This window comes from Medicago sativa, chromosome 3 (genome assembly GCF_051527215.1).
Source record: "Medicago sativa cultivar Bolivia chromosome 3, Bolivia_mono, whole genome shotgun sequence".
Lineage (NCBI taxonomy): Eukaryota > Viridiplantae > Streptophyta > Magnoliopsida > Fabales > Fabaceae > Medicago > Medicago sativa.
The window spans coordinates 56,847,053-56,990,460 of NC_140751.1; the positions used below are offsets into that span (position 1 = coordinate 56,847,053).

General features: G+C 34.1%; 13 protein-coding genes and 2 long non-coding RNA genes across 22 annotated transcripts in view; 7 read left to right on the top strand and 8 right to left on the bottom strand.

The window, feature by feature from the left end:
* LOC146938584 (serine acetyltransferase 1, chloroplastic-like) overlaps positions 1 to 1,725 on the bottom strand; it is a 1,869-nt gene extending 144 nt beyond the window's left edge. The window contains exon 1 of the mRNA XM_085752520.1: positions 1 to 1,725. This exon is cut by the window's left edge and continues 144 nt beyond it. Coding sequence (XP_085608646.1) covers positions 313 to 1,446 — 1,134 coding nt within the window. The 5' untranslated portion in view covers positions 1,447 to 1,725 and the 3' untranslated portion in view covers positions 1 to 312.
* An 8,530-nt stretch (positions 1,726 to 10,255) lies between these two features.
* On the bottom strand, positions 10,256 to 14,961 carry LOC146938585 (uncharacterized). Its single transcript, XR_015031351.1, has 4 exons — positions 14,624 to 14,961; positions 14,259 to 14,345; positions 14,030 to 14,127; positions 10,256 to 10,600 (listed from the first exon to the last, which is right to left on the bottom strand). It is a non-coding gene; the product is annotated as an uncharacterized LOC146938585 (long non-coding RNA).
* Positions 14,962 to 17,484: 2,523 nt separating this feature from the next.
* LOC146938586 (disease resistance protein RPV1-like) lies at positions 17,485 to 24,762 on the bottom strand. Of its 2 annotated transcripts, none has more exons than XM_085752522.1 (5): positions 24,197 to 24,762; positions 21,891 to 22,984; positions 21,336 to 21,611; positions 20,466 to 21,242; positions 17,485 to 18,282 (listed from the first exon to the last, which is right to left on the bottom strand). In XM_085752522.1, the coding sequence occupies exons 1-5, from the start codon at positions 24,267 to 24,269 to the stop codon at positions 17,683 to 17,685; spliced, it is 2,820 nt and encodes a 939-aa protein (XP_085608648.1). In that variant the 5' UTR covers positions 24,270 to 24,762; the 3' UTR covers positions 17,485 to 17,682. The 2 variants fall into 2 exon arrangements, with proteins under 2 accessions (XP_085608648.1, XP_085608647.1); XM_085752521.1 differs by having other exon boundaries at positions 21,891 to 22,992.
* Positions 24,763 to 25,656: 894 nt separating this feature from the next.
* On the top strand, positions 25,657 to 36,489 carry LOC146938587 (uncharacterized). Of its 3 annotated transcripts, XR_015031354.1 has the most exons (7): positions 25,657 to 25,927; positions 26,173 to 26,975; positions 27,591 to 27,673; positions 28,067 to 28,167; positions 28,754 to 28,868; positions 35,641 to 35,672; positions 35,768 to 35,902. It is a non-coding gene; the product is annotated as an uncharacterized LOC146938587 (long non-coding RNA). The 3 variants fall into 3 exon arrangements; XR_015031352.1 differs by lacking the exons at positions 35,641 to 35,672; positions 35,768 to 35,902 and adding an exon at positions 36,156 to 36,489; XR_015031353.1 differs by lacking the exons at positions 26,173 to 26,975; positions 35,641 to 35,672; positions 35,768 to 35,902 and adding an exon at positions 36,156 to 36,489 and having other exon boundaries at positions 25,666 to 25,927.
* LOC146938588 (uncharacterized) lies at positions 29,288 to 36,017 on the bottom strand. 3 transcript variants are annotated; one of them, XM_085752525.1, is made up of 10 exons: positions 35,762 to 36,017; positions 35,580 to 35,666; positions 35,055 to 35,496; positions 34,824 to 34,933; positions 34,020 to 34,736; positions 32,709 to 33,929; positions 32,401 to 32,619; positions 31,455 to 32,300; positions 30,778 to 31,358; positions 30,082 to 30,414 (listed from the first exon to the last, which is right to left on the bottom strand). In XM_085752525.1, exons 1-9 carry the CDS (start codon positions 35,967 to 35,969, stop codon positions 30,781 to 30,783), a joined length of 4,428 nt encoding a protein of 1,475 aa, XP_085608651.1. In that variant the 5' UTR covers positions 35,970 to 36,017; the 3' UTR covers positions 30,082 to 30,414; positions 30,778 to 30,780. The 3 variants fall into 3 exon arrangements, with proteins under 3 accessions (XP_085608650.1, XP_085608651.1, XP_085608649.1); XM_085752524.1 differs by lacking the exon at positions 30,082 to 30,414 and adding an exon at positions 29,288 to 29,682 and having other exon boundaries at positions 34,020 to 34,933; XM_085752523.1 differs by having other exon boundaries at positions 34,020 to 34,933.
* Positions 36,490 to 38,684: 2,195 nt separating the features above from the next.
* LOC146938589 (Ribosomal protein S10p/S20e family protein) lies at positions 38,685 to 42,029 on the bottom strand. The gene is made up of 3 exons (XM_085752526.1): positions 41,776 to 42,029; positions 40,631 to 40,690; positions 38,685 to 39,304 (listed from the first exon to the last, which is right to left on the bottom strand). The coding sequence occupies exons 1-3, from the start codon at positions 41,968 to 41,970 to the stop codon at positions 38,993 to 38,995; spliced, it is 567 nt and encodes a 188-aa protein (XP_085608652.1). The 5' UTR covers positions 41,971 to 42,029; the 3' UTR covers positions 38,685 to 38,992.
* A 1,903-nt stretch (positions 42,030 to 43,932) lies between these two features.
* On the bottom strand, positions 43,933 to 50,478 carry LOC146938590 (F-box protein SKIP23-like). Of its 2 annotated transcripts, XR_015031355.1 has the most exons (3): positions 49,182 to 50,478; positions 45,990 to 46,097; positions 43,933 to 44,212 (listed from the first exon to the last, which is right to left on the bottom strand). XR_015031355.1 is itself a non-coding variant. In XM_085752527.1 (2 exons), exon 1 carries the CDS (start codon positions 50,428 to 50,430, stop codon positions 49,213 to 49,215), a length of 1,218 nt encoding a protein of 405 aa, XP_085608653.1. In that variant the 5' UTR covers positions 50,431 to 50,478; the 3' UTR covers positions 45,816 to 46,097; positions 49,182 to 49,212. The 2 variants fall into 2 exon arrangements, 1 of the variants encoding a protein (XP_085608653.1); XM_085752527.1 differs by lacking the exon at positions 43,933 to 44,212 and having other exon boundaries at positions 45,816 to 46,097.
* A 5,568-nt stretch (positions 50,479 to 56,046) lies between these two features.
* Positions 56,047 to 57,258, top strand: LOC146938591 (F-box protein SKIP23-like). The gene has a single exon (XM_085757853.1). The coding sequence runs from the start codon at positions 56,051 to 56,053 to the stop codon at positions 57,230 to 57,232; it is 1,182 nt and encodes a 393-aa protein (XP_085613979.1). The 5' UTR covers positions 56,047 to 56,050; the 3' UTR covers positions 57,233 to 57,258.
* Positions 57,259 to 57,369: 111 nt separating this feature from the next.
* Positions 57,370 to 59,937, top strand: LOC146938592 (F-box protein SKIP23-like). Its single transcript, XM_085749656.1, has 2 exons — positions 57,370 to 57,379; positions 58,029 to 59,937. The coding sequence occupies exons 1-2, from the start codon at positions 57,370 to 57,372 to the stop codon at positions 59,036 to 59,038; spliced, it is 1,020 nt and encodes a 339-aa protein (XP_085605782.1). The 3' UTR covers positions 59,039 to 59,937.
* Positions 59,176 to 60,849, top strand: LOC146938593 (F-box protein SKIP23-like). The gene is made up of 2 exons (XM_085749658.1): positions 59,176 to 59,185; positions 59,835 to 60,849. The coding sequence occupies exons 1-2, from the start codon at positions 59,176 to 59,178 to the stop codon at positions 60,842 to 60,844; spliced, it is 1,020 nt and encodes a 339-aa protein (XP_085605784.1). The 3' UTR covers positions 60,845 to 60,849.
* Positions 60,850 to 78,812: 17,963 nt separating this feature from the next.
* On the bottom strand, positions 78,813 to 81,787 carry LOC146938594 (small ribosomal subunit protein uS10c-like). The gene is made up of 3 exons (XM_085752528.1): positions 81,535 to 81,787; positions 80,390 to 80,449; positions 78,813 to 79,063 (listed from the first exon to the last, which is right to left on the bottom strand). The coding sequence occupies exons 1-3, from the start codon at positions 81,727 to 81,729 to the stop codon at positions 78,890 to 78,892; spliced, it is 429 nt and encodes a 142-aa protein (XP_085608654.1). The 5' UTR covers positions 81,730 to 81,787; the 3' UTR covers positions 78,813 to 78,889.
* Positions 81,788 to 83,699: 1,912 nt separating this feature from the next.
* Positions 83,700 to 90,284, bottom strand: LOC146938595 (F-box protein SKIP23-like). 2 transcript variants are annotated; one of them, XR_015031356.1, is made up of 3 exons: positions 88,940 to 90,240; positions 85,749 to 85,856; positions 83,700 to 83,971 (listed from the first exon to the last, which is right to left on the bottom strand). XR_015031356.1 is itself a non-coding variant. In XM_085752529.1 (2 exons), the coding sequence occupies exon 1, from the start codon at positions 90,186 to 90,188 to the stop codon at positions 88,971 to 88,973; it is 1,218 nt and encodes a 405-aa protein (XP_085608655.1). In that variant the 5' UTR covers positions 90,189 to 90,284; the 3' UTR covers positions 85,618 to 85,856; positions 88,940 to 88,970. The 2 variants fall into 2 exon arrangements, 1 of the variants encoding a protein (XP_085608655.1); XM_085752529.1 differs by lacking the exon at positions 83,700 to 83,971 and having other exon boundaries at positions 85,618 to 85,856; positions 88,940 to 90,284.
* A 5,172-nt stretch (positions 90,285 to 95,456) lies between these two features.
* On the top strand, positions 95,457 to 96,668 carry LOC146938596 (F-box protein SKIP23-like). Its single transcript, XM_085757854.1, has one exon. The coding sequence runs from the start codon at positions 95,461 to 95,463 to the stop codon at positions 96,640 to 96,642; it is 1,182 nt and encodes a 393-aa protein (XP_085613980.1). The 5' UTR covers positions 95,457 to 95,460; the 3' UTR covers positions 96,643 to 96,668.
* A 111-nt stretch (positions 96,669 to 96,779) lies between these two features.
* LOC146938597 (F-box protein SKIP23-like) lies at positions 96,780 to 98,448 on the top strand. Its single transcript, XM_085749659.1, has 2 exons — positions 96,780 to 96,789; positions 97,439 to 98,448. The coding sequence occupies exons 1-2, from the start codon at positions 96,780 to 96,782 to the stop codon at positions 98,446 to 98,448; spliced, it is 1,020 nt and encodes a 339-aa protein (XP_085605785.1).
* An 898-nt stretch (positions 98,449 to 99,346) lies between these two features.
* Positions 99,347 to 101,313, top strand: LOC146938598 (F-box protein SKIP23-like). Its single transcript, XM_085757855.1, has one exon. It carries the CDS (start codon positions 99,577 to 99,579, stop codon positions 100,252 to 100,254), a length of 678 nt encoding a protein of 225 aa, XP_085613981.1. The 5' UTR covers positions 99,347 to 99,576; the 3' UTR covers positions 100,255 to 101,313.
* Positions 101,314 to 143,408: the final 42,095 nt, after the last annotated feature.

Here is a 143,408-nt window from a genome sequence, read left to right on the forward strand (position 1 = left end):
GTATTTTGATTTTGCAGTTAACAGGAGAACTTAAATTCTCTCTTGATTAACAAACAAAAAATATACCAACCAAAATTACCTAATTCAAACATTAAAAAAAAACAAGATTAATCTCTAGGTGCGATCATAACAACACTAATACATCAGATTCCATCAGAACCCCGCAGTTAAGCGTGTTTGGACTACATCAGATTCCATCAGAACCCCGCAGTTAAGCGTATTTGGGTGAAAATAATACTAAAAGGATTGACTTCGTACAAAGTCCTTGTGTTGCACGTCATCCATCGTTTCTGATCAAAAAAAGATTAGACTCTAAATAACATAATCAGACCACTCAGAAATATATGAAGTATGGTCCATAGTAAAGCTAGGAATCTTATCCAACATGATAGGATTATCTTTTCCACCAATCAACTTAGCTGGATTTCCAACAGCAGTAGTTCTTGGTGGAACATCCTTCAACACAACAGAACCAGCACCAATCTTAGCACCATCACCAATCTTAATATTCCCTAAAATACATGTTCCAGCACCAATCAAAACACCATCACCAATCTTAGGATGTCTATCACCACAAACCTTACCAGTTCCACCTAATGTAACATTATGCAAAATTGCAACATTATTTCCAACCACAGCAGTTTCACCAACAACAACTCCTGTTGCATGATCCAACAAAATCCCTCTACCAATCTTAGCACCAGGATGAATATCAACAGCAAAAACCTCAGAAACCCTATTTTGAATCAAGAGAGCTAAAACTTTTCTCCCTTGTAACCATAATTTATGTGCTACCCTATGAGCTTGACAAGCTAAAAAGCCTTTGAAATTCAACAAACAATGAACATAGCTTATACAAGCAGGGTCTCTTTCTTTCACTGCTTTCATATCATCTTTCATAGCATCTATAATATCTTGATCATCAACTAAAATATTCATGAAAAGATCAAAAAGGGTTGTGCTAGAAAGACTCAAATTACTCAAATGAATTGAGAGTTGATTTGATAAAGCACTTTCTAATGATTTGTGTGATAATATTGAGCTGAAATAATAGCTAGATAAAATTGGTTCTTGTTCTAAATCTAACCTTGCTTCTTCTTGAATTTTCAACCAGAAATCAACCTTATCATGATCATGTTCAAAATCTTCAACAACCCTTTGTGTATGCATGTTTTTTTCATGATTATGTGAAAAGGGTCGGTAAAATTTGACAAAATTGAATGAAGGGTCATCATGTTGATGAGGAATGTTTGGTTTGCGAGAAGGAGGAGGGGTAGAAGAGTCGATACAAGTAGCCATGATAGAAGAAGGAAAAGGGTAAAATGGGAATAAAGATTGAAACTTTGGGGGAAGAAGAAAAATGGGTTTGAATGGATTTTGTGTGAAAGAGGAAGTCTTCTTATATAATGAGGAAGTGAAGGAGCGACCTAGAACAAGAACAATCATGGAAAATTGTAAGAAAAATAAAATAGGGAAAATTAATATTAATTATTAGGAGAGTTTGAGAAATAAAAAAATAAAATGAATAAATTAAAAGGGTGAAAAAAAATGAAGGAAGAGAGGAAGATGAATTTTGTTTGTGATGTGTTGGGGTATGATTGATGAATGAATGAATGGGATTCGTGGACCGAAAGGAAGGGATAGTGTCCTGGTCTTAAGGAGACCACACATGACACAACAAACAAATAACAACAGGAGAAGGACGTCTTAGTACTTTACATTTCATATGGTGTGTAAAAAAAAACTAGATTGTGTTTGTTTCTTTGTTTTTGTTTTTAGCTAAACTTCAATTATTATTATGAGAATATACTTTGAAATAATGGTTCATAAAACAACTAGGGTAAGGGATACTTTGGGAATATTTTTTTTCTTTTTTTCTAAGTAACTAGTGGCTAAAATTTTATGGTTAATGCAAATAAGTGGATAATTAGAGGTTCGAGCATCAACTCCTGCATACATAATGTTTTTACCAGTCAATTAAAGAGACCAGACACAGCAAACAAACAACAATTGAAGAACCTCTTAGTAGTTTACATCGCAACTGGTGTAAAAACTAGATTGTGTTTGTCTTTTGGTTTTATTTGTACTAAAAAATTCAATTAATTTAGAAAATAAAATTCGAAACAATGGTTCATAAAACAAATCGGATGTGATGATACTTTTGGAACCATTTTAACAATTAACAATCAAATTGTAAGCATTGCCATCAAACTCACACATCTTAATAAGTGAGAAATTACATATTTAAACTTATGCAACAATATATCAATATTTAAATGATAAAAAACTACATTTTTTTTTCTTAAGAAAAATATATCTTAAGAAAAATATAACTTTTTAAGAACATTTGTTTGATTGTAAAAAAATTATTGGTTTGAAATAGAATTCAATAAAATACGTAAAAAAAATCAATAAAATCAATTCCTTCTAAGAAGAAAAAAATCAATTTGGTATTACTTAATAATTTTTAATATTTATCTTATGGGTCTTGCTAAATTAAGAAGATAAAATCAATATAATATTTCTTCTAAGAAGGAAAAAAATTCTAAATTAAGAAATCATTTCTTAAAAAAAAAAAAATCAAGTACATCAATTTTCAATGCATTAAATACACAAATTTTCATTAAGAAATTTCCATTTTAGATCCTTGTAAAGGGTCCGAAGACACTAATTAGCATTTTCATTATCATATGTTTTATTTTAAAACAAATGGTCCGTTCAAGGTGGTTATGAGCTTTTTGTCTTAAAAGCCAATTTCAAAACAATACATGTTTGATTAAAATGGGGTTGAATTGATTTTTCTTTTGCTTGATTTCAAAATTGTTTTTCACTAAACCACAAAACCAAAAAATAGGTTTTATATTTTAACGCTAAAGTCTGTTGTTGGAATAGTAGAGGCTTCAATGCTTGTGCCCATAAATTGGCTAGTCGTGGTCATGTTATTATAATTTTCTCTTTTTTAATAAAATTTCATAGCAGGTGGTAGAGTATAGGAGCAACTACGGGGTGTCAACCTAGTTGATATACCTAGCTTCTTCTTGATGTCTTCTTTACTCTCTTCATTCATAAAAAAAAAAAAAAAAAAAAAAACTCTAGCACATCATCACTATTGGTAGCTGACAACTACTCGAACCACCATTATTCTGACCACCACTTTGACGACCACCGATCACCACTTCGACAACCACCAATCTAACCACCGTGACCACCAATATATCCACCTCCTTCAACCAATCTGACCACCGACTATCACTCTCACCACCACCAACCACCACCTTTGATCACTAATCTGACCACCATTGACTACCAATCTAACCATCACGGTCACCACTTCGACCACTGTCAACCACCAATTCAACCCTACCGACCACATTGACCACCTCGATCACCACTCCATCAACCTTTGATAGTCAATCTGACCACCACCGACTACTCGCCGACCACTATAAACTACCTCTTTCAACCACTATTATTAAAATTATTATTAAATAATGACATTATATATTTATAATATTTTAATTATTTTACAAATCTAAATAGTATGAATTGTTTAGTTAAGATATGTTTACGATGAATATTTTTTATTATTCAAATTGATTTTGCTTTTTGAAATTTTTAAAAATCATAACAGAGACTGAGTTTGGTTTTTAAATTTTTTAAAACATACACAATAAATCACCTAAACAAGGCCTAAAATAATGGTAATATTTTTTTAACACATTTTTTTATTGTTAAGTTACGTTTCATCATAAGTCATCCTTTTATTGTAATTATGAATAATACTAACAATACACGTTTTTTAATACATTTTTTATTGATTAAAATTTGTATAATCTATCAAATTCAAATGAGGTCTACTTAATTTAAAGATATCTATATGAATTTTTATATTCGAGAGAAATTGCTTCGTCTTGCAATTATTTCTTGATAAGTCTGTAAGACGGTGAACATATATGATTCATCTATTTTTTATTTCTTATTAGTTTAGCTTTTTTATAACTGTTTTGGAACACTCACACAAAGATTTGCAACAAAATAGTTAGTGTCAATGTTACACGCAAGTTGACCGACATGAGGAAAAAGGGAGTAGAATAGAATTCTTAGGTGAAAAGGGAAAATAAGGATACCAGAGGAAATAGGCTGAAAAGGGGTTGGATATCATTTTGATACTAAAAAAATAAACGTCCATTTTTGTTGATTTAGCATTTTTGTTTTTAAACAAAAATTTGGCATATGATCAACAAATGTGAGTTGTTAGATTCCACCGTCTATTTATAAAGTCTCATTTAAAATTAATTATAGTTTTGTATGAATTTAGTCCATTGAAATTGACATTTAGATGATTAAACCTAAGACATTGAAAAGAGTATATTTTAATATTTCAAGTCAATGTTATCGAACCAACTCAAATAAATTTTAACTTAACATGTCTTAAAAATGGCTCACTTGTTAATAGAATCTACAATATATATTTTGTGTGTATTAATTATTTTTTATAAATGGAGAGGATTCTAACTCTAAAAATAGAGTGAGTGGCCGTTGGTTCGATGATAATATTGGGCGGGAGGTAGGTGATGTGTCCAAACTTTGTTCTGGTGGGATCCTTGGATTGATGGCATGGTTCGCCTTTTTGATCTTGCTATTAATAAAATGGCAACGGTGGTTGAAATGTATTCGCTTGGATGGGGGAGGATGGTGAGGCTTGGAAGTGGAGGCGCCGTTTATTAGCTTGGAAGGAGGAGAAAGTGCGGGAGTGTTGTGATGTTTTAACTAATATTATTTTGCAGCCCCATATTTCTGACAGGTGGAACAAACAAATATACTCTAACAAGTGCTTATAACCATTTACTGTCAACAGTCAACAATAATTTGACCTTGCTCATGTAACCAAAATTTGGAACAAAGAGGTGCCCCTCAAAGTCAGCCTCTTTGTTTGACGTTTGCTTCGGAACCGATTACCAACAACAGATAATTTAATTAAAAGACAAGTCCTTCAACCAAATGGTCAGCTTTGCACAAGTGGTTGCAGCATAACGGAGGTACGGTATCTCTAATTGGCTTCGTTTCCACATAGTGTATCCAGAACATGTGTCAGACCATTTAAATCCATTTGGCACCTTAGGTAGGTTTTCTAAAAGTATTCGCTCAGCTTTTAACCTTATATGGCTATCTTGTGTGTGGGTGATTTGGATTGAAAGAAACGCTCGGGTCTTTCACCAAAAGGAGGCATCACTTGATCAATTACTAGACAAAGTTAAGGTTCAATCATTATAGTGGCTGAAAGCGAATCGCCCTAGCTTTGTTTACTCTTGTCATTTTTGGTAGTTGAATTCCTTACCTTGTTTGGGAATTTATCTGTATTAGGGGGTCTTGACACTTCGCTCCATTTTTTGTTATGTTACCTTGTTATTCCGATGTAAATTGATACTCTTTCAGCTGGTTTTTGGGCACTTCTTGTACTTATTTTTCCATACTTTCAGTAATATATTCCATTTTAACTTCTTTAAAAGAATAAAATAAATGTTGACTATACAATTTCTAAAATAATTTTAGTATATTTGATTCCTTAACAATTACCTCAAATGATTCATTAGTTAGCATTTTGCAAAAGAAAATAACAAGGGTAAAATGAAAGAAGAGAATCCGTTGTTGGCAACTTGAGTTGAGTGTGACTTGGAATCTGTATGTGACGTAATGCATTACACTCAAAGTCAAAAGAATCAAATAATTATTTTTGGCAAAGCAGAATAATTGAATACGAACGGCGGCTATTTTTTATTCTTTCTTTCATTTTACATTTATTCTATTACTCTTTTTTTTTCTTTTGACAAAAAAGGTGGTACTCTTTATTATTGTTATTACTAAGCGTCATACAATATGTCATCCCTTATCCATTTTCACAGTACCGTTTTTTCTTCATATTTTTATTTGCCATTTTTATATACATACATATTTGGTGCTATTTTATATGCTTAAATGCACTTTTTGAATGATGTGACACTATAACAAATTATCAGAACAGATGGAGAACAAAACAATCTCAAAAAATGTATAATAGGAGGACAAAAATGATGGTTTTAGAAAAATAGAGATTAAAATTTCAATTAAATTAAATATGAGGATCAAAATTTCATCTAAGCATTTTTATATTTGGAAGAGACAATTAATTTATTTAATTTTGTGCATGAAAGGGTGGTCAAAAGAACAAAAGGGTGGTGAAAAGAACAACCCACCTCGTCTCACTTTTAACCTCGCTCCAAATCAAGTGAGGCTACCTAGTTAGCCAAACATATGAATTTAGAACATCTTTAATGAGGAGCTTTTTTACTTAACAAAGACCTCAACCTATTAAGGATCTCATTAGAGGATGAAAAAAATGGATACATATTAGCAGTGTGGCGGAGCCAGAAATTTTGTATAGTGGGGCCACCAATATATATATATATATATATATATATATATATATATATATATATATATATATATATATATATATATATATGGGTTTTGCTAGAAGCCACCCATGAAGGTGTCTTTTAGCAAGCAACACCTCAAGGTGTGATTTCCACTTTTAGTTATAACTTTGCTAAAAGACACTTTCATAAAAGGTGTCTTCTAGCAAAACCCTATATATATATATATATATATATATATATATAATTTTTTTATTGAAAACATAAATATACATCACACTAAAGTAAAGAACTAGCAAGAAAATGTAATTGCAGTTTATGACACTTCACATATAAAGGGTGTGCAACACACTGAATAGAAGCGAAACAACAGCAATGTGAAACAACACACAGAATAGAGTCTGGTTTTCAGGCATGTCAGACGAACTGAGTAACTTAAGTTTCACCATTAACACAAATTTAAGGTCAACAAACTAATAATATATGTTCCGTCTCATTACATTAATAAATAAATTACAAATCTATAAGATTGAAAATATCAAATTACAATTTACAATAGGGGATTTAACCTTTAAAAGATCAACAATGTAGGAAACTAAAAGTGAGAGAGGTTTGTATTATACGTAGTGTTTGCGTTTTCTTTAATGAATTTTATTATGGATGTGAGACAAAAACAAATGTATTATTGAAATTTTGAAGTGTGTGTCATGTGTTCTATGTGAGTGGAATAGAGAAGTTTCTAACATTTTAATTGGATGATAGATTAGTGTGGGCTGCTTGGTAAAATTTCAACACATAGATATGTAGTGCTAATTAATTTCACAAAACATAGTGCAGGCATGTGCTCCCACTATGTTGTATGTGCCTCCGCCCCTGCATATTAGTTACCGACAACTATGTACAGGGTCGGCCCTTAGGGGGTGCAAATAGCTATACAAAGCTGGGCTTCCAAAATTTGAGGGCCCAATATTTTTTTAATATATACTGCATATAAATAACTAGACTATTACTTTTTCCACCCTATGTCATACTCACGCGCCCTACAAAAATTACAAACATGTCCTCCGGATTATGTAATCCGGAAAAAACCGAAATAATGTCTGGATTACGTAATCCGGACAACTTCGAAGTATAAAAGAAAATTATTTGACCAATATTGACAAACAATAACAATGTTTTTATTTAATGAATCGAAGATAAAAATGTTACGTATTTTTATGTATTAGTTACAAAACTTGCACTGTATTTTCTTAATATTTGTTCTGAATTGTCCAAAAGATTATGTTCGACGGTCCTACAACGAGCAGAAGCTCAATCCTGAAAGAATTTTTCTCTTCCCCCTGCACAAAACACTCGCGCCCTGCAGCCATGCCTAAAATGCCCTTGTGTTAGTTAACTAACGCAAGTGTAAAACTATGCGTTAGTTAACTAGCGCTGCGAAACTTAAGATGCGCATGACTAAAACGTTGCGTGAGTTAACTCACAATCCAAAAAAACAAAAAAAATATCATTGAGATATTTTACCAAACACATAGAGTGCAATTTTCAAACTGCTAAGTAATCTAACAATTTCTAACCCCTAAACTACCATATTTTACTCTAAACAACATCTAAACAATAATTCATAAGTTAATTCATCACTAACAATCATAAAAACTAACATGCAAGCAAAATTTATATAAACCTAAAAATGCTAAATTTCTTCAAAAATTCGAAAATTTCAACCAAAAAAATACAATCAAGTAGGATAATCATCACTTACTTGATATTGTGGGAGAAATTGGCTTTGAATGGTGCAAGAATGGTGAAAATCGCACTTGGAGGGGAAAAATTTGTATTTTGAGAAGTTGGAAAAATTAAGGTTTGAGTTGTTGTGTTGCTGTTAAATGACTTAAGTAACGCTGCATAAGTTAACTCACGCCGCGCTACTTAAGTCACGCATAAATTAAAAGGTGCGTTAGTTAAGTCACGCAGCGTGACTTAACTAACGCAGGGGCATCATAGTATTTCCAGCTCGGTGGGAGCGAAATATGTTGGGGGAAGAGCATAAATCATTCTGAAAAGGGCCAAACATTTCTTTGGCTCAATAAACTCTCTACCAAACATAAGCCCAATTTTAGGAAGGCCAAAAAATAACACACACGGATCTTCATCAAAGGACTCTTTTGTTTTGCTCCTCGATGGTCAAAAGTTTAGGATTCCCCATAATTTGTAATGATTTCGACCATCAATGTCTGAAAATGTTTGACGGTTACAAATTCGATGATCGTAACAACTTCTCAATAGATGCCTCAAGCAGTTAAGATAGACGATTGTGTAAAAAAAAGGACCATAAATCATCCTTCACAAAGGACATTATTTATCTAGAAAACCACTCATTCTATACTCTCTTACTACTTACTACTTGAGCGTTTGAGTTTTTGCAAGTACCCCCTCATGTTAGGTTTCTTATAATCAAACTTGACATGTATTGATTCTTCAACTATTAATGTTTCTTTGTTGTATATGAAGGTGAAAAAAACACAAAAAGGGTGGTGGAATTGTGTTGTCTTTTCAAAAACTTTTCAAAGTGTTTATCAAAAATAGAGTTATGCAGCGAAATCAAATTAAACATATATATATATATATATATATATATATATATATATATAGAGAGAGAGAGAGAGAGAGAGAGAGAGGGGGGGGGGGGGCGAGAGAGAGAGTCGAGACAAGCAATTATCCGGGTTTCCCTTGCAAACCGAGGTTAGTCCAATCTCATTGCACATCCAAGGGTTTTTTTCACTATAATCTCACTAGATTACAATTTGCTCAAACACACAAGTAAGAGACTTCTACAATCAGAGTTTAACAGATAAATAAGATTGTGCTTACACTTGATATACAATCAGAGGTGTAAGAAAGTTAAAGTGCAAGTGACTTCAGAATACTTAAGAAATTCTAAGATTGAAAGTTTGTAAAAATTTCTCTTAGTGTTTGTGGGCTTTATAATTTGACAGAGTAAGGGCTTTTGTAAAATCATAGAAGTCTTTATATTTCTTCAACTGCTCATGTCCTTATATAAGAGAGAATGAAAGAGCCATTGTTGAAGAAGTGTGAGCGAATTGATAGGGCCAAACCGCAAGTGCACGGCCTATCGAAGTAATAGTAGTAAGTAGAGTTATCGTTCCGCTAGGGAGTTGGTCAATCTAATTAACTTTTAGAAAATGATTAGAGGAGAAAGAAATAAGAAGTTAGAGAGTGCAGTTTTTGAAAGTAAATAACAATAATATTAAAAAGCCTCGGGATCATTGGTTCATCATAATAACGAATCTTTTCACAAACAAGCCTTAAACTTATAATTATACGTTAATCTTAATTACTAAGGACAAGTTTCTCTTTAGCATATCACAGCTCCTCTCGAAGTCAGTGAGTGTATCCCTCCAACAACCACATCTATTCTCATGGGTGATTGCCTTTGTGACCCTTGAAGATCGAAACTTTATGTGTCCCAAGGTTTGCTAGACTATTCTCATGTTTCGCAAACCTTGTCTAAATTCACTTGTTCGGATATCAAAGCTCCGTGTTCGCTTTATGAATTGATATCTGTGATGATGAATTATCCATTATCAAACCCTCCGCGTTCGCTTCCACAGTTTGATAAATAATTAATTCATGTTAAAACGGTGAATTTAGATTAGGAATTAAGGTAACAAATAATTAGGGTTTAAGGCTTGGCTTGATCCGGATTACGTCATTAGACTTATCCAACGATCCCAAGACAAAGAAGTCTACTCACTCATGTTCATCGTAGACATGGGGGAAGAAGAGAGAATGCGATAAAAGTAAATTGCAAGAAAAGAAAGTAAAAGGAAATAAAGACTTTATTGAAATAATACTTAGAATATTCAAAGTAAAGGTGAATGTTTATGGTGGAGAGCTACTCTATTTATAGCTTTACAATCGACTTAGAAACTAAGCAACTAAAAGGGTAAAACAGTAAAGCTGCAACATGGTAACTTGGGCCCGAAGAAAAAGCAGCAAAAGAGGCTTCTGGAGGTGGCACGGCCGTGCCACATGTTGGCACTGGCCGTGCCAAGCTTCTGACTTGGTGGGAACATATTTTTGTTCCGTATCTTCGTATTTTCGCACTGTATTTGCTCCAGTCCTCTTTCTTTTGCTCCAAGACACCTTCCACCATATATTCGTTCCTAAAATAAAATAAAAAGCAATTTAAAGTAAAATATTCTAAAAGGAAATAAAATGCAATAAAATCAAATCAAATCTTATTTAAAACTAAACTAAATAAAGCATTAAAATATACTAATCTATGACTTATCACGAATCAAAGTAATCATTGGAAGCTTGATCATAGAGGTTGAGATGTTGCATCAAATTGATAATTTTGTTGAGTAGTCATTCAAAATTCCTTGATTTATAATAGAACGATCCATTAAGTTCTCTTTGTCCTTGGATTTCTTAGTTTGTTTTTTCACGTGGTCAGAAAACGATAAATTGTACTACTCTGAGTTTGATAGTGACATTCCTTCTTAAGATGATAAACTAAATCCGAGTCTTCAGCTTCTGACGTCACCTTTAGATGCTTCTTCCTTCAGAGTCTTCATTCCCTTAGATGCTTCTGAGAGAAAAGCCTCTTCTGATTAGGATGTGGACTTTTCTGGTTGACCTTTCTTTAGATCTTGTTCCAAGTTTTATAAGCTTCTCTTTTGCTTCAGATGCTTTCTTATGCTTCTAGAGTCTTGATATTTCAGAACTAAAACTTGACTTTGCGAGTCACAATTTAATTTTATGGTTCTGCATACTTGAACACATATTAACATATTCAATTGTTATTTTATACTCCCTCCGGTCACATTTATAAGCAAAACACTACTTTTTAGGTTCATTGAATACCTAATGTATTTAGTTAATATTATTTGAACAATATTTAGTGTATATTATTGAACAAATACATTAGGTATTCAATGAAATTACAAAGTAGTTTTTTGCTTATAAATGTGACCGGAGGGAGTACATGCTATATTTAAAATATAACATATACTAACCTATTATATGAATTGTGGAAAGGAAAAAGAAAAAAAATCCATCAATATATTTTCTTTTTATCAACTTGAAAAAGTATGATCATAAGCATAATAAATGTATACTTTTAGGGTATTTTGCGCGTTCTAAAGATTGCATAGTATACTGTTGAACTAAAATGGATTTTGAGCAATGACTCTGAAATTTTGATGATAACAATGTAGTATTCCCTTCTTGCTTTCTGTCAAAAAAAATAAAAAATTCCCTTCTTCTGCCCAAAAGTGCAAAACAAAGTTTGTTTCATGGTTCTGACAATCTCTTGAAGAGACCTTATTTTTCTTTTCGACAACACTATTTTGTTCGGGCATTCAAGCCTTCAAGGAGAAAACAAATCTTGAAAAATGTCAAAATCTTACAATTTGTTTGAAAATATTCATTTTGGAATTCTCTGCCGTAATCATTTCTAACCGTTGTAATAGAAAAATATTTTGCACTTTACAGTTGACTGAAAATACATGTACGATTTATCCTTGTCTGGTTTAAAATTCATCTTAATAATTGTTTATTGTACGACGTATTTTTTATGTTGATATCATGGAACCTCATCCCTTAATAAAAAAAAAAAATCATCGAACCTCATGCTTTAGAATAATTCTCTATAAATATCAAGCAAGGAAAATATTCTATATTTGATTTTGTTTGATGGTTGCTATCTCTTACTCTTGAATCTTGAATTATATATTTTTTAGAAAAGAATCTTGAATTTTATTTTAAAGAATGTTTTTCATGAATGTTGCACTAGTAACAATAAGATAAAGTGTCTACACAAACTAATTTTGGATTAAGCTATCCTCCTAGAGAGCATCATTGTCTTGTCTTTGTCAAATTGTCATGTCTTGTTTCTAAAGCGAACTGTGTTTGGAAATATACAAATGAATAATGCATAAGCTAATGATAGCTTCATCTTGTTTGGTTGGTTGTAGTTCAATCTTGCCCCTTGTATTTGTTCTTATAAGCCTGTAGTTTTTCAACATAATAACCAAGAAATGAATTTTGTCAAAAAGATTAATTTGATTTTGTTTTAAGTGGGTCGGTCCAATGGCATATTCTTTGGGATATTTCAACAAAAAGTAAGAGATTTAGACCAATGGAGGAGAATACTTTTTTTGAAAAAGCTCTTTAAAACTGCTCCATATATAGTGGCAGTGGATTTCATAAAAAAATTGATATAATGTTGATCGCATATTATGTTCTCTTTTGACAATTTATTGGTTATTCATGTTTTTTTATCAAGAAAAAATGACAAAACTAAAACTACAATATTAGGCGAGCAACTCCAAGAGCATCATTCAAAAGTAAGTGATCCTGTTGAGGAGTGCGAAAAATCCAAGACTTTAGAGCATCTGAAGAAGAAGCATCATGTTTAGGAAGTCAATCTGTACACTTGTTGCCTTGACAGAGGGTATGATGAAAATTTACAATCCAATCTCGATGATGCAGTTGGACAATTTGACTAATCAATGTAGCATAAGGATGATGAGGTTGGACATCCGACATGATTAGATTAAAGACCACCCTAAAATCTAATTCAAGAATAATGTTCATGTAATCTGCATCAAACACAATAGTTGCAGCTGATAATTTGCATGTTGATTACGTTTCTTATTGTTGTACATATGATTCTAGAAACTTGAGTTCATGTTCTTTTCGGATTCAAGTTTTGGGTGTGTTCATGTTTCTGCCTTGCAATGAATTGTGGTCATTTTCGTAAAGAGAACTAATGATTTTTCTGTTAGAGTAGTACCACATAGACTTTTTTTTTTATGTAGACAAACTGGTTGCATGTATTGAAGATGAAGTGACACGCAAGAAAGCTCAATGAGAATAGTGCAGATTTAGTATCCGGTGTCAGATTGACTCGAACTATACCTTTTTGGAAAGGGAATTCGCTCACGAGCATAACTTATCGTTTTGCCATTCAAATTCATCCGAAGGCCCAAAATTGCATTTTCATTATTTCAGCAACTTTATTATTTTTCTGTTTTGTTTAAGTTTGTTATTTTCGGCTCATTAGGGTTTGTTACTTCCCTAGTATTTAAACTGAACTTTCGTAGCCTAAGAGACAATATTTTTCATTAAATAAAAATATTGAGAACTTTTCTCAACTCTGGTGGATTTCGAAAACCCCTTTTGACAGGTTTGTCGTTTAGAACTTGTCTATTTATCTTTTAGGTTTGGCGCTTGCTAATCCTTGCTTCCGTTCTGCATCATCAGTACCACATAGACTAAAGCATTGTAAGATCTTGTAACACAATTATTATAAAATAGAATTGTATTTTGCACCAAAGCAATGCAATAACATCATTCGTTTCAATCCTTCATAAATTCAGTTCATCAAATTTTACTGCTTTTGACAATACTAATAGCAATTCCAAAGTGCACGCTATGTAACTATTGATGGTTCTTACTTCTTATCTTATAACTCAACACAAACAATGAAATGTATAGCGCAAACTGGTAAAAAAAAAGTCACTGATTAACATGTTCTTATTAGCCAAAGGATGAGATTACATGCTGGTAAATGATATTGTATGTACCTTATTGTTGCAGTGTTTGTAAGTTTATCACAATGGCTGGTATAGATGATACTAGAAATTTACATGTGCAGCATCATCCTTTTTAACATAAATCTGTTCTGAGAAACCAAACATAAAACATCATGAACAACTAAATACATATAGATTGCGAGCAAAATAACACTAAAAATCTTATCCATACATAAACAAAAGTTGGCAACCCTAACATCATGATATTGAGAATGCTCACCCAACATATTATTTCTTCGAAGTGCTTTTCTTATTGCAGATAAAGGAAATTCCGATGACGGTTCGATTTTCGGCTGAATGGTTAAGTCTACAACACAAACTCATAAAAAACGAAATATATAAGAATCTATGAAAACAGGTACAGACACGGAACAGTAGCGACAACGTAAATAATTTAAAAAAAAATCACATAATTCAGTGTAATCATATGTATCGGTGTTGTGTCGCTGTCCTTGTATCCTATGACGAAACACGCCTAATCCGATGAACGTTTGTTCTTCATAGATAAGAATTGTACTCAATTCTCAGAGGCTGGAAAAGTTAAGGTAACCAACATATAAATCCATAAACAAAATAGAATCATACATTCAGTTCGGACTGCAATTTTTTGACGCTTGCGAATAATTTTTTGCTTCCTCTCCCATCTCCTCTTAGCAGCTTCCATATTGGAGGGAATTAGGAAAAGCAAAATAAATAATAAGAAAATTAGACAATACAACTACAAATAAAGTATAGAGAATGAAGCAAATTATTTAGTAGGTTGGCTAAACATATATAACTAGTGACATCACATCAAAAGATCTATGGAACAAAAGGGCATGCTGGTAAGAATATAGACAATGCAAAGTGCTTGCACACTTGCTGCAAGTAAGGACATGCTCTTATAGTATATATGTTGATAAACCTATTTGAGTTGGTTTAGTGCTAAGAGAAATGTAATTTAAAAAGTGCACAACTTCTTATTTAGACAATTAAAATTATTCATCTTAATTATTTAAAATTAATAACTTGAAAATTACTTTTATAATTTTTATTAAAAAATATTTGTTAACTTGCTACTACATTATCTTTTAAAAAAATTACTTAGTATTGATATCTACATTTTTTGGTATACATTTAATTGTATATATATTTACCTTAGGTTATGGTATTTTTTTTGGTATTATTGCATTTCGAAATTATTTTGGTTTTCGTATCAATATCTACATTTTCTTTTATATATTTAATTGTTCCATAAATTATTCCAAAAATAATTGTTCGACCTTTATAAAAAAATTGCACGACCTTTAAGCTACTAGTATAATAATAAGACAGGAAAGTGGCTAGTACTGTTTTACGACTTACAAATATATGTGATTCCTGAACACTTCAAGTTCACGCTTCTGAGAGCATCTCCAATGAGAGGTCCTTACTTAACAAGGACCACTCCCCGTTAAGGACCCTCCATTGGAGGAAGAAAAAATGAGTCTCAGTTAAGGAACGGGTAACTATATAAGGACCCTCTCTCTCCTGGGTAACTAACGGGTCCCACGTTTAAAAAGTAATAAAATGTGTACTACTTGGTCCCACTTGCATAAAGGAGTAATAAAATGGGTACTACTTGGTCCCACTTGTAAAAAGGAGTAATGGATAAATTATTTTTGTTTAATGATATAAAGATAATGGGACATATTTAAGTATTTTTCATTGGAATCCTTATTAGTGTATTACCATTGGAGTCATTGAGTCCTTAATACGTACTTTTATTAAAAAATTATAAATAAGTGATGTGTCACGTGAGGTTCATTTAAGGAATCCTTGTCAGGGAACTACCATTGTGGATGCTCTTATGCACACACTGTTGCTCCGTGATATATTACAGCCAGAGACTTTCATACAGAGATTCTCAGGCATGATATGATATTATGATCAATTGCTTTCACGCAGAGATCCTCTTGGAATATATTCTGCTCAATATAGAGATTCTCAAACAATTCTCATCGGACCATTCCCAATTATAGTACCATTGTGGAGAAATTTTCTTAACAACTATGGATTAAAGGTCTCAACTAAGACCTCATTTTGTATTTTGTACGTGGATTCTACTTTGTGTGGAATGTGGAGTTGGAGGATACGAGTGTTTATTAGATATTATTATTAAAAAATTATATATATGTTATGTATACACTTGAGATCAATTTAAATATTAAAAAATGAGTTTTTCCATTGTTGATGTTCTTTCTAATTAATTTTAATGAAAAATATATATAATGATGCTACATACTGGCATAAGAAAATGTGAAATGCTAAAGAAGATAGTGTATCCAGGTAAAGGCTACGATGGGCGACCTCTTTAGGTCTCCTTCTTTTAGTGTTTAACATTTATTTGGCAGAATCGAACTAGATTTTATGGACTTTGAAGAAATTAAACTCACGGGTCAGTACTGTTCAAGATACTACGATAATAACAAGTCCAAAAAAGAAAAAAGACACTTTAAACCATCTATATTTTATTGTCATTTACTAAAGTCTAAAGTCTTTTTTTTTTTTTGAGGTCGACTTAAGTCATTTTTTTTTTTTTGACGTCGACTAAAGTCACTTCAAAGTTCAAACCATCTTTATTGTATTTAATATATATAAAAAAAAAAAAAAGAAGACATCTTCATTGTAGACCATTTTGTATATATGAATGAAATCTAGTGATACATTGGTTCAGATATGAGGCTCATGTGTATCATTCAGATTGCATCGACAATGTATACCAATCATATTAGTTCTAGTTTTTTTTGTGGGAATATTAGTTCTATTATTTTACTCTCAAAGTCATGGATTCACATCAATAAAATAAAAAATATATAAAATGATAATATTGTTTTTGTTAAATAGACGGAGTGACAGTGCCAGTGACTACTTGAAAACTCACATGTTGGACTTGAAATTGGATCACGTTATCCGGCCAAAAAAATCGGCACGTGCCGGTTAACAATAAGTTTAACATCATAAAAAGTGGGTAATTGTTTTTTTTTTTTTTTGTCAAAATCTCTTTCTAATGTTTTAGAGATCACAAACTCTTGATTTTCATAAGATTATGATTCCAGAATGAATTTATTCAAAGATAGGATATGAAGTTATTCCCATGAAATCAAAAATTGAGAAGCATAAAAAGATTTTTCAATTAAGGGAGTTGTAAAATAGAGGATTAAAATCAATGTAAAAAATATGAGGAATCAATAGTAAAAACATTACTCAAACTAAATGATTAAAAACATAGATGAGCCTAAAAAGTTGATATTCAATATATCCTAAATACTAGCAACACAAATTTTAACACGTACTTTTCAACAGGGCATAATACCTCAACAATGATTTGGTAAACTCGAAAACTTGTGGTTTTGTTGGCTCCTGTGGTGGCAACTTCCATAGTACCATATGAAAATCAATGAGTAAACGTGCATGATAAGTAGTGGTTAAATCAAATGTTGCGATTTTCAATTAATGATTGAAAAGAAAAAAAAATGTGAGAGGTTCACAATAATGAGAAATGAATCACGAATTGTTACAAAGATTTTAGAACCTGATTGACTGATACACAGATAATAACCATATGAATTCTACATAATAAATGGAAGAATCCCATATTATTATGATGACAAATGCATACTCAATCAATGATTGTTGAGACCTCTATTCTGGTTTAGGCATAAACATTTTCCCATTCTCTTTGCAAGTCTTGAAAATATTTTTTCATTTGGATTCCGCGATGACTTCGTTTTCACATCAAGTGATGGCTCAATTTTCACAGTGGATGATGACTGCGAGTTCACTTCAGGCGAAAGCTTCATCTCTGTGTTAATTGCTGACTCAATTTCCATAGCAACTGAATGGCCATATATTAGATATACAGCAGTCTCCTTAACAGTCAATCCATGCCTAAATGCTACAAAAATCTCCACATTGTCACCAGGTCCTAGATTTGATGTTAAACCCTTCCAATCTTCATCATTAAAAGACATTACTGTGTCTCCCTTGTATATTTGGAATGTGCATTTTGTGTAATTAATGATCAAGACATTAGCAAGACAGTCAACAGCCACATTTTCCGACGTTGATGAATAAACAACGCATAAAATTATTCCCTTCATGTGACAATCAATATCCTCAGGAATTTGAAACAGTACTGAAGTTCCTTCACCTGTATAGGCTAACCAAGAAGGATAATTGCTACCCGGAAGGCAAAAACCACTAGAATCATTGATTGCCAATCCCTGTATCATGACGAGCATATGCTTAGTTAATTATATTACTATTAGTGCAATAATAATGCATTTAATTAAGCATAAAATGTTCTATTGATAATGTGATAACAGTTTATGAGAGTAAAATCAACAAATTTGTAAAACAAAAGAAATTGCAAATTTCAAATATGTACAATCAACAATAATATGGTTTATTTTCATATTAGAATAACCAATAAATAGATATTTAGATAAAAATAAAAAAAAATAAAAAGAGGAAATGCCGCTCAAAACTAAATAATCTTTGTAACCAGTATTTTTAGACACGTTTTGTAGAAATTAAAACAGTTTAAGTGGAAAATTTGCCTAATATTGATATGCTCGTTGCGCTATGATGCCTACATATAAAGGTTTTGTCATGTAAGACTCTAATTCTGTCATTTAAGACTCTAAAATGCGGCATCCTCCATTATAGTTGTAGAGCATTCCTACATATATAGGTTTATGCAACCAATATCATGCAAATTCATATAGGGGTTTTGTCATGTAAGACTCTAAAATGGGGCATCCTCCATTATAGTTGTAGAGCATTCCTGCTCATCCTTTTCCTACTGGTTCTACCACAAATTCATATGCTTCATTTCTTGAATGCGCATCTCTAGACATTTGGCCTGTTTGCATTGATCATCTCAGTCGTCTAATCATCCATATATTGCATTCTCAAGCTGATTTGGGTTCCAGTATCTCTGACTGTTGTTGAGAGTCACACATTTGGTGAGATATGTCTTGAAAATATTTAATAGGTGGGCAGAATTCATCACCTTATAAGCTGATTTTGTAAGGTTGAGTCGGGTCAAACTCAAATTTTAAGACGACATTAAAGTCTATCAAAGATCTGCTGGACCATCAGCTATCTAGTCACCCTTCAGATGTCTAGTCCTCAAGGTGAGGGTGGATGTTGAAAGACACATTGGATGAGATATGGCTTGATATGTGTTTGCATTGGATGAGATAGCCAACAGTTCTTAAAATTTGGGTTTGGTTTTACAAAACCAGTTTTAATGTATACGATGTCTCCCACTTATAAACACATATCAAGCCATATCTCATCCAATGTGTCTTTCAACATCCACCCTTGAGGGTGGATGTTGAAAGACACATTGGATGAGATATGGGTGGATGTTGAAAGACACATTGGATGAGATATGGCTTGATATGTGTTTATAAGTGGGAGACATCGTATACATTAAAACTGGTTTTGTAAAACCAAACCCAAATTTTAAGAACTGTTGGCTATCTTCGAATTTTTAGTGTACCGCCGTTTTCACCGCACACAACGGAACATGCCGCCTGAACATCCTTGGCCAGGATGACTTTCAATACAAGGAGCATATCAAACCTGTGTCGAACCACGGCTCTGATACCACTGTTGGGTCACAAGAGGAACCCGGGGGATCGGTATTGGGTTTATGTGTCCTCTCACTTATAAAATGTACAACCTCCACTTTTCCAAGCAATGTGGGGCTTCTAAGTCACTTGTTACACAACACAATTGATTCTTTTGCTTACTAGCAGTTGTAAGTCATCCATCGATGCAATACAACCATCATTTCATGCATAAGTTCAAAAAGGGATTATTTTGTGATTGCTGGTACTTGAATCCAAGCTTCGTTAGAACTTAGAATGATAATTTACTTTCGGCAGGTAAAAGAAGTCACTTTACTGTCACTGTATTATTAGTTGGTAGGACTGCTGCACTTGGCAAGAGTTTGCACAGAATGCTCATTGTAGTTCTGGGTTCCTACTAATATAGAAAAAAGGAACAACATATATTGACAGCTTCATTATTCAAATAGTTAAGAATTATCTGGTACCTAGTTCTACTGTGAATGTAGTTAATATACTAAAATACTAAAACAATTGAACATGTGTATATATAAGAAAAAAGTATTAAGAAAAAAACAAATAAAATAGATACAAACAGTAAAAAAAAAAGAAATAAAGTGAAGTACATATGGATGAAGAGCAAAGATGAAATGTTGAAAAAGAAAATGATGTAATTATATCTTAAAAACATAATTTCACTTCTATGTTCTTGCCAAGAATGAATCCATATCTTTAGGAACTTTTGCTTTCAAGAAAGAAAAAATTGCAAATGGAAAATTGTTCTATGTTTTCTTAAAGATCGGTAAAAGAGAGAATTGTTCAGGAACCTGTGATATGCTCTTGCCAAGAGTGTCGATGACCAGGTGACAACTTCCCATCCCAATCAAAAGCGATCTCAAGGAGCAGTCAACGATTTGTGATGCATGTGATGTTGTTTCTAACTTGGTAAAATTGACATCATATAGATCATCAAAAAAATTTCTTAATTCTTGAGTCAGTTGAATCTGTGATCGGCATTGAACCAAAACACTTCTAAGTTTTGAAAGGTTGCTAAGCATTGGTGATTGATAGCCCATATTATTACTTGTTACATCCAAGGAAACAAGAGACAATGAACTTCCCTGAAATGGGAATATACATGGTAGAGAATTCACGGATGGTGTCATCCAAGACCTAACGAGAGAAGGAAAAACATCACGTGATAATCCTTCATATCCACATAGGGATATAAATCCAATACTTTTTAATCTTAGTATTGAATAGGGGACTTCTTTTACAGATGTATCTTTTGCAATCAGTGTTGTCAAGGATTCCATCTGCCCCATGTCTTCTTCCAACTTGTCAATCTTTGTACAACCAGAAAGTATAAGAGTTTTCAAAGATTTCAATTTATAGATCTTCATAGGGAGGTTACAAAGACTTGTACAGTCCTTCAAATTCAATAGAAGTAGATTCTTGAGATCTCCAATGGAATGGTGTACCTCTGACAAACTTGGACAATTCTTCATAATAAGTTTTTCTAGATTTGGTAATTTTGAAAAATCAGGGGTGTTTTTCAAGTATCTAGAATGACTAACATTGAGAATTGTTAGCTTATCCAACAACTGCAAGAAGATATATGTTTAAAAGAAAAATTAGAGAGGTGGGAACAAATACTACTGTCGTGAATGTTTGAGTTTGAAAAGAAATTATTATACCTTGGTTTCCTTCCACACATGTTTGATATTGCTGTATTTTACGTCAATGACAACTAGATTTCCCTGATAAAATTCATCGGGTATGTAGTTGAAGGTAAATCCTTGCCAGTGAATCCATCTCAGTTCTTTGGAAAGATACCGATAATCTCCGGTTAGGACGGCATGATCAAGTTGTAAAAGTCTCAGTTTTTTCATCTCCTTGAAAGAATCAGTACTTAAGAGAAATCTACTGGTTCTTTGCACCTTCAAAACCAATCCCTCTACAGTTTCTGTTCCCTACACATGTGAAGGAAAACAAAAAAGAACAGAGAAGGGTAAGGATAAACCTTTTTTGTTTGTTCTAGAAAATGATACCTAAACTTTCCGAGGTGCACCTCAAGTTCACATGCAATAGCACGGGTCATGATAATGGTAACACACTCAAACACGGACCCAAGAATATTCAGTCATTATTATTTATAAGAGCAGATCAGCTCAGAACCAAAGATTCTATGATCTTAACAAGATTTTGGAGGATGAACAAAAGTTTCTAATTTATAAAGAAAATGTTCTTACAGTATGTTTTGTCAAAATATCATGCACATCCTCACGAAACCATAATCTACTACGCTTCCCGGGTTCTTTTGCCGAACTTTCACGAACAATTTCTCTTCCCATGTCTCTTATTAAATCATGCATTCCAAGCTTGTTATTCTTTTCAATTTTTACAAGACTCCGCTCTACAAGGACAGTTATTCCAATATTTGCATAAAGTCCACAGCCATTTAGTATCTCTGTAACATAGGCTCTCTCCTTGCCGATAAAGAAACAACATATGTCAAGAAATAAATCCTTTGCCATATCATCCTTCAAACCATCATAGCTTATTCTCAATTTCTCTTGGACTTGATCATGGGGAATTCTTTTTAGTTTCGAGAGTACACTTATCCATTCTTCTTTTGTCCTCTCACATAAGTAAGAACCTAGGACTTCAAGAGCAACAGGTAATCCTCCACAATAAGCAACTACATTCCTTGAGAGTTCATGGAAGTCTTTGATTGGGCAAGGTTGTCTAAAAGCATGCCAGCAGAAAAGCTCAAGGGACTCCTTTTCGTCCATTTCCTTCATTGAATACACATAATCAACCTTAAATAAATTAAGCAGACGTACATCTCTAGTTGTAACAATTAACACACTTCCCGGACAAAACAGTTTAGGATTTCCACATAACGATTTTAACTGTTCAAATGTGGTCACATCATCAAGCACAATGAGTGCCTTTTTCCCACAAAATCTTTTCTCAATCTTTGTTGTTCCTAACACAATGCTATGTATCCTCTCCTTTGTGTTCAGTATATCTGAAAGAAGTTGTTGTTGTAAATGAATAATCCCTCTATTTTCCTTTTCACATACTTCTCTAACATTTTCAACAAAACTTCTATCGACAAATTTCCGATGAATTCGATTGTAGATAGCTTTAGCTGTGGTTGTTTTACCGGAGCCTCCCATTCCCCATATCCCTATCATGCAAACTTTCTTTGGTTGATTTTCAATAAAGTCAGTCACTTGTCCCACACGGGATTCCAATCCAACTGGAAATTCGGTAATAGACAATAATGTGTTGTCTAGTTTTGCCAAAACATCTTCAACAATTTGCTGCATTAGTTCACCTTCACTCCTTGGATGGTAATAATTAAAAACACAAAGAGTGAGGACACGTTAGGATAAATTACACCTTGTTTGGATAAAAAACTTAATTAAGCGCGTATAGCATAGACTCTTATCATATAAGTCTTTATGGGTGCGTTTGAATCGCAAAACAGTAAGTACAGAACAAGACAAAATTATAGGAGAAAGATATATAGATAATAATTTTTATGTTCGAAAAGAAAGAGGGTATTTTGGTATTTTGCATAGTCTGTACTCTGGACAAAAAGTTGTCCCATGGTTTAGTGAGCGACAAAATTAAAGCTTTTGCTCAGTCCCATGACCAATTTCTAAACCAACCACGGAACAAAAAAAGTTGTCCAGTCCCATATTTTTTAGCAGATCAAACACTCACTATGTATAAGTTAATTTTATAATAAATGATAAGATAAAGCCAAACTGTTATCATATAAGCTATAAGTTGTTTTTCATGCACTATCATCCTAGAGAACATATGAAAATCAGTTGAAACAACTTATGGACATATCTATACCATTACTATATATAAAGGGAATAAGGGATTTTGTCTGGTTTTTTCATTATTCCAATTATACCCATTAACCATTTTTCCTATAATAATGTTATATTGTGATGTTAGTAAGAAAGATAAGAATTTATATTAACTTGCTATATTGTTGGTGAAATTGGTAAAAAAAAAAAAAAAAAAAAAAAAAACATGATTTTTGGCTTTGTTATAATATGAAAGTCACAAACATTTATACTTTTAATCAATTTGGCTAAATTACACAAGGGTCCTTTAAGTTTGAGGTTTGTAACAGATTGATCATTTGAGTTACTAACAGATTGATCCTTTGAGTTATTTTGATCACACATAAGTCCTTTAGTTTGTAAAAGTTTTCAATTTAGTCCTTCTGTTAGCCAAACATTACAAAAACAATGATGTGACAGAAAGACTAAATCGAAAATGTTTACAAACTTAAAGGACTGTGTGACCAAAATAACTTAAAAAACCAATTTGTTACAAACCTCAAACTTAAGAGAAGTGTAATTTAGCCAATCAATTTCATAAAAAGCATCATTCATAGTATCTGTATTCCCACTAGTAATAATAAGACTGGGTAAACTTAAATAAGTCAATCCAAACAAACTCAACCCAGGCAAAAAAAAATATTGTGGAAAATAAAAAAGAAGCAAGAAAGTGTTGATTTAGCTACCTGCAATTGAGGACATCCCAACCAGACAAATTTGCAGCTTGAGTGAGTGAACTCCTCCAATTTGACAACACATATTCCACCCTCTCCTCTCCTCCTTGACGAAAGTACATTCTTTTGGCAGTAGCTCTCAGTTTTTTCCCAAAATCACCTTTCTGGTGGCGAACAACCGACGGGTCAACGTCGTAAAACACAGGGACAACAAGCTGACCCTGAGTTCTGTAACATTCCATGACTTTATCTAGCTCTTGAAGACACCAACCAGATTCTGTATATCTTTTGGAGAGAACAAGGATAGATATATGAGATTTTTCTATTGCTGATAATAGTTCTGGTCCTACTTCGGTTCCTTTGTGAATCTGAGTATCGATGTAAGTGTTGATTCCTGCATTTGTGAGTGCAGCGTCTAGATGAGAAACAAAGTTGGTACGAGTATCTTTTCCTCTAAAATTGATGAATACGTCGTGTATCCGGGGAGGATTGAAAGAGGAACCCATTGATCTGTGTAGAGGAGATGAAATGATTTGAAGTCAAGGTTAAGAAGAAAAGGTGAAAAAAGGAAAAGCGATAGTCAACCAACAAGCTTGTTTATGTATTTAGAGAAATGTTATTTGTACAACCATTTTAGTACAACTTTTATACAACTTTCTCTCTTGTACTCAGGTTATGTTTTTATTCTTTCTCTTCCTTTTTCTCTCTCTATTATTTTTGATTAATGAGAAGAGAGAACAACAAAGTTGTCTCGAAGGTTGTACCAAAATGGTTGTCAAAATATCACTACTCATATATTTAATATCTCCCACATCACATACCAGCTGTAACAAATTCGATGAAGTTGTCGATAGACATATTTTTATCAAACTAACTTTATGGATTATGAGAAATGTTAACGAGTGCCCGAACACTATATAAGCACTTTTATTAGTAAGTTTTTAATGAAAAGTTGTGTATTGAATGCATCGAAAATTGTAATAGTTGACTTTTTAAAAGAATAATTATTAAATATGGGATGCTTAAAGAGTGCCCCGGGGCACTAGTTGGTGTATTCTCCACTGTGTGAAATATACTCCCTCCGCTCTTTATGACAAGAAACAATTAACTTTTTTGATTCATTGAAGAATTAATGTATCTCGTTATAAATATAGATTAGATACATCATTTACACAATAAATTTAAAAAGTCAAATGTTTTTTATAAGGATAATAGAGAGTAATACTTTGTGAAAAATTAGAGAGTAAGATTGGAAAAATAAAAATAAGAGAAATGATATTTAGACGATGAGAGAGAAAAAAAGCACAATAAATTTATAAAAAAGAAAATTATCATAATAGTTGTTTAAAAATGATTATTTATCCTTAAAAAATAACGGGGTTAAATATATTTTTGATTCCTATAAATATACTAACTTTTTGTTTTATTCCCTCTAAAATTATCCTTCTACTTTTAGTCCGTATAAAATTTTCAATTTCAACCGATACTTTTAGCCCTACTTTTATCCTTCCACTGTCATTGCTCTTTACCGAAATCTCATTCCCTCCAAAAAAAACAATGGTCACCATTTCACAAAGCTCATCGTCGCGGGTTCTATACCTCTCCGCTGGCGACTAAGCCTCCACCGCCAATCTTCAAATTCGCATTGCAGCTCTGTTTCCCGCACCCCCCCCCCCCCCCCCCCCCCCCCCCTCTCCCCCCTTCGGTTTGGATGCACCACCCAATCCTATCTTCCTCTCTCTGGTTCGTCATCTATCATCTTTTCTCACTTTGTGTATCAATTTCATTTGCTTTTTCTTGTATATTTTGTTTTATTCTATTTCCTTTGCATTGATTTGGACACTTGAGATCTTCAATTTGAGCTTTTAGATTTTCAGTTATCGTGATATTTCACCGACATTAATGCTAAAGTAATTGGTATGCTACACCGTGTGTGAATAAATAATTCAGTAAATGAAAGAATTCCATGTTTGTTGCGTTTTTTCTAGGTAAAGTTCGAAAATCATAGACAAGAGGAGTAACAAGTGATGCATGATAGAGTGCTTATTACTACTTTACCGGTGTCTAGTTTATTTGCTCATATGAAGCACGGATACAAACACAGACACGGACACGACACGGATAATAGTTTGAGAAAATGACATAATTCAGTGTAATCATAGGTGTCCTGTCGGTGTCGGTGTCGGACACCGACGCGTGTCCGACACCGGGACACGCTTAATCCGAGGAGTGTCCGTACTTCATAAAGAGGCAATTTATGAAGCACAACCACAAACACCGGATATAACTCTGACACTGATACGTCGACACCAGTCATAATTTAAGAAAATGGCGTAATTGTATGCAATCACATGTGTCGGTGTCGTACACCGGCTGCACCTTTGGTTAGAAGTGTCAGTGCTACAGAGGAGGCAATCGGTTTTGTTATGGAAATTATGGACAAATTCCTGTATAGGACCATCATGTCCTCATCCAAATTGGCAACTTGGAATGCGAGGCACCAGCGTTGTTGAATGGCGGTCATAGCACTGTCATGGTGGAATGGCATGGCTGATTTTTTGACAACCGTAATAGTCAATTTTTGAAAGGATGCATGCCATGGTGGCGCTATAGGCAGCAGTGGCGTGTTTATATGGTGGATTTTTTGGTCTTTCGTCATATTCAGCCACTGACAACACTTCAAGCCAGGCCGCAACATCGTTCTATCATGTCGCATGTGTGGAAAGAGGGTAGGATCTGATTTGTAAGGGGTGTCAATTATAATGAGAAGGCGGCTATAGCCAGTGCAGAGGTGATTGTTTAGCTTGTTTATGTTCTCTTACGTTAGAAAAGAATTGAGCAGTTAGAACTTGTTACACTGTATTGCAATCCATGAGAGATGAAATAATTTCTTAACTGAAAAGTGAATTGATATCTATGGTTCATGACTCCTTGTATGTATGTGTATACACACACACACACACACACACGTGTGTGTTTTTACATCCACATTAGTGTTGTCTGGTACTGCTACATATATTTGTTGTCATAGAAGTGGTCTTTGTATGTGATTCGGAGGTGTTTGCACTTAAACTCTGGTGGTTTTCTATCACTTTGCAAGTAATTCACTTGCTTTTTACTGGTTTAAAGTGTGTGATGAAAGTCACCATTCTTGTATTTTAGTTGGGTGGTCCATTTACTGAATTTTGCATTCTATAATGTGATAAGCGTCCCCATTCGCGTTATTGATTTGTACCCTTGAGTCTTTGCCTATCTGTGAACTACTTGATCATTTCTTATCAGTTTTTAAATTACCGGTAAGATCAAATATCAAAATGTTTGCCTGTCTTTTTGTACATGATTTATGTCTGTTGTCTCTTTTTGATAGTCTAATGTTGTTTATGGCCTCTTTGTTTGGCATGTTTAGAGAGGTGTGGCTTGTCCCCAACTCATGTACATCCAATTAGAGTTTGCATTACTTTGCTAGCGGCGTGCCTTCACAAAAATCAGGTGATTATTCTTTTAGTTTTGCGCTCTTTTTCACTACCAGCTATTATTTTTTAGGGGAAATCTTGTAATAATTGTGCAGTTTTTAGAAATAAGCCATATTCTTCCTATGACAAGAGTTCCAGCAATGGCTCATATTATATACATCTTGCTTCTAAACCAAAAAGCTATTTGTGTTTTTCATGTGATACTTAACAGAATGATTCTGTATGTTTTTCTTCATGAATCCCTTTTTATTGTCTTATTACTAATATTCTTATCAAATTGTACTAAGAAGTGCACTATGCTTCTGAAACTGCATTTCCATGACACTATAGGTTAGAATGTTGTTATTAAAAAGGTAGTTGAGTTTGTGCGATGATAAATTCATGTTGGATTATGCAATATTTTGTTCAGAGTTAGATTGATAAGTTGAGGGACAACGGGTTACTTTGGAGGAAGCTTCTGATAAGATTGGTATCATAATCAAGAAGGTCAACAATCACTTCACTTTCCTGGTAATAGTCCCTTGTCTCCTCTAGGTTTCATTTTAATAGATTCCACATTCTAGCTTCCATGTAGTTTCCTTGTCTTTGTAAATAAAGCGATCTGACCTTTTATTGTGACTTCTGAGTGTCTCGTGTATTTTTCTTGTTTTGACAAAAGATGTCTCATGTATGGCTCATTGCTTAAGTGAAAAATCCTTAAGTTGAAAAAAGAAATATGCATAAGACAGTGTTTCATCCCCAACATATATGAGGAAAAATAAATAAGGAAATACCAACTAGTTGGAGTTGTATCTTAGAAAAATTACTTGATAGACAATCAACAATCTAAAAGCACACAAGAAATTGGCATGATATACCAAAAAGATACATATCTGTCACACAAGAACATAATTGTTCTACATTTTGATGTTAATATTGTTATTATTTTTCCATTTAGTTAGACTTATTGTTATAAATTTCGGAACATGTTGTTCTACCTCTTTTCATTCATTCTCCTTCTACCTTTTCGTTTATTCCTAGCAAGCAGTTTTAGACTTTTAGTTCAGCAATAGGAGTAGCAGCTACCTCACTCATGGTGCTTCTTTTGTTGCGACAGGATACAACTCACTATCCTTTACAACAAGGATCAACATTCTCCAAATGAAGGCCGTGTGTTTGGAAAAAGACAGCTTCAACTCTTCATTAGTGGGTTCTCAAGTGTATGGAAATAGGTATTCATTGCTTAATTTTATTCTTTGAAACAGATTTTTATTTGTTTGCAATGTGTGAAAAGATTGAAAGAGTCTTCATTGGATGAGAATGAAAAATCACTAGGACATCACTGATTGTGTTTTCTTAGCTTAGTTTCTGACTGACTTACTTTGACGTCTACTTTTCTTTTGTTATGTGTTCACTTGGTATAGACAGTTATTACTTACTTTAAAATTCTTTTTAATAGTATGACACTCTCCATTTATTACTTTGATATATATTTTTCATCATTCGGTTGATGTTTTGAAATTTGATTGTGAAGATCTTTCATTTGAAACTCAGGATGAAAAAGAAAATCAGAAAGTATATTCTTTTTAAAAAACACACTATAAAATATATATATTCAGATTTCAGATTCAGAATTTAAAGAAACATAGGCTACATCAACACTTCAAGTTGATACTAAAATATATATATATTCAGATTCATAATTTAAAGAAACATAGGTTACATCAACACTACATAGCATAGGCTTGGCTGACACTAAATTGCCCTGGTTTTGATTTGGCACACGAAAAATGTTGCAACAGCTTCATAGATGATTCTAATTTGCTTCTAGCTTCGAAGCACACAAAATTCTTGTAGTGTTTCTAGGAGCAATGGATTAAGGTGTCTCATGTTTTGCTCATTGCATTGCTTATTGTACTTCTGTTGACTGTTGTTCTCCCATGATATAACTACCCTCTTGCAACGGCCATATGCCCTTGCTTCCGTGCTTGATATCCTTCCGTTTTGTCTCTTCGTCTCTTCTTCGCCTCCTTCCACTCCTTGAAGCTAGAACAGAAATTAAACTCACTTTCATTGACGGAAAATTCAAATCACTTCTATGCTGTTATTTAGTCTTACATTATGAGCATAATTGATTTTAGAACATGAGTCATGAAATAACAAAATAATAATGCTATCAACCGTATATTATGTTAGTGTGGGATTTCCCATATTGGTGAATCAGGTTAAAAAAAAAAAAAAAAAACTAACCTTGTACCGACTATGTTAATTGTATGTGTACTGTTTAGTAAGTAATTACAGTATAACCCACCAAACATGCAATCAAATAAATTGTGTATAAGAGAAACATTAGTTTGTTTTAATGTAATCTACTATCAATATAATAGAGTAAACCAATAGTTAAGTCATAACATGAAAGAAAGAGTTAAACTGAAGATGGAAAAATTAGAAAATGTAACTGCAAAGTGGACCATAACTAACATTTATGGCTTTCATGCCATAGATAATGGTTTAACAGATAGATTGTTTTAATCTGAAAATTGCAGGATACAAAACAAACAGAGAGCTGGTTTTTTAATAAAACCTTGAACCATATGTCATACAGTTAAGAAAATGCACTTTGATACAATCAACCTGATAGCATGTCTATTCTAACTTAGTTATTAATTGTTACAATTCAACAAAAGGGAAACTTTATAAATAAACAAAGATCATCATTGACATGGATAGTTGCAAACATCTCTTTTTCGTCCTTTTGTGCACCCTGCAAACTCTTCCCTATTTGAGTAGAAGGAAAATGTTAGCAGGAAAATAGTTGTGTTACAGCTTGAAATGAGAATGAGATGTATTTATGGTATAAATGTAGTAACCTAAATTTGTTTTATATAGTAATAATTGTATATGATGATACTATATGTAAGTTGAATTCCTTCTAATCAAATAAATTTTAATAATTTAAAATACGGTATATTTGTATATATTATAACGAAAAGAAATAGTCAAAAAGTATGTTCTGTCCATAAATTTGCACCAAAGTTGTATGGTACGCGTAAAAAATTACACAGAAAATTTATTGTACGTAGTTATGATTGCATATGATGGTACAATATATAAATTGAATATGAATGTTGAAAAACTTACTAATTAAAGATTTTGAAAGACTTCTTTGAAGACAACATTGGTGGTAGTGTTTAGTGGTTGTCTTTCATCATCATGTATTAAGAACTTGAGACCCTGCTTGCTCTTTACTCTGGAAATTGCCACATATAGCTGGCCATGGCTAAAGACCGGTCTAGGCAAGTATAGCCCAACATAGTCGAGAGATTGACCTTGTGATTTATTAATTGTCATAGCATATGAGACAATTATAGGAAATTGTCTCCTAATAAGCTTGAATGGCCATGGTGATTGAGACAGAGAGATAGAAATTTGTGGAATGTAGATAATGCTTCCAATATTCTTCCCATAGATGATTCTTGCTTCTAGCACATGATTTGCTAGCCTTGTGACAATTAATCTAGTTCCATTACACAATCCTTCTAATTGGTCTAAATTTCTCAAGAGCATTATTGGAGTACCAACCTTGAGTTTGATTTTGTGATTAGGAAGACCCGGTGCCGTTAGTGAGCTCAAAAACTCTGGGGTAAATTCTTCAAATGCTTCATTGGTATTGGATTCTAACTGATCTATAGAATCTGAACTCAAATACACCATTTCCTCACCTATATCATAGCATGGTATATTTCAAAGAACATAATAAATATTGAACAAAAGAAAGAAGGATGGAAAATAAGTAAACTTTGTGAATCAAGTAGTACCTGGAATCAATCCTAGGACATATTCATTTATTTGATCGATAACTTCATTTGTTGATGCTAAAATTGCCCTAGATTGCCAAAAATCTTCATTCTTATAATTTTCCATTAAATTTGGATATGTACTTCTCACAATTGCATGAATAGGATCGTCAAAGTTGGTAATCAATAATTCACTTGGAATCTCTATCTCAGCATTACCATCATTTGGCTCAGAAATCTTGCCATCGCCAATGTTTAAAATCCATTGTGAGAACTCGTTGAGTTCCGCTGCATCAGAACTTTGTGCGCAAGTTTGCAAACGCATATTTTTTGTTAGAGTCAGCACTTGACAATGATCCCAAATATATGATGCATTAATTGTTGCATGGACGATGTCAGAACGACTTCCTCTTGGAATGACAGGTAGAATTTGTCTAAAGTCTCCCCCAAAAACTACTATTTTTCCTCCAAATATAGTGCTTGAACTCATTATGTCTTTAAGAGTTTTGTCTAGTGCCTCAAAGCAAAATTTATGGGTCATTGGAGCTTCATCCCATATTATGAGTTTTGTTACTTTCAGTAGCTCTGCAATTTCACTTCCTTTTTCTATATTGCATGTTGAGCTATCAAATGTAGGAATAGGAATTTTAAACTCTGAATGTGCTGTTCTTCCTCCTGGTAATAAAAGTGATGCTATTCCACTTGACGCCACAGTCAACACAATATGACATTGAGAACGTATGGCTGATGCTAAAGTTCTCCACATGAAAGTTTTTCCAGTTCCACCATAACCATGTAGGAAAAATACTCCTCCCTTTTGGTTGTTGACTGCTTGCATAATTGTTTCAAATATTCCTCTTTGCTCATCTATAAAGAAATTAGATTCAATTTTTTAAACTTGGCACATCAAGATTAGACAATTCGTATAGTGAATGGTTGTTTGTACAGTAAACATAAATTAGATTACCTGTAAGAGAACTGAATAATTGTTGGAATTGCTGTTGTTGAATAGCTTGATCATAATCACACTTTTCATATATTAGTCTATTCCCTAATTGACTTGCAACATAACCTTTTGGATATGGCATTGATGGATATTCCTTCAAACTTCTTCTGTTTGTTTGCAAATGTTTCTCAATCTCAAGCAAAGATAAATTTTGTATCTCTTCAGAAGTAAGTTGCAAGTCTAAATATAAGATAAACCCATATTTAATAAGTATTGGTTATGAAGTACATAAATTGTTTGATCTATGAAATAAGGTTACTGAACCATACCTTGATTAGCTGTCAATTTTCTCTGATCATAAAGTATCCCATCAGACAACAATTTCCAAGTTTGATTCCACACATGGTCTGGTCTATTAATGGTACACGATAGGAGCATAGTGATAAATAACTTCCTTAAGTACTTTCCAGAACCCCACACATTTGCCTCTTTTATGGTCTCTATATGTTTTCTATCATCTTCAAGGAAACCCATTGCAAAACATGCTTCTCTGAAAGTTTTATATTGGACATGGGCAACAGTTTTAATATCTTCATAGCTGACAGGTCCTTTTACAGCAGTAAGCATCATTCTTAAGTAAAAAAGTTCTCCAGTACTTGGAGGAACCCAAATTAGCCTCCCAATAGTATAACCTTTCGTACGCGGTTTCCATGATCTTTTCCTCCTATCATATGCAAATTTTGAAACAAACTGACCATACGTCAAATTCTTGGCTTGAGGATAAATCTTGTTTGCTTGCATCCAAGATGTAAACATTGATTCAGTGACACTTGGCTTCAACAGGACATCATCAATATGCTCATAATCATTAAAGTAGACCGGTTGTTCGCCTGGAATATGAAAGAACAACCTTTCTACTGCTGGATTCCGACCATGTATTGGAAATGAAAAAATTCTCCAACATGCTTCACCTGGTGATACATACCTACAATCAAAGTATTGTTTGATCTCATCAATGTTACCACTTTGAGTTGAATCTCTGTCCTGTGTTGGATCAACAACGGTTGTTATCCTATCATAACCTTTATTTATGTGCTTGAATAAGTACTTAATCGATGCACTTTTGCTACACCATTCCACATTGATATGTGCTTGGTACTTCATTAGCAACGTAGGGTTATATGGTACAATATGTTTGTTATTGAGTGAAACACCATTCTTGACAATTGTGTTACCATTGTCTCTTCGTCTATACACTGGATAACCTTCTTTGTCAACAGTTGTTGAGTTCTGATACTTCTTAGGGTAATATTTTGTGCATTTCCCATCTTTCATGCAAGGTGATGATTTATGAGATAAACCACATGGACCATGGATCATATGATTTTTAACCAAATTATATAACTCTTTCTCATGTTCCTGATTGGGTATCTCTGCTGAAATGATCTTGTCAATATCACTAGGAGTGGGGATCTTATTAGATGGATTTAGAAATATAAGTATGTGTGCATGTGGCAATCCCCTCTTTTGAAACTCAATGGTGTATATATCTGAAAGTAAAGTTTGTTAATTTATATAAATTTGCAATGCTTGTAGATAAAGTAATATATGTATGTTGTGTGCATTAATAGTAAACTTACATGCAAGAACTTTCCCAAGCATGTTTTTCTTGGTCAAATCTGAAAGGAGCTCATCCAACTTCATTTTAAATACCCTTGATATTATATCAGGACGATCCTGTGCTTTCAAATTCATCGATCCTAGCACTCTTTGTATTTCTGGCCAGTTGGGATTGCAGGTAAATGTAATGAAAAGGTCAGGAAAACCAACATGGCTACAAATTGCCATTCCGTCAAAATATAATTGATCCATGTATCTACGACTTCCCACATGTGTTGTAGGTAATATTACTCTTTTTCCTTTGTTTGACCCTTGAGTTTGAATTTGGTGATCAGTTTCATTCAGACTATGATACTTAGAGACTCGTAGTTTTGGTTGATTTTTCCTCAGCCATTCGAGTCTTTCAGACTCCAACATGGTGAATCCATCAACTAAAAACTGTTGGTATAGTTTTCTTGAACATAATAAAGTTTGGCCTTCCTCTGTTCTGGATTGAATTCTAAAAGCAAACCATTCTCTTATAGTCACCCAATTTCTTTTATTGCTCTTAGAACTTTCTCTATCTCTATGAGCCACACCACGTCGATAGCCATCCTCGCCATAAGGAAAAATTAAGGGATATTGGTAAGCCAGGTAGCTTGCATGAAATTCATCTATTCTTTGAAGTTTGCCACGTTGAGTCTCTATTATTATGTCTCTTTTTGAAGCAGTGTCAACATCACCAACAATAAGAGCAGCTACCTCAGACACAGTGGGTTGATTGTTAATTCTACCATCAGTAAACCTCTCAGAAATCAACCTTAGCTTCAAGTTGTTCACATTACCTTGATTCAATCTTTCTCTGACCATCCGAAAAGACTTCGTATGTGTATTATGCTGATAAAGCATTTCGGACAATTTGCAAACAATATCTGGATCAATGTTGTTATTGTTACTGTAGATCAAATCAGGAAAAGAGATTAACTGTAAAGAATGATTAAAATATAAAGCTTATGAATAAACTTATCTGTCTAGTTATATGAAATAAAAACTTTCATAAACATGAATGTACATACCTAAACCCTTGAAGTCTGTTTTGTATTTCATTTTCTGTATCATAAATGTATAGTTGTGCAAATTTTGGTGATTGTCCTGGCATAGGCAATAAACTTCCTATTCTATGACATGGTTGACCTTGTATTTTGATTATTGGTGGCCCTCTTCCATTATTGAGTTTGTTATCCAACTTTGCTCCTGGTGAAGTGAATGCGAACATCATATTATAAACTCTGATGTGTTGCTGAAATTTCTTGCTAACTGATGAATCGCGATCAAATAACAGACGCTGAAGCAATGGAGGTGGTGATTTCAAGAGTGGAAGTTGAACCTTTCCATTTCCACAACATAGTTGATACTTAGGATTTGCAGAATGCCTATGTTTTTTCATTCTCTCTTGGTACCACATTTTTGCTCCACAATACCGACATTCAATGAGTGGATCACCATGATCATAATAACCTATAAAGAATTACACCAAAATAATATCAACTATACAATTGAATTGTTGTGTACTTTATATTAATGGTTTTAATTTAAACTACCTTCAGTAAGAATGTCATAACCCGTAACTTTGTTATTTGTATGTGTTTCTTCTTCGTCAAGACTTGAGTAGCTATCATCACTTGAACCTGAAGGTATTATTATATTTTTACATTGGATCAGTACAAAAGTAGAGACATGCACCTATTTTATTAATAATGTTACATGTTGTTGTTATTATTACCTTCAGAGGGATCATAGTTGACATGTGTATCTGTACTTGAAGTATTCAAACTTGCAGCAGTTGGCAGATTAAGGTTTGATGAAGATGATGCAACATTTGTATTCATATCTCCAAACTTGCTCATTAGATTGACACTCACAGAATTAATACCAGCCACTGTTTTTATCCTCTGATATGGTTGTTGGCTAGTATATGGTTGAGTATACATTTGAGAGTTAGAGTTGGTGTTCCAGTAAGAATTCTGATCGAGATGAATCTTCTGATTCAGCATTTGATAATATTTTTCAAACCGTGAAGTCCTTTGAGTTTGAAATAACTTTGGCTGAGTCTTTTTTTGATTTTGACTGCTTCTTTGATGCACTGTCTTTTGTTTCTTTGGACTTCTTTGTTGCAGGAATGTCTTTCTTCTCAAACGTGCTTTTGCTGCAGTAATTTCTTTGGACTCCTTTCTTGCAGGAATGTCTTTCTTCCCAAACATGTGGTACGGATCCATTGTTTGGAGAATTTGTTTGTAAAACTAGTAATTGGTTGAATGGTGAAGTGAAGAAAAGATTCAATAGTTAGGATTTATGAAAGATAGTTGTTAGAGTTGTGATTTTTTGTAAAATCTGAACATATTACATACCTGTGTTTTAGGTACAAATTCTGAATAGGTTGTTTAAGAAGCTCACATTTATTGCAATTACCAATTACTGATATGATCTGATTCTATATGTTGAATAAACAAACTTATCTTTTTAAAAGTTAAATAAAGTTAGGGTCATGTTAACAAGCGTCCTAAAAACATTGTTTAAGGATCTCATAATAAGAAATTTTGTCTTTGAAATGTAAGTCAAGCATATGAAAAAGTAATAATTACAGGGTTTTCTTTTTGAAATTTACTCATTTTAATTGTTTAAACAATGTCCTAAAACATTTCTGAACATTTTCCATAAAGTTATCATGAAGTTCAACTATTATATTTGAACATCCATTTTATGACAACTTTTGTGACAACTTTTTCTTTCATACTCACATTATTTTTACTTTATCTCTATTCCTTTGGTTTTCGTTTAAATACCTACTTTTTCTTTATAAATTATGTTTGTATAATAAGTTGTCAACCAAATGGTTGTTCAAATAACACTCCTCTTATGTTTTAGAGAAATGATATTTGTACATTCATTTAATGACAACTTTGATTTTCTCTTTTTTTATTGATCAAAAACATTGGAGGTCTCGGATTTGAATCCCACTGAGAGGTACACCCTCTGGTCACATTTATAAGCAAAACACTACTTTTTAGGTTCATTGAATACCTAATGTATTTGGTCTATATTATAGAGCAAATACTATAGGGTATTCAATGAACCTAAAACGTAGCTTTTTGTTTATAAATGTGATCGGAGGGAATAATTGTAAATACATTTGTTAGTGTTTTTTGAACCCTAAAGTCTCCTCTACTTTAGAAGGAGACACCACAACTAAATTTCTCACGCATAATTAAAGGCATGACTTTGTTATGCCCACTGTTGCTCCGTGATACATACTCCTAGAGACTTTCACATAGATTCTCACGCATGCTATGGAGTTGATTTCAAGCAAAGAATCTTTTGTGATGCTGCTCAAATGCAGAGATTCTCTACACTTCTCATTATTACTTTTTTTTTTTTTTTTGGTACAAACTTCTCATTATTACTTACTCCATGGATTAGTGCTATATTTGTTTAAAAAATGAAAAAATATATGAAATATTCGACCAGGAAAATCTAAAGCTCCGAAGTACATGCCATAAAATAAGCACTATAAACATGTAATACGCCTTATGAAAAATGGACACTATTCGAATTGGATATGTCTCGGTGTCGGACACACTTGTTGTCTGACACCTACACAACACCAACACATAATTACATTAAATTACATGATTTTTTTTAAATTATTATCAATGTTGACGTGTAGTGTCTTTATCATGTTCGGTGTTCGTGTTTATATCCGTGGTTCATAGGATACGCGCCATGTGCCGTATTCATGCAACTTTCAAATTGGATTGCTATACTGCAATACTTGACAATACAACTTTAAGAAACTCACTGACTCACGGGTTGGTTCTGTTCAAGATGCTCTCAATCGTTTTCTTGAAGAAATTAAAAAACTTGTATTTAATCTGAGGTTAATGTCTATGGTAATATTCTCCGTCTAACAAAAATCGTCAAATTATGTCCTTTTAGATAAACTAAAGAGAAGTTATAAATGAAAGAAAGATAATAACATTGTTACCACATCACTATCGGGAGGAATACTATGATCACAAGCATAAATAAATAAATAGTTTGAGACCACATCACTATCTGGCCTCTTGAGATGACAGACTCATTTGATAGACATGAAGTAAATTGAGAGACACTTTTGCTCTTTCAAAAAATTCAAGGACGAAGTTAACTCATGATCACAGTTCATATACAAAAACTGAAACTGAGACTTTAACCAAATCTGATTTTCATAGGGACTATAGCTGCATGCATGAGAATTTAATAAGAACTAATAAAATAATTAAAATTAAGTAAAGATTACACTTAGTGACAAGAAACAGATTTAACACTTAATTTGGTTAGATTGAACAAAAAGGTGAATCAACACTGTTGGAAGTTTTTTTTTCTTTTAAAAAATATAACAATTCCAGTTTGAAACAAAAGGAACATAAAAAATGCCAGAAACTGGAAATCATATCACCACTTAGGTTGGACTGGATTTGAATAAATTGTCTTTCAAGAATTCCAGTATACATACTCCCACCATCTCATATACCATATCTGTCATTGAACTAATATGCCCTTATTATCATAGTATCATAGTAGCTGAATAGAAGGACTGATTAATGAATCATAAGGGAAAAAAGGTAAAGACTGAATTTAAGACAGAAAATATGTTGTGGATGAGTAGCTTTTCAAATCAGTAAAAATAAATCCATGTGCATAATTTGGAAGAATAGCATAATTGTGTTCATAATATCAGACTTACATTACATTGAATAGGATATGCAAATATCTATGTGACAACAGGAATAAACATTCTACGAGCCTAGATGACAACATAATGAGAAAACTAACAAAATGATCATTTGGATTGTTCAAAGAAATACATTCAGAGAGTGGAATATATGACATATGCCGAGTATCGACTCATTTCCTATTACTAGGAAGTTGAAGTTCACTCATACTCAAGATTCTTATAAACCTGAAGCAAATATATTTAGAGCTTGACTTCGACATCAACGCCAGCAGGAAGATCAAGCTGCATAAGAGAATCTATTGTTTGTGCTGTAGGAAACAGAATATCAATGACACGCTGATGAGTTCTGATCTCGAAATGGAACCGAGCATCCTTGTGTACGTGTGGAGATTTAAGGACACAGTGAATTCGCTTCTTGGTTGGTAAAGGAACAGGACCCATTGTTTTTGCATTGGTAGTTCTTGCTGCATCCAGTATCTGCTTGCAGGAATCCTCTATCAAGGGGACCAAGTAAGATCTAAGCTTGATTCTGATTTTCTGCTTTGGTGCCATCTAAAAATTCGAAGAAACAAAATTATCAGATGATTTGATTCTATGAGAGTTCACAGATAAGTTATAGGTCACAACAGTAAATTCTACTCCATAAAAATCATCAGTTAACTCATAAGTCTTCTACTCCTCACTTTTCCATGGAAATTGGATGATGACTATATTTGATTTGTGTAATCTATTGTCAAGAACAATGAAATGTTTCATGTAACATCCTTTTCCCTCTTTTTTATTACCCTCAGGAACCACATAGTGTGATTGCACAAGGCCTGTGTTTCAGGGATTTGGATTTGACGCTGTCCGCGGGTGCACATTCACGCAGTCATGGTCTCATGGACGTAGGTAACCACTGGATAGAAATCAGACGGTCTACATTTTAAGCTCAGTATTTCAATTTTTTTAAATAAAAAAAATGCATTAAAATCTGGACCGTCTAGTCTCGATCCAACACTCACCGACATCCCAGACTGCGTGAATGTGTGGAATGCTGAATACACCAAATCCAATGTTTCAGAAGAATGGATGGGAGTGCTGATAAAGCCAAACCAAATAAGGTGCATATAGAGTAAGGACTGTGTGAACCCTCAGAAGAATGAAAACAGCTAAATAGGGTGTAAATGAAAAAGCCGAAAGGGTAAGTGAAAGACTTTGGGAAGCTCTTGTTTCAGAATACTGATAACCAAACAGTGAAATAATAAAATAAGGTGCATTAAGTATAGCTCCTTCAGTTCCTTTTCATTAACAATGTAAGCTTTTACCTTCGATTTTTTGGATGAGAAAAGTGATGGAAAACAAAAGTGAGCAGAAAAAATAAACAACAAACACTAAATCATGTCATATGCATAAAAGTGAACAAAAAATATATCACATTAATTCGGGCATGTGTTGCATGATTCAAAACTACAGCAAAATTATCACATACATGCATCATAAATCATAAGTCATTAATAATACTGAGACCAATGTAACCTTGTTCTGAAACTATGCCATACTTTTGACAAGGGAGCATATGTTTCACTGCTGAGTAACTGGCTAACATCAATAACCTATTACTTGACTTATCAAACACAATTTACAAATTGAGTGTATGTTTGGATTGGCGGTGAGTTAGGCAAAATCACACTGGCACCATGATTTGGCAAAATTGCAGTGGCTACTGTGATTTTGCTAAATTCACCGCTAATCCAAAGATGCACTAAAATGTCCCATGATTTCATTGCTATTACATATTAAATGACTGAAAATGGAATTTGAGCACCACATATAAGAAGCCTCCAAAAGCAAACAAATATAAACCAACTATTGAAAATAGCAAATCAATCAACATACCATGTCTGCATTATCCCCAATGCTAATTTTTGACGTGCTTGGAGTCTCCAAGTCATCAACCTAAAAACACCAAGACATTTTTATCACAAAGAGACCAACTGAATTGAGTTCAAACATTTAGAAAAACGTAGGCCAATCTAAAACGTAACATTGCTGAAGCCAGTGAAATTCATATTCACGAACCAACATATTAAACTACATATAATTGACACAACATTGCCCCTTTACACCGTCTCAAAAACCTGTGTTTGGATGGGGGAATGTTTTGAGGGAATGTAATGTTATGAGGGAATTCAAATACTTTGAGGTGAATTCCATTGTTTGGATGGGGGAATGTAATGTAATGTTGAGGAAATGTAATGTTATGAGGGAATTCAAATACTTTGAGGTAAATTGCCTAGAATTTTAAATTCTTTAAAATTTCCAAATTACCTCATCCAAACACACTCTAAATTCTGGAAATTCAACCCCTATTGTTTTTCATATGTTCAACTAATACATTTTATAAAAATGATTAACCAAGCATTGAGAAAATTCCTAGGTACTCATTACCTATGTAAGAATAGATTGAAAATGTCAATCACTTAAATTTTCTCACTGTTCTTAGTTCTTAGTGAATGTTTGGTTCCACTTTTACATGAGCTAAAACTGATTTCAAAGGTGTAAAATTGATTTTTACAAGTTTGAAAGTTTTCAAGTATAAGTGTTGTTACAAAAAAACTTAAATTGATTTACCTCCAAAATTATACTAACTTTAAGCTAGAATTTGAAGGTTTTACCTCTACGATTGATTCTTAGCCTCAAATTCATCGCTTTTATGCGAACCCATCCAAATATAAATCAGATTGCATTCAAATCACTTTTAATTTATAATTCATTCCACTTTTACATAAGCCAAAATTGATTCTAGAGGTAAACTGATTTGATCATGTTTGGTAAAATTGATTTCGCAAGCTAAAAATTTAAGCTTTTAATTCTAAAATTGAATTTTACACTCAAATTTGTTGTTCAAAATGCACTCAAACTGACATATGAATCAAATTATTCATAATCGATTTTTTTTACTACTGAACCAACCAATTAAACAAAATCAATATTCATCACTGCAAAACCAAACACAATACAAACATGAAGAAAAGGGTTACCTCAGAATTCAAAGCTTCAGGAGCAGCATGAACAACAGTAGACAATTGAAGAGGTTTTGCATTTGTAATTCTCAACGTGTTACCAGAAACAAAGCACAAAGATTGAAGCTTTGGCTTTGAAGATAACAATGGTGAAGAATTGGAAGAGACAGAAAGAGAAGGAATGAATGTTGCTGAGAGAGATGAAACTGCCATTGAAACAAACTCTCTGAAGCGAAAGAAAGAAAGAAAGAAAGAAAGATTGTGTTGTGAATAAGAAGATTAAGAATTATCTGTTGTTTTATTTTCATTTTTCTATTTTATTTTATTTTTGTTTATGGGCTTTGAATTTCTAGGCCTTTGGGAAATGCTACATCCACCCCGTTGGTTTAGTACACACACTCCAATGATGGATCCATGAAATTTGTCTGGAATGGGCAAAACTATATATACTAATTATTTGTTTTGACTGAACTATACGTTAATATAGAAAGTAGTGATTAAACGGTTAAATATGTATTTGGTCTCTATAAATATATCAATTTTTTTTTTTAGTCCTTTTAAAAAATTTCTTCCACTTTTAGTCTCTATAAAATTTTCAATCACTACTTTTGGTCCCTATTTTTAAGTAAATTTTTGTATTTTTTTTTAATGAAATTGTACATAGATGTATAGAATGTTCAAAAAAAAGATGTATAGAATGTTGTAAAAATCACTCGAAAAAAAATAGATTTTTTAAACAAAACATAAGTTAAATATGAATTTTTTACCGCCAAAAATATAAAAAATCATATTTAATTTATGTTTTGGTAAAAAATTCTATATTTTTTGGAGAGATCATTATAAAATTATACATTTTTCTGTAAAATTTTATTTAAAAATATGAATTCTACATGAATTTACTTTAAAGGAGAGATGAAAATTTTTGAAGGACCAAAAGTTGAAGAAATTTTTTAAAGGGACTAAAACGAAAAGTTAATATATTTATAGAGAGAAAACCATATTTAACGTTAAAGTTGTATTTACAATTTAATATATAGATATATAAGTTATTTATTAAAAAATAGTTAAATGGTATTATAAATAATTAAACACAAAGAAGTTCACTTTGTGTGGAAAATGACTCACATAGCTCAATGCAGGACAATAATCATCAAGTGTGGAAAAAATTATGGAAAATAAAAAGTATTCCAAGACATATCCACTTATCTTGGAGGATTCTACATGAAAAAATGCCAATAAAAAATGATCTTTTTAAAAAAGGAATAAGTAGCGATCCATTGTGTGTTCTTTGTGGAGAACATATTGAGACAATTTCACACCTTTTTATGGAATGTCATTGGTCAAAGCAAATATGGTTTGCCTCCTCTTTAGGCATGATATTTAATTCGCATGATTAGGTACGTTCCTTTCCATAAGTGGTTGGAGGAAAATATTATTGATGTCGATGAGAATATTATAGTCCATGTTTTAGCCTTATTTTATGAGATATGGTATGCTAGAAATAAGAATTGTTTTGAGGGGACTGATGTTGATGTGGTTGCCACTGTTCAAAAGGCACAAAGATTTATTGTGAATTTTAAGAGTGCTAGTACGATGTTGGTGGAAACACAAAGTGGAGGTCCAATTTTGCCAATATCTGATGTTCATTGGACACCTCCTGTTAGTGGTTTCTTTAAGTTTAACGTTGATGCAGCAGGTCCGATAGAGGGTGATAAGTGGGGTATTGGTGTTGTGGTGAGAGATAATGAAGGTGTTGTCGTTGGTGCTAGTTCCTGGCAAGTCTTTTCATTACCAGATTCAGAGGTTGCAGAAGCTTTAGCTATGCGAAAGGGTTTGGAATTTGCAAAAGACATGTCTTTTCTGAATCTTATAGCAGAATCAGATGCTTCTAATGTGGTTTTAGCGTTGAATGCTTACCAACAATCTCCCAACTATGTTGGCTCTATTATCCAAGATTGTGTTAGTTTTAAGGGTAGTTTTCGTAGTTTAAATTTTTTGCATGTTAGGCGTGAAGCCAACCAAGCTGCTCACTATTTAGCTAAATATACTCTTAAGAATTTAGATTGCATATGGATCGAAGAAACTCCACCTTGTATTTCTGCAGTCTCGGCATTTGATTTATTGCCAGACTTTCATTAATGAATTTGTCTTTAACGTCAAAAAAAACACACAAAGAAGTTCACAATATTCTAGAATCAATCAATGCTTGAAAATAAGAAGCCTGAGATGATTTAACTTAATCACAGCAACCTTAACTTTGTTACATCTATACAATTATCCCAGCCATAGCCAAGGTAAAAAAAAAAGAGAAATATCAATCTATCAAGGACTCTAACATTTTCAATAGAGCAAAAATGTGCCTGAAGTTTTAGCTTTTCAAATCAGAGGGACCTCGAATAGGCTTCACAGTAGAATTATAATTGCAATGAAGATTAACCTCATGCAACTAATAAACCTGCAAAAAGCAATAAAGCACAAAGTTTACATAACAAAAGATTCTATTTTATGAGCAACAAATGTTAATTGAAATCACAATGCAAAGCATTAACATGAATTAGTCGTACATTGTTAGAGTAAAAGAGGCGTCTGAGACACTAGTTTACAAAGCCTTGCAAGAGTGTGACTAGACCTTTTTTTGTGTGACTAGACCTTTTTCTTTCATGGGAGGTTGCATTTGTTGTAATTTCTTCTATGAAACATTGACACAGACACAAACACGAGATACATTCCTAACAAAGTAATTGGGCTCATGTGGTCAATGAGCTCCCCCTAGCACGAATCGTTTGGGTGAACCCAAGTTTCATTCATTGTGGGGACAATTCTTGACCAAACTTCTAAGCTCTCGATGGAACTCCAAACTACCAGGGCCCCCTTCCCCTAATAATCGGAGAGCTAACACACAAAATAGAAATACATCCCTCCACCACCACCACCACCACCACCACTATCCTTTCAATGGAATCGTTTGTTTGACTAAAATACACTTCCATATTGTTAAACAAAGTGATGTCCTGTTGTGGAACCCTTCCATTAGAAAATTCAAAATATTGCTTTCTTTTAAACTTCAATGAGAAAGCGGTTTTATTAAATATGGCTTTGGCTATGATCATGTAACTGATGTTTACAAGGTGGTTGCTGTTTTTACATATGATTATGGTAATGAGGTTTTCAAAGGAAAGGTTCATACTATGGATACTTGAGAATGATTCATTGAGAGTTACCTCTTCCATGTGGTTGTGGATCACTCATATTCGCGAGTAGTGCTCTTAATTTGATTTGGTGACTGAGTCATAAAGACTTTAATTATGGAGGGGAATATGTGCAAGCGGTGAATTGGGTGTCTCGAGGGATTGTTTGTGTATCATGGCATGTAGTTCCGGGTTTTCTAGTGTTTGGCTAATGAAGGAATATGAAAATGAAGAGGACTAAAATGTTTCATGTTCTTGACATGAGAGGTCCTTTCGATTGTTTATATGCCAAGACACTATGGATTTAGAAGACAAGAAAACTTGAGCCAAAACAGTTTGCTGACAAAGCCAATATGGGGCTGTAAATAGCCAATGAAAAGAAGAAATATATAGTGCAGTATATCAAGAGTCAAGACCAAGAACAACATAATGCGATGGAGTAACTTTATTTAAATTTTTGAACCAATGCTTTTTGAATAATTTCATCTAGTTTGAACAAAGGGATTAATCAAGTCAAGTGTTTTATAGCATAATAAACTGTTACACAAACATGTTGCAGACACACAATTTATGCAAAAAAAATTGTCTGTCCCCCTCTTCCATCTTCTATGCTCTACACTTTCCCATTCACTTATTTGTCATTTTAGGAAGTAAGGCTCAAATGGGTTTCATTTTATTAAGGCTATGGGTTGCAAGCTTACAAATACCAAATGGAACAAAAGAAATCAGGTGGCGGGTCCGATTATGCAAACTCTCAGTTTTCAACTGATTTTTCAAAAACAGCTTCATAAACTGCTATTTTCCTAAACAGATTAAAAATAAAAAACTAAAGCTAAACTACAAAAACGAATTCTAAGCTACAAAAACCCGTTTTAATAACCGCCGTTTTGAAAACCAGTTTATAAACTCCAACTTTGAAAACTTGAAATGCTATGATTAGGACATACTGGCAAAAGTAAGAATTGTAAGATAACTTCCTTTATAGGAATTAGGTTACAGTAATGGCACCAGATAAACTAAGAACGATAGACACAATATCCTTACTTAGTTAATAATGTTCCAAGAAAACAATAAAAGAAGCATTCATCAATGTCTATGGGCACAATCATCTGCAATATTGCCAAAAGATGCACCAAAGGGCTTGTTCACAACCTACAATTAAAATAAATTCAAATGCAATATTAAGAAATTGTTGTGATAAGCATAAAAGATAAACCCCAATACTAACAGATCTTTTATGAACTAGAAGAAATTATTGTAATGAAAGGAAGAAACATGGACTCCCAATATACATAACCTATGATGAGAACAAGTAATGCAAAAACCGGTACAACGGCTATATATCAGCGAGAAAGGAAAGCCTGTTGGCATAACAAAAGCAATACATGTGAGATAGAAGAATGTGGGAATACTTGGGGTTGCAAATAGAGTGATAACAGCTGCACTAGATCATCTTAACAACAATATTCACATATTCAACATATAATTTGAATTGATCACTCTCCCAAAATGCAACTATATGGTGCTCCTTATGTCTATTTAGGTTATGTTTATATAGAAATTAAATCAAACTACTAACTTAAAATGAATATATGTTTGCTTGATTAGAATGCCGGCTATATGGAGTACGGACTACAACATGTGGAGATTATAAAACTTCAACTTCGAATAGCAGAATCTTCCACACTTCACGGATATAATATTAACTATTATAGCCCTACTAAATCCTAATGAATGAACTATGTTCAAAAACCTATATTCCTTACATTAAAGCTTATGATGCATTTGTCAATCCCTTACTTATATGAAAAAGTTAACGAAGGAGATTTTGAACAATTTTGAAGTGCAGATACAAGACTATTACATAGAAAAACTGACCGTCAACCTGTCAGTGCAAGAACATTTTAATTTTCCTTTTTCTATATAAGTACTATTTGCAAAGTATATCTAATCTAGCAACACAAACTAAGCATAATAGTCCACCATCACTATCACACTAGCAGAACTTTTATCTGCCAAAGACAAAATCACCCTATCTTGTGAAAAGCATTTAGCATAATAAAAGCTAAACCCCAATATCTTGTTTTATTTTTTTTTTGGATCAAAGCTAGGAAAATTAAATTGCAAACCAGGAGATGCCTGAACCTTTTTACAACAAAAACTAGCCAACTATGACCAAACTCAGCTAAAACAAATCTCAACTAAAACAACATATATGTAAAGAAGCAAACAACTAGTTACTAACACATATTAAGAAGCATATTTGGGATTGTGTTTTATAACACCCTTTTTGGAACGAGTTTGGATGTGCTCACTACTTGTGATGCCATCCAAGCCTTTGCCTCTTGTAGAGCTGCTACTCTTTCCTAACTTTCTGCTGAACTTTGGTACTATTTCAGTGTCTGTGTCAAGGTCCATAGTGCCATCTGTTGTGTGGTCAGAGTCCACCACATCCCCCCAAAGTTTGCTAAGAATTTGGACACTTTTCTTGGCTGCAGCAGAAACATTTTTAGAGCCACCAATAGCATGAACCCTGCCTTTGTCGGGGCCTAACTCTTCATAAGTTGTGACCGGAGTGGCCATTTTTATAGGAGAGAGCACAACCTTGTGGTGAGACTCCCCAACAGGAATAGCAGCCTTGGGAGGAACCGGGCCAACATTCTTCTGAGGGAGAATGACAACAGGTTCTAAAATAGTATGCTCAGAAGGTTGATGTTGAACCTGATCCATAAGGGGATTCTCCTCAAAATGAATATCACCATCTTCCTGCAACTTGTCAAAAGGATTGTGAAGGGCTAAAGCAGAGGGTGATTGCAATTCCACCCCAAATAGAGGGTTTGATATCCCATCTTTCATGATAGCAGTGATGATTACATCCTCCTTATCTCCTTCCTTGTACAAATTCTCGGTGTCATGTAAGTCATTCAAGCTACCCGGACGTAGATGATGGTCAGGTGAATTGGTTATGTTGTGTAACTCAGTATCAGCCTGTTCACAATGTGTATTATCATCACTAGCAGTGTTAAGATTAAAAATCATAGCAGAAGAAGTAGCTCCCTTAGCAGTTCCTTTATGTAGCAAGGCAGAACCAGCTTCATTCCTGTTAGGCAGAGAGAGGGAATCCTTTTGAGCACCAGAGACCCGCTTCTTGCCCAACATGTTAGTATCAACGTGTTTCTTGCCATTCAACTCACTTCTGGTGTTCAATTTGATAGTGCCTTCATTATTGCTAGATCCATTCAATTTCCTGCAATTTTGAAGATTGTGGCCTAGAATTTTGCAATTGGCACAAAAGGTAGGCTGCTTCTCATATTGGATATCAATGGACAAAGCGTACCCATCGGTTTCAACAACCACTGACTCAAATAATTGCTCTGCTAAATCAACATCTACAAGCACCCTAGCAAAAACCCCAAATCTCCTACTAAGAGTAGCATCATCAATAGCCAGAGGGGTACCTAAACTAGAGGCAATCTCAAATAGAGTAGTCTTCCTCCAATATTCTTGAGGCAAATGCATAAGTCTGATCCAGATTTGAGCATGGGTTTGAGCTTGAGCATGGGGTTTGAAGCCTCTTGTCCAATATCTTGTTTTAAGCATAAAAGTAAAACACAAATATCCCATCAGTATAATTTTTATGAACACAAGAAATTATCAATATTGAACTATAAGAAAGGAAGAAATAGGGACTCCATCTTAAATATTCAGGTTTAAGTGCATCAACCCTCAAATTAAACATCCTATACACATCCGATATGTTACCATTTTATATTTAACCTGAATGTTATGGTATTAGTATCTATACAATCATAGAAAACTATGGCATTGCATGTGAATGTCAAGCGGGTTAAGCATTTAGTTCCTAATGCAAATCGGTCACTGTCTTTTGACCACTACTAATCAACTTAACCTGTTTGCCTTACACTTAAGTACTTGCGAGATCATCGGGATTAGGTTACTGTGGATATAATTTGTATAGGGTCAACTCTTCTAACTGTTCAAGAATACTCATAAAATACCTTATCCTCTAAACAATAACTTTTCAAGTGGGTTAAAGATGGTTACAAACAAGTTAGGCATAAGAAAATTTCAATTCATAGAAAAAGTAATCAATTAAAAGACCAAGAGACATTGTAAGAACATTTCAAAAAGTTCAAATTGAAAAACTTATCCAATCTAGGAACAGAAACAAAGTTGAGTATTTCCAGCACAATTCAGCAGTTACAAATCACAAACCTTTAAATCCAACACAAATACTCGGTCGTTGTCAATGCAATCCGATCCATTCCGGAGGTGGCCAGAACAACTTGGAATAACCCAGAAAATCAGACAAACGCGAAATCGTATCTGTATCCAAGCAAAAAACAGCATTCTCAAGCTTGTTTGCATTAGCATAGCCACAAAGATCATCCCTAAATATCACACAATTCCCATTTCCCACACCCAACTCCGAAGCGGAAGCAGAAAAAGCACAATCTTCCCCTAAAAACAAAACCCTATCTCCCAAATTTTTCACCTTCACCCACTTCTTCTCTTTCTCATCAAGCCTAAACACTTCAAATTTCACAGTCCTCTCAATTCCAATCTTGTAATATTCTTCACCAATCACCATTTCATCAACATACAAAATACAATTTCCAAGACAATTTACATACTTATCAACTAACAACAACTCTCCATCACTCTCCACTAATAATTTCTTATCTCCCCCAAACACAGACTCTGCAACCAAATCCAAACTTAAATCCAGTCCCACAGCAACCGTCCGACCTGTACTATCAACTGCCATAGCCCGTCCTTTGAAAAGACAAACGTCGTTATAAGGCGACGACGGCTTCTCATGCATTATCTTCGACTGCTCATGCCCGGATTGGAAAATGGCAAGTTTCCCGGAAACATCAACAGTGAGAAGAGCATAACAACAATGTATTCCGTTGCTACGAGAAGTGCCATAAACAGCTAATTTCTTCATGAAGATTGAGTTGACAGAAAGGGTATTCTTTTTAGAATAGTTGGAAGGGAAGTTACCAATGACGAACTCATGGCCGAGATGGATGATGTGATATTGGTCGAGGTTGATGAGTTGAGGGAGATGAAGAGGGAGTTGGAAGTCACGTGAGAGAGGGTTCCAGAGACGAGTTTTGTCATGTGAGTCTGGTCCGATTTTGACTAACCAAGAGGGGTGTAGGGTTTGATTGAGTGGTGTGATTAATAAGATGGATCGTTTGGAGAGAGGGAAGGTGGAGTTGAAGATGTTGTTAGTGTTGGAAGTGTTGTTGGAGGGAAATGAGAATTTGGAAGGTAAATTAAGGAGAAGTTTTTTGGGAACGGAAGAGTGCCATGATGAACAAACGGAACGAAAACGGAGTTGGTACAATTCACTGTCGAGCTTTTCGGAAATGAGTTGTAAGAGATCCTTTGGGAGTTTAGACCAGTCAGGTGCCATCAATGGAGTAGCTGAAGGGTGCTTCTGGTTCATCTTCATCCTCTGGTTTTGGTGTGACTACATTAATAAAGCATGCAAAAGAGAGAGAGAGAGAGAGAGAGAGAGAGAGAGAGAGAGAGAGAGGTTCCGTCTTTAAATCAAATAATGACATTGGAAGAGATCAAGTGATTTGAGATAACTTTTCAATGCGAGGTAACAGGCCTGCATGCTAGACTCTCAATGTCGTGTCCAATCAATCACTCCTGAAAATTGTTTTTCTCACATTCAACTTTGATTTTGCATATCTTCTCTGTGTATTTTTAAAGAGATGTTTGTAAAGTTTCGTAAAATTCCGATTAAGTCTCGGATTTGTTTTGATTTTTTGATCGAAATGTGAAAAATTGCAATTTTTGTTTAAGTGCATTTTCGAAAAAGTAACATAAAGGTTGAATTTTTTCACAATTGTTTGCACGAATGTCTAGTACAAAAAAAAGCATCCTATAAAAAATTTGAATTTTCCAACTAAGGATGGATTGAATATTAACTTTTAACGCGTCTAAATCTCAAGACACCAAAGCATCAAAACATCGACTTAGAAATCAAATTTTGAGCTGTTTTGTTTTTGCACACATCTCTATAAAAATAGATGATCTGCAAAGTTTCGTAGTATTCCGACTAAGCCTCGATTTATTTTGATTTTTCAACCGAAATGCGTAAAATAACAATTTTTTCCCAAATGCGCGTCCGGAAAAGTAACCTAGAGGTTGAATTTTTTTTCATTATTTTTGCACACGTGTTTAGGGGTGGATTCTAAGGTGAGGGCTCAATTAAGCCCCTCACCGGTGGACCATGGAGAAAATACCGTTTGATTGAATCAATTGTCGAGATTTATTGAAAATAATATTGAGAACATCTAGACATTATCGCATACAATATTGTCCTTGTTATATTTCTTCATCCTCTTCAACACATCTGTAATTAGTGAATCCAGAAGATGCTTGCTGAAAACATCTACATCCATTTGAAAATGAAAAATCAGAGATAGGAAAGTGACATAATCACATTGTCTTTCACCAAACATTTTCACACCGTTACAAAATGCAAAATCATACTTATTTATAAACTTAATTAACATTGCATTGACCGCTCCAAACCCTAAACCCAAAGTTTTAGGCGCCAAACTATGATAACCGTTGGATCTTTGACCTTTGGCGCGGATGTATTATCTGCCCTTGATCTAATCTTTAATCTGGGTTGCACACATAACATCAAGGAATTCAAATATTCATTTCCCCATGTGTTTATGACATGTTTAGGACATAAAATAAACATCTTCCATAAAAAATTAGAATTTTCCCACAACAGACGGATTAAATTTGAATTTTTAATGCGCCAAAAACTCAAGAAACCAAAATATCGACCTATAAATCGAATTTTAAGGTGGTTTTTTTTGCAGATACCTCTATAAAAATACATATCGAGGATCTATAAAGTTCCGTAAAATTCTGAATAACCCTCGACTTTTTTAAATTTTTCGACCGAAATGCGTAAAATCGCAATTGATGCTCTGCAGGAACTGCACTTAAGTGCAGCTGTTGCAACTGACTCAACAGGAGTTAACTACAGCCAGAAAGATGTAACGGTAGTTAACTACTGTTGGGTGCAAAAATGTATTTTTCATGTGTTTTTAAGTAAAATTGAATGTGAGAAAAGCAATTTTCATCACTCTCTCCTTTCAGACTTTCAACTTAGGTGTAAACTTAAAAATCAGGCTTTCTTCACTTAAAAGTAGTAAAAAGCAATTTTGACCTGCAATCAGCAAGCTTGGGGTGCATCTCTAGGCGCATGATTGAATTTTTCCATGCCTTGGGCGGATGGCTAATGCCCAGGGCACATGGTGTATGCGGCGCATGGGTCATGCTCGAGGCGTATTATTACTTATAATCATATAAGTTGTCTTGGGACTTGGGAACAAAATTTCTCCCTTTATAATTTCTTTTGAGACCTCTTGAATTCTCATTCATGATCTTCCCAAAATCTTCACAAGTCTTCAAGATGTTTTGTTTTGCCGATCTGCATGATTTGTTCTTGAATTATATCAAAACGCCTTATAATTGCTATTTTTGCTTAATTGAGTGAGAATCATAAAGTTGTTGATGAATGTTGTTCAATCTATTTTCTACCCCTTTGCTATGTCATTGGGTATGTTTATGTGGTGGAATTATGCTGTTGTTTGCTATGTTTGGGTGTGAGTGATTATGTGAAAAATTGGTTTTTGAAAGTGATAATTATATTATATGAAAACTATGTTAATTGATGATTAAAATGAGTGGAATTAAGTTGATTAAGGTGAGTTTGATGTGTAATTAATTAGACATGATTAATTGGATGATTTGGGTCGAGTTTAGCATGTTTGAGATCGAAAAATGGAGTCGAAAAGTGATTTTCGTGTTGAGAAAGCAACACAAAACTACACAGAATACACCAACATTATACAAAAATGGAGAAAAACATCTATACAAAAAATGTAGAAATGCTAAGTCGAATCTAATCTAATATCAAAGAAGGAATTAATCTGGGGGTTATTCTGGATTTCATGTTTAGTTAATTAAAGGTTTTTTTATTTTTGATATAACAGGAAGTAGAGAAAACACATGAATACAATCCCCTTCTCTTTCAATTCAATTTAGTGATTTTCTGGATTTAATATATTTAAGGTATTTGATATATTTAAGGTTTTTTAGATTTGAGGATTTTTAGTGTTGAGTTTAGAAGATGATGGAAGTGAGGATATTTCAGCAATTTGAATGTGAATTGGGATGAACATTTTTTTTTTTGTATGCATGGCATAGGATGATGAAAATGGTGCGAGTATGAATTTGACGATGGTGAGAATGATGAACCCATGAGTTTGTAGACGATGATAAACATATGAAGATGAAAATATTCTCTAAAAATAAAATTATTATTAATAATCACATGTGGCAAGCCAGTGTTTTTTAATAAATAAAAAATTAACATGTATACATTTTAAAAGATAAAGAATGTGAACGGAAGGAAAAAAAGATAAAAGAATTAAATGTTACAAATAAATAAGATAAATGATATATACAATAATTCTGGCTAATAAAATTATATATAATTTTTCGATTCAAGCCACTTGTTAGCAATACCCTACTAGGAAAATACTAACAAATTTCTTTAAGACATTGTTTAAGCATCAAAAGTAATATTCTTAAAAAAAAAAGGGTCATGTTAACTTGTGCCTTAGGGCACAAGTTAAGGAACTTAAAATGGAAATATAACTTTTATATTGAAAATACAACTTTTGAAACTTTTAATGCATTGAATGCACAATTTTTAATTTTTTTTGACAACATTTAGCCTTTTAACTTATGCCCCAAGGGCACAAGTTAGCTTTTCCAAAAAAAAAAAAAAATAACTTTTATCTTGGAACTTGTGTAGCAATAACTTTTATATTTTTTTTGACTTTAGCCTTTTAACTTATGCCCCAAGGGCACAAGTTAGCTTTTCCAAAAAAAAAAAAAACTTTTATCTTGGAACTTGTGTAGCAATAACTTTTATATTTTTTTTGACTAGTATTTTAAGACACAATTTTTTTTTTGGGTTCCTTAAACAAAAACTGGTATCAAATGTTTTTAGGCTATCATTTAAACATAAAAAAATATTAACTTTTACATTAAAAATTGTGTATCAATGATTTTTATATTTGTTTAACATGTATTTTCAGGACAAAATTTATTTTATGGATTCCTTAAACAAACCTCCCAGAGCATTTGTTAGCAACACTCTTACTAATAATAATGGATAAAATGGTTTGTACTTTGTATATTCCGTCGGTCTCTTTTTTATAGGAATAGTTTAAAAAAAACACGGGTATTAAGAAAAGTTAGTAGGAATTTATGGTAATAAAATTGTCACAAATATAAGTGTATATTACCAAATTATCATTTATGTATAGATATATTTAATGTTAATTTTTCATATTCCAAGATTAATGATAGTATTAATAAGAGGTATTGTTGGAGAAAGAGTAATAAATAAATATAGAAATTTGTAGATGATCTTTATATTAAGGGACACACACATTTTTGTAAATAATCTTATAATTAAGGACAAATGGAGTATATCTTAGATAAATTAAATTGAATGGCAAGAGTCTAGTAAGTCTAAAAGGAGAGAGACTCGTTGAGTTGCCATATTGGCATTGGTTTGAGAGTGCTTCTTAAGATTTTAGATTTGGTTCTTCGTGTTAATTTTTTGATGGAGGTCGGGGTTTTAACTTCAGACATTGTCTATATTATGTATTGTCTCAACCAACTTGTCATTTTAGTCTTTGAATGTGTAATGAATAGTCACAATAATTCATTAATGTGTCGAAATTTCAAAGTAGTTATTGATTGTGCACTTCATTAATCAAAATAGTTGAGAGTAAAATATTTCGTTAATATTGTCATAATAGTCTTTCAATATATACTTATTTACTGTCATAACAATTCTTTTAAGTATTTACTTATTCATTTCAGTCTTTAAATGAAAATAGTTATTATGAATATTGAAATATTATTTTTGTATCAATGACTATTTTGATTAACAAAGTGGAGAATCAAAAACTATTTTGAAATTCCGATACATTGAAGCGCTATTGTGATTATTTGTTATATATTTAAGGACTAAAATGACTATCATGCACTTTGTTGGTTAGCTTTTTCAGTAAAAAAAAAAAAAGGAAGTAAGAAGAGAGGGACTGTTGGAAGTGAGTCATTTATTACGGGATGGAGTGAGTAACTTCTTACGTTAAAAATTGTGTAGCAATGACTTTTATATTTATCTGATTTATATTTTTAAAACAAAATTTCTGTCTACCAATTTTTTAAGCGATATTTTTAAAACACTTATTAGAAAAGAAAAAAAAAGGTACTAATAACTCAAATTCTATGGTACACTCAAAAATTTTAGTGTATCAGTACACCAAATCATTAAATTAATATTGAAACGAGTTATTTTTTTTGAAGAAAAAGAATTGTTTTCTATCATTAACAATTACAATAATTAGATCTTATTTACCAAAAGTGTTGACGAAATAAAATTTAATTTTTTTTTTGAATTTTTGCTACATATAACAAAGAATATTGATTATTTTTTATTAGAACATGTTAAAAATTTAAAATGATTCTTATAAACAATGAAATGATGTTTTTTTTTTTTTTTATAAAATGATGTTTTATAAAATATAAATATTAATAAATAACTCTATTTCATAAAAGGATCATTAAATTGTAAATTTTTATGAGGTGTACTTCCCTCGTAATAATAACCATGGATTGGTTTGTACTTTGTGTAAATTAAATTGAACCGAGAGTCTAGCAAGTCAAAAAGATAGAGACCTGTTGGGTTGGGTTGACGTAGTTGGCGTAAATGTTTCATGTTTTGATTCTGCTCAGTGTTTAATTTGAGTGGGAGGAGAGAGTATTTGATTGGTCGAGACATTGAGAGTCTAGCTAGCATGCATGCATACCTGTTACGTGGCATATAGACAGTGTAAACTGTAAAGTGTATTTACACTTACATCCAATGGAATTCCACCATTTTTTTCCTCTTCCATGTCATTGTTTGATTTAAAGACAGAACCCCTCTCTCTTCTTTGCATGCTTTATTAATGGAGTCACACCACCAAAACCAGAGGATGAAAATGAATCAGAAGCACCCTTCAGCAACTCCATTGATGGCACCTGACTGGTCTAAACTCCCAAAGGATATCTTGCAACTCATTTCCGAAAAGCTCGACAGTGATTTGTACCAACTCCGTTTTCGTTCCGTTTGTTCATCATGGCACTCTTCCATTCCCAAAAAACCTCTCCTAAATCTACCTTCCAAATTCCCATTTCCTTCCAACAACACTTCCAACGATAACACCTTCCCTCTCACTAAACGATCTATCTTACTAATCACACCTCCCAAAAACCAACACAACCAAGCCCAACACCCCCCTTGGTTAATCAAAATAGGACCAGACTCACGTGACAAAACTCGTCTCTGGTACCCTCTCTCACTTGATTACCAACTCTATCTTCATCTCCCTCAACTCATTGATTTCAAAGAATATCACATCATTCATCTCGGCGATGAGTTCGTCATTGGTAATTTCCCTTCCAACTACCTTTCTGTCAACTTCATGAAGAAGGTGCTTGTTTACCGCACTTTACAAACTCATGCAATTCTCACTATTAATGTTTTTGGAAAACTCGCCATTTTCCGATCCGGTGATGAGCACTGGACGACGATAATGCCTGAGGAGCTGTCGTCGCCTTACAGCGACGTCTGTCTTTTCAAAGGAAGGCCTATTGCGGTTGATAGTACCGGTCGGACAGTTTCTGTTGGACCGGATTTAAGTTTGGGTTTGGTGGCAGAGTCTGTGGGTGAGTTTGGGGGAGATAAGAAATTATCAGTGGAGAGTAATGGAGAGTTGTTGCTAGTTCATAAGTATGTGAGTTGTGTTGGAAATTTTATTTTTAATGTTTTTCCCTTTTATGAGATTGGAGATGTGAAATTTCAAGTGTTTAAGCTTGATGAGAAAGAGAAGAAGTGGGTTGAGGTGAAAAATTTGGAGGATAGGGTTTTGTTTTGGGGGGAAGATGGTGCTTTTTCTGCTTCCGCTTCGGAGTTGGGTGTGGGAAATGGGAATTGTGTGATATTTAGGGATGATCCTTGTCCTTATTCTAATAACAAGCTTGCGAATTCTGTTTATTGCTTGCAGACAGATAAGATTTCGCATTTGTCTGATTTTCCGGGTTATTCCAAGTTGTTCTGGCCACCTCCGGAATGGGTCGGGTTGCATTGATAACAACCAAGTAAAGTATGAGTATACGAAAGGTTTGTAATTTGAAACTTCTGAACTGCGCTGGAGATACTTAGATTTGTTTCTGTTGCTTGATTGGATTAGTTTTTCAACATGAAACTTTTTGAAATGTTCTTACAATGTCTCTTGGTCTCTTAATTGATTATTTTTTGTTTATATTGAAATTGTTTTATCTAATATGTTTGTAACCAATTTTAACTTATGAATGAGAATTTCTTCATTAGGAACTAAATGCTTAACCTACTTAGAGTATAAGGTATTTTATTAGAGTTAGGTGCTATTGTTAGAATGATTTTGCAACTAAAGTTGGATCAGTTAGAAGAGTTGACCCTAAACAATGATTACATCTATAGTAACCTAATCCCGATAATCTTGCATGTGCTTAAGTGTGAGGCAAATAGGTTAAGATGCTTGGTAGTGGTCAAAAGACAATGACCGTTATGCCTCAGCTATATACATTTTGTTGGGATTGATCACGCTGCTACCGCATATTTACTGCTAAGTTTAAGCTCATGGTAAGGGTGGGTTCTTTGTCTCTTGAAGGGGATGTGTTGTCCTTCATATCAATGGTGGGAGACATGTGTTTTGAATCCTGGTCAAGTTACCATAAAGAACACCCTTCTGAAGTGTTTTCAGCCCACTATAATGTAGAATCTGTATAAATTTGTTCTAAATTTGAGTCAATAAGAGTGCTTAAATACAAAAAGTAGTTCGAGGTATTGGATGGAACATTGAATATCATGGATCAAGAGCACCTTACTGGAATCGTTCTGAATAGGTTTACTGGAAAAATTGAAATGTTCTTACCTAAATCTACCTTCCAAATTCCCATTTCCTTCCAACAACACTTCCAACCATAACACCTTCCCTCTCACCAAACGATCTATCTTACTAATCACACCTCCCAACCAAACCATACACCCCCCTTGGTTAATCAAAATCGGACCACACTCACGTGACAAAACTCGTCTCTGGTACCCTCTCTCACTTGATTACCAACTCTATCTTCATCTCCCTCAACTCATTGATTTCAAAGAATATCACATCATTCATCTCGGCGATGAGTTCCTCATTGGTAACTTCCCTTCCAACTACCTTTCTGTCAACTTCATGAAAAAGGTTCTTGTTTACCACACTTTACATAGTCATGCTCTTCTCACCATCAATGTTTCCGAAAAACTCGCCATTTTCGAATCCGGAAATGAGCAGTGGAAGATAATAATGCCTGAGATGCTGTCGTCGCCTTACAACGACGTCTGTCTTTTCAAAGGAAGGCCTATTGCGGTTGATTACAGCGGTCGGACTGTTGCGGTAGGACTGGATTTAGGTTTGGATTTGGTTGCAGTTGCAGAGTCTGTGGGTGAGTTTGGGGGAGATAAGAAATTATTAGTGGAGAGTAATGGAGAGTTGTTGCTAGTTCATAAGTATGTGAATTGTGTTGGAAATTTTATTTTGAATGTTTTTCCCTTTTACGAGATTGGAGATGTGAGATTTCAAGTGTTTAAGCTTGATGAGAAAGAGAAGAAGTGGGTTGAGGTGAGAAATTTGGAGGATAGGGTTTTGTTTTGGGGGGAAGATGGTGCTTTTTCTGCTTCTGCTTCTGCTTCGGAGTTGGGTGTGGGAAATGGGAATTGTGTGATATTTAGGGATGATCCTTGTCCTTATTCTAATAACAAGCTTGCGAATTCTGTTTATTGCTTGCAGACAGATAAGATTTCGCCTTTGTCTGATTTTCCTAGTTATTCCAAGTTATTCTGGCCACCTCCAGAATGGGTCGGGTTGCATTGATAACAACAAAGTAAAGTATGAGTATTCGAAAGGTTTGTAATTTGAAACTTCTGAACTGCGCTGGAAATACTCGAATTTGTTTCTGTTGCTAGATTGGATTAGTTTTTCAACATGAAACTTTTTGAAATGTTCTTACAATGTCTCTTGGTCTCTTAATTGATTATTTTTTGTTTATATTGAAATTGTTTTATCTAATATGTTTGTAACCAATTTTAACTTATGAATGAGAATTTCTTCATTAGGAACTAAATGCTTAACCTACTTAGAGTATAAGGTATTTTATTAGAGTTAGGTGCTATTGTTAGAATGATTTTGCAACTAAAGTTGGATCAGTTAGAAGAGTTGACCCTAAACAATGATTACATCTATAGTAACCTAATCCCGATAATCTTGCATGTGCTTAAGTGTGAGGCAAATAGGTTAAGATGCTTGGTAGTGGTTAAAAGACAATGACCGTTTTGCCTCAGCTATATACATTTTGTTGGGATTGATCACGCTGCTACCACATATTTACTGCTAAGTTTAAGCTCATGGTAAGGGTGGGTTCTTTGTCTCTTGAAGGGGATGTGTTGTCCTTCATATCAATGGTGGGAGACATGTGTTTTGAATCCTGGTCAAGTTACCATAAAGAACACCCTTCTGAAGTGTTTTCAGCCCACTATAATGTAGAATCTGTATAAATTTGTTCTAAATTTGAGTCAATAAGAGTGCTTAAATACAAAAAGTAGTTCGAGGTATTGGATGGAACATTGAATATCATGGATCAAGAGCACCTTACTGGAATCGTTCTGAATAGGTTTACTGGAAAAATTGAAATGTTCTTACCTAAATCTACCTTCCAAATTCCCATTTCCTTCCAACAACACTTCCAACCATAACACCTTTCCTCTCACCAAACGATCTATCTTACTAATCACACCTCCCAACCAAACCATACACCCCCCTTGGTTAATCAAAATCGGACCACACTCACGTGACAAAACTCGTCTCTGGTACCCTCTCTCACTTGATTACCAACTTTATCTTCATCTCCCTCAACTCATTGATTTCAAAGAATATCACATCATTCATCTCGGCGATGAGTTCGTCATTGGTAACTTCCCTTCCAACTACCTTTCTGTCAACTTCATGAAGAAGGTTCTTGTTTACCACACTTTACATAGTCATGCTCTTCTCACCATCAATGTTTCCGAAAAACTCGCCATTTTCGAATCCGAAAATGAGCAGTGGAAGATAATAATGCCTGAGATGCTGTCGTCGCCTTACAACGACGTCTGTCTTTTCAAAGGAAGGCCTATTGCGGTTGATTACAGCGGTCGGACTGTTGCGGTAGGACTGGATTTAGGTTTGGATTTGGTTGCAGTTGCAGAGTCTGTGGGTGAGTTTGGGGGAGATAAGAAATTATTAGTGGAGAGTAATGGAGAGTTGTTGCTAGTTCATAAGTATGTGAATTGTGTTGGAAATTTTATTTTGAATGTTTTTCCCTTTTACGAGATTGGAGATGTGAGATTTCAAGTGTTTAAGCTTGATGAGAAAGAGAAGAAGTGGGTTGAGGTGAGAAATTTGGAGGATAGGGTTTTGTTTTGGGGGGAAGATGGTGCTTTTTCTGCTTCTGCTTCTGCTTCGGAGTTGGGTGTGGGAAATGGGAATTGTGTGATATTTAGGGATGATCCTTGTCCTTATTCTAATAACAGGCTTGCGAATTCTGTTTATTGCTTGCAGACAGATAAGATTTCGCCTTTGTCTGATTTTCCTAGTTATTCCAAGTTGTTCTGGCCACCTCCAGAATGGGTCGGGTTGCATTGATAACAACAAAGTAAAGTATGAGTATTCGAAAGGTTTGTAATTTGAAACTTCTGAACTGCGCTGGAAATACTCGAATTTGTTTCTGTTGCTAGATTGGATTAGTTTTTCAACATGAAACTTTTTGAAATGTTCTTACAATGTCTCTTGGTCTTTTTAATTGATTACTTTTTGCATATATTGAAATTGTCTTGTATTTGTTCGTAACTATCTTTAACTTATGAGGGTTTTTTTTATTAGGAACTAAATGCTTAACCTACTTAGAGTATAAGGCACTTTATTAGAGTTAGGTGCCATTGTTAAACTGGTTTTGCAACTAAAGTTGGATCAGTTAGAAGAGTTGACCCTATACAATGATGATATCCACAGTAACCTAATCCCGATAATCTCGCAAGTACTTAAGTGTAAGGTAAATAGGTTAAGATGCTTGGTATTGGTCAAAAGACAATGACCGATTTGCCTCAGCTATATACATTTTGTTGGGATTGATCACGCTGCTACCGCATATTTACTGCTAAGTTTAAGCTCATGGTAAGGGTGGGTTCTTTGTCTCTTGAAGGGGATGTGTTGTCCTTAATATCAATGGTGGGAGACATGTTTTGAATCCTGGTCAAGTTACCATAAAGAACACCCTTCTGAAGTGTTTTCAGCCCACTATAATGTAGAATCTGTATAAATTTGTTCTAAATTTGAGTCAATAAGAGTGCTTAAATACAAAAAGTAGTTCGAGGTATTGGATGGAACATTGAATATCATGGATCAAGAGCACCTTACTGAAATCGTCCTGAATAGGTTTAAGGTTGAAGGATGAGGTAAATTGAAGGATGAGGTAAAGGTTGAACTTAAGAACTGGGCCACTTTCCATTCCTCTCGATGCTTGGTGAAACAAGCAGAGCCCGAGATTGTTATGCTCTAAACCTGATTTAGGTATCAGCTGACACTGATAATAGTGCATTTTTTGTGCCTATAGTGTAGCCTATGTAGGCAAATGTCCAGGGTTTTGTTTTGTCATAGTTGAACATGCTGAAATTTGGTTGTCAGTGGCCTAATTTTCTTGACATTCACAGCCAAGTGCCACAGTTTTCTATGATTGTATAGGTAATAATATGATAACGTTCAGGTTACATATAAAATAGTAACGTATTGATATGTATAAGATGTTTAATTTGAGGGCTGATGCACTTAAATCTGAATTGTTTAAGAGGAAATCCATGTTTCTTCCTTTCTTATAGTTCAATATTTGATAATTTCTAGAGTTCACAAAAATTCTGCTGATGGGATATTGGCGTTTAAATTTTATGCTTATCACAAGATATTGGAGTTTAGCTTTTATGCTTATCATCACAAGGTAGTATAATTGTGTCTCAGGCAGGTAAAAGTTTTGCTAATGTGATAGTGATAGTGTACTAGTGGGCATGGTTTGTGTTGTTAGATTAGATAGACTCTGTAAATTAACATACTAACATTTGTCATTAAAAAAAACAAATAAGATAAACTTTGTAAATAGTACTTATATAGAAAAAGAAAAATTGAAATGTTCTTACATTGATAGATTGACTCTGAGTTTAACTAAGTAACAGTTTTGTATTTGCACTTCAACATTGTTCAAAATCTCCTTCATTTAACTTTTTCATATTAGTAAGGGATTGACAAGTGCAACTTAAGCTTTAACATACTAGCTAATATTATATTCCTGAAGTGCGGAGGATTCTGCTATCCGAAGTTGAAGTTTTATAATCTCCACATGTTGTAGTCTGTTCTCCAAGTATTCATTTTCAGTTACCTCAAGTATATTTCTATCTAGTGCAACCCCAAGTATTCCCACATTCATCTACCTCACATGTCTTGTTTTGTTATGCCACCAGGTTTCTTCTTTCTCTCTGATTTGTACGTGTTTCTGCATTACCCGTCATCATAGGTTATATATATTGAGAGTCCATGTTTATTCCTTTCATTAAAATAATTTCTTCTAGTTCATAACAGATCTGTTTAGGTTAGGTATTGGGGGTTTATCTTTTATGCTTATCACAATAATTTTTTAATATTGCATTTGAATTTATTTTAATTGTAGGTTGTGTGAATGAGCCCTTTGGTGCAACTTTTGGCAATATTGAAGATGATTGTGCCCATAGACATTGAGAAATGCTTCTTTTATTGTTTTCTTGGAACATTATTAACTAAGGATATTGTGTGTGTCTATCGTTCTTGTTAGTTTATCTGGTGCCATCACTGGAACCTAAATCCTACAAAGGAAGTTATCTTGCAATTCGTACCTGAAGCAGCTGTAATGTTTCAACTTTGTCAGTATGTCCTAATCATAACATTTTAAGTTTTCAAAGTTGGAGTATATAAACTAGTTTTCAAAGCGGGTTTTTGTAGCTCGGAATTGGTTTTTGTAGTTTAGGTCCAGTTTTTTTATTTTTAAACTATTTAGGAAAATAGCAGTTTATGAAGCTGGTTTTGAAAAATCAGTTCAAAACTTGGAGTTTGCATAATCAGAGCTTTTCAGCGCTACCTCATTTCTTTTGTTCAATTTGGTGTTTCTAAGTTTGCAACCCATAGCCTTAACAAAATGAAAACCATTTGAGCCTCACTTCCTAAAATGACAAGAGAGCGAATGGGGAAGTGTAACACAGAAGATGGAAGATGTGATGCGAATGAAGAAGGAAACAGACAAGTTTTTTAGAATAAATTGTTTGTTTCCAACGTGTTTGAGTAACAATTTATTATGCTATAAAACACTTGACTTGATTAATCCCTAACTTTGTTCAAACTAGATTAAATTACTCAAAAGCATAGGTTCAAAAAGTTAAATAAAGCTACTCCATCGCATTATGTCGTTCTTGGTCTTGATATACTGCATATCTTGTTTGTAATGGCTATTTACAACCCCGTTTCTTTTTCTTGTCTAAATCATGCCTAGTGAATTCCCTTGTTAATAGAAAAAGGATCAAAATCTTTTTAGTGAAAGAAAAAGGATCAAAATCGAGTAAAATCCGTAAATTAACAAGAAAATTAACTTTACCACCATTTTGGCCGTTTTTGAAATTTCTAAAATCAACCATGGAAGTCGTAGATATGCTCGTTATATTTCATAGGAACTATTACATGCTTCGATTCAATAAGGCTAGGCCACTTTATGCCTTTTTTAGTGAAAGAAAAAAGGTCAAAAACGAGTAAAATCTGTAAATTAACAAGGAAATTAACTTAACCCCCATTTTGGCCATTTTTGAAAATTCTAATATAAACCATGGAAGTCGTAGATATGCTTGTTAGATTTCCTAGGAACTATTACATGGTTCGATTCGATAAGGCTATGCCACTTTATGCCCTTTTTAGTGAAAGAAAAAGGATCGAAATCGAGTAAAATCCGTAAATTAACAAAGAAATTCACTTTACCACCATTTTGGCCGTTTTTGAAATTTCTAAAATCAACCATGAAAGTCGTAGATATGCTCGTTAGATTTCCTAGGAACTATTACATGCTTCGATTCGATAAGGCTAGGCCACTTTATGCACTTTTTTGTGAAAGAAAAAGGGTCAAAAACGAGTAAAATTCTTAAAATAACAAGGAAATTAACCTAACCCCCATTTTGGCCGTTTTTGAAAATTTTAAAATCAACCATGGAAGTCATATATATGCTCGTTAGATTTCTTAGGAACTATTACATGCTTCGATTCGATAAGACTTTATGCCTTTTTTAGTGAAAGAAAAAGGGTAAAAAACGAGTAAAATCCGTAAATTAACAAGGAAATTAACTTAACCCCCGTTTTGGCCGTTTTTGAAAATTCTAATATAAACCATTGAAGTCGTAGATATGCTTGTTAGATTTCCTATGAACTATTACTTGATTCGATTAGATAAGGCTAGGCCACTTTATGCCCTTTTTAGTGAAAGAAAAAGGATCAAAATCGAGTAAAATCCGTAAATTAACAAGGAAATTCACTTTACCACCATTTTGGCCGTTTTTTAAATTTCTAAAATCAACCATGAAAGTCGTAGATATGCCCGTTAGATTTCCTAGGAACTATTATATGATTCGATTTGATAAGGCTAGGCCACTTTATGTCTTTTTTAGTGAAAGAAAAAGGGTCAAAAACGAGTAAAATCCGTAAATTAACAAGGAAATTAACTTAACCCCCATTTTTGCCGTTTTTGAAAATTCTAATATAAACCATGGAAGTCGTAGATATGCTTGTTAGATTTCCTAGGAACTATTACATGGTTCGATTCGATAAGGCTATGCCACTTTATGCCCTTTTTAGTGAAAGAAAAAGGATCAAAATCGAGTAAAATCCGTAAATTAACAAAGAAATTCACTTTACCACCATTTTGGCCGTTTTTGAAATTTCTATAATCAACCATGAAAGTCGTAGATATGCTCGTTAGATTTCCTAGGAACTATTACATGCTTCGATTCGATAAGGCTAGGCCACTTTATGCCCTATTTTGTGAAAGAAAAAGGGTCAAAAACGAGTAAAATTCTTAAAATAACAAGGAAATTAACCTAACCCCCATTTTGGCCGTTTTTGAAAATTTTAAAGTCAACCATGGAAGTCAAATATATGCTCGTTAGATTTCTTAGGAACTATTACATGCTTCGATTCGATAAGACTTTATGCCTTTTATAGTGAAAGAAAAAGGGTCAAAAACGAGTAAAATCCGTAAATTAACAAGGAAATTAACTTAACATCGATTTTGGCCGTTTTTGAAAATTCTAATATAAACCATTGAAGTCGTAGATATGCTTGTTAGATTTCCTATGAACTATTACATGGTTCGATTAGATAAGGCTAGGCCACTTTATGCCCTTTTTAGTGAAAGAAAAAGGATCAAAATCGAGTAAAATCCGTAAATTAACAAAGAAATTCACTTTACCACCATTTTGGCCGTTTTTGAAATTTCTATAATCAACCATGAAAGTCGTAGATATGCTCGTTAGATTTCCTAGGAACTATTACATGCTTCGATTCGATAAGGCTAGGCCACTTTATGCCCTATTTTGTGAAAGAAAAAGGGTCAAAAACGAGTAAAATTCTTAAAATAACAAGGAAATTAACCTAACCCCCATTTTGGCCGTTTTTGAAAATTTTAAAGTCAACCATGGAAGTCAAATATATGCTCGTTAGATTTCTTAGGAACTATTACATGCTTCGATTCGATAAGACTTTATGCCTTTTATAGTGAAAGAAAAAGGGTCAAAAACGAGTAAAATCCGTAAATTAACAAGGAAATTAACTTAACATCCATTTTGGCCGTTTTTGAAAATTCTAATATAAACCATTGAAGTCGTAGATATGCTTGTTAGATTTCCTATGAACTATTACATGGTTCGATTAGATAAGGCTAGGCCACTTTATGCCCTTTTTAGTGAAAGAAAAAGGATCAAAATCGAGTAAAATCCGTAAATTAACAAGGAAATTCACTTTACCCCCATTTTGGCCGTTTTTTTAATTTCTAAAATCAACCATGGAAGTCTTTGATATGCTCGTTAGATTTCCTAGGAACTATTACATGCTTCGATTCGATCTGAAGCTTGATTGAAGAGATGACACGCCTTGCTTCAATATATAAAGGAGGCTGCAAGACCTGAAGAATTATTCAAGACATTGGTTTTACAAAATAGAGTTTTGTTTAGATTTTGAGTCATATATCTTGTGAGCCTTTCGTGTATCATCTTGATGCATGTTTAGGACTGTACTTTGAGTTGTAATATTGTGCACTACTCCGTAGCTTTTAAGCAAGGAGTTAGGTAGATTGTGAACTGCATCTAAGCTTTTAAGCAAGGTTGCATGTTGTTATTTTTGAGGGTAACCTCATTTGATTTGAGTCTGTAATTTGGGAATCACAGGGGTTTGTGATCAGTTGTAAGGGAGTGAGATGGGATCTCAGATCGAGGAGTTCCTAGGTTGAAGTCTTGTTGGGGTAGGTCCTAGGTCATAAGTGCAAACGTGGTTTGCGGAGAGCTTTTGAATACGGACTGCACTAGTGGATTTCCTTCCTGGCTTGGTAGCCCCCAGATGTAGGTGACGTTGCACCGAACTGGGTTAACAATTTCTCTGTGCCTCTTTTCTTTCTTGTCTGTTATCTTTATCTTATTATGTTTGTTAGCTTAATGTTCTAAACACCGTACACAACATCTGTTATCTGTGTTGCGTGTTGAAACATCTCTTAGAACATCGTAAGACTAACGTGCCAGAATTACAATTGGCATCAGAGCAGGTACCCTGCCTGTTATTGGGTGAGATCCAGAGGAGATCTATTCTAGCAATATGGAGAAAGAATGAGGTTTTGTTAACAGACCACCGTTACTAGATGGAACAAATTATGACTACTGGAAGTCACGTATGAGTGCCTATCTCAAGTCTATTGACAACAAGACTTGGAAGGCTGTGATGAAAGGTTGGGAACATCCAGTTGTTCTTGACAAAGATGGCAACAAAGACTTAGGTCCAGTTTTTTTATTTTTAAACTATTTAGGAAAATAGCAGTTTATGAAGCTGGTTTTGAAAAATCAGTTCAAAACTTGGAGTTTGCATAATCAGAGCTTCAGCGCTACCTCATTTCTTTTGTTCAATTTGGTGTTTCTAAGTTTGCAACCCATAGCCTTAACAAAATGAAAACCATTTGAGCGAATGGGGAAGTGTAACACAGAAGATGGAAGATGTGATGCGAATGAAGAAGGAAACAGACAAGTTTTTTAGCATAAATTGTTTGTTTCCAACGTGTTTGAGTAACAATTTATTATGCTATAAAACACTTAACTTGATTAATCCCTAACTTTGTTCAAACTAGATTAAATTACTCAAAAGCATAGGTTCAAAAAGTTAAATAAAGCTACTCCATCGCATTATGTCGTTCTTGGTCTTGATATACTGCATATCTTGTTTGTAATGGCTATTTACAACCCCGTTTCTTTTTCTTGTCTAAATCATGCCTAGTGAATTCCCTTGTTAATAGAAAAAGGATCAAAATCTTTTTAGTGAAAGAAAAAGGATCAAAATCGAGTAAAATCCGTAAATTAACAAGGAAATTAACTTTACCACCATTTTGGCCGTTCTTGAAATTTCTAAAATCAACCATGGAAGTCGTAGATATGCTCGTTAGATTTCATAGGAACTATTACACGCTTCGATTCGATAAGGCTAGGCCACTTTATGCCTTTTTTAGTGATAGAAAAAAGGTCAAAAACGAGTAAAATCTGTAAATTAACAAGGAAATTAACTTAACCCCCATTTTGGCCATTTTTGAAAATTCTAATATAAACCATGGAAGTCGTAGATATGTTTGTTAAATTTCCTAGGAACTATTACAGGGTTCGATTCGATAAGGCTATGTCACTTTATGCCCTTTTAAGTGAAAGAAAAAGGATCAAAATCGAGTAAAATCCGTAAATTAACAAAGAAATTCACTTTACCACCATTTTGGCCGTTTTTGAAATTTCTAAAATCAACCATGAAATTCGTAGATATGCTCGTTAGATTTCCTAGGAACTATTACATGCTTCGATTCGATAAGGCTAGGCCACTTTATGCCCTTTTTTGTGAAAGAAAAAGGGTCAAAAACGAGTAAAATTCTTAAAATAACAAGGAAATTAACCTAACCCCCATTTTGGCCGTTTTTGAAAATTTTAAAATCAACCATGGAAGTCATATATACGCTCGTTAGATTTCATAGGAACTGTTACATGCTTCGATTCGATAAGACTTTATGCCTTTTTTAGTGAAAGAAAAAGGGTCAAAAACGAGTAAAATCCGTAAATTAACAAGAAAATTAACTTAACCCCCGTTTTGGCCGTTTTTGAAAATTATAATATAAACCATTGAAGTCGTAGATATGCTTGTTAGATTTCCTATGAACTATTACATGGTTCGATTAGATAAGGCTAGGCCACTTTATGCCCTTTTTAGTGAAAGAAAAATGATCAAAATCGAGTAAAATCCGTAAATTAACAAGGAAATTCACTTTACCACCATTTTGGCCGTTTTTTAAATTCCTAAAATCAACCATGGAAGTCGTAGATATGCTCGTTAGATTTCTTAGGAACTATTACATGCTTCGATTCCATAAGGCTAGGCCACTTTATGCCTTTCTTAGTGAAAGAAAAAGGATCAAAATCGAGTAAAATCCGTAAATTAACAAAGAAATTCACTTTACCACCATTTTGGCCGTTTTTGAAATTTCTAAAATCAACCATGAAAGTCGTAGATATGCTCGTTAGATTTCCTAGGAACTATTACATGCTTCGATTCGATAAGGCTAGGCCACTTTATGCCCTTTTTTGTGAAAGAAAAAGGGTCAAAAACGAGTAAAATTCTTAAAATAACAAGGAAATTAACCTAACCCCCATTTTGGCCGTTTTTGAAAATTTTAAAATCAACCATGGAAGTCATATATACGCTCGTTAGATTTCATAGGAACTGTTACATGCTTCGATTCGATAAGACTTTATGCCTTTATTAGTGAAAGAAAAAGGGTCAAAAACGAGTAAAATCTGTAAATTAACAAGGAAATTAACTTAACCCCCATTTTGGACGTTTTTGAAAATTCTAATATAAACCATGGAAGTCGTAGATATGCTTGTTAGATTTCCTAGGAACTATTACATGCTTCGATTCGATAAGGCTAGGCCACTTTATGCCTTTTTTAGTGAAAGAAAAAGGGTCAAAAACGAGTAAAATCCGTAAATTAGCAAGGAAATTAACTTAACCCTCATTTTGGCCATTTTTGAAAATTCTAATATAAACCATGGAAGTTATAGATATGCTTGTTAGATTTCCTAGGAACTATTACATGGTTCGATTCGATAAGGCTATGCCACTTTATGCCCTTCTTAGTGAAAGAAAAAGGATCAAAATCGAGTAAAATCCGTAAATTAAAAAAGAAATTCACTTTACCACCATTTTGGCTGTTTTTGAAATTTCTAAAATCAACCATGAAAGTCGTAGATATGCTCTTTAGATTTCCTAGGAACTATTAGATGCTTCGATTCGATAAGGCTAGACCACTTTATGCCATTTTTATTGAATGAAAAAAGGTCAAAAACGAGTAAAATCCGTAAAATAACAAGGAAATTAACCTAACCCCCATTTTGGCCGTTTTTGAAAATTCTAAAATCAACCATGAAAGTCATAGATATGCTCGTTAGATTTCTTAGGAACTATTACATGCTTCGATTCGATAAGGCTAGGCCACTTTATGCCTTTCTTAGTGAAAGAAAAAGGATCAAAATCGAGTAAAATCCGTAAATTAACCAAGAAATTCACTTTACCATCATTTTGGCCGTTTTTGAAATTTCTAAAATCAACCATGAAAGTCGTAGATATGCTCGTTAGATTTCCTAGGAACTATTACATGCTTCGATTCGATAAGGCTAGGCCACTTTATGCCCTTTTTTGTGAAAGAAAAAGGGTCAAAAACGAGTAAAATTCTTAAAATAACAAGGAAATTAACCTAACCCCCATTTTGGCCGTTTTTGAAAATTTTAAAATCAACCATGGAAGTCATATATATGCTCGTTAGATTTCTTAGGAACTATTACATGCTTCGATTCGATAAGACTTTATGCCTTTTTTAGTGAAAGAAAAAGGGTCAAAAACGAGTAAAATCCGTAAATTAACAAGGAAATTAACTTAACCGCCGTTTTGGCCGTTTTTGAAAATTCTAATATAAACCATTGAAGTCGTAGAAATGCTTGTTAGATTTCCTATGAACTATTACATGGTTCGATTAGATAAGGCTAGGCCACTTTATGCCCTTTTTAGTGAAAGAAAAAGGTTCAAAATCGAGTAAAATCCGCAAATTAACAAGGAAGTTCACTTTACCACCATTTTGGCCATTTTTTAAATTTCTAAAATCAACCATGGAAGTCGTAGATATGCTCGTTAGATTTCCTAGGAACTATTACATGCTTCGATTCGATAAGGCTAGGCCACTCTATGCCTTTTTTCGTGAAAGAAAAAGGGTCAAAAACGAGTAAAATCCGTAAATTAACAAGAAAATTAACTTAACCCCCGTTTTGGCCGTTTTTGAAAATTATAATATAAACCATTGAAGTCGTAGATATGCTTGTTAGATTTCCTATGAACTATTACATGGTTCGATTAGATAAGGCTAGGCCACTTTATGCCCTTTTTAGTGAAAGAAAAAGGATCAAAATCGAGTAAAATCCGTAAATTAACAAGGAAATTCACTTTACCACCATTTTGGCCGTTTTTTAAATTCCTAAAATCAACCATGGAAGTCTTAGATATGCTCGTTAGATTTCCTAGGAACTATTACATGCTTCGATTCGATCTGAAGCTTGATTGAAGAGATGACACGCCTTGCTTCAATATATAAAGGAGGCTGCAAGACCTGAAGAATTATTCAAGACATTGGTTTTACAAAGTAGAGTTTTGTTTAGATTTTGAGTCATATATCTTGTGAGCCTTTCGTGTATCATCTTGATGCATGTTTAGGACTGTACTTTGAGTTGTAATATTGTGCACTACTCCGTAGCTTTTAAGCAAGGAGTTAGGTAGATTGTGAACTGCATCTAAGCTTTTATGCAAGGTTGCATGTTGTTATTTTTGAGGGTAACCTCATTTGATTTGAGTCTGTAATTTGGGAATCACAGGGGTTTGTGATCAGTTGTAAGGGAGTGAGATGGGATCTCAGATCGAGGAGTTCCTAGGTTGAAGTCTTGTTGGGGTAGGTCCTAGGTCATAAGTGCAAACGTGGTTTGCTGAGAGCTTTTGAATACGGACTGCACTAGTGGATTTCCTTCCTGGCTTGGTAGCCCCCAGATGTAGGTGACGTTGCACCGAACTGGGTTAACAATTTCTCTGTGCCTCTTTTCTTTCTTGTCTGTTATCTTTATCTTATTATGTTTGTTAGCTTAATGTTCTAAACACCGTACACAACATCTGTTATCTGTGTTGCGTGTTGAAACATCTCTTAGAACATCGTAAGACTAACGTGCCAGAATTACAATTGGCATCAGAGCAGGTACCCTGCCTGTTATTGGGTGAGATCCAGAGGAGATCTATTCTAGCAATATGGAGAAAGAATGAGGTTTTGTTAACAGACCACCGTTACTAGATGGAACAAATTATGACTACTGGAAGTCACGTATGAGTGCCTATCTCAAGTCTATTGACAACAAGACTTGGAAGGCTGTGATGAAAGGTTGGGAACATCCAGTTGTTCTTGACAAAGATGGCAACAAAGACTTAGGTCCAGTTTTTTTATTTTTAAACTATTTAGGAAAATAGCAGTTTATGAAGCTGGTTTTGAAAAATCAGTTCAAAACTTGGAGTTTGCATAATCAGAGCTTCAGCGCTACCTCATTTCTTTTGTTCAATTTGGTGTTTCTAAGTTTGCAACCCATAGCCTTAACAAAATGAAAACCATTTGAGCGAATGGGGAAGTGTAACACAGAAGATGGAAGATGTGATGCGAATGAAGAAGGAAACAGACAAGTTTTTTAGCATAAATTGTTTGTTTCCAACGTGTTTGAGTAACAATTTATTATGCTATAAAACACTTAACTTGATTAATCCCTAACTTTGTTCAAACTAGATTAAATTACTCAAAAGCATAGGTTCAAAAAGTTAAATAAAGCTACTCCATCGCATTATGTCGTTCTTGGTCTTGATATACTGCATATCTTGTTTGTAATGGCTATTTACAACCCCGTTTCTTTTTCTTGTCTAAATCATGCCTAGTGAATTCCCTTGTTAATAGAAAAAGGATCAAAATCTTTTTAGTGAAAGAAAAAGGATCAAAATCGAGTAAAATCCGTAAATTAACAAGGAAATTAACTTTACCACCATTTTGGCCGTTCTTGAAATTTCTAAAATCAACCATGGAAGTCGTAGATATGCTCGTTAGATTTCATAGGAACTATTACACGCTTCGATTCGATAAGGCTAGGCCACTTTATGCCTTTTTTAGTGATAGAAAAAAGGTCAAAAACGAGTAAAATCTGTAAATTAACAAGGAAATTAACTTAACCCCCATTTTGGCCATTTTTGAAAATTCTAATATAAACCATGGAAGTCGTAGATATGTTTGTTAAATTTCCTAGGAACTATTACAGGGTTCGATTCGATAAGGCTATGTCACTTTATGCCCTTTTAAGTGAAAGAAAAAGGATCAAAATCGAGTAAAATCCGTAAATTAACAAAGAAATTCACTTTACCACCATTTTGGCCGTTTTTGAAATTTCTAAAATCAACCATGAAATTCGTAGATATGCTCGTTAGATTTCCTAGGAACTATTACATGCTTCGATTCGATAAGGCTAGGCCACTTTATGCCCTTTTTTGTGAAAGAAAAAGGGTCAAAAACGAGTAAAATTCTTAAAATAACAAGGAAATTAACCTAACCCCCATTTTGGCCGTTTTTGAAAATTTTAAAATCAACCATGGAAGTCATATATACGCTCGTTAGATTTCATAGGAACTGTTACATGCTTCGATTCGATAAGACTTTATGCCTTTTTTAGTGAAAGAAAAAGGGTCAAAAACGAGTAAAATCCGTAAATTAACAAGAAAATTAACTTAACCCCCGTTTTGGCCGTTTTTGAAAATTATAATATAAACCATTGAAGTCGTAGATATGCTTGTTAGATTTCCTATGAACTATTACATGGTTCGATTAGATAAGGCTAGGCCACTTTATGCCCTTTTTAGTGAAAGAAAAATGATCAAAATCGAGTAAAATCCGTAAATTAACAAGGAAATTCACTTTACCACCATTTTGGCCGTTTTTTAAATTCCTAAAATCAACCATGGAAGTCGTAGATATGCTCGTTAGATTTCTTAGGAACTATTACATGCTTCGATTCCATAAGGCTAGGCCACTTTATGCCTTTCTTAGTGAAAGAAAAAGGATCAAAATCGAGTAAAATCCGTAAATTAACAAAGAAATTCACTTTACCACCATTTTGGCCGTTTTTGAAATTTCTAAAATCAACCATGAAAGTCGTAGATATGCTCGTTAGATTTCCTAGGAACTATTACATGCTTCGATTCGATAAGGCTAGGCCACTTTATGCCCTTTTTTGTGAAAGAAAAAGGGTCAAAAACGAGTAAAATTCTTAAAATAACAAGGAAATTAACCTAACCCCCATTTTGGCCGTTTTTGAAAATTTTAAAATCAACCATGGAAGTCATATATACGCTCGTTAGATTTCATAGGAACTGTTACATGCTTCGATTCGATAAGACTTTATGCCTTTATTAGTGAAAGAAAAAGGGTCAAAAACGAGTAAAATCTGTAAATTAACAAGGAAATTAACTTAACCCCCATTTTGGACGTTTTTGAAAATTCTAATATAAACCATGGAAGTCGTAGATATGCTTGTTAGATTTCCTAGGAACTATTACATGCTTCGATTCGATAAGGCTAGGCCACTTTATGCCTTTTTTAGTGAAAGAAAAAGGGTCAAAAACGAGTAAAATCCGTAAATTAGCAAGGAAATTAACTTAACCCTCATTTTGGCCATTTTTGAAAATTCTAATATAAACCATGGAAGTTATAGATATGCTTGTTAGATTTCCTAGGAACTATTACATGGTTCGATTCGATAAGGCTATGCCACTTTATGCCCTTCTTAGTGAAAGAAAAAGGATCAAAATCGAGTAAAATCCGTAAATTAAAAAAGAAATTCACTTTACCACCATTTTGGCTGTTTTTGAAATTTCTAAAATCAACCATGAAAGTCGTAGATATGCTCTTTAGATTTCCTAGGAACTATTAGATGCTTCGATTCGATAAGGCTAGACCACTTTATGCCATTTTTATTGAATGAAAAAAGGTCAAAAACGAGTAAAATCCGTAAAATAACAAGGAAATTAACCTAACCCCCATTTTGGCCGTTTTTGAAAATTCTAAAATCAACCATGAAAGTCATAGATATGCTCGTTAGATTTCTTAGGAACTATTACATGCTTCGATTCGATAAGGCTAGGCCACTTTATGCCTTTCTTAGTGAAAGAAAAAGGATCAAAATCGAGTAAAATCCGTAAATTAACCAAGAAATTCACTTTACCATCATTTTGGCCGTTTTTGAAATTTCTAAAATCAACCATGAAAGTCGTAGATATGCTCGTTAGATTTCCTAGGAACTATTACATGCTTCGATTCGATAAGGCTAGGCCACTTTATGCCCTTTTTTGTGAAAGAAAAAGGGTCAAAAACGAGTAAAATTCTTAAAATAACAAGGAAATTAACCTAACCCCCATTTTGTCCGTTTTTGAAAATTTTAAAATCAACCATGGAAGTCATATATATGCTCGTTAGATTTCTTAGGAACTATTACATGCTTCGATTCGATAAGACTTTATGCCTTTTTTAGTGAAAGAAAAAGGGTCAAAAACGAGTAAAATCCGTAAATTAACAAGGAAATTAACTTAACCGCCGTTTTGGCCGTTTTTGAAAATTCTAATATAAACCATTGAAGTCGTAGAAATGCTTGTTAGATTTCCTATGAACTATTACATGGTTCGATTAGATAAGGCTAGGCCACTTTATGCCCTTTTTAGTGAAAGAAAAAGGTTCAAAATCGAGTAAAATCCGCAAATTAACAAGGAAGTTCACTTTACCACCATTTTGGCCATTTTTTAAATTTCTAAAATCAACCATGGAAGTCGTAGATATGCTCGTTAGATTTCCTAGGAACTATTACATGCTTCGATTCGATAAGGCTAGGCCACTCTATGCCTTTTTTCGTGAAAGAAAAAGGGTCAAAAACGAGTAAAATCCGTAAATTAACAAGAAAATTAACTTAACCCCCGTTTTGGCCGTTTTTGAAAATTATAATATAAACCATTGAAGTCGTAGATATGCTTGTTAGATTTCCTATGAACTATTACATGGTTCGATTAGATAAGGCTAGGCCACTTTATGCCCTTTTTAGTGAAAGAAAAAGGATCAAAATCGAGTAAAATCCGTAAATTAACAAGGAAATTCACTTTACCACCATTTTGGCCGTTTTTTAAATTCCTAAAATCAACCATGGAAGTCTTAGATATGCTCGTTAGATTTCCTAGGAACTATTACATGCTTCGATTCGATCTGAAGCTTGATTGAAGAGATGACACGCCTTGCTTCAATATATAAAGGAGGCTGCAAGACCTGAAGAATTATTCAAGACATTGGTTTTACAAAGTAGAGTTTTGTTTAGATTTTGAGTCATATATCTTGTGAGCCTTTCGTGTATCATCTTGATGCATGTTTAGGACTGTACTTTGAGTTGTAATATTGTGCACTACTCCGTAGCTTTTAAGCAAGGAGTTAGGTAGATTGTGAACTGCATCTAAGCTTTTATGCAAGGTTGCATGTTGTTATTTTTGAGGGTAACCTCATTTGATTTGAGTCTGTAATTTGGGAATCACAGGGGTTTGTGATCAGTTGTAAGGGAGTGAGATGGGATCTCAGATCGAGGAGTTCCTAGGTTGAAGTCTTGTTGGGGTAGGTCCTAGGTCATAAGTGCAAACGTGGTTTGCTGAGAGCTTTTGAATACGGACTGCACTAGTGGATTTCCTTCCTGGCTTGGTAGCCCCCAGATGTAGGTGACGTTGCACCGAACTGGGTTAACAATTTCTCTGTGCCTCTTTTCTTTCTTGTCTGTTATCTTTATCTTATTATGTTTGTTAGCTTAATGTTCTAAACACCGTACACAACATCTGTTATCTGTGTTGCGTGTTGAAACATCTCTTAGAACATCGTAAGACTAACGTGCCAGAATTACAATTGGCATCAGAGCAGGTACCCTGCCTGTTATTGGGTGAGATCCAGAGGAGATCTATTCTAGCAATATGGAGAAAGAATGAGGTTTTGTTAACAGACCACCGTTACTAGATGGAACAAATTATGACTACTGGAAGTCACGTATGAGTGCCTATCTCAAGTCTATTGACAACAAGACTTGGAAGGCTGTGATGAAAGGTTGGGAACATCCAGTTGTTCTTGACAAAGATGGCAACAAAGACTTAGGTCCAGTTTTTTTATTTTTAAACTATTTAGGAAAATAGCAGTTTATGAAGCTGGTTTTGAAAAATCAGTTCAAAACTTGGAGTTTGCATAATCAGAGCTTCAGCGCTACCTCATTTCTTTTGTTCAATTTGGTGTTTCTAAGTTTGCAACCCATAGCCTTAACAAAATGAAAACCATTTGAGCGAATGGGGAAGTGTAACACAGAAGATGGAAGATGTGATGCGAATGAAGAAGGAAACAGACAAGTTTTTTAGCATAAATTGTTTGTTTCCAACGTGTTTGAGTAACAATTTATTATGCTATAAAACACTTAACTTGATTAATCCCTAACTTTGTTCAAACTAGATTAAATTACTCAAAAGCATAGGTTCAAAAAGTTAAATAAAGCTACTCCATCGCATTATGTCGTTCTTGGTCTTGATATACTGCATATCTTGTTTGTAATGGCTATTTACAACCCCGTTTCTTTTTCTTGTCTAAATCATGCCTAGTGAATTCCCTTGTTAATAGAAAAAGGATCAAAATCTTTTTAGTGAAAGAAAAAGGATCAAAATCGAGTAAAATCCGTAAATTAACAAGGAAATTAACTTTACCACCATTTTGGCCGTTCTTGAAATTTCTAAAATCAACCATGGAAGTCGTAGATATGCTCGTTAGATTTCATAGGAACTATTACACGCTTCGATTCGATAAGGCTAGGCCACTTTATGCCTTTTTTAGTGATAGAAAAAAGGTCAAAAACGAGTAAAATCTGTAAATTAACAAGGAAATTAACTTAACCCCCATTTTGGCCATTTTTGAAAATTCTAATATAAACCATGGAAGTCGTAGATATGTTTGTTAAATTTCCTAGGAACTATTACAGGGTTCGATTCGATAAGGCTATGTCACTTTATGCCCTTTTAAGTGAAAGAAAAAGGATCAAAATCGAGTAAAATCCGTAAATTAACAAAGAAATTCACTTTACCACCATTTTGGCCGTTTTTGAAATTTCTAAAATCAACCATGAAATTCGTAGATATGCTCGTTAGATTTCCTAGGAACTATTACATGCTTCGATTCGATAAGGCTAGGCCACTTTATGCCCTTTTTTGTGAAAGAAAAAGGGTCAAAAACGAGTAAAATTCTTAAAATAACAAGGAAATTAACCTAACCCCCATTTTGGCCGTTTTTGAAAATTTTAAAATCAACCATGGAAGTCATATATACGCTCGTTAGATTTCATAGGAACTGTTACATGCTTCGATTCGATAAGACTTTATGCCTTTTTTAGTGAAAGAAAAAGGGTCAAAAACGAGTAAAATCCGTAAATTAACAAGAAAATTAACTTAACCCCCGTTTTGGCCGTTTTTGAAAATTATAATATAAACCATTGAAGTCGTAGATATGCTTGTTAGATTTCCTATGAACTATTACATGGTTCGATTAGATAAGGCTAGGCCACTTTATGCCCTTTTTAGTGAAAGAAAAATGATCAAAATCGAGTAAAATCCGTAAATTAACAAGGAAATTCACTTTACCACCATTTTGGCCGTTTTTTAAATTCCTAAAATCAACCATGGAAGTCGTAGATATGCTCGTTAGATTTCTTAGGAACTATTACATGCTTCGATTCCATAAGGCTAGGCCACTTTATGCCTTTCTTAGTGAAAGAAAAAGGATCAAAATCGAGTAAAATCCGTAAATTAACAAAGAAATTCACTTTACCACCATTTTGGCCGTTTTTGAAATTTCTAAAATCAACCATGAAAGTCGTAGATATGCTCGTTAGATTTCCTAGGAACTATTACATGCTTCGATTCGATAAGGCTAGGCCACTTTATGCCCTTTTTTGTGAAAGAAAAAGGGTCAAAAACGAGTAAAATTCTTAAAATAACAAGGAAATTAACCTAACCCCCATTTTGGCCGTTTTTGAAAATTTTAAAATCAACCATGGAAGTCATATATACGCTCGTTAGATTTCATAGGAACTGTTACATGCTTCGATTCGATAAGACTTTATGCCTTTATTAGTGAAAGAAAAAGGGTCAAAAACGAGTAAAATCTGTAAATTAACAAGGAAATTAACTTAACCCCCATTTTGGACGTTTTTGAAAATTCTTGGTTGGTAAAGGAACAGGACCCATTGTTTTTGCATTGGTAGTTCTTGCTGCATCCAGTATCTGCTTGCAGGAATCCTCTATCAAGGGGACCAAGTAAGATCTAAGCTTGATTCTGATTTTCTGCTTTGGTGCCATCTAAAAATTCGAAGAAACAAAATTATCAGATGATTTGATTCTATGAGAGTTCACAGATAAGTTATAGGTCACAACAGTAAATTCTACTCCATAAAAATCATCAGTTAACTCATAAGTCTTCTACTCCTCACTTTTCCATGGAAATTGGATGATGACTATATTTGATTTGTGTAATCTATTGTCAAGAACAATGAAATGTTTCATGTAACATCCTTTTCCCTCTTTTTTATTACCCTCAGGAACCACATAGTGTGATTGCACAAGGCCTGTGTTTCAGGGATTTGGATTTGACGCTGTCCGCGGGTGCACATTCACGCAGTCATGGTCTCATGGACGTAGGTAACCACTGGATAGAAATCAGACGGTCTACATTTTAAGCTCAGTATTTCAATTTTTTTAAATAAAAAAAATGCATTAAAATCTGGACCGTCTAGTCTCGATCCAACACTCACCGACATCCCAGACTGCGTGAATGTGTGGAATGCTGAATACACCAAATCCAATGTTTCAGAAGAATGGATGGGAGTGCTGATAAAGCCAAACCAAATAAGGTGCATATAGAGTAAGGACTGTGTGAACCCTCAGAAGAATGAAAACAGCTAAATAGGGTGTAAATGAAAAAGCCGAAAGGGTAAGTGAAAGACTTTGGGAAGCTCTTGTTTCAGAATACTGATAACCAAACAGTGAAATAATAAAATAAGGTGCATTAAGTATAGCTCCTTCAGTTCCTTTTCATTAACAATGTAAGCTTTTACCTTCGATTTTTTGGATGAGAAAAGTGATGGAAAACAAAAGTGAGCAGAAAAAATAAACAACAAACACTAAATCATGTCATATGCATAAAAGTGAACAAAAAATATATCACATTAATTCGGGCATGTGTTGCATGATTCAAAACTACAGCAAAATTATCACATACATGCATCATAAATCATAAGTCATTAATAATACTGAGACCAATGTAACCTTGTTCTGAAACTATGCCATACTTTTGACAAGGGAGCATATGTTTCACTGCTGAGTAACTGGCTAACATCAATAACCTATTACTTGACTTATCAAACACAATTTACAAATTGAGTGTATGTTTGGATTGGCGGTGAGTTAGGCAAAATCACACTGGCACCATGATTTGGCAAAATTGCAGTGGCTACTGTGATTTTGCTAAATTCACCGCTAATCCAAAGATGCACTAAAATGTCCCATGATTTCATTGCTATTACATATTAAATGACTGAAAATGGAATTTGAGCACCACATATAAGAAGCCTCCAAAAGCAAACAAATATAAACCAACTATTGAAAATAGCAAATCAATCAACATACCATGTCTGCATTATCCCCAATGCTAATTTTTGACGTGCTTGGAGTCTCCAAGTCATCAACCTAAAAACACCAAGACATTTTTATCACAAAGAGACCAACTGAATTGAGTTCAAACATTTAGAAAAACGTAGGCCAATCTAAAACGTAACATTGCTGAAGCCAGTGAAATTCATATTCACGAACCAACATATTAAACTACATATAATTGACACAACATTGCCCCTTTACACCGTCTCAAAAACCTGTGTTTGGATGGGGGAATGTTTTGAGGGAATGTAATGTTATGAGGGAATTCAAATACTTTGAGGTGAATTCCATTGTTTGGATGGGGGAATGTAATGTAATGTTGAGGAAATGTAATGTTATGAGGGAATTCAAATACTTTGAGGTAAATTGCCTAGAATTTTAAATTCTTTAAAATTTCCAAATTACCTCATCCAAACACACTCTAAATTCTGGAAATTCAACCCCTATTGTTTTTCATATGTTCAACTAATACATTTTATAAAAATGATTAACCAAGCATTGAGAAAATTCCTAGGTACTCATTACCTATGTAAGAATAGATTGAAAATGTCAATCACTTAAATTTTCTCACTGTTCTTAGTTCTTAGTGAATGTTTGGTTCCACTTTTACATGAGCTAAAACTGATTTCAAAGGTGTAAAATTGATTTTTACAAGTTTGAAAGTTTTCAAGTATAAGTGTTGTTACAAAAAAACTTAAATTGATTTACCTCCAAAATTATACTAACTTTAAGCTAGAATTTGAAGGTTTTACCTCTACGATTGATTCTTAGCCTCAAATTCATCGCTTTTATGCGAACCCATCCAAATATAAATCAGATTGCATTCAAATCACTTTTAATTTATAATTCATTCCACTTTTACATAAGCCAAAATTGATTCTAGAGGTAAACTGATTTGATCATGTTTGGTAAAATTGATTTCGCAAGCTAAAAATTTAAGCTTTTAATTCTAAAATTGAATTTTACACTCAAATTTGTTGTTCAAAATGCACTCAAACTGACATATGAATCAAATTATTCATAATCGATTTTTTTTACTACTGAACCAACCAATTAAACAAAATCAATATTCATCACTGCAAAACCAAACACAATACAAACATGAAGAAAAGGGTTACCTCAGAATTCAAAGCTTCAGGAGCAGCATGAACAACAGTAGACAATTGAAGAGGTTTTGCATTTGTAATTCTCAACGTGTTACCAGAAACAAAGCACAAAGATTGAAGCTTTGGCTTTGAAGATAACAATGGTGAAGAATTGGAAGAGACAGAAAGAGAAGGAATGAATGTTGCTGAGAGAGATGAAACTGCCATTGAAACAAACTCTCTGAAGCGAAAGAAAGAAAGAAAGAAAGAAAGATTGTGTTGTGAATAAGAAGATTAAGAATTATCTGTTGTTTTATTTTCATTTTTCTATTTTATTTTATTTTTGTTTATGGGCTTTGAATTTCTAGGCCTTTGGGAAATGCTACATCCACCCCGTTGGTTTAGTACACACACTCCAATGATGGATCCATGAAATTTGTCTGGAATGGGCAAAACTATATATACTAATTATTTGTTTTGACTGAACTATACGTTAATATAGAAAGTAGTGATTAAACGGTTAAATATGTATTTGGTCTCTATAAATATATCAATTTTTTTTTTTAGTCCTTTTAAAAAATTTCTTCCACTTTTAGTCTCTATAAAATTTTCAATCACTACTTTTGGTCCCTATTTTTAAGTAAATTTTTGTATTTTTTTTTAATGAAATTGTACATAGATGTATAGAATGTTCAAAAAAAAGATGTATAGAATGTTGTAAAAATCACTCGAAAAAAAATAGATTTTTTAAACAAAACATAAGTTAAATATGAATTTTTTACCGCCAAAAATATAAAAAATCATATTTAATTTATGTTTTGGTAAAAAATTCTATATTTTTTGGAGAGATCATTATAAAATTATACATTTTTCTGTAAAATTTTATTTAAAAATATGAATTCTACATGAATTTACTTTAAAGGAGAGATGAAAATTTTTGAAGGACCAAAAGTTGAAGAAATTTTTTAAAGGGACTAAAACGAAAAGTTAATATATTTATAGAGAGAAAACCATATTTAACGTTAAAGTTGTATTTACAATTTAATATATAGATATATAAGTTATTTATTAAAAAATAGTTAAATGGTATTATAAATAATTAAACACAAAGAAGTTCACTTTGTGTGGAAAATGACTCACATAGCTCAATGCAGGACAATAATCATCAAGTGTGGAAAAAATTATGGAAAATAAAAAGTATTCCAAGACATATCCACTTATCTTGGAGGATTCTACATGAAAAAATGCCAATAAAAAATGATCTTTTTAAAAAAGGAATAAGTAGCGATCCATTGTGTGTTCTTTGTGGAGAACATATTGAGACAATTTCACACCTTTTTATGGAATGTCATTGGTCAAAGCAAATATGGTTTGCCTCCTCTTTAGGCATGATATTTAATTCGCATGATTAGGTACGTTCCTTTCCATAAGTGGTTGGAGGAAAATATTATTGATGTCGATGAGAATATTATAGTCCATGTTTTAGCCTTATTTTATGAGATATGGTATGCTAGAAATAAGAATTGTTTTGAGGGGACTGATGTTGATGTGGTTGCCACTGTTCAAAAGGCACAAAGATTTATTGTGAATTTTAAGAGTGCTAGTACGATGTTGGTGGAAACACAAAGTGGAGGTCCAATTTTGCCAATATCTGATGTTCATTGGACACCTCCTGTTAGTGGTTTCTTTAAGTTTAACGTTGATGCAGCAGGTCCGATAGAGGGTGATAAGTGGGGTATTGGTGTTGTGGTGAGAGATAATGAAGGTGTTGTCGTTGGTGCTAGTTCCTGGCAAGTCTTTTCATTACCAGATTCAGAGGTTGCAGAAGCTTTAGCTATGCGAAAGGGTTTGGAATTTGCAAAAGACATGTCTTTTCTGAATCTTATAGCAGAATCAGATGCTTCTAATGTGGTTTTAGCGTTGAATGCTTACCAACAATCTCCCAACTATGTTGGCTCTATTATCCAAGATTGTGTTAGTTTTAAGGGTAGTTTTCGTAGTTTAAATTTTTTGCATGTTAGGCGTGAAGCCAACCAAGCTGCTCACTATTTAGCTAAATATACTCTTAAGAATTTAGATTGCATATGGATCGAAGAAACTCCACCTTGTATTTCTGCAGTCTCGGCATTTGATTTATTGCCAGACTTTCATTAATGAATTTGTCTTTAACGTCAAAAAAAACACACAAAGAAGTTCACAATATTCTAGAATCAATCAATGCTTGAAAATAAGAAGCCTGAGATGATTTAACTTAATCACAGCAACCTTAACTTTGTTACATCTATACAATTATCCCAGCCATGGCCAAGGTAAAAAAAAAAGAGAAATATCAATCTATCAAGGACTCTAACATTTTCAATAGAGCAAAAATGTGCCTGAAGTTTTAGCTTTTCAAATCAGAGGGACCTCGAATAGGCTTCACAGTAGAATTATAATTGCAATGAAGATTAACCTCATGCAACTAATAAACCTGCAAAAAGCAATAAAGCACAAAGTTTACATAACAAAAGATTCTATTTTATGAGCAACAAATGTTAATTGAAATCACAATGCAAAGCATTAACATGAATTAGTCGTACATTGTTAGAGTAAAAGAGGCGTCTGAGACACTAGTTTACAAAGCCTTGCAAGAGTGTGACTAGACCTTTTTTTGTGTGACTAGACCTTTTTCTTTCATGGGAGGTTGCATTTGTTGTAATTTCTTCTATGAAACATTGACACAGACACAAACACGAGATACATTCCTAACAAAGTAATTGGGCTCATGTGGTCAATGAGCTCCCCCTAGCACGAATCGTTTGGGTGAACCCAAGTTTCATTCATTGTGGGGACAATTCTTGACCAAACTTCTAAGCTCTCGATGGAACTCCAAACTACCAGGGCCCCCTTCCCCTAATAATCGGAGAGCTAACACACAAAATAGAAATACATCCCTCCACCACCACCACCACCACCACCACTATCCTTTCAATGGAATCGTTTGTTTGACTAAAATACACTTCCATATTGTTAAACAAAGTGATGTCCTGTTGTGGAACCCTTCCATTAGAAAATTCAAAATATTGCTTTCTTTTAAACTTCAATGAGAAAGCGGTTTTATTAAATATGGCTTTGGCTATGATCATGTAACTGATGTTTACAAGGTGGTTGCTGTTTTTACATATGATTATGGTAATGAGGTTTTCAAAGGAAAGGTTCATACTATGGATACTTGAGAATGATTCATTGAGAGTTACCTCTTCCATGTGGTTGTGGATCACTCATATTCGCGAGTAGTGCTCTTAATTTGATTTGGTGACTGAGTCATAAAGACTTTAATTATGGAGGGGAATATGTGCAAGCGGTGAATTGGGTGTCTCGAGGGATTGTTTGTGTATCATGGCATGTAGTTCCGGGTTTTCTAGTGTTTGGCTAATGAAGGAATATGAAAATGAAGAGGACTAAAATGTTTCATGTTCTTGACATGAGAGGTCCTTTCGATTGTTTATATGCCAAGACACTATGGATTTAGAAGACAAGAAAACTTGAGCCAAAACAGTTTGCTGACAAAGCCAATATGGGGCTGTAAATAGCCAATGAAAAGAAGAAATATATAGTGCAGTATATCAAGAGTCAAGACCAAGAACAACATAATGCGATGGAGTAACTTTATTTAAATTTTTGAACCAATGCTTTTTGAATAATTTCATCTAGTTTGAACAAAGGGATTAATCAAGTCAAGTGTTTTATAGCATAATAAACTGTTACACAAACATGTTGCAGACACACAATTTATGCAAAAAAAATTGTCTGTCCCCCTCTTCCATCTTCTATGCTCTACACTTTCCCATTCACTTATTTGTCATTTTAGGAAGTAAGGCTCAAATGGGTTTCATTTTATTAAGGCTATGGGTTGCAAGCTTACAAATACCAAATGGAACAAAAGAAATCAGGTGGCGGGTCCGATTATGCAAACTCTCAGTTTTCAACTGATTTTTCAAAAACAGCTTCATAAACTGCTATTTTCCTAAACAGATTAAAAATAAAAAACTAAAGCTAAACTACAAAAACGAATTCTAAGCTACAAAAACCCGTTTTAATAACCGCCGTTTTGAAAACCAGTTTATAAACTCCAACTTTGAAAACTTGAAATGCTATGATTAGGACATACTGGCAAAAGTAAGAATTGTAAGATAACTTCCTTTATAGGAATTAGGTTACAGTAATGGCACCAGATAAACTAAGAACGATAGACACAATATCCTTACTTAGTTAATAATGTTCCAAGAAAACAATAAAAGAAGCATTCATCAATGTCTATGGGCACAATCATCTGCAATATTGCCAAAAGATGCACCAAAGGGCTTGTTCACAACCTACAATTAAAATAAATTCAAATGCAATATTAAGAAATTGTTGTGATAAGCATAAAAGATAAACCCCAATACTAACAGATCTTTTATGAACTAGAAGAAATTATTGTAATGAAAGGAAGAAACATGGACTCCCAATATACATAACCTATGATGAGAACAAGTAATGCAAAAACCGGTACAACGGCTATATATCAGCGAGAAAGGAAAGCCTGTTGGCATAACAAAAGCAATACATGTGAGATAGAAGAATGTGGGAATACTTGGGGTTGCAAATAGAGTGATAACAGCTGCACTAGATCATCTTAACAACAATATTCACATATTCAACATATAATTTGAATTGATCACTCTCCCAAAATGCAACTATATGGTGCTCCTTATGTCTATTTAGGTTATGTTTATATAGAAATTAAATCAAACTACTAACTTAAAATGAATATATGTTTGCTTGATTAGAATGCCGGCTATATGGAGTACGGACTACAACATGTGGAGATTATAAAACTTCAACTTCGAATAGCAGAATCTTCCACACTTCACGGATATAATATTAACTATTATAGCCCTACTAAATCCTAATGAATGAACTATGTTCAAAAACCTATATTCCTTACATTAAAGCTTATGATGCATTTGTCAATCCCTTACTTATATGAAAAAGTTAACGAAGGAGATTTTGAACAATTTTGAAGTGCAGATACAAGACTATTACATAGAAAAACTGACCGTCAACCTGTCAGTGCAAGAACATTTTAATTTTCCTTTTTCTATATAAGTACTATTTGCAAAGTATATCTAATCTAGCAACACAAACTAAGCATAATAGTCCACCATCACTATCACACTAGCAGAACTTTTATCTGCCAAAGACAAAATCACCCTATCTTGTGAAAAGCATTTAGCATAATAAAAGCTAAACCCCAATATCTTGTTTTATTTTTTTTTGGATCAAAGCTAGGAAAATTAAATTGCAAACCAGGAGATGCCTGAACCTTTTTACAACAAAAACTAGCCAACTATGACCAAACTCAGCTAAAACAAATCTCAACTAAAACAACATATATGTAAAGAAGCAAACAACTAGTTACTAACACATATTAAGAAGCATATTTGGGATTGTGTTTTATAACACCCTTTTTGGAACGAGTTTGGATGTGCTCACTACTTGTGATGCCATCCAAGCCTTTGCCTCTTGTAGAGCTGCTACTCTTTCCTAACTTTCTGCTGAACTTTGGTACTATTTCAGTGTCTGTGTCAAGGTCCATAGTGCCATCTGTTGTGTGGTCAGAGTCCACCACATCCCCCCAAAGTTTGCTAAGAATTTGGACACTTTTCTTGGCTGCAGCAGAAACATTTTTAGAGCCACCAATAGCATGAACCCTGCCTTTGTCGGGGCCTAACTCTTCATAAGTTGTGACCGGAGTGGCCATTTTTATAGGAGAGAGCACAACCTTGTGGTGAGACTCCCCAACAGGAATAGCAGCCTTGGGAGGAACCGGGCCAACATTCTTCTGAGGGAGAATGACAACAGGTTCTAAAATAGTATGCTCAGAAGGTTGATGTTGAACCTGATCCATAAGGGGATTCTCCTCAAAATGAATATCACCATCTTCCTGCAACTTGTCAAAAGGATTGTGAAGGGCTAAAGCAGAGGGTGATTGCAATTCCACCCCAAATAGAGGGTTTGATATCCCATCTTTCATGATAGCAGTGATGATTACATCCTCCTTATCTCCTTCCTTGTACAAATTCTCGGTGTCATGTAAGTCATTCAAGCTACCCGGACGTAGATGATGGTCAGGTGAATTGGTTATGTTGTGTAACTCAGTATCAGCCTGTTCACAATGTGTATTATCATCACTAGCAGTGTTAAGATTAAAAATCATAGCAGAAGAAGTAGCTCCCTTAGCAGTTCCTTTATGTAGCAAGGCAGAACCAGCTTCATTCCTGTTAGGCAGAGAGAGGGAATCCTTTTGAGCACCAGAGACCCGCTTCTTGCCCAACATGTTAGTATCAACGTGTTTCTTGCCATTCAACTCACTTCTGGTGTTCAATTTGATAGTGCCTTCATTATTGCTAGATCCATTCAATTTCCTGCAATTTTGAAGATTGTGGCCTAGAATTTTGCAATTGGCACAAAAGGTAGGCTGCTTCTCATATTGGATATCAATGGACAAAGCGTACCCATCGGTTTCAACAACCACTGACTCAAATAATTGCTCTGCTAAATCAACATCTACAAGCACCCTAGCAAAAACCCCAAATCTCCTACTAAGAGTAGCATCATCAATAGCCAGAGGGGTACCTAAACTAGAGGCAATCTCAAATAGAGTAGTCTTCCTCCAATATTCTTGAGGCAAATGCATAAGTCTGATCCAGATTTGAGCATGGGTTTGAGCTTGAGCATGGGGTTTGAAGCCTCTTGTCCAATATCTTGTTTTAAGCATAAAAGTAAAACACAAATATCCCATCAGTATAATTTTTATGAACACAAGAAATTATCAATATTGAACTATAAGAAAGGAAGAAATAGGGACTCCATCTTAAATATTCAGGTTTAAGTGCATCAACCCTCAAATTAAACATCCTATACACATCCGATATGTTACCATTTTATATTTAACCTGAATGTTATGGTATTAGTATCTATACAATCATAGAAAACTATGGCATTGCATGTGAATGTCAAGCGGGTTAAGCATTTAGTTCCTAATGCAAATCGGTCATTGTCTTTTGACCACTACTAATCAACTTAACCTGTTTGCCTTACACTTAAGTACTTGCGAGATCATCGGGATTAGGTTACTGTGGATATAATTTGTATAGGGTCAACTCTTCTAACTGTTCAAGAATACTCATAAAATACCTTATCCTCTAAACAATAACTTTTCAAGTGGGTTAAAGATGGTTACAAACAAGTTAGGCATAAGAAAATTTCAATTCATAGAAAAAGTAATCAATTAAAAGACCAAGAGACATTGTAAGAACATTTCAAAAAGTTCAAATTGAAAAACTTATCCAATCTAGGAACAGAAACAAAGTTGAGTATTTCCAGCACAATTCAGCAGTTACAAATCACAAACCTTTAAATCCAACACAAATACTCGGTCGTTGTCAATGCAATCCGATCCATTCCGGAGGTGGCCAGAACAACTTGGAATAACCCGGAAAATCAGACAAACGCGAAATCGTATCTGTATCCAAGCAAAAAACAGCATTCTCAAGCTTGTTTGCATTAGCATAGCCACAAAGATCATCCCTAAATATCACACAATTCCCATTTCCCACACCCAACTCCGAAGCGGAAGCAGAAAAAGCACAATCTTCCCCTAAAAACAAAACCCTATCTCCCAAATTTTTCACCTTCACCCACTTCTTCTCTTTCTCATCAAGCCTAAACACTTCAAATTTCACAGTCCTCTCAATTCCAATCTTGTAATATTCTTCACCAATCACCATTTCATCAACATACAAAATACAATTTCCAAGACAATTTACATACTTATCAACTAACAACAACTCTCCATCACTCTCCACTAATAATTTCTTATCTCCCCCAAACACAGACTCTGCAACCAAATCCAAACTTAAATCCAGTCCCACAGCAACCGTCCGACCTGTACTATCAACTGCCATAGCCCGTCCTTTGAAAAGACAAACGTCGTTATAAGGCGACGACGGCTTCTCATGCATTATCTTCCACTGCTCATCCCCGGATTGGAAAATGGCAAGTTTCCCGGAAACATCAACAGTGAGAAGAGCATAACAACAATGTATTCCGTTGCTACGAGAAGTGCCATAAACAGCTAATTTCTTCATGAAGATTGAGTTGACAGAAAGGGTATTCTTTTTAGAATAGTTGGAAGGGAAGTTACCAATGACGAACTCATGGCCGAGATGGATGATGTGATATTGGTCGAGGTTGATGAGTTGAGGGAGATGAAGAGGGAGTTGGAAGTCACGTGAGAGAGGGTTCCAGAGACGAGTTTTGTCATGTGAGTCTGGTCCGATTTTGACTAACCAAGAGGGGTGTAGGGTTTGATTGAGTGGTGTGATTAATAAGATGGATCGTTTGGAGAGAGGGAAGGTGGAGTTGAAGATGTTGTTAGTGTTGGAAGTGTTGTTGGAGGGAAATGAGAATTTGGAAGGTAAATTAAGGAGAAGTTTTTTGGGAACGGAAGAGTGCCATGATGAACAAACGGAACGAAAACGGAGTTGGTACAATTCACTGTCGAGCTTTTCGGAAATGAGTTGTAAGAGATCCTTTGGGAGTTTAGACCAGTCAGGTGCCATCAATGGAGTAGCTGAAGGGTGCTTCTGGTTCATCTTCATCCTCTGGTTTTGGTGTGACTACATTAATAAAGCATGCAAAAGAGAGAGAGAGAGAGAGAGAGAGGTTCCGTCTTTAAATCAAATAATGACATTGGAAGAGATCAAGTGATTTGAGATAACTTTTCAATGCGAGGTAACAGGCCTGCATGCTAGACTCTCAATGTCGTGTCCAATCAATCACTCCTGAAAATTGTTTTTCTCACATTCAACTTTGATTTTGCATATCTTCTCTGTGTATTTTTAAAGAGATGTTTGTAAAGTTTCGTAAAATTCCGATTAAGTCTCGGATTTTTCAACCGAAATGCGTAAAATAACAATTTTTTCCCAAATGCGCGTCCGGAAAAGTAACCTAGAGGTTGAATTTTTTTTCATTATTTTTGCACACGTGTTTAGGGGTGGATTCTAAGGTGAGGGCTCAATTAAGCCCCTCACCGGTGGACCATGGAGAAAATACCGTTTGATTGAATCAATTGTCGAGATTTATTGAAAATAATATTGAGAACATCTAGACATTATCGCATACAATATTGTCCTTGTTATATTTCTTCATCCTCTTCAACACATCTGTAATTAGTGAATCCAGAAGATGCTTGCTGAAAACATCTACATCCATTTGAAAATGAAAAATCAGAGATAGGAAAGTGACATAATCACATTGTCTTTCACCAAACATTTTCACACCGTTACAAAATGCAAAATCATACTTATTTATAAACTTAATTAACATTGCATTGACCGCTCCAAACCCTAAACCCAAAGTTTTAGGCGCCAAACTATGATAACCGTTGGATCTTTGACCTTTGGCGCGGATGTATTATCTGCCCTTGATCTAATCTTTAATCTGGGTTGCACACATAACATCAAGGAATTCAAATATTCATTTCCCCATGTGTTTATGACATGTTTAGGACATAAAATAAACATCTTCCATAAAAAATTAGAATTTTCCCACAACAGACGGATTAAATTTGAATTTTTAATGCGCCAAAAACTCAAGAAACCAAAATATCGACCTATAAATCGAATTTTAAGGTGGTTTTTTTTGCAGATACCTCTATAAAAATACATATCGAGGATCTATAAAGTTCCGTAAAATTCTGAATAACCCTCGACTTTTTTAAATTTTTCGACCGAAATGCGTAAAATCGCAATTGATGCTCTGCAGGAACTGCACTTAAGTGCAGCTGTTGCAACTGACTCAACAGGAGTTAACTACAGCCAGAAAGATGTAACGGTAGTTAACTACTGTTGGGTGCAAAAATGTATTTTTCATGTGTTTTTAAGTAAAATTGAATGTGAGAAAAGCAATTTTCATCACTCTCTCCTTTCAGACTTTCAACTTAGGTGTAAACTTAAAAATCAGGCTTTCTTCACTTAAAAGTAGTAAAAAGCAATTTTGACCTGCAATCAGCAAGCTTGGGGTGCATCTCTAGGCGCATGATTGAATTTTTCCATGCCTTGGGCGGATGGCTAATGCCCAGGGCACATGGTGTATGCGGCGCATGGGTCATGCTCGAGGCGTATTATTACTTATAATCATATAAGTTGTCTTGGGACTTGGGAACAAAATTTCTCCCTTTATAATTTCTTTTGAGACCTCTTGAATTCTCATTCATGATCTTCCCAAAATCTTCACAAGTCTTCAAGATGTTTTGTTTTGCCGATCTGCATGATTTGTTCTTGAATTATATCAAAACGCCTTATAATTGCTATTTTTGCTTAATTGAGTGAGAATCATAAAGTTGTTGATGAATGTTGTTCAATCTATTTTCTACCCCTTTGCTATGTCATTGGGTATGTTTATGTGGTGGAATTATGCTGTTGTTTGCTATGTTTGGGTGTGAGTGATTATGTGAAAAATTGGTTTTTGAAAGTGATAATTATATTATATGAAAACTATGTTAATTGATGATTAAAATGAGTGGAATTAAGTTGATTAAGGTGAGTTTGATGTGTAATTAATTAGACATGATTAATTGGATGATTTGGGTCGAGTTTAGCATGTTTGAGATCGAAAAATGGAGTCGAAAAGTGATTTTCGTGTTGAGAAAGCAACACAAAACTACACAGAATACACCAACATTATACAAAAATGGAGAAAAACATTTATACAAAAAATGTAGAAATGCTAAGTCGAATCTAATCTAATATCAAAGAAGGAATTAATCTGGGGGTTATTCTGGATTTCATGTTTAGTTAATTAAAGGTTTTTTTATTTTTGATATAACAGGAAGTAGAGAAAACACATGAATACAATCCCCTTCTCTTTCAATTGAATTTAGTGATTTTCTGGATTTAATATATTTAAGGTATTTGATATATTTAAGGTTTTTTAGATTTGAGGATTTTTAGTGTTGAGTTTAGAAGATGATGGAAGTGAGGATATTTCAGCAATTTGAATGTGAATTGGGATGAACATTTTTTTTTTTGTATGCATGGCATAGGATGATGAAAATGGTGCGAGTATGAATTTGACGATGGTGAGAATGATGAACCCATGAGTTTGTAGACGATGATAAACATATGAAGATGAAAATATTCTCTAAAAATAAAATTATTATTAATAATCACATGTGGCAAGCCAGTGTTTTTTAATAAATAAAAAATTAACATGTATACATTTTAAAAGATAAAGAATGTGAACGGAAGGAAAAAAAGATAAAAGAATTAAATGTTACAAATAAATAAGATAAATGATATATACAATAATTCTGGCTAATAAAATTATATATAATTTTTCGATTCAAGCCACTTGTTAGCAATACCCTACTAGGAAAATACTAACAAATTTCTTTAAGACATTGTTTAAGCATCAAAAGTAATATTCTTAAAAAAAAAAGGGTCATGTTAACTTGTGCCTTAGGGCACAAGTTAAGGAACTTAAAATGGAAATATAACTTTTATATTGAAAATACAACTTTTGAAACTTTTAATGCATTGAATGCACAATTTTTAATTTTTTTTGACAACATTTAGCCTTTTAACTTATGCCCCAAGGGCACAAGTTAGCTTTTCCAAAAAAAAAAAAAATAACTTTTATCTTGGAACTTGTGTAGCAATAACTTTTATATTTTTTTTGACTTTAGCCTTTTAACTTATGCCCCAAGGGCACAAGTTAGCTTTTCCAAAAAAAAAAAAACTTTTATCTTGGAACTTGTGTAGCAATAACTTTTATATTTTTTTTGACTAGTATTTTAAGACACAATTTTTTTTTTGGGTTCCTTAAACAAAAACTGGTATCAAATGTTTTTAGGCTATCATTTAAACATAAAAAAATATTAACTTTTACATTAAAAATTGTGTATCAATGATTTTTATATTTGTTTAACATGTATTTTCAGGACAAAATTTATTTTATGGATTCCTTAAACAAACCTCCCAGAGCATTTGTTAGCAACACTCTTACTAATAATAATGGATAAAATGGTTTGTACTTTGTATATTCCGTCGGTCTCTTTTTTATAGGAATAGTTTAAAAAAAACACGGGTATTAAGAAAAGTTAGTAGGAATTTATGGTAATAAAATTGTCACAAATATAAGTGTATATTACCAAATTATCATTTATGTATAGATATATTTAATGTTAATTTTTCATATTCCAAGATTAATGATAGTATTAATAAGAGGTATTGTTGGAGAAAGAGTAATAAATAAATATAGAAATTTGTAGATGATCTTTATATTAAGGGACACACACATTTTTGTAAATAATCTTATAATTAAGGACAAATGGAGTATATCTTAGATAAATTAAATTGAATGGCAAGAGTCTAGTAAGTCTAAAAGGAGAGAGACTCGTTGAGTTGCCATATTGGCATTGGTTTGAGAGTGCTTCTTAAGATTTTAGATTTGGTTCTTCGTGTTAATTTTTTGATGGAGGTCGGGGTTTTAACTTCAGACATTGTCTATATTATGTATTGTCTCAACCAACTTGTCATTTTAGTCTTTGAATGTGTAATGAATAGTCACAATAATTCATTAATGTGTCGAAATTTCAAAGTAGTTATTGATTGTGCACTTCATTAATCAAAATAGTTGAGAGTAAAATATTTCGTTAATATTGTCATAATAGTCTTTCAATATATACTTATTTACTGTCATAACAATTCTTTTAAGTATTTACTTATTCATTTCAGTCTTTAAATGAAAATAGTTATTATGAATATTGAAATATTATTTTTGTATCAATGACTATTTTGATTAACAAAGTGGAGAATCAAAAACTATTTTGAAATTCCGATACATTGAAGCGCTATTGTGATTATTTGTTATATATTTAAGGACTAAAATGACTATCATGCACTTTGTTGGTTAGCTTTTTCAGTAAAAAAAAAAAAAGGAAGTAAGAAGAGAGGGACTGTTGGAAGTGAGTCATTTATTACGGGATGGAGTGAGTAACTTCTTACGTTAAAAATTGTGTAGCAATGACTTTTATATTTATCTGATTTATATTTTTAAAACAAAATTTCTGTCTACCAATTTTTTAAGCGATATTTTTAAAACACTTATTAGAAAAGAAAAAAAAAGGTACTAATAACTCAAATTCTATGGTACACTCAAAAATTTTAGTGTATCAGTACACCAAATCATTAAATTAATATTGAAACGAGTTATTTTTTTTTGAAGAAAAAGAATTGTTTTCTATCATTAACAATTACAATAATTAGATCTTATTTACCAAAAGTGTTGACGAAATAAAATTTAATTTTTTTTTTGAATTTTTGCTACATATAACAAAGAATATTGATTATTTTTTATTAGAACATGTTAAAAATTTAAAATGATTCTTATAAACAATGAAATGATGTTTTTTTTTTTTTTTTATAAAATGATGTTTTATAAAATATAAATATTAATAAATAACTCTATTTCATAAAAGGATCATTAAATTGTAAATTTTTATGAGGTGTACTTCCCTCGTAATAATAACCATGGATTGGTTTGTACTTTGTGTAAATTAAATTGAACCGAGAGTCTAGCAAGTCAAAAAGATAGAGACCTGTTGGGTTGGGTTGACGTAGTTGGCGTAAATGTTTCATGTTTTGATTCTGCTCAGTGTTTAATTTGAGTGGGAGGAGAGAGTATTTGATTGGTCGAGACATTGAGAGTCTAGCTAGCATGCATGCATACCTGTTACGTGGCATATAGACAGTGTAAACTGTAAAGTGTATTTACACTTACATCCAATGGAATTCCACCATTTTTTTCCTCTTCCATGTCATTGTTTGATTTAAAGACAGAACCCCTCTCTCTTCTTTGCATGCTTTATTAATGGAGTCACACCACCAAAACCAGAGGATGAAAATGAATCAGAAGCACCCTTCAGCAACTCCATTGATGGCACCTGACTGGTCTAAACTCCCAAAGGATATCTTGCAACTCATTTCCGAAAAGCTCGACAGTGATTTGTACCAACTCCGTTTTCGTTCCGTTTGTTCATCATGGCACTCTTCCATTCCCAAAAAACCTCTCCTAAATCTACCTTCCAAATTCCCATTTCCTTCCAACAACACTTCCAACGATAACACCTTCCCTCTCACTAAACGATCTATCTTACTAATCACACCTCCCAAAAACCAACACAACCAAGCCCAACACCCCCCTTGGTTAATCAAAATAGGACCAGACTCACGTGACAAAACTCGTCTCTGGTACCCTCTCTCACTTGATTACCAACTCTATCTTCATCTCCCTCAACTCATTGATTTCAAAGAATATCACATCATTCATCTCGGCGATGAGTTCGTCATTGGTAATTTCCCTTCCAACTACCTTTCTGTCAACTTCATGAAGAAGGTGCTTGTTTACCGCACTTTACAAACTCATGCAATTCTCACTATTAATGTTTTTGGAAAACTCGCCATTTTTCGATCCGGTGATGAGCACTGGACGACGATAATGCCTGAGGAGCTGTCGTCGCCTTACAGCGACGTCTGTCTTTTCAAAGGAATGCCTATTGCGGTTGATAGTACCGGTCGGACAGTTTCTGTTGGACCGGATTTAAGTTTGGGTTTGGTGGCAGAGTCTGTGGGTGAGTTTGGGGGAGATAAGAAATTATCAGTGGAGAGTAATGGAGAGTTGTTGCTAGTTCATAAGTATGTGAGTTGTGTTGGAAATTTTATTTTTAATGTTTTTCCCTTTTATGAGATTGGAGATGTGAAATTTCAAGTGTTTAAGCTTGATGAGAAAGAGAAGAAGTGGGTTGAGGTGAAAAATTTGGAGGATAGGGTTTTGTTTTGGGGGGAAGATGGTGCTTTTTCTGCTTCCGCTTCGGAGTTGGGTGTGGGAAATGGGAATTGTGTGATATTTAGGGATGATCCTTGTCCTTATTCTAATAACAAGCTTGCGAATTCTGTTTATTGCTTGCAGACAGATAAGATTTCGCATTTGTCTGATTTTCCGGGTTATTCCAAGTTGTTCTGGCCACCTCCGGAATGGGTCGGGTTGCATTGATAACAACCAAGTAAAGTATGAGTATACGAAAGGTTTGTAATTTGAAACTTCTGAACTGCGCTGGAGATACTTAGATTTGTTTCTGTTGCTTGATTGGATTAGTTTTTCAACATGAAACTTTTTGAAATGTTCTTACAATGTCTCTTGGTCTCTTAATTGATTATTTTTTGTTTATATTGAAATTGTTTTATCTAATATGTTTGTAACCAATTTTAACTTATGAATGAGAATTTCTTCATTAGGAACTAAATGCTTAACCTACTTAGAGTATAAGGTATTTTATTAGAGTTAGGTGCTATTGTTAGAATGATTTTGCAACTAAAGTTGGATCAGTTAGAAGAGTTGACCCTAAACAATGATTACATCTATAGTAACCTAATCCCGATAATCTTGCATGTGCTTAAGTGTGAGGCAAATAGGTTAAGATGCTTGGTAGTGGTCAAAAGACAATGACCGTTATGCCTCAGCTATATACATTTTGTTGGGATTGATCACGCTGCTACCGCATATTTACTGCTAAGTTTAAGCTCATGGTAAGGGTGGGTTCTTTGTCTCTTGAAGGGGATGTGTTGTCCTTCATATCAATGGTGGGAGACATGTGTTTTGAATCCTGGTCAAGTTACCATAAAGAACACCCTTCTGAAGTGTTTTCAGCCCACTATAATGTAGAATCTGTATAAATTTGTTCTAAATTTGAGTCAATAAGAGTGCTTAAATACAAAAAGTAGTTCGAGGTATTGGATGGAACATTGAATATCATGGATCAAGAGCACCTTACTGGAATCGTTCTGAATAGGTTTACTGGAAAAATTGAAATGTTCTTACCTAAATCTACCTTCCAAATTCCCATTTCCTTCCAACAACACTTCCAACCATAACACCTTCCCTCTCACCAAACGATCTATCTTACTAATCACACCTCCCAACCAAACCATACACCCCCCTTGGTTAATCAAAATCGGACCACACTCACGTGACAAAACTCGTCTCTGGTACCCTCTCTCACTTGATTACCAACTCTATCTTCATCTCCCTCAACTCATTGATTTCAAAGAATATCACATCATTCATCTCGGCGATGAGTTCGTCATTGGTAACTTCCCTTCCAACTACCTTTCTGTCAACTTCATGAAGAAGGTTCTTGTTTACCACACTTTACATAGTCATGCTCTTCTCACCATCAATGTTTCCGAAAAACTCGCCATTTTCGAATCCGGAAATGAGCAGTGGAAGATAATAATGCCTGAGATGCTGTCGTCGCCTTACAACGACGTCTGTCTTTTCAAAGGAAGGCCTATTGCGGTTGATTACAGCGGTCGGACTGTTGCGGTAGGACTGGATTTAGGTTTGGATTTGGTTGCACTTGCAGAGTCTGTGGGTGAGTTTGGGGGAGATAAGAAATTATTAGTGGAGAGTAATGGAGAGTTGTTGCTAGTTCATAAGTATGTGAATTGTGTTGGAAATTTTATTTTGAATGTTTTTCCCTTTTACGAGATTGGAGATGTGAGATTTCAAGTGTTTAAGCTTGATGAGAAAGAGAAGAAGTGGGTTGAGGTGAGAAATTTGGAGGATAGGGTTTTGTTTTGGGGGGAAGATGGTGCTTTTTCTGCTTCTGCTTCTGCTTCGGAGTTGGGTGTGGGAAATGGGAATTGTGTGATATTTAGGGATGATCCTTGTCCTTATTCTAATAACAAGCTTGCGAATTCTGTTTATTGCTTGCAGACAGATAAGATTTCGCCTTTGTCTGATTTTCCTAGTTATTCCAAGTTATTCTGGCCACCTCTAGAATGGGTCGGGTTGCATTGATAACAACAAAGTAAAGTATGAGTATTCGAAAGGTTTGTAATTTGAAACTTCTGAACTGCGCTGGAAATACTCGAATTTGTTTCTGTTGCTAGATTGGATTAGTTTTTCAACATGAAACTTTTTGAAATGTTCTTACAATGTCTCTTGGTCTCTTAATTGATTATTTTTTGTTTATATTGAAATTGTTTTATCTAATATGTTTGTAACCAATTTTAACTTATGAATGAGAATTTCTTCATTAGGAACTAAATGCTTAACCTACTTAGAGTATAAGGTATTTTATTAGAGTTAAGTGCTATTGTTAGAATGATTTTGCAACTAAAGTTGGATCAGTTAGAAGAGTTGACCCTAAACAATGATTACATCTATAGTAACCTAATCCCGATAATCTTGCATGTGCTTAAGTGTGAGGCAAATAGGTTAAGATGCTTGGTAGTGGTTAAAAGACAATGACCGTTTTGCCTCAGCTATATACATTTTGTTGGGATTGATCACGCTGCTACCACATATTTACTGCTAAGTTTAAGCTCATGGTAAGGGTGGGTTCTTTGTCTCTTGAAGGGGATGTGTTGTCCTTCATATCAATGGTGGGAGACATGTGTTTTGAATCCTGGTCAAGTTACCATAAAGAACACCCTTCTGAAGTGTTTTCAGCCCACTATAATGTAGAATCTGTATAAATTTGTTCTAAATTTGAGTCAATAAGAGTGCTTAAATACAAAAAGTAGTTCGAGGTATTGGATGGAACATTGAATATCATGGATCAAGAGCACCTTACTGGAATCGTTCTGAATAGGTTTACTGGAAAAATTGAAATGTTCTTACCTAAATCTACCTTCCAAATTCCCATTTCCTTCCAACAACACTTCCAACCATAACACCTTTCCTCTCACCAAACGATCTATCTTACTAATCACACCTCCCAACCAAACCATACACCCCCCTTGGTTAATCAAAATCGGACCACACTCACATGACAAAACTCGTCTCTGGTACCCTCTCTCACTTGATTACCAACTTTATCTTCATCTCCCTCAACTCATTGATTTCAAAGAATATCACATCATTCATCTCGGCGATGAGTTCGTCATTGGTAACTTCCCTTCCAACTACCTTTCTGTCAACTTCATGAAGAAGGTTCTTGTTTACCACACTTTACATAGTCATGCTCTTCTCACCATCAATGTTTCCGAAAAACTCGCCATTTTCGAATCCGGAAATGAGCAGTGGAAGATAATAATGCCTGAGATGCTGTCGTCGCCTTACAACGACGTCTGTCTTTTCAAAGGAAGGCCTATTGCGGTTGATTACAGCGGTCGGACTGTTGCGGTAGGACTGGATTTAGGTTTGGATTTGGTTGCAGTTGCAGAGTCTGTGGGTGAGTTTGGGGGAGATAAGAAATTATTAGTGGAGAGTAATGGAGAGTTGTTGCTAGTTCATAAGTATGTGAATTGTGTTGGAAATTTTATTTTGAATGTTTTTCCCTTTTACGAGATTGGAGATGTGAGATTTCAAGTGTTTAAGCTTGATGAGAAAGAGAAGAAGTGGGTTGAGGTGAGAAATTTGGAGGATAGGGTTTTGTTTTGGGGGGAAGATGGTGCTTTTTCTGCTTCTGCTTCTGCTTCGGAGTTGGGTGTGGGAAATGGGAATTGTGTGATATTTAGGGATGATCCTTGTCCTTATTCTAATAACAGGCTTGCGAATTCTGTTTATTGCTTGCAGACAGATAAGATTTCGCCTTTGTCTGATTTTCCTAGTTATTCCAAGTTGTTCTGGCCACCTCCAGAATGGGTCGGGTTGCATTGATAACAACAAAGTAAAGTATGAGTATTCGAAAGGTTTGTAATTTGAAACTTCTGAACTGCGCTGGAAATACTCGAATTTGTTTCTGTTGCTAGATTGGATTAGTTTTTCAACATGAAACTTTTTGAAATGTTCTTACAATGTCTCTTGGTCTTTTTAATTGATTACTTTTTGCATATATTGAAATTGTCTTGTATTTGTTCGTAACTATCTTTAACTTATGAGGGTTTTTTTTATTAGGAACTAAATGCTTAACCTACTTAGAGTATAAGGCACTTTATTAGAGTTAGGTGCTATTGTTAAACTGGTTTTGCAACTAAAGTTGGATCAGTTAGAAGAGTTGACCCTATACAATGATGATATCCACAGTAACCTAATCCCGATAATCTCGCAAGTACTTAAGTGTAAGGTAAATAGGTTAAGATGCTTGGTATTGGTCAAAAGACAATGACCGATTTGCCTCAGCTATATACATTTTGTTGGGATTGATCACGCTGCTACCGCATATTTACTGCTAAGTTTAAGCTCATGGTAAGGGTGGGTTCTTTGTCTCTTGAAGGGGATGTGTTGTCCTTAATATCAATGGTGGGAGACATGTTTTGAATCCTGGTCAAGTTACCATAAAGAACACCCTTCTGAAGTGTTTTCAGCCCACTATAATGTAGAATCTGTATAAATTTGTTCTAAATTTGAGTCAATAAGAGTGCTTAAATACAAAAAGTAGTTCGAGGTATTGGATGGAACATTGAATATCATGGATCAAGAGCACCTTACTGAAATCGTCCTGAATAGGTTTAAGGTTGAAGGATGAGGTAAATATTGAAGGATGAGGTAAAGGTTGAACTTAAGAACTGGGCCACTTTCCATTCCTCTCGATGCTTGGTGAAACAAGCAGAGCCCGAGATTGTTATGCTCTAAACCTGATTTAGGTATCAGCTGACACTGATAATAGTGCATTTTTTGTGCCTATAGTGTAGCCTATGTAGGCAAATGTCCAGGGTTTTGTTTTGTCATAGTTGAACATGCTGAAATTTGGTTGTCAGTGGCCTAATTTTCTTGACATTCACAGCCAAGTGCCACAGTTTTCTATGATTGTATAGGTAATAATATGATAACGTTCAGGTTACATATAAAATAGTAACGTATTGATATGTATAAGATGTTTAATTTGAGGGCTGATGCACTTAAATCTGAATTGTTTAAGAGGAAATCCATGTTTCTTCCTTTCTTATAGTTCAATATTTGATAATTTCTAGAGTTCACAAAAATTCTGCTGATGGGATATTGGCGTTTAAATTTTATGCTTATCACAAGATATTGGAGTTTAGCTTTTATGCTTATCATCACAAGGTAGTATAATTGTGTCTCAGGCAGGTAAAAGTTTTGCTAATGTGATAGTGATAGTGTACTAGTGGGCATGGTTTGTGTTGTTAGATTAGATAGACTCTGTAAATTAACATACTAACATTTGTCATTAAAAAAAACAAATAAGATAAACTTTGTAAATAGTACTTATATAGAAAAAGAAAAATTGAAATGTTCTTACATTGATAGATTGACTCTGAGTTTAACTAAGTAACAGTTTTGTATTTGCACTTCAACATTGTTCAAAATCTCCTTCATTTAACTTTTTCATATTAGTAAGGGATTGACAAGTGCAACTTAAGCTTTAACATACTAGCTAATATTATATTCCTGAAGTGCGGAGGATTCTGCTATCCGAAGTTGAAGTTTTATAATCTCCACATGTTGTAGTCTGTTCTCCAAGTATTCATTTTCAGTTACCTCAAGTATATTTCTATCTAGTGCAACCCCAAGTATTCCCACATTCATCTACCTCACATGTCTTGTTTTGTTATGCCACCAGGTTTCTTCTTTCTCTCTGATTTGTACGTGTTTCTGCATTACCCGTCATCATAGGTTATATATATTGAGAGTCCATGTTTATTCCTTTCATTAAAATAATTTCTTCTAGTTCATAACAGATCTGTTTAGGTTAGGTATTGGGGGTTTATCTTTTATGCTTATCACAATAATTTTTTAATATTGCATTTGAATTTATTTTAATTGTAGGTTGTGTGAATGAGCCCTTTGGTGCAACTTTTGGCAATATTGAAGATGATTGTGCCCATAGACATTGAGAAATGCTTCTTTTATTGTTTTCTTGGAACATTATTAACTAAGGATATTGTGTGTGTCTATCGTTCTTGTTAGTTTATCTGGTGCCATCACTGGAACCTAAATCCTACAAAGGAAGTTATCTTGCAATTCGTACCTGAAGCAGCTGTAATGTTTCAACTTTGTCAGTATGTCCTAATCATAACATTTTAAGTTTTCAAAGTTGGAGTATATAAACTGGTTTTCAAAGCGGGTTTTTGTAGCTCGGAATTGGTTTTTGTAGTTTAGGTCCAGTTTTTTTATTTTTAAACTATTTAGGAAAATAGCAGTTTATGAAGCTGGTTTTGAAAAATCAGTTCAAAACTTGGAGTTTGCATAATCAGAGCTTTTCAGCGCTACCTCATTTCTTTTGTTCAATTTGGTGTTTCTAAGTTTGCAACCCATAGCCTTAACAAAATGAAAACCATTTGAGCCTCACTTCCTAAAATGACAAGAGAGCGAATGGGGAAGTGTAACACAGAAGATGGAAGATGTGATGCGAATGAAGAAGGAAACAGACAAGTTTTTTAGAATAAATTGTTTGTTTCCAACGTGTTTGAGTAACAATTTATTATGCTATAAAACACTTGACTTGATTAATCCCTAACTTTGTTCAAACTAGACTAAATTACTCAAAAGCATAGGTTCAAAAAGTTAAATAAAGCTACTCCATCGCATTATGTCGTTCTTGGTCTTGATATACTGCATATCTTGTTTGTAATGGCTATTTACAACCCCGTTTCTTTTTCTTGTCTAAATCATGCCTAGTGAATTCCCTTGTTAATAGAAAAAGGATCAAAATCTTTTTAGTGAAAGAAAAAGGATCAAAATCGAGTAAAATCCGTAAATTAACAAGAAAATTAACTTTACCACCATTTTGGCCGTTTTTGAAATTTCTAAAATCAACCATGGAAGTCGTAGATATGCTCGTTATATTTCATAGGAACTATTACATGCTTCGATTCAATAAGGCTAGGCCACTTTATGCCTTTTTTAGTGAAAGAAAAAAGGTCAAAAACGAGTAAAATCTGTAAATTAACAAGGAAATTAACTTAACCCCCATTTTGGCCATTTTTGAAAATTCTAATATAAACCATGGAAGTCGTAGATATGCTTGTTAGATTTCCTAGGAACTATTACATGGTTCGATTCGATAAGGCTATGCCACTTTATGCCCTTTTTAGTGAAAGAAAAAGGATCGAAATCGAGTAAAATCCGTAAATTAACAAAGAAATTCACTTTACCACCATTTTGGCCGTTTTTGAAATTTCTAAAATCAACCATGAAAGTCGTAGATATGCTCGTTAGATTTCCTAGGAACTATTACATGCTTCGATTCGATAAGGCTAGGCCACTTTATGCACTTTTTTGTGAAAGAAAAAGGGTCAAAAACGAGTAAAATTCTTAAAATAACAAGGAAATTAACCTAACCCCCATTTTGGCCGTTTTTGAAAATTTTAAAATCAACCATGGAAGTCATATATATGCTCGTTAGATTTCTTAGGAACTATTACATGCTTCGATTCGATAAGACTTTATGCCTTTTTTAGTGAAAGAAAAAGGGTAAAAAACGAGTAAAATCCGTAAATTAACAAGGAAATTAACTTAACCCCCGTTTTGGCCGTTTTTGAAAATTCTAATATAAACCATTGAAGTCGTAGATATGCTTGTTAGATTTCCTATGAACTATTACTTGATTCGATTAGATAAGGCTAGGCCACTTTATGCCCTTTTTAGTGAAAGAAAAAGGATCAAAATCGAGTAAAATCCGTAAATTAACAAGGAAATTCACTTTACCACCATTTTGGCCATTTTTTAAATTTCTAAAATCAACCATGAAAGTCGTAGATATGCTCGTTAGATTTCCTAGGAACTATTATATGATTCGATTTGATAAGGCTAGGCCACTTTATGTCTTTTTTAGTGAAAGAAAAAGGGTCAAAAACGAGTAAAATCCGTAAATTAACAAGGAAATTAACTTAACCCCCATTTTGGCCGTTTTTGAAAATTCTAATATAAACCATGGAAGTCGTAGATATGCTTGTTAGATTTCCTAGGAACTATTACATGGTTCGATTCGATAAGGCTATGCCACTTTATGCCCTTTTTAGTGAAAGAAAAAGGATCAAAATCGAGTAAAATCCGTAAATTAACAAAGAAATTCACTTTACCACCATTTTGGCCGTTTTTGAAATTTCTATAATCAACCATGAAAGTCGTAGATATGCTCGTTAGATTTCCTAGGAACTATTACATGCTTCGATTCGATAAGGCTAGGCCACTTTATGCCCTTTTTTGTGAAAGAAAAAGGGTCAAAAACGAGTAAAATTCTTAAAATAACAAGGAAATTAACCTAACCCCCATTTTGGCCGTTTTTGAAAATTTTAAAGTCAACCATGGAAGTCAAATATATGCTCGTTAGATTTCTTAGGAACTATTACATGCTTCGATTCGATAAGACTTTATGCCTTTTATAGTGAAAGAAAAAGGGTCAAAAACGAGTAAAATCCGTAAATTAACAAGGAAATTAACTTAACATCCATTTTGGCCGTTTTTGAAAATTCTAATATAAACCATTGAAGTCGTAGATATGCTTGTTAGATTTCCTATGAACTATTACATGGTTCGATTAGATAAGGCTAGGCCACTTTATGCCCTTTTTAGTGAAAGAAAAAGGATCAAAATCGAGTAAAATCCGTAAATTAACAAGGAAATTCACTTTACCACCATTTTGGCCGTTTTTTTAATTTCTAAAATCAACCATGGAAGTCTTAGATATGCTCGTTAGATTTCCTAGGAACTATTACATGCTTCGATTCGATCTGAAGCTTGATTGAAGAGATGACACGCCTTGCTTCAATATATAAAGGAGGCTGCAAGACCTGAAGAATTATTCAAGACATTGGTTTTACAAAATAGAGTTTTGTTTAGATTTTGAGTCATATATCTTGTGAGCCTTTCGTGTATCATCTTGATGCATGTTTAGGACTGTACTTTGAGTTGTAATATTGTGCACTACTCCGTAGCTTTTAAGCAAGGAGTTAGGTAGATTGTGAACTGCATCTAAGCTTTTAAGCAAGGTTGCATGTTGTTATTTTTGAGGGTAACCTCATTTGATTTGAGTCTGTAATTTGGGAATCACAGGGGTTTGTGATCAGTTGTAAGGGAGTGAGATGGGATCTCAGATCGAGGAGTTCCTAGGTTGAAGTCTTGTTGGGGTAGGTCCTAGGTCATAAGTGCAAACGTGGTTTGCTGAGAGCTTTTGAATACGGACTGCACTAGTGGATTTCCTTCCTGGCTTGGTAGCCCCCAGATGTAGGTGACGTTGCACCAAACTGGGTTAACAATTTCTCTGTGCCTCTTTTCTTTCTTGTCTGTTATCTTTATCTTATTATGTTTGTTAGCTTAATGTTCTAAACACCGTACACAACATCTGTTATCTGTGTTGCGTGTTGAAACATCTCTTAGAACATCGTAAGACTAACGTGCCAGAATTACAATTGGCATCAGAGCAGGTACCCTGCCTGTTATTGGGTGAGATCCAGAGGAGATCTATTCTGGCAATATGGAGAAAGAATGAGGTTTTGTTAACAGACCACCGTTACTAGATGGAACAAATTATGACTACTGGAAGTCACGTATGAGTGCCTATCTCAAGTCTATTGACAACAAGACTTGGAAGGCTGTGATGAAAGGTTGGGAACATCCAGTTGTTCTTGACAAAGATGGCAACAAAGACTTAGGTCCAGTTTTTTTATTTTTAAACTATTTAGGAAAATAGCAGTTTATGAAGCTGGTTTTGAAAAATCAGTTCAAAACTTGGAGTTTGCATAATCAGAGCTTCAGCGCTACCTCATTTCTTTTGTTCAATTTGGTGTTTCTAAGTTTGCAACCCATAGCCTTAACAAAATGAAAACCATTTGAGCGAATGGGGAAGTGTAACACAGAAGATGGAAGATGTGATGCGAATGAAGAAGGAAACAGACAAGTTTTATAGCATAAATTGTTTGTTTCCAACGTGTTTGAGTAACAATTTATTATGCTATAAAACACTTAACTTGATTAATCCCTAACTTTGTTCAAACTAGATTAAATTACTCAAAAGCATAGGTTCAAAAAGTTAAATAAAGCTACTCCATCGCATTATGTCGTTCTTGGTCTTGATATACTGCATATCTTGTTTGTAATGGCTATTTACAACCCCGTTTCTTTTTCTTGTCTAAATCATGCCTAGTGAATTCCCTTGTTAATAGAAAAAGGATCAAAATCTTTTTAGTGAAAGAAAAAGGATCAAAATCGAGTAAAATCCGTAAATTAACAAGGAAATTAACTTTACCACCATTTTGGCCGTTCTTGAAATTTCTAAAATCAACCATGGAAGTCGTAGATATGCTCGTTAGATTTCATAGGAACTATTACACGCTTCGACTCGATAAGGCTAGGCCACTTTATGCCTTTTTTAGTGATAGAAAAAAGGTCAAAAACGAGTAAAATCTGTAAATTAACAAGGAAATTAACTTAACCCCCATTTTGGCCATTTTTGAAAATTCTAATATAAACCATGGAAGTCATAGATATGTTTGTTAAATTTCCTAGGAACTATTACAGGGTTCGATTCGATAAGGCTATGTCACTTTATGCCCTTTTTAGTGAAAGAAAAAGGATCAAAATCGAGTAAAATCCGTAAATTAACAAAGAAATTCACTTTACCACCATTTTGGCCGTTTTTGAAATTTCTAAAATCAACCATGAAATTCGTAGATATGCTCGTTAGATTTCCTAGGAACTATTACATGCTTCGATTCGATAAGGCTAGGCCACTTTATGCCCTTTTTTGTGAAAGAAAAAGGGTCAAAAACGAGTAAAATTCTTAAAATAACAAGGAAATTAACCTAACCCCCATTTTGGCCGTTTTTGAAAATTTTAAAATCAACCATGGAAGTCATATATACGCTCGTTAGATTTCATAGGAACTGTTACATGCTTCGATTCGATAAGACTTTATGCCTTTTTTAGTGAAAGAAAAAGGGTCAAAAACGAGTAAAATCCGTAAATTAACAAGAAAATTAACTTAACCCCCGTTTTGGCCGTTTTTGAAAATTATAATATAAACCATTGAAGTCGTAAATATGCTTGTTATATTTCCTATGAACTATTACATGGTTCGATTAGATAAGGCTAGGCCACTTTATGCCCTTTTTAGTGAAAGAAAAAGGATCAAAATCGAGTAAAATCCGTAAATTAACAAGGAAATTCACTTTACCACCATTTTGGCCGTTTTTTAAATTCCTAAAATCAACCATGGAAGTCGTAGATATGCTCGTTAGATTTCTTAGGAACTATTACATGCTTCGATTCCATAAGGCTAGGCCACTTTATGCCTTTCTTAGTGAAAGAAAAAGGATCAAAATCGAGTAAAATCCGTAAATTAACAAAGAAATTCACTTTACCACCATTTTGGCCGTTTTTGAAATTTCTAAAATCAACCATGAAAGTCGTAGATATGCTCGTTAGATTTCCTAGGAACTATTACATGCTTCGATTCGATAAGGCTAGGCCACTTTATGCCCTTTTTTGTGAAAGAAAAAGGGTCAAAAACGAGTAAAATTCTTAAAATAACAAGGAAATTAACCTAACCCCCATTTTGGCCGTTTTTGAAAATTTTAAAATCAACCATGGAAGTCATATATACGCTCGTTAGATTTCATAGGAACTATTACATGCTTCGATTCGATAAGACTTTATGCCTTTTTTAGTGAAAGAAAAAGGGTCAAAAACGAGTAAAATCTGTAAATTAACAAGGAAATTAACTTAACCCCCATTTTGGACGTTTTTGAAAATTCTAATATAAACCATGGAAGTCGTAGATATGCTTGTTAGATTTCCTAGGAACTATTACATGCTTCGATTCGATAAGGCTAGGCCACTTTATGCCTTTTTTAGTGAAAGAAAAAGGGTCAAAAACGAGTAAAATCCGTAAATTAGCAAGGAAATTAACTTAACCCTCATTTTGGCCATTTTTGAAAATTCTAATATAAACCATGGAAGTTATAGATATGCTTGTTAGATTTCCTAGGAACTATTACATAGTTCGATTCGATAAGGCTATGCCACTTTATGCCCTTTTTAGTGAAAGAAAAAGGATCAAAATCGAGTAAAATCCGTAAATTAAAAAAGAAATTCACTTTACCACCATTTTGTCCGTTTTTGAAATTTCTAAAATCAACCATGAAAGTCGTAGATATGCTCGTCAGATTTCCTAGGAACTATTAGATGCTTCGATTCGATAAGGCTAGACCACTTTATGCCATTTTTATTGAATGAAAAAAGGTCAAAAACGAGTAAAATCCGTAAAATAACAAGGAAATTAACCTAACCCCCATTTTGGCCGTTTTTGAAAATTCTAAAATCAACCATGAAAGTCATAGATATGCTCGTTAGATTTCTTAGGAACTATTACATGCTTCGATTCGATAAGGCTAGGCCACTTTATGCCTTTCTTAGTGAAAGAAAAAGGATCAAAATCGAGTAAAATCCGTAAATTAACAAAGAAATTCACTTTACCACCATTTTGGCCGTTTTTGAAATTTCTAAAATCAACCATGAAAGTCGTAGATATGCTCGTTAGATTTCCTAGGAACTATTACATGCTTCGATTCGATAAGGCTAGGCCACTTTATGCCCTTTTTTGTGAAAGAAAAAGGGTCAAAAACGAGTAAAATTCTTAAAATAACAAGGAAATTAACCTAACCCCCATTTTGGCCGTTTTTGAAAATTTTAAAATCAACCATGGAAGTCATATATATGCTCGTTAGATTTCTTAGGAACGATTACATGCTTCGATTCGATAAGACTTTATGCCTTTTTTAGTGAAAGAAAAAGGGTCAAAAACGAGTAAAATCCGTAAATTAACAAGGAAATTAATTTAACCGCCGTTTTGGCCGTTTTTGAAAATTCTAATATAAACCATTGAAGTCGTAGAAATGCTTGTTAGATTTCCTATGAACTATTACATGGTTCGATTAGATAAGGCTAGGCCACTTTATGCCCTTTTTAGTGAAAGAAAAAGGATCAAAATCGAGTAAAATCCGTAAATTAACAAGGAAGTTCACTTTACCACCATTTTGGCCGTTTTTTTAATTTCTAAAATCAACCATGGAAGTCTTAGATATGCTCGTTAGATTTCCTAGGAACTATTACATGCTTCGATTCGATCTGAAGCTTGATTGAAGAGATGACACGCCTTGCTTCAATATATAAAGGAGGCTGCAAGACCTGAAGAATTATTCAAGACATTGGTTTTACAAAATAGAGTTTTGTTTAGATTTTGAGTCATATATCTTGTGAGCCTTTCGTGTATCATCTTGATGCATGTTTAGGACTGTACTTTGAGTTGTAATATTGTGCACTACTCCGTAGCTTTTAAGCAAGGAGTTAGGTAGATTGTGAACTGCATCTAAGCTTTTAAGCAAGGTTGCATGTTGTTATTTTTGAGGGTAACCTCATTTGATTTGAGTCTGTAATTTGGGAATCACAGGGGTTTGTGATCAGTTGTAAGGGAGTGAGATGGGATCTCAGATCGAGGAGTTCCTAGGTTGAAGTCTTGTTGGGGTAGGTCCTAGGTCATAAGTGCAAACGTGGTTTGCTGAGAGCTTTTGAATACGGACTGCACTAGTGGATTTCCTTCCTGGCTTGGTAGCCCCCAGATGTAGGTGACGTTGCACCGAACTGGGTTAACAATTTCTCTGTGCCTCTTTTCTTTCTTGTCTGTTATCTTTATCTTATTATGTTTGTTAGCTTAATGTTCTAAACACCGTACACAACATCTGTTATCTGTGTTGCGTGTTGAAACATCTCTTAGAACATCGTAAGACTAACGTGCCAGAATTACAATTGGCATCAGAGCAGGTACCCTGCCTGTTATTGGGTGAGATCCAGAGGAGATCTATTCTGGCAATATGGAGAAAGAATGAGGTTTTGTTAACAGACCACCGTTACTAGATGGAACAAATTATGACTACTGGAAGTCACGTATGAGTGCCTATCTCAAGTCTATTGACAACAAGACTTGGAAGGCTGTGATGAAAGGTTGGGAACATCCAGTTGTTCTTGACAAAGATGGCAACAAAGACTTAGGTCCAGTTTTTTTATTTTTAAACTATTTAGGAAAATAGCAGTTTATGAAGCTGGTTTTGAAAAATCAGTTCAAAACTTGGAGTTTGCATAATCAGAGCTTCAGCGCTACCTCATTTCTTTTGTTCAATTTGGTGTTTCTAAGTTTGCAACCCATAGCCTTAACAAAATGAAAACCATTTGAGCGAATGGGGAAGTGTAACACAGAAGATGGAAGATGTGATGCGAATGAAGAAGGAAACAGACAAGTTTTTTAGCATAAATTGTTTGTTTCCAACGTGTTTGAGTAACAATTTATTATGCTATAAAACACTTAACTTGATTAATCCCTAACTTTGTTCAAACTAGATTAAATTACTCAAAAGCATAGGTTCAAAAAGTTAAATAAAGCTACTCCATCGCATTATGTCGTTCTTGGTCTTGATATACTGCATATCTTGTTTGTAATGGCTATTTACAACCCCGTTTCTTTTTCTTGTCTAAATCATGCCTAGTGAATTCCCTTGTTAATAGAAAAAGGATCAAAATCTTTTTAGTGAAAGAAAAAGGATCAAAATCGAGTAAAATCCGTAAATTAACAAGGAAATTAACTTTACCACCATTTTGGCCGTTCTTGAAATTTCTAAAATCAACCATGGAAGTCGTAGATATGCTCGTTAGATTTCATAGGAACTATTACACGCTTCGATTCGATAAGGCTAGGCCACTTTATGCCTTTTTTAGTGATAGAAAAAAGGTCAAAAACGAGTAAAATCTGTAAATTAACAAGGAAATTAACTTAACCCCCATTTTGGCCATTTTTGAAAATTCTAATATAAACCATGGAAGTCGTAGATATGTTTGTTAAATTTCCTAGGAACTATTACAGGGTTCGATTCGATAAGGCTATGTCACTTTATGCCCTTTTTAGTGAAAGAAAAAGGATCAAAATCGAGTAAAATCCGTAAATTAACAAAGAAATTCACTTTACCACCATTTTGGCCGTTTTTGAAATTTCTAAAATCAACCATGAAATTCGTAGATATGCTCGTTAGATTTCCTAGGAACTATTACATGCTTCGATTCGATAAGGCTAGGCCACTTTATGCCCTTTTTTGTGAAAGAAAAAGGGTCAAAAACGAGTAAAATTCTTAAAATAACAAGGAAATTAACCTAACCCCCATTTTGGCCGTTTTTGAAAATTTTAAAATCAACCATGGAAGTCATATATACGCTCGTTAGATTTCATAGGAACTGTTACATGCTTCGATTCGATAAGACTTTATGCCTTTTTTAGTGAAAGAAAAAGGGTCAAAAACGAGTAAAATCCGTAAATTAACAAGAAAATTAACTTAACCCCCGTTTTGGCCGTTTTTGAAAATTATAATATAAACCATTGAAGTCGTAGATATGCTTGTTAGATTTCCTATGAACTATTACATGGTTCGATTAGATAAGGCTAGGCCACTTTATGCCCTTTTTAGTGAAAGAAAAAGGATCAAAATCGAGTAAAATCCGTAAATTAACAAGGAAATTCACTTTACCACCATTTTGGCCGTTTTTTAAATTCCTAAAATCAACCATGGAAGTCGTAGATATGCTCGTTAGATTTCTTAGGAACTATTACATGTTTCGATTCCATAAGGCTAGGCCACTTTATGCCTTTCTTAGTGAAAGAAAAAGGATCAAAATCGAGTAAAATCCGTAAATTAACAAAGAAATTCACTTTACCACCATTTTGGCCGTTTTTGAAATTTCTAAAATCAACCATGAAAGTCGTAGATATGCTCGTTAGATTTCCTAGGAACTATTACATGCTTCGATTCGATAAGGCTAGGCCACTTTATGCCCTTTTTTGTGAAAGAAAAAGGGTCAAAAACGAGTAAAATTCTTAAAATAACAAGGAAATTAACCTAACCCCCATTTTGGCCGTTTTTGAAAATTTTAAAATCAACCATGGAAGTCATATATACGCTCGTTAGATTTCATAGGAACTATTACATGCTTCGATTCGATAAGACTTTATGCCTTTTTTAGTGAAAGAAAAAGGGTCAAAAACGAGTAAAATCTGTAAATTAACAAGGAAATTAACTTAACCCCCATTTTGGACGTTTTTGAAAATTCTAATATAAACCATGGAAGTCGTAGATATGCTTGTTAGATTTCCTAGGAACTATTACATGCTTCGATTCGATAAGGCTAGGCCACTTTATGCCTTTTTTAGTGAAAGAAAAAGGGTCAAAAACGAGTAAAATCCGTAAATTAGCAAGGAAATTAACTTAACCCTCATTTTGGCCATTTTTGAAAATTCTAATATAAACCATGGAAGTTATAGATATGCTTGTTAGATTTCCTAGGAACTATTACATGGTTCGATTCGATAAGGCTATGCCACTTTATGCCCTTTTTAGTGAAAGAAAAAGGATCAAAATCGAGTAAAATCCGTAAATTAAAAAAGAAATTCACTTTACCACCATTTTGGCCGTTTTTGAAATTTCTAAAATCAACCATGAAAGTCGTAGATATGCTCGTTAGATTTCCTAGGAACTATTAGATGCTTCGATTCGATAAGGCTAGACCACTTTATGCCATTTTTATTGAATGAAAAAAGGTCAAAAACGAGTAAAATCCGTAAAATAACAAGGAAATTAACCTAACCCCCATTTTGGCCGTTTTTGAAAATTCTAAAATCAACCATGAAAGTCATAGATATGCTCGTTAGATTTCTTAGGAACTATTACATGCTTCGATTCGATAAGGCTAGGCCACTTTATGCCTTTCTTAGTGAAAGAAAAAGGATCAAAATCGAGTAAAATCCGTAAATTAACAAAGAAATTCACTTTACCACCATTTTGGCCGTTTTTGAAATTTCTAAAATCAACCATGAAAGTCGTAGATATGCTCGTTAGATTTCCTAGGAACTATTACATGCTTCGATTCGATAAGGCTAGGCCACTTTATGCCCTTTTTTGTGAAAGAAAAAGGGTCAAAAACGAGTAAAATTCTTAAAATAACAAGGAAATTAACCTAACCCCCATTTTGGCCGTTTTTGAAAATTTTAAAATCAACCATGGAAGTCATATATATGCTCGTTAGATTTCTTAGGAACGATTACATGCTTCGATTCGATAAGACTTTATGCCTTTTTTAGTGAAAGAAAAAGGGTCAAAAACGAGTAAAATCCGTAAATTAACAAGGAAATTAATTTAACCGCCGTTTTGGCCGTTTTTGAAAATTCTAATATAAACCATTGAAGTCGTAGAAATGCTTGTTAGATTTCCTATGAACTATTACATGGTTCGATTAGATAAGGCTAGGCCACTTTATGCCCTTTTTAGTGAAAGAAAAAGGATCAAAATCGAGTAAAATCCGTAAATTAACAAGGAAGTTCACTTTACCACCATTTTGGCCGTTTTTTTAATTTCTAAAATCAACCATGGAAGTCTTAGATATGCTCGTTAGATTTCCTAGGAACTATTACATGCTTCGATTCGATCTGAAGCTTGATTGAAGAGATGACACGCCTTGCTTCAATATATAAAGGAGGCTGCAAGACCTGAAGAATTATTCAAGACATTGGTTTTACAAAATAGAGTTTTGTTTAGATTTTGAGTCATATATCTTGTGAGCCTTTCGTGTATCATCTTGATGCATGTTTAGGACTGTACTTTGAGTTGTAATATTGTGCACTACTCCGTAGCTTTTAAGCAAGGAGTTAGGTAGATTGTGAACTGCATCTAAGCTTTTAAGCAAGGTTGCATGTTGTTATTTTTGAGGGTAACCTCATTTGATTTGAGTCTGTAATTTGGGAATCACAGGGGTTTGTGATCAGTTGTAAGGGAGTGAGATGGGATCTCAGATCGAGGAGTTCCTAGGTTGAAGTCTTGTTGGGGTAGGTCCTAGGTCATAAGTGCAAACGTGGTTTGCTGAGAGCTTTTGAATACGGACTGCACTAGTGGATTTCCTTCCTGGCTTGGTAGCCCCCAGATGTAGGTGACGTTGCACCGAACTGGGTTAACAATTTCTCTGTGCCTCTTTTCTTTCTTGTCTGTTATCTTTATCTTATTATGTTTGTTAGCTTAATGTTCTAAACACCGTACACAACATCTGTTATCTGTGTTGCGTGTTGAAACATCTCTTAGAACATCGTAAGACTAACGTGCCAGAATTACAATTGGCATCAGAGCAGGTACCCTGCCTGTTATTGGGTGAGATCCAGAGGAGATCTATTCTGGCAATATGGAGAAAGAATGAGGTTTTGTTAACAGACCACCGTTACTAGATGGAACAAATTATGACTACTGGAAGTCACGTATGAGTGCCTATCTCAAGTCTATTGACAACAAGACTTGGAAGGCTGTGATGAAAGGTTGGGAACATCCAGTTGTTCTTGACAAAGATGGCAACAAAGACTTAGGTCCAGTTTTTTTATTTTTAAACTATTTAGGAAAATAGCAGTTTATGAAGCTGGTTTTGAAAAATCAGTTCAAAACTTGGAGTTTGCATAATCAGAGCTTCAGCGCTACCTCATTTCTTTTGTTCAATTTGGTGTTTCTAAGTTTGCAACCCATAGCCTTAACAAAATGAAAACCATTTGAGCGAATGGGGAAGTGTAACACAGAAGATGGAAGATGTGATGCGAATGAAGAAGGAAACAGACAAGTTTTTTAGCATAAATTGTTTGTTTCCAACGTGTTTGAGTAACAATTTATTATGCTATAAAACACTTAACTTGATTAATCCCTAACTTTGTTCAAACTAGATTAAATTACTCAAAAGCATAGGTTCAAAAAGTTAAATAAAGCTACTCCATCGCATTATGTCGTTCTTGGTCTTGATATACTGCATATCTTGTTTGTAATGGCTATTTACAACCCCGTTTCTTTTTCTTGTCTAAATCATGCCTAGTGAATTCCCTTGTTAATAGAAAAAGGATCAAAATCTTTTTAGTGAAAGAAAAAGGATCAAAATCGAGTAAAATCCGTAAATTAACAAGGAAATTAACTTTACCACCATTTTGGCCGTTCTTGAAATTTCTAAAATCAACCATGGAAGTCGTAGATATGCTCGTTAGATTTCATAGGAACTATTACACGCTTCGATTCGATAAGGCTAGGCCACTTTATGCCTTTTTTAGTGATAGAAAAAAGGTCAAAAACGAGTAAAATCTGTAAATTAACAAGGAAATTAACTTAACCCCCATTTTGGCCATTTTTGAAAATTCTAATATAAACCATGGAAGTCGTAGATATGTTTGTTAAATTTCCTAGGAACTATTACATGGTTCGATTCGATAAGGCTATGTCACTTTATGCCCTTTTTAGTGAAAGAAAAAGGATCAAAATCGAGTAAAATCCGTAAATTAACAAAGAAATTCACTTTACCACCATTTTGGCCGTTTTTGAAATTTCTAAAATCAACCATGAAATTCGTAGATATGCTCGTTAGATTTCCTAGGAACTATTACATGCTTCGATTCGATAAGGCTAGGCCACTTTATGCCCTTTTTTGTGAAAGAAAAAGGGTCAAAAACGAGTAAAATTCTTAAAATAACAAGGAAATTAACCTAACCCCCATTTTGGCCGATTTTGAAAATTTTAAAATCAACCATGGAAGTCATATATACGCTCGTTAGATTTCATAGGAACTGTTACATGCTTCGATTCGATAAGACTTTATGCCTTTTTTAGTGAAAGAAAAAGGGTCAAAAACGAGTAAAATCCGTAAATTAACAAGAAAATTAACTTAACCCCCGTTTTGGCCGTTTTTGAAAATTATAATATAAACCATTGAAGTCGTAGATATGCTTGTTAGATTTCCTATGAACTATTACATGGTTCGATTAGATAAGGCTAGGCCACTTTATGCCCTTTTTAGTGAAAGAAAAAGGATCAAAATCGAGTAAAATCCGTAAATTAACAAGGAAATTCACTTTACCACCATTTTGGCCGTTTTTTAAATTCCTAAAATCAACCATGGAAGTCGTAGATATGCTCGTTAGATTTCTTAGGAACTATTACATGCTTCGATTCCATAAGGCTAGGCCACTTTATGCCTTTCTTAGTGAAAGAAAAAGGATCAAAATCGAGTAAAATCCGTAAATTAACAAAGAAATTCACTTTACCACCATTTTGGCCGTTTTTGAAATTTCTAAAATCAACCATGAAAGTCGTAGATATGCTCGTTAGATTTCCTAGGAACTATTACATGCTTCGATTCGATAAGGCTAGGCCACTTTATGCCCTTTTTTGTGAAAGAAAAAGGGTCAAAAACGAGTAAAATTCTTAAAATAACAAGGAAATTAACCTAACCCCCATTTTGGCCGTTTTTGAAAATTTTAAAATCAACCATGGAAGTCATATATACGCTCGTTAGATTTCATAGGAACTATTACATGCTTCGATTCGATAAGACTTTATGCCTTTTTTAGTGAAAGAAAAAGGGTCAAAAACGAGTAAAATCTGTAAATTAACAAGGAAATTAACTTAACCCCCATTTTGGACGTTTTTGAAAATTCTAATATAAACCATGGAAGTCGTAGATATGCTTGTTAGATTTCCTAGGAACTATTACATGCTTCGATTCGATAAGGCTAGGCCACTTTATGCCTTTTTTAGTGAAAGAAAAAGGGTCAAAAACGAGTAAAATCCGTAAATTAGCAAGGAAATTAACTTAACCCTCATTTTGGCCATTTTTGAAAATTCTAATATAAACCATGGAAGTTATAGATATGCTTGTTAGATTTCCTAGGAACTATTACATAGTTCGATTCGATAAGGCTATGCCACTTTATGCCCTTTTTAGTGAAAGAAAAAGGATCAAAATCGAGTAAAATCCGTAAATTAAAAAAGAAATTCACTTTACCACCATTTTGTCCGTTTTTGAAATTTCTAAAATCAACCATGAAAGTCGTAGATATGCTCGTCAGATTTCCTAGGAACTATTAGATGCTTCGATTCGATAAGGCTAGACCACTTTATGCCATTTTTATTGAATGAAAAAAGGTCAAAAACGAGTAAAATCCGTAAAATAACAAGGAAATTAACCTAACCCCCATTTTGGCCGTTTTTGAAAATTCTAAAATCAACCATGAAAGTCATAGATATGCTCGTTAGATTTCTTAGAAACTATTACATGCTTCGATTCGATAAGGCTAGGCCACTTTATGCCTTTCTTAGTGAAAGAAAAAGGATCAAAATCGAGTAAAATCCGTAAATTAACAAAGAAATTCACTTTACCACCATTTTGGCCGTTTTTGAAATTTCTAAAATCAACCATGAAAGTCGTAGATATGCTCGTTAGATTTCCTAGGAACTATTACATGCTTCGATTTGATAAGGCTAGGCCACTTTATGCCCTTTTTTGTGAAAGAAAAAGGGTCAAAAACGAGTAAAATTCTTAAAATAACAAGGAAATTAACCTAACCCCCATTTTGGCCGTTTTTGAAAATTTTAAAATCAACCATGGAAGTCATATATATGCTCGTTAGATTTCTTAGGAACTATTACATGCTTCGATTCGATAAGACTTTATGCCTTTTTTAGTGAAAGAAAAAGGGTCAAAAACGAGTAAAATCCGTAAATTAACAAGGAAATTAACTTAACCGCCGTTTTGGCCGTTTTTGAAAATTCTAATATAAACCATTGAAGTCGTAGAAATGCTTGTTAGATTTCCTATGAACTATTACATGGTTCGATTAGATAAGGCTAGGCCACTTTATGCCCTTTTTAGTGAAAGAAAAAGGATCAAAATCGAGTAAAATCCGCAAATTAACAAGGAAGTTCACTTTACCACCATTTTGGCCATTTTTTAAATTTCTAAAATCAACCATGGAAGTCGTAGATATGCTCGTTAGATTTCCTAGGAACTATTACATGCTTCGATTCGATAAGGCTAGGCCACTCTATGCCTTTTTTCGTGAAAGAAAAAGGGTCAAAAACGAGTAAAATCCGTAAATTAACAAGGAAATTAACTTAACCCCTGTACTTGCAAAAAAGTACGGTAAGGGATACTAGGGTAAGTATCGTATTCTAGGGTTTAGACTGATTATTGGATGCCCTGAGAATGCTCTCAAGAGTAGTATTTATAGCCTGCTATGGGCTTGGGTTTCGGTTGCTTGGTTCCCAAGCAACAGGGGTATTTGTGTATTTTAGGCGGTTTCTAGAGGTTTCTAGAAGCTTAGAAGGGCGGTGCCTCAAGGCGAGAGCGCCAAGGTCTCAAGAGCCCTTATTGAGGGCGCCTGAGCCCTTCTAGAGGTCTTAGAGCCTTTCTGGAGGGCTTCTAAGCCTTTAGGAATATTATGACGGTTCACAGCCCCCCAAGCACGAGTCTTGGGACAAGGCGAAGTGATGACAACATGGGACTGGATCTCCTAGAGATCATTAAGTCTTTTAGAAAGGTTTCGGTGGTTCATAGCCCCCCAAGCACAAGTCTTGGGACAAGGCGAAGTGTTTGAATTTCTTAATGCTTTTTCCTTTGGGCGTTGTCGTTCGAACTTGGAGAAACCCCCTAGGGTGATTTTACGTTTTCTTTAAAGACCTCCATGGAGTATCTACTCGAATTGTTTTTATAGGTTGATCACTCACAGCCCCCCAAGCACGAGTCTTGGAACAAGGCGAAGTGGTTTGTATCGTTGTGACGAGTTTACTTTTTTATGGCGTTTCCTCATTAAATTTGCGTCGGTTTTGTTTGCTGAATTCGTTTTTGGAGATTTACATAAACGATTTTATTACTTTTGATGCTTCGGCGATTTGCAACAATTTGAATTTTGTCGTGCTTATTTTCTCGTATGCTCTGGTGACTGTGCGGGCTCAGATTCTCAACATTTGGCGTGATGTCCTGGCGACTTTTGTCGGTTGATCTTCATTTGTGTGGTGTTTGTGACTTTGAATATTTATTCAAGCTATGTTTGATGCGGTATCCCTTTCTTCTGTGGCTTGATTTTTCCACGAATGTTAAGTAATTTAATGATTTTATACGTTGCTTTGATTTCATTCTGCATGTTGGTGCTTCTGGTTGATTGTTGACGGGATGCGGGAGTCGTTTCTTTAAAAGTGAGCATTTCAGCGACTACGTCTCTTTTGTAGATCCGATTAAATCTTTATCAATCAACTGGTACCTTTCGGCGTCCTAAAATGTTGACATAAGCACTTCGGCGATCATGTCGAGACGCCTGGCGTTTATTCTTTCAGCGTTTATTTTTTGTTTTCAAGAGAAACCCTGATGGCGGGCTGTCCGATTTATTAGTTTACACTTCCAACTCTGATGGAAGGCGCTTCCCACTCTGAGGGAAGACTTTTTTGTTTTACACTTCCAACTCTGATGGAAGGCGCTTCCTACTCTGAAGGAAGACTTTGTATTTTACACTTCCAACTCTGATGGAAGGCGCCTCCTACTCTGAAGGAGGACTTTTGCTTCCCACTCTGAGGGAAGACTTTTTATTTTACACTTCCAACTCTGATGGAAGGCGCCTCCTACTCTGAAGGAGGACTTTTGCTTCCCACTCTGAGGGAAGACTTTTTATTTTACACTTCCAACTCTGATGGAAGGCGCCTCCTACTCTGAAGGAGGACTTTTGCTTCCCACTCTGAGGGAAGACTTTTTATTTTACACTTCCAACTCTGATGGAAGGCGCCTCCTACTCTGAAGGAGGACTTTTGCTTCCCACTCTGAGGGAAGACTTTTTATTTTACACTTCCAACTCTGATGGAAGGCGCCTCCTACTCTGAAGGAGGACTTTTGCTTCCCACTCTGAGGGAAGACTTTTTATTTTACACTTCCAACTCTGATGGAAGGCGCCTCCTACTCTGAAGGAGGACTTTTGCTTCCCACTCTGAGGGAAGACTTTTTATTTTACACTTCCAACTCTGATGGAAGGCGCCTCCTACTCTGAAGGAGGACTTTTGCTTCCCACTCTGAGGGAAGACTTTTTATTTTACACTTCCAACTCTGATGGAAGGCGCCTCCTACTCTGAAGGAGGACTTTTGCTTCCCACTCTGAGGGAAGACTTTTCTCTAAGAAGGCTTTAATCATGCTTCCCACTCTGAGGGAAGGCTTCACTCTGAGAAGCCTTTTATCCTCGTTAAAAACCTGCAAAACAAATCTCAAAGTTTGATAAAGGTTAGGATAACTTAGAGTTTCATATTCCTGTTCTTAATGGCGGGACAATTGCATCCATATGCATTATGTCGTGTTGTTTGGCGAGTACTCTCCTTTCGTTAATCTTGCCTTTGGCGGGCTTGTTTTGCCTCCCAAGCCTTATTTATCTGAAATATAACAATTCTTCCATACTTCGAAGAAATCAATATCGTAAATAAAGGAGCCTTTAATCATATGCCATCATACTTAATGAGAACTAACTATTTAACTCGCCCATACTCATATGCAATCATACTTAATGAGAACTAACTATTCTTCTCTTATTAACTCGCCCACATTTCTTACTCCTCTTCCTATTCTTTTTCGCTTTTCTCACTCCACAACTTTCTTAATTATCTTGTGATATTTTTCTTTCTTCTTATTAGATTGGAATTAGTTCTTCAATTCAACTTTTGTCGCTTCTCTTAAATCGAAACTCACTTATTCCCTTCTTAGATTTGAACTAACTCGCCCAATTCATTTTCTTGTTTTTATGTTCATCTTGAAACTGATTAGTTTTGTTACACTATCTTCAATTTCTCCTACAAAGCTGGAAACTAGTTCTTCTACCCATTTTTATTCTTCTAACGTGGGTCAATTTTGTCTACTCTAGCTCTATTTCTCCATTGCCTATGTATCTACTAAACAGTTAGCTCAGTTTGCAAAGTAAATGGTGCATAAACGGGGTTCCCAGGAAAGAGAGGTGGGTCCTTGGACCTCTTGAATACCAAGGCTTTCCTTGCCAGAATCCTTCTCATGTGACCTTCTAACAATGCTATACTTTACTTTCTGCCACGGGGTACCTTAGAGTTGTTTAAACGATTTTCCTAATGAGAACTTATTTTATAATATAATACAAAGTTATTATTCTATTTCTTTTCCTCTCAAATTAGGACTAGCTCGCCTACTTCTTATTAGATAACTAACTCGCCTACTACCTTATTAGATTACTTACTCGCCTACTTTTTATTAGATCACTAACTCGCCTACTTCCTTATTAGATTACTAACTCGCCTACTTCCTTAGTAGATTACTTACTCGCCTACTTTGTACTTTTATTTTATACTCCTTCTCTTCTTCCTACTAACTTGAATTCTAATTTGCTTGGTACTATATTTTGCATGTCTTTATTTCCTCCCACAAAGCTGGAACTAAATCTTCTGCTCATCTTCATTCTTCTAATTAAATATCCCGCCCATTAACTTATCATTCTCCTATTAAATCCAAAGTAACTCGCTCACTCCATTACTCTCTATGTATATATTTCCTTCTATGAAGTTGGAACTAAGTTTTCTACTCAACTTTATTCTTCTATGTGTGTCGATTTTGTCCAATCTGACTTATTACTCCATTATTTATGTTTTTACTAAACAGTTAGTCCAGTTCGCAAAGTAAACGGTACATGAGAGGGGTTCCCAGGAAAGAGAGGTGGGTCACTTGGACCACTTAAATACCAAGACTTTCCTCGCCAGAATCCCTCATATGTGACCTTGTGACAATACTTCACTTTACTTCTGCCATGGGGTACCTAGGGTAGTTTAATCTTCCATTGTATACTGAATTGAAACTAGCTTGCCTTTCTTAATGTTTTACTCCTCCTATTTTTTCTTTTTATTTAACTTGGAACTAAGTTGCCTACTATCTTATTTTTACTCCTCTTATACCATCTCGCCCATTAGAATACAAAATATTATTTCTAAAACAATAGGTTATCGAAGAATCATAGCAAGTCAGATGATTGTATCATGACAAATGAATTCTGGTAGCAAGGGGTTTTTATAAAATCCACATGCTCGCCTCCATAAATTGATGTTGTTTCGCCAAGGCAATGATCTATATCAAGTTATACTATAGCAAAGTTTATTCAAAAGGAAGATTAATACCTGCAAGAATGCATGCTTCAGATGTTATAGAAGTTATTTGTTCTTTGTAGCAAGATTGGCGTGTGTTCTGCTCCCTTCAGGTACTCTTGCCTATATATTTCTTCTCCTATTTAATTGGTTCCAGCTGTTCCATTTGATTATCCAGCATCTTCCCAACTTTCTTCAATTGATCCACATGTTTGGAGGACTATACACAGCCGGATCGTTTAAGCAGGTTATGAACATCTCGGTTGTAGAATGTCTGCGTCCGGATCATGGTGAAATACTATGTTGACTGATTTTATTCTCGTCACAGGGTTCGCCTTTTGCCTCATATCTCTTGGTTTTCATTTTGTTGATTATAAAACGACTCCGGGGGTGCGTTGACGGCATAGTGATGTAACATCCTGAATGACTTCCCTCTGTGATTGCCACGGTGATCGCCATTATATATCATAGTATTCTGATCGAAAGAGAATGTCGTTGTGTAGATTTTGAGACCAAGTCATCTGCTTATCAATCCTTATGTGGTTGTTGTTGAAATTCTCGTCCCATCATGTTTGTAGAATTCTCCTTGCAAAGATATTACATACATACTCGAACAAGTCATGTTAGTTACTTTTAAATCAATTGTCAAAAATCCATAATATCATAAATGCAGTTTATTTACGAAAATTTAAAGAAATAGAGCCTTTGAATTAAAGCAAATTCAAGCTAAAATTTAAGAAACAAATTGGCTTATACTGACTACATACAGTGAAAAATAAATTCAGGTATTAGATCCATTGGAGAATGGAGTCAATCTATGGTTAAATAGCCATTAGCGTTTAATATTTTTGCTGATACTTGTTACTTCAATTCAACTTTTATATACGTTTTTAGGTTGATGAATATTAAAGATCATAGCAGAACCAATTAGAAAGTTTTTATCTATCTGTACAAACAGTTGATTACACTACTTGTGATAATCCAAAATTATTCTACTCTTCCTACGTAATTATCATATGTAACAGAGAGATAATTAAACTCTTCAACAAGACAAAAAGGAAAAAGGAAAAACATATGGGTATTATAAGTGCACAAACGAATTCAATTTTTATATTAACATATAAAAGTTATTGACACAGAGGAGTCTCATTGATATTATGACATTGGGAATTGCATAGTAACTAAAACTTGTAACAATCCTATTCGTGTTATCCATATGTCGTGTATATGTTTGCATGTTTACTTGATAAATAAATTTAAGTGCCAATTATAATCTAATGATGTGTTAACAAAACACAGATACATGAAATTCATAAGTAAAAGGAAAGATGATAGCCCATGTCCGAAATCAAAACAATCGATGGGAATTAGAATGACAACACCTGTTTTTCTCCGTCGGGGACGTTGCTGATTAGGATTTGAAATCACTTGGCTTGTTAACCGCACTTCACATGAACGTTTCCAAAAGCCTGTAGCTTCCAATACGTACTTCGAAGACAGCAGCGTTGATAGGGTCCATTGTGATTTTTAGTGGCGTCGATGATGAGGCAGATGTCCGGAGTTAGTGACGACGGCGTCAAACAAAGCGGTTACCTCGCCGACATGGATTGAGTGATGCTTCTAAATCATGGTTGGTGGCTACGATTCAGAGTTTTGGTTAGGGTTTCCAAATTGTGATTTTCGATTCAGAAACGTGGTCAAGGTTAGTTTTACCTTTTCCCACAGACGGCGCCAACTGTACTTGCAAAAAAGTACGGTAAGGGATACTAGGGTAAGTATCGTATTCTAGGGTTTAGACTGATTATTGGATGCCCTGAGAATGCTCTCAAGAGTAGTATTTATAGCCTGCTATGGGCTTGGGTTTCGGTTGCTTGGTTCCCAAGCAACAGGGGTATTTGTGTATTTTAGGCGGTTTCTAGAGGTTTCTAGAAGCTTAGAAGGGTGGTGCCTCAAGGCGAGAGCGCCAAGGTCTCAAGAGCCCTTATTGAGGGCGCCTGAGCCCTTCTAGAGGTCTTAGAGCCTTTCTGGAGGGCTTCTAAGCCTTTAGGAATATTATGACGGTTCACAGCCCCCCAAGCACGAGTCTTGGGACAAGGCGAAGTGATGACAACATGGGACTGGATCTCCTAGAGATCATTAAGTCTTTTAGAAAGGTTTCGGTGGTTCAACCCCCATTTTGGCCGTTTTTGAAAATTATAATATAAACCATGGAAGTCGTAGATATGCTTGTTAGATTTCCTAGGAACCATTACATGCTTCGATTCGATAAGGCTAGGTCACTTTATGCCTTTTTTAGTGAAAGAAAAAGGGTCAAAAACGAGTAAAATCCGTAAATTAGCAAGGAAATTAACTTAACCCTCATTTTGGCCATTTTTGAAAATTCTAATATAAACCATGGAAGTTGTAGATATGCTTGTTAGATTTCCTAGGAACTATTACATGGTTCGATTCGATAAGGCTATGCCACTTTATGCCCTTTTTAGTGAAAGAAAAAGGATCAAAATTGAGTAAAATCCGTAAATTAAAAAAGAAATTTACTTTACCACCATTTTGGCCGTTTTTGAAATTTCTAAAATCAACCATGAAAGTCGTAGATATGCTCGTTAGATTTCCTAGGAACTATTAGATGCTTCGATTCGATAAGGCTAGACCACTTTATGCCATTTTTATTGAATGAAAAAAGGTCAAAAACGAGTAAAATCCGTAAAATAACAAGGAAATTAACCTAACCCCCATTTTGGCAGTTTTTGAAAATTCTAAAATCAACCATGAAAGTCATAGATATGCTCGTTAGATTTCTTAGGAACTATTACATGCTTCGATTCGATAAGGCTAGGCCACTTTATGCCCTTTTTTGTGAAAGAAAAAGGGTCAAAAACGAGTAAAATTCTTAAAATAACAAGGAAATTAACCTAACCCCCATTTTGGCCGTTTTTGAAAATTTTAAAATCAACCATGGAAGTCATATATATGCTCGTTAGATTTCTTAGGAACTATTACATGCTTCGATTCGATAAGACTTTATGCCTTTTTTAGTGAAAGAAAAAGGATCAAAATCGAGTAAAATCCGTAAATTAACAAAGAAATTCACTTTACCACCATTTTGGCCGTTTTTGAAATTTCTAAAATCAACCATGAAAGTCGTAGATATGCTCGTTAGATTTCCTAGGAACTATTACATGCTTCGATTCGATAAGGCTAGGCCACTTTATGCCCTTTTTTGTGAAAGAAAAAGGGTCAAAAACGAGTAAAATTCTTAAAATAACAAGGAAATTAACCTAACCCCCCTTTTGGCCGTTTTTGAAAATTTTAAAATCAACCATGGAAGTCATATATATGCTCGTTAGATTTCTTAGGAACTATTACATGCTTCGATTCGATAAGACTTTATGCCTTTTTTAGTGAAAGAAAAAGGGTCAAAAACGAGTAAAATCCGTAAATTAACAAGGAAATTAACTTAACCGCCGTTTTGGCCGTTTTTGAAAATTCTAATATAAACCATTGAAGTCGTAGAAATGCTTGTTAGATTTCCTATGAACTATTACATGGTTCGATTAGATAAGGCTAGGCCACTTTATGCCCTTTTTAGTGAAAGAAAAAGGATCAAAATCGAGTAAAATCCGCAAATTAACAAGGAAGTTCACTTTACCACCATTTTGGCCATTTTTTAAATTTCTAAAATCAACCATGGAAGTCGTAGATATGCTCGTTAGATTTCATAGGAACTATTACACGCTTCGATTCGATAAGGCTAGGCCACTTTATGCCTTTTTTAGTGATAGAAAAAAGGTCAAAAACGAGTAAAATCTGTAAATTAACAAGGAAATTAACTTAACCCCCATTTTGGCCATTTTTGAAAATTCTAATATAAACCATGGAAGTCGTAGATATGTTTGTTAAATTTCCTAGGAACTATTACAGGGTTCGATTCGATAAGGCTATGTCACTTTATGCCCTTTTTAGTGAAAGAAAAAGGATCAAAATCGAGTAAAATCCGTAAATTAACAAAGAAATTCACTTTACCACCATTTTGGCCGTTTTTGAAATTTCTAAAATCAACCATGAAATTCGTAGATATGCTCGTTAGATTTCCTAGGAACTATTACATGCTTCGATTCGATAAGGCTAGGCCACTTTATGCCTTTCTTAGTGAAAGAAAAAGGATCAAAATCGAGTAAAATCCGTAAATTAACAAAGAAATTCACTTTACCACCATTTTGGCCGTTTTTGAAATTTCTAAAATCAACCATGAAAGTCGTAGATATGCTCGTTAGATTTCCTAGGAACTATTACATGCTTCGATTTGATAAGGCTAGGCCACTTTATGCCCTTTTTTGTGAAAGAAAAAGGGTCAAAAACGAGTAAAATTATTAAAATAACAAGGAAATTAACCTAACCCCCATTTTGGCCGTTTTTGAAAATTTTAAAATCAACCATGGAAGTCATATATATGCTCGTTAGATTTCTTAGGAACTATTACATGCTTCGATTCGATAAGACTTTATGCCTTTTTTAGTGAAAGAAAAAGGGTCAAAAACGAGTAAAATCCGTAAATTAACAAGGAAATTAACTTAACCGCCGTTTTGGCCGTTTTTGAAAATTCTAATATAAACCATTGAAGTCGTAGAAATGCTTGTTAGATTTCCTATGAACTATTACATGGTTCGATTAGATAAGGCTAGGCCACTTTATGCCCTTTTTAGTGAAAGAAAAAGGATCAAAATCGAGTAAAATCCGCAAATTAACAAGGAAGTTCACTTTACCACCATTTTGGCCATTTTTTAAATTTCTAAAATCAACCATGGAAGTCGTAGATATGCTCGTTAGATTTCATAGGAACTATTACACGCTTCGATTCGATAAGGCTAGGCCACTTTTTGCCTTTTTTAGTGATAGAAAAAAGGTCAAAAACGAGTAAAATCTGTAAATTAACAAGGAAATTAACTTAACCCCCATTTTGGCCATTTTTGAAAATTCTAATATAAACCATGGAAGTCGTAGATATGTTTGTTAAATTTCCTAGGAACTATTACAGGGTTCGATTCGATAAGGCTATGTCACTTTATGCCCTTTTTAGTGAAAGAAAAAGGATCAAAATCGAGTAAAATCCGTAAATTAACAAAGAAATTCACTTTACCACCATTTTGGCCGTTTTTGAAATTTCTAAAATCAACCATGAAATTCATAGATATGCTCGTTAGATTTCCTAGGAACTATTACATGCTTCGATTCAATAAGGCTAGGCCACTTTATGCCCTTTTTTGTGTAAGAAAAAGGGTCAAAAACGAGTAAAATTCTTAAAATAACAAGGAAATTAACCTAACCCCCATTTTGGCCGTTTTTGAAAATTTTAAAATCAACCATGGAAGTCATATATACGCTCGTTAGATTTCATAGGAACTGTTACATGCTTCGATTCGATAAGACTTTATGCCTTTCTTAGTGAAAGAAAAAGGGTCAAAAACGAGTAAAATCCGTAAATTAACAAGGAAATTAACTTAACCCCCATTTTGGCCGTTTTTGAAAATTATAATATAAACCATGGAAGTCGTAGATATGCTTGTTAGATTTCCTAGGAACCATTACATGCTTCGATTCGATAAGGCTAGGTCACTTTATGCCTTTTTTAGTGAAAGAAAAAGGGTCAAAAACGAGTAAAATCCGTAAATTAGCAAGGAAATTAACTTAACCCTCATTTTGGCCATTTTTGAAAATTCTAATATAAACCATGGAAGTTGTAGATATGCTTGTTAGATTTCCTAGGAACTATTACATGGTTCGATTCGATAAGGCTATGCCACTTTATGCCCTTTTTAGTGAAAGAAAAAGGATCAAAATTGAGTAAAATCCGTAAATTAAAAAAGAAATTTACTTTACCACCATTTTGGCCGTTTTTGAAATTTCTAAAATCAACCATGAAAGTCGTAGATATGCTCGTTAGATTTCCTAGGAACTATTAGATGCTTCGATTCGATAAGACTAGACCACTTTATGCCATTTTTATTGAATGAAAAAAAGGTCAAAAACGAGTAAAATCCGTAAAATAACAAGGAAATTAACCTAACCCCCATTTTGGCAGTTTTTGAAAATTCTAAAATCAACCATGAAAGTCATAGATATGCTCGTTAGATTTCTTAGGAACTATTACATGCTTCGATTCGATAAGGCTAGGCCACTTTATGCCTTTCTTAGTGAAAGAAAAATGATCAAAATCGAGTAAAATCCGTAAATTAACAAAGAAATTCACTTTACCACCATTTTGGCCGTTTTTGAAATTTCTAAAATCAACCAGAAAGTCGTAGATATGCTCGTTAGATTTCCTAGGAACTATTACATGCTTCGATTCGATAAGGCTAGGCCACTTTATGCCCTTTTTTGTGAAAGAAAAAGGGTCAAAAACGAGTAAAATTCTTAAAATAACACGGAAATTAACCTAACCCCCATTTTGGCCGTTTTTGAAAATTTTAAAATCAACCATGGAAGTCATATATATGCTCGTTAGATTTCTTAGGAACTATTACATGCTTCGATTCGATAAGACTTTATGCCTTTTTTAGTGAAAGAAAAAGGGTCAAAAACGAGTAAAATCCGTAAATTAACAAGGAAATTAACTTAACCGCCGTTTTGGCTGTTTTTGAAAATTCTAATATAAACCATTGAAGTCGTAGAAATGCTTGTTAGATTTCCTATGAACTATTACATGGTTCGATTAGATAAGGCTAGGCTACTTTATGCCCTTTTTAGTGAAAGAAAAAGGATCAAAATCGAGTAAAATCCGCAAATTAACAAGGAAGTTCACTTTACCACCATTTTGGCCATTTTTTAAATTTCTAAAATCAACCATGGAAGTCGTAGATATGCTCGTTAGATTTCATAGGAACTATTACACGCTTCGATTCGATAAGGCTAGGCCACTTTATGCCTTTTTTAGTGATAGAAAAAAGGTCAAAAACGAGTAAAATCTGTAAATTAACAAGGAAATTAACTTAACCCCCATTTTGGCCATTTTTGAAAATTCTAATATAAACCATGGAAGTCGTAGATATGTTTGTTAAATTTCCTAGGAACTATTACAGGGTTCGATTCGATAAGGCTATGTCACTTTATGCCCTTTTTAGTGAAAGAAAAAGGATCAAAATCGAGTAAAATCCGTAAATTAACAAAGAAATTCACTTTACCACCATTTTGGCCGTTTTTGAAATTTCTAAAATCAACCATGAAATTCGTAGATATGCTCGTTAGATTTCCTAGGAACTATTACATGCTTCGATTCGATAAGGCTAGGCCACTTTATGCCTTTCTTAGTGAAAGAAAAAGGATCAAAATCGAGTAAAATCCGTAAATTAACAAAGAAATTCACTTTACCACCATTTTGGCCGTTTTTGAAATTTCTAAAATCAACCATGAAAGTCGTAGATATGCTCGTTAGATTTCCTAGGAACTATTACATGCTTCGATTTGATAAGGCTAGGCCACTTTATGCCCTTTTTTGTGAAAGAAAAAGGGTCAAAAACGAGTAAAATTCTTAAAATAACAAGGAAATTAACCTAACCCCCATTTTGGCCGTTTTTGAAAATTTTAAAATCAACCATGGAAGTCATATATATGCTCGTTAGATTTCTTAGGAACTATTACATGCTTCGATTCGATAAGACTTTATGCCTTTTTTAGTGAAAGAAAAAGGGTCAAAAACGAGTAAAATCCGTAAATTAACAAGGAAATTAACTTAACCGCCGTTTTGGCCGTTTTTGAAAATTCTAATATAAACCATTGAAGTCGTAGAAATGCTTGTTAGATTTCCTATGAACTATTACATGGTTCGATTAGATAAGGCTAGGCCACTTTATGCCCTTTTTAGTGAAAGAAAAAGGATCAAAATCGAGTAAAATCCGCAAATTAACAAGGAAGTTCACTTTACCACCATTTTGGCCATTTTTTAAATTTCTAAAATCAACCATGGAAGTCGTAGATATGCTCGTTAGATTTCATAGGAACTATTACACGCTTCGATTCGATAAGGCTAGGCCACTTTATGCCTTTTTTAGTGATAGAAAAAAGGTCAAAAACGAGTAAAATCTGTAAATTAACAAGGAAATTAACTTAACCCCCATTTTGGCCATTTTTGAAAATTCTAATATAAACCATGGAAGTCGTAGATATGTTTGTTAAATTTCCTAGGAACTATTACAGGGTTCGATTCGATAAGGCTATGTCACTTTATGCCCTTTTTAGTGAAAGAAAAAGGATCAAAATCGAGTAAAATCCGTAAATTAACAAAGAAATTCACTTTACCACCATTTTGGCCGTTTTTGAAATTTCTAAAATCAACCATGAAATTCGTAGATATGCTCGTTAGATTTCCTAGGAACTATTACATGCTTCGATTCGATAAGGCTAGGCCACTTTATGCCTTTCTTAGTGAAAGAAAAAGGATCAAAATCGAGTAAAATCCGTAAATTAACAAAGAAATTCACTTTACCACCATTTTGGCCGTTTTTGAAATTTCTAAAATCAACCATGAAAGTCGTAGATATGCTCGTTAGATTTCCTAGGAACTATTACATGCTTCGATTTGATAAGGCTAGGCCACTTTATGCCCTTTTTTGTGAAAGAAAAAGGGTCAAAAACGAGTAAAATTCTTAAAATAACAAGGAAATTAACCTAACCCCCATTTTGGCCGTTTTTGAAAATTTTAAAATCAACCATGGAAGTCATATATATGCTCGTTAGATTTCTTAGGAACTATTACATGCTTCGATTCGATAAGACTTTATGCCTTTTTTAGTGAAAGAAAAAGGGTCAAAAACGAGTAAAATCCGTAAATTAACAAGGAAATTAACTTAACCGCCGTTTTGGCCGTTTTTGAAAATTCTAATATAAACCATTGAAGTCGTAGAAATGCTTGTTAGATTTCCTATGAACTATTACATGGTTCGATTAGATAAGGCTAGGCCACTTTATGCCCTTTTTAGTGAAAGAAAAAGGATCAAAATCGAGTAAAATCCGCAAATTAACAAGGAAGTTCACTTTACCACCATTTTGGCCATTTTTTAAATTTCTAAAATCAACCATGGAAGTCGTAGATATGCTCGTTAGATTTCATAGGAACTATTACACGCTTCGATTCGATAAGGCTAGGCCACTTTATGCCTTTTTTAGTGATAGAAAAAAGGTCAAAAACGAGTAAAATCTGTAAATTAACAAGGAAATTAACTTAACCCCCATTTTGGCCATTTTTGAAAATTCTAATATAAACCATGGAAGTCGTAGATATGTTTGTTAAATTTCCTAGGAACTATTACAGGGTTCGATTCGATAAGGCTATGTCACTTTATGCCCTTTTTAGTGAAAGAAAAAGGATCAAAATCGAGTAAAATCCGTAAATTAACAAAGAAATTCACTTTACCACCATTTTGGCCGTTTTTGAAATTTCTAAAATCAACCATGAAATTCGTAGATATGCTCGTTAGATTTCCTAGGAACTATTACATGCTTCGATTCGATAAGGCTAGGCCACTTTATGCCTTTCTTAGTGAAAGAAAAAGGATCAAAATCGAGTAAAATCCGTAAATTAACAAAGAAATTCACTTTACCACCATTTTGGCCGTTTTTGAAATTTCTAAAATCAACCATGAAAGTCGTAGATATGCTCGTTAGATTTCCTAGGAACTATTACATGCTTCGATTTGATAAGGCTAGGCCACTTTATGCCCTTTTTTGTGAAAGAAAAAGGGTCAAAAACGAGTAAAATTATTAAAATAACAAGGAAATTAACCTAACCCCCATTTTGGCCGTTTTTGAAAATTTTAAAATCAACCATGGAAGTCATATATATGCTCGTTAGATTTCTTAGGAACTATTACATGCTTCGATTCGATAAGACTTTATGCCTTTTTTAGTGAAAGAAAAAGGGTCAAAAACGAGTAAAATCCGTAAATTAACAAGGAAATTAACTTAACCGCCGTTTTGGCCGTTTTTGAAAATTCTAATATAAACCATTGAAGTCGTAGAAATGCTTGTTAGATTTCCTATGAACTATTACATGGTTCGATTAGATAAGGCTAGGCCACTTTATGCCCTTTTTAGTGAAAGAAAAAGGATCAAAATCGAGTAAAATCCGCAAATTAACAAGGAAGTTCACTTTACCACCATTTTGGCCATTTTTTAAATTTCTAAAATCAACCATGGAAGTCGTAGATATGCTCGTTAGATTTCATAGGAACTATTACACGCTTCGATTCGATAAGGCTAGGCCACTTTTTGCCTTTTTTAGTGATAGAAAAAAGGTCAAAAACGAGTAAAATCTGTAAATTAACAAGGAAATTAACTTAACCCCCATTTTGGCCATTTTTGAAAATTCTAATATAAACCATGGAAGTCGTAGATATGTTTGTTAAATTTCCTAGGAACTATTACAGGGTTCGATTCGATAAGGCTATGTCACTTTATGCCCTTTTTAGTGAAAGAAAAAGGATCAAAATCGAGTAAAATCCGTAAATTAACAAAGAAATTCACTTTACCACCATTTTGGCCGTTTTTGAAATTTCTAAAATCAACCATGAAATTCATAGATATGCTCGTTAGATTTCCTAGGAACTATTACATGCTTCGATTCGATAAGGCTAGGCCACTTTATGCCCTTTTTTGTGTAAGAAAAAGGGTCAAAAACGAGTAAAATTCTTAAAATAACAAGGAAATTAACCTAACCCCCATTTTGGCCGTTTTTGAAAATTTTAAAATCAACCATGGAAGTCATATATACGCTCGTTAGATTTCATAGGAACTGTTACATGCTTCGATTCGATAAGACTTTATGCCTTTCTTAGTGAAAGAAAAAGGGTCAAAAACGAGTAAAATCCGTAAATTAACAAGGAAATTAACTTAACCCCCATTTTGGCCGTTTTTGAAAATTATAATATAAACCATGGAAGTCGTAGATATGCTTGTTAGATTTCCTAGGAACCATTACATGCTTCGATTCGATAAGGCTAGGTCACTTTATGCCTTTTTTAGTGAAAGAAAAAGGGTCAAAAACGAGTAAAATCCGTAAATTAGCAAGGAAATTAACTTAACCCTCATTTTGGCCATTTTTGAAAATTCTAATATAAACCATGGAAGTTGTAGATATGCTTGTTAGATTTCCTAGGAACTATTACATGGTTCGATTCGATAAGGCTATGCCACTTTATGCCCTTTTTAGTGAAAGAAAAAGGATCAAAATTGAGTAAAATCCGTAAATTAAAAAAGAAATTTACTTTACCACCATTTTGGCCGTTTTTGAAATTTCTAAAATCAACCATGAAAGTCGTAGATATGCTCGTTAGATTTCCTAGGAACTATTAGATGCTTCGATTCGATAAGACTAGACCACTTTATGCCATTTTTATTGAATGAAAAAAAGGTCAAAAACGAGTAAAATCCGTAAAATAACAAGGAAATTAACCTAACCCCCATTTTGGCAGTTTTTGAAAATTCTAAAATCAACCATGAAAGTCATAGATATGCTCGTTAGATTTCTTAGGAACTATTACATGCTTCGATTCGATAAGGCTAGGCCACTTTATGCCTTTCTTAGTGAAAGAAAAATGATCAAAATCGAGTAAAATCCGTAAATTAACAAAGAAATTCACTTTACCACCATTTTGGCCGTTTTTGAAATTTCTAAAATCAACCAGAAAGTCGTAGATATGCTCGTTAGATTTCCTAGGAACTATTACATGCTTCGATTCGATAAGGCTAGGCCACTTTATGCCCTTTTTTGTGAAAGAAAAAGGGTCAAAAACGAGTAAAATTCTTAAAATAACACGGAAATTAACCTAACCCCCATTTTGGCCGTTTTTGAAAATTTTAAAATCAACCATGGAAGTCATATATATGCTCGTTAGATTTCTTAGGAACTATTACATGCTTCGATTCGATAAGACTTTATGCCTTTTTTAGTGAAAGAAAAAGGGTCAAAAACGAGTAAAATCCGTAAATTAACAAGGAAATTAACTTAACCGCCGTTTTGGCCGTTTTTGAAAATTCTAATATAAACCATTGAAGTCGTAGAAATGCTTGTTAGATTTCCTATGAACTATTACATGGTTCGATTAGATAAGGCTAGGCTACTTTATGCCCTTTTTAGTGAAAGAAAAAGGATCAAAATCGAGTAAAATCCGCAAATTAACAAGGAAGTTCACTTTACCACCATTTTGGCCATTTTTTAAATTTCTAAAATCAACCATGGAAGTCGTAGATATGCTCGTTAGATTTCATAGGAACTATTACACGCTTCGATTCGATAAGGCTAGGCCACTTTATGCCTTTTTTAGTGATAGAAAAAAGGTCAAAAACGAGTAAAATCTGTAAATTAACAAGGAAATTAACTTAACCCCCATTTTGGCCATTTTTGAAAATTCTAATATAAACCATGGAAGTCGTAGATATGTTTGTTAAATTTCCTAGGAACTATTACAGGGTTCGATTCGATAAGGCTATGTCACTTTATGCCCTTTTTAGTGAAAGAAAAAGGATCAAAATCGAGTAAAATCCGTAAATTAACAAAGAAATTCACTTTACCACCATTTTGGCCGTTTTTGAAATTTCTAAAATCAACCATGAAATTCGTAGATATGCTCGTTAGATTTCCTAGGAACTATTACATGCTTCGATTCGATAAGGCTAGGCCACTTTATGCCTTTCTTAGTGAAAGAAAAAGGATCAAAATCGAGTAAAATCCGTAAATTAACAAAGAAATTCACTTTACCACCATTTTGGCCGTTTTTGAAATTTCTAAAATCAACCATGAAAGTCGTAGATATGCTCGTTAGATTTCCTAGGAACTATTACATGCTTCGATTTGATAAGGCTAGGCCACTTTATGCCCTTTTTTGTGAAAGAAAAAGGGTCAAAAACGAGTAAAATTCTTAAAATAACAAGGAAATTAACCTAACCCCCATTTTGGCCGTTTTTGAAAATTTTAAAATCAACCATGGAAGTCATATATATGCTCGTTAGATTTCTTAGGAACTATTACATGCTTCGATTCGATAAGACTTTATGCCTTTTTTAGTGAAAGAAAAAGGGTCAAAAACGAGTAAAATCCGTAAATTAACAAGGAAATTAACTTAACCGCCGTTTTGGCCGTTTTTGAAAATTCTAATATAAACCATTGAAGTCGTAGAAATGCTTGTTAGATTTCCTATGAACTATTACATGGTTCGATTAGATAAGGCTAGGCCACTTTATGCCCTTTTTAGTGAAAGAAAAAGGATCAAAATCGAGTAAAATCCGCAAATTAACAAGGAAGTTCACTTTACCACCATTTTGGCCATTTTTTAAATTTCTAAAATCAACCATGGAAGTCGTAGATATGCTCGTTAGATTTCATAGGAACTATTACACGCTTCGATTCGATAAGGCTAGGCCACTTTATGCCTTTTTTAGTGATAGAAAAAAGGTCAAAAACGAGTAAAATCTGTAAATTAACAAGGAAATTAACTTAACCCCCATTTTGGCCATTTTTGAAAATTCTAATATAAACCATGGAAGTCGTAGATATGTTTGTTAAATTTCCTAGGAACTATTACAGGGTTCGATTCGATAAGGCTATGTCACTTTATGCCCTTTTTAGTGAAAGAAAAAGGATCAAAATCGAGTAAAATCCGTAAATTAACAAAGAAATTCACTTTACCACCATTTTGGCCGTTTTTGAAATTTCTAAAATCAACCATGAAATTCGTAGATATGCTCGTTAGATTTCCTAGGAACTATTACATGCTTCGATTCGATAAGGCTAGGCCACTTTATGCCCTTTTTTGTGTAAGAAAAAGGGTCAAAAACGAGTAAAATTCTTAAAATAACAAGGAAATTAACCTAACCCCCATTTTGGCCGTTTTTGAAAATTTTAAAATCAACCATGGAAGTCATATATACGCTCGTTAGATTTCATAGGAACTGTTACATGCTTCGATTCGATAAGACTTTATGCCTTTCTTAGTGAAAGAAAAAGGGTCAAAAACGAGTAAAATCCGTAAATTAACAAGGAAATTAACTTAACCCCCATTTTGGCCGTTTTTGAAAATTATAATATAAACCATGGAAGTCGTAGATATGCTTGTTAGATTTCCTAGGAACCATTACATGCTTCGATTCGATAAGGCTAGGTCACTTTATGCCTTTTTTAGTGAAAGAAAAAGGGTCAAAAACGAGTAAAATCCGTAAATTAGCAAGGAAATTAACTTAACCCTCATTTTGGCCATTTTTGAAAATTCTAATATAAACCATGGAAGTTGTAGATATGCTTGTTAGATTTCCTAGGAACTATTACATGGTTCGATTCGATAAGGCTATGCCACTTTATGCCCTTTTTAGTGAAAGAAAAAGGATCAAAATTGAGTAAAATCCGTAAATTAAAAAAGAAATTTACTTTACCACCATTTTGGCCGTTTTTGAAATTTCTAAAATCAACCATGAAAGTCGTAGATATGCTCGTTAGATTTCCTAGGAACTATTAGATGCTTCGATTCGATAAGACTAGACCACTTTATGCCATTTTTATTGAATGAAAAAAAGGTCAAAAACGAGTAAAATCCGTAAAATAACAAGGAAATTAACCTAACCCCCATTTTGGCAGTTTTTGAAAATTCTAAAATCAACCATGAAAGTCATAGATATGCTCGTTAGATTTCTTAGGAACTATTACATGCTTCGATTCGATAAGGCTAGGCCACTTTATGCCTTTCTTAGTGAAAGAAAAATGATCAAAATCGAGTAAAATCCGTAAATTAACAAAGAAATTCACTTTACCACCATTTTGGCCGTTTTTGAAATTTCTAAAATCAACCAGAAAGTCGCAGATATGCTCGTTAGATTTCCTAGGAACTATTACATGCTTCGATTCGATAAGGCTAGGCCACTTTATGCCCTTTTTTGTGAAAGAAAAAGGGTCAAAAACGAGTAAAATTCTTAAAATAACACGGAAATTAACCTAACCCCCATTTTGGCCGTTTTTGAAAATTTTAAAATCAACCATGGAAGTCATATATATGCTCGTTAGATTTCTTAGGAACTATTACATGCTTCGATTCGATAAGACTTTATGCCTTTTTTAGTGAAAGAAAAAGGGTCAAAAACGAGTAAAATCCGTAAATTAACAAGGAAATTAACTTAACCGCCGTTTTGGCCGTTTTTGAAAATTCTAATATAAACCATTGAAGTCGTAGAAATGCTTGTTAGATTTCCTATGAACTATTACATGGTTCGATTAGATAAGGCTAGGCTACTTTATGCCCTTTTTAGTGAAAGAAAAAGGATCAAAATCGAGTAAAATCCGCAAATTAACAAGGAAGTTCACTTTACCACCATTTTGGCCATTTTTTAAATTTCTAAAATCAACCATGGAAGTCGTAGATATGCTCGTTAGATTTCATAGGAACTATTACACGCTTCGATTCGATAAGGCTAGGCCACTTTATGCCTTTTTTAGTGATAGAAAAAAGGTCAAAAACGAGTAAAATCTGTAAATTAACAAGGAAATTAACTTAACCCCCATTTTGGCCGTTTTTGAAAATTCTAATATAAACCATGGAAGTCGTAGATATGTTTGTTAAATTTCCTAGGAACTATTACAGGGTTCGATTCGATAAGGCTATGTCACTTTATGCCCTTTTTAGTGAAAGAAGAAGGATCAAAATCGAGTAAAATCCGTAAATTAACAAAGAAATTCACTTTACCACCATTTTGGCCGTTTTTGAAATTTCTAAAATCAACCATGAAATTCGTAGATATGCTCGTTAGATTTCCTAGGAACTATTACATGCTTCGATTCGATAAGGCTAGGCCACTTTATGCCCTTTTTTGTGAAAGAAAAAGGGTCAAAAACGAGTAAAATTCTTAAAATAACAAGGAAATTAACCTAACCCCCATTTTGGCCGTTTTTGAAAATTTTAAAATCAACCATGGAAGTCATATATACGCTCGTTAGATTTCATAGGAACTGTTACATGCTTCGATTCGATAAGACTTTATGCCTTTTTTAGTGAAAGAAAAAGGGTCAAAAACGAGTAAAATCCGTAAATTAACAAGAAAATTAACTTAACCCCCGTTTTGGCCGTTTTTGAAAATTATAATATAAACCATTGAAGTCGTAGATATGCTTGTTAGATTTCCTATGAACTATTACATGGTTCGATTAGATAAGGCTAGGCCACTTTATGCCCTTTTTAGTGAAAGAAAAAGGATCAAAATCGAGTAAAATCCGTAAATTAACAAGGAAATTCACTTTACCACCATTTTGGCCGTTTTTTAAATTCCTAAAATCAACCATGGAAGTCGTAGATATGCTCGTTTGATTTCTTAGGAACTATTACATGCTTCGATTCCATAAGGCTAGGCCACTTTATGCCTTTCTTAGTGAAAGAAAAAGGATCAAAATCGAGTAAAATCCGTAAATTAACAAAGAAATTCACTTTACCACCATTTTGGCCGTTTTTGAAATTTCTAAAATCAACCATGAAAGTCGTAGATATGCTCGTTAGATTTCCTAGGAACTATTACATGCTTCGATTCGATAATGCTAGGCCACTTTATGCCCTTTTTTGTGAAAGAAAAAGGGTCAAAAACGAGTAAAATTCTTAAAATAACAAGGAAATTAACCTAACCCCCATTTTGGCCGTTTTTGAAAATTTAAAATCAACCATGGAAGTCATATATACGCTCGTTAGATTTCATAGGAACTGTTATATGCTTCGATTCGATAAGACTTTATGCCTTTTTTAGTGAAAGAAAAAGGGTCAAAAACGAGTAAAATCCGTAAATTAACAAGGAAATTAACTTAACCGCCGTTTTGGCCGTTTTTGAAAATTCTAATATAAACCATTGAAGTCGTAGAAATGCTTGTTAGATTTCCTATGAACTATTACATGGTTCGATTAGATAAGGCTAGGCCACTTTATGCCCTTTTTAGTGAAAGAAAAAGGATCAAAATCGAGTAAAATCCGCAAATTAACAAGGAAGTTCACTTTACCACCATTTTGGCCATTTTTTAAATTTCTAAAATCAACCATGGAAGTCGTAGATATGCTCGTTAGATTTCCTAGGAACTATTACATGCTTCGATTCGATAAGGCTAGGCCACTCTATGCCTTTTTTCGTGAAAGAAAAAGGGTCAAAAACGAGTAAAATCCGTAAATTAACAAGGAAATTAACTTAACCCCCATTTTGGCCGTTTTTGAAAATTATAATATAAACCATGGAAGTCGTAGATATGCTTGTTAGATTTCCTAGGAACCATTACATGCTTCGATTCGATAAGGCTAGGTCACTTTATGCCTTTTTTAGTGAAAGAAAAAGGGTCAAAAACGAGTAAAATCCGTAAATTAGCAAGGAAATTAACTTAACCCTCATTTTGGCCATTTTTGAAAATTCTAATATAAACCATGGAAGTTGTAGATATGCTTGTTAGATTTCCTAGGAACTATTACATGGTTCGATTCGATAAGGCTATGCCACTTTATGCCCTTTTTAGTGAAAGAAAAAGGATCAAAATTGAGTAAAATCCGTAAATTAAAAAAGAAATTTACTTTACCACCATTTTGGCCGTTTTTGAAATTTCTAAAATCAACCTTGAAAGTCGTAGATATGCTCGTTAGATTTCCTAGGAACTATTAGATGCTTCGATTCGATAAGGCTAGACCACTTTATGCCATTTTTATTGAATGAAAAAAGGTCAAAAACGAGTAAAATCCGTAAAATAACAAGGAAATTAACCTAACCCCCATTTTGGCCGTTTTTGAAAATTCTAAAATCAACCATGACAGTCATAGATATGCTCGTTAGATTTCTTAGGAACTATTACATGCTTCGATTCGATAAGGCTAGGCCACTTTATGCCTTTCTTAGTGAAAGAAAAAGGATCAAAATCGAGTAAAATCCGTAAATTAACAAAGAAATTCACTTTACCACCATTTTGGCCGTTTTTGAAATTTCTAAAATCAACCATGAAAGTCGTAGATATGCTCGTTAGATTTCCTAGGAACTATTACATGCTTCGATTCGATAAGGGTAGGCCACTTTATGCCCTTTTTTGTGAAAGAAAAAGGGTCAAAAACGAGTAAAATTCTTAAAATAACACGGAAATTAACCTAACCCCCATTTTGGCCGTTTTTGAAAATTTTAAAATCAACCATGGAAGTCATATATATGCTCGTTAGATTTCTTAGGAACTATTACATGCTTCGATTCGATAAGACTTTATGCCTTTTTTAGTGAAAGAAAAAGGGTCAAAAACGAGTAAAATCCGTAAATTAACAAGGAAATTAACTTAACCGCCGTTTTGGCCGTTTTTGAAAATTCTAATATAAACCATTGAAGTCGTAGAAATGCTTGTTAGATTTCCTATGAACTATTACATGGTTCGATTAGATAAGGCTAGGCTACTTTATGCCCTTTTTAGTGAAAGAAAAAGGATCAAAATCGAGTAAAATCCGCAAATTAACAAGGAAGTTCACTTTACCACCATTTTGGCCATTTTTTAAATTTCTAAAATCAACCATGGAAGTCGTAGATATGCTCGTTAGATTTCATAGGAACTATTACACGCTTCGATTCGATAAGGCTAGGCCACTTTATGCCTTTTTTAGTGATAGAAAAAAGGTCAAAAACGAGTAAAATCTGTAAATTAACAAGGAAATTAACTTAACCCCCATTTTGGCCGTTTTTGAAAATTCTAATATAAACCATGGAAGTCGTAGATATGTTTGTTAAATTTCCTAGGAACTATTACAGGGTTCGATTCGATAAGGCTATGTCACTTTATGCCCTTTTTAGTGAAAGAAGAAGGATCAAAATCGAGTAAAATCCGTAAATTAACAAAGAAATTCACTTTACCACCATTTTGGCCGTTTTTGAAATTTCTAAAATCAACCATGAAATTCGTAGATATGCTCGTTAGATTTCCTAGGAACTATTACATGCTTCGATTCGATAAGGCTAGGCCACTTTATGCCCTTTTTTGTGAAAGAAAAAGGGTCAAAAACGAGTAAAATTCTTAAAATAACAAGGAAATTAACCTAACCCCCATTTTGGCCGTTTTTGAAAATTTTAAAATCAACCATGGAAGTCATATATACGCTCGTTAGATTTCATAGGAACTGTTACATGCTTCGATTCGATAAGACTTTATGCCTTTTTTAGTGAAAGAAAAAGGGTCAAAAACGAGTAAAATCCGTAAATTAACAAGAAAATTAACTTAACCCCCGTTTTGGCCGTTTTTGAAAATTATAATATAAACCATTGAAGTCGTAGATATGCTTGTTAGATTTCCTATGAACTATTACATGGTTCGATTAGATAAGGCTAGGCCACTTTATGCCCTTTTTAGTGAAAGAAAAAGGATCAAAATCGAGTAAAATCCGTAAATTAACAAGGAAATTCACTTTACCACCATTTTGGCCGTTTTTTAAATTCCTAAAATCAACCATGGAAGTCGTAGATATGCTCGTTAGATTTCTTAGGAACTATTACATGCTTCGATTCCATAAGGCTAGGCCACTTTATGCCTTTCTTAGTGAAAGAAAAAGGATCAAAATCGAGTAAAATCCGTAAATTAACAAAGAAATTCACTTTACCACCATTTTGGCCGTTTTTGAAATTTCTAAAATCAACCATGAAAGTCGTAGATATGCTCGTTAGATTTCCTAGGAACTATTACATGCTTCGATTCGATAATGCTAGGCCACTTTATGCCCTTTTTTGTGAAAGAAAAAGGGTCAAAAACGAGTAAAATTCTTAAAATAACAAGGAAATTAACCTAACCCCCATTTTGGCCGTTTTTGAAAATTTTAAAATCAACCATGGAAGTCATATATACGCTCGTTAGATTTCATAGGAACTGTTATATGCTTCGATTCGATAAGACTTTATGCCTTTTTTAGTGAAAGAAAAAGGGTCAAAAACGAGTAAAATCCGTAAATTAACAAGGAAATTAACTTAACCGCCGTTTTGGCCGTTTTTGAAAATTCTAATATAAACCATTGAAGTCGTAGAAATGCTTGTTAGATTTCCTATGAACTATTACATGGTTCGATTAGATAAGGCTAGGCCACTTTATGCCCTTTTTAGTGAAAGAAAAAGGATCAAAATCGAGTAAAATCCGCAAATTAACAAGGAAGTTCACTTTACCACCATTTTGGCCATTTTTTAAATTTCTAAAATCAACCATGGAAGTCGTAGATATGCTCGTTAGATTTCCTAGGAACTATTACATGCTTCGATTCGATAAGGCTAGGCCACTCTATGCCTTTTTTCGTGAAAGAAAAAGGGTCAAAAACGAGTAAAATCCGTAAATTAACAAGGAAATTAACTTAACCCCCATTTTGGCCGTTTTTGAAAATTATAATATAAACCATGGAAGTCGTAGATATGCTTGTTAGATTTCCTAGGAACCATTACATGCTTCGATTCGATAAGGCTAGGTCACTTTATGCCTTTTTTAGTGAAAGAAAAAGGGTCAAAAACGAGTAAAATCCGTAAATTAGCAAGGAAATTAACTTAACCCTCATTTTGGCCATTTTTGAAAATTCTAATATAAACCATGGAAGTTGTAGATATGCTTGTTAGATTTCCTAGGAACTATTACATGGTTCGATTCGATAAGGCTATGCCACTTTATGCCCTTTTTAGTGAAAGAAAAAGGATCAAAATTGAGTAAAATCCGTAAATTAAAAAAGAAATTTACTTTACCACCATTTTGGCCGTTTTTGAAATTTCTAAAATCAACCTTGAAAGTCGTAGATATGCTCGTTAGATTTCCTAGGAACTATTAGATGCTTCGATTCGATAAGGCTAGACCACTTTATGCCATTTTTATTGAATGAAAAAAGGTCAAAAACGAGTAAAATCCGTAAAATAACAAGGAA

What these genes read in the sequence shown, in the direction of transcription:
- LOC146938586 (XM_085752521.1), bottom strand. Translation starts at nt 24,690, where the DNA reads ATGGGTTCCTCTTTCAATCCTCCCCGGATACACGACGTATTCATCAAT. An exon ending in ATATTTTGACAAAACATACT is followed by an intron (nt 21,612 to 21,890) that starts GTAAGAACATTT and finishes TCACATGTGTAG; the next exon opens with GGAACAGAAACTGTAGAGGG. An exon ending in ATGTGTGGAAGGAAACCAAG is followed by an intron (nt 21,243 to 21,335) that starts GTATAATAATTT and finishes ATCTTCTTGCAG; the next exon opens with TTGTTGGATAAGCTAACAAT.
- LOC146938588 (XM_085752524.1), bottom strand. Translation starts at nt 35,969, where the DNA reads ATGTATACTCAACCATATACTAGCCAACAACCATATCAGAGGATAAAA. An exon ending in AACAGACTTCAAGGGTTTAG is followed by an intron (nt 34,934 to 35,054) that starts GTATGTACATTC and finishes TTTGATCTACAG; the next exon opens with TAACAATAACAACATTGATC. An exon ending in AAAATTGACAGCTAATCAAG is followed by an intron (nt 32,620 to 32,708) that starts GTATGGTTCAGT and finishes TCTTATATTTAG; the next exon opens with ACTTGCAACTTACTTCTGAA.
- LOC146938589 (XM_085752526.1), bottom strand. Translation starts at nt 41,970, where the DNA reads ATGGCAGTTTCATCTCTCTCAGCAACATTCATTCCTTCTCTTTCTGTC. An exon ending in CTGAAGCTTTGAATTCTGAG is followed by an intron (nt 40,691 to 41,775) that starts GTAACCCTTTTC and finishes TGGTGTTTTTAG; the next exon opens with GTTGATGACTTGGAGACTCC. An exon ending in TTGGGGATAATGCAGACATG is followed by an intron (nt 39,305 to 40,630) that starts GTATGTTGATTG and finishes TCGAATTTTTAG; the next exon opens with ATGGCACCAAAGCAGAAAAT.
- LOC146938590 (XM_085752527.1), bottom strand. Translation starts at nt 50,430, where the DNA reads ATGAAGATGAACCAGAAGCACCCTTCAGCTACTCCATTGATGGCACCT.
- LOC146938591 (XM_085757853.1), top strand. Translation starts at nt 56,051, where the DNA reads ATGGAGTCACACCACCAAAACCAGAGGATGAAAATGAATCAGAAGCAC.
- LOC146938594 (XM_085752528.1), bottom strand. Translation starts at nt 81,729, where the DNA reads ATGGCAGTTTCATCTCTCTCAGCAACATTCATTCCTTCTCTTTCTGTC. An exon ending in CTGAAGCTTTGAATTCTGAG is followed by an intron (nt 80,450 to 81,534) that starts GTAACCCTTTTC and finishes TGGTGTTTTTAG; the next exon opens with GTTGATGACTTGGAGACTCC. An exon ending in TTGGGGATAATGCAGACATG is followed by an intron (nt 79,064 to 80,389) that starts GTATGTTGATTG and finishes TCGAATTTTTAG; the next exon opens with ATGGCACCAAAGCAGAAAAT.
- LOC146938595 (XM_085752529.1), bottom strand. Translation starts at nt 90,188, where the DNA reads ATGAAGATGAACCAGAAGCACCCTTCAGCTACTCCATTGATGGCACCT.
- LOC146938596 (XM_085757854.1), top strand. Translation starts at nt 95,461, where the DNA reads ATGGAGTCACACCACCAAAACCAGAGGATGAAAATGAATCAGAAGCAC.
- LOC146938598 (XM_085757855.1), top strand. Translation starts at nt 99,577, where the DNA reads ATGAAGAAGGTTCTTGTTTACCACACTTTACATAGTCATGCTCTTCTC.